Source organism: Bombina bombina, chromosome 8 (genome assembly GCF_027579735.1).
Source record: "Bombina bombina isolate aBomBom1 chromosome 8, aBomBom1.pri, whole genome shotgun sequence".
Taxonomy (NCBI): Eukaryota; Metazoa; Chordata; class Amphibia; order Anura; family Bombinatoridae; genus Bombina; species Bombina bombina.
Genome location: NC_069506.1, coordinates 270,950,130 through 271,094,308, shown reverse-complemented (window position 1 = coordinate 271,094,308; position 144,179 = coordinate 270,950,130). Strand labels below are relative to the sequence as shown.

Genomic DNA, 144,179 nt, shown 5'->3' with positions numbered 1-144,179 from the left:
AATCCGCAAGGTCATTGCCTTCCTTATCAGGACCTAAAACTCTGGAATGACCCTTGGTCTTTTTCCAGTGTATGGTTAAATCATTGGATACTACCAGATTATCAATCTCGCAGAACAACTTGCCATGCTTGACTGGTTTGTTATTGCTTTTCTGCATGCCATTTCTTTTCCAAGTTGGCAGGTATTCAACAAAACTGTCACGCACATAATTTGAGTCAGTTATGATCACAAATTCATGAATACCATGTTCAATAGCCATTTCAATGGTTTTGAAAACAGCAGTTAGTTCTGCAACTTGACTGGATCTTGGTCCAATGTTGAAACCTACAGATATATTTGGGAATCCATTTGCCCCCGTTATACCAATGCCAGCGACTAATCTGCGCTCATTATCAATAGTGGCATGGTAAGAACAACCATCAACATATACCCAAGGTAATGTTTGACAATGGTCCTCATTGTACATTTTATATGGGGAAAGCAATTGTTCTTCCAGAAAATCATCTTCTGATAATTCTTCCCCAGGATCTCTAGCAGTACAGTCGTGGAGCTCAGCAAGCCCTTGTGCGACTGGATTCTTTTTATTCTGCTTGTAGCGAATTTCTAAGGGCCAGCCTTGCAAGGAAAGAGTCCACGCTGTTATGCGGCTATTAGACAAATTCCCATCTCTTATTCTCTCACTTTGCAAATATAGCAAAGGCTGGTGGGCCGTTTCCACAATAATTTTCTCGCCCTGTATATAGCTGCGGAAATTTTGTAGAGCCCATACAGTAGATAAGAGGGCTTTTTCGCGATCGCTAAATTTTATTTCTACTGGGGATAGATTTTTGCTCGCATAAGCAATGGCTTTGTTCAAATTATCATGCTTTTGGTATAACACAGCACTCATGCTTACATCTGTGTACCCTGTTTCTAAGTAGAAAGGTTTACCACCTTCAGGGTACGCTAAGCAAGGTGCTTGAGTGAGTTTTCTCTTCAGCTCTCTGATGGCTGTCTCTTGAGACTCACTCCAGTGCCATTTCACATCCTTCTTTAGAAGAAGTAGTAGTGGTTTAGCTAATTCCGCATAATTATCAATGAATTTGCGAGAATAATTCGTCATACCCAGGAATGATCTCAATTCCTTTAAGTTAGTTGGGTTTTTAGAATTCACTATAGCTTCCACCTTTTTCTTCTGGGGATTTAATCCATCAGAGGTAACTTCATGTCCCAAGAAGTTTACACGAGTGCGGCACCATTGAGCTTTTTGCAGGGATAATTTGACACCTGCCCTTTTAAGTTGGCTGAGGACATGTTTAAGCTCTGCGAGGTGTTTTTCAAAGTCTGTGCTTTTGATTAAAACATCATCAACATAAGATAAGGTCCCCCTTTCCAGTGCATCAGGCATAGCCTTATGCATGAATACAGCAAATTCATGTCCAGAATTTATGTATCCAAATGGAAGTCTCTGGAATGCATATTGGACCTTTTGGAAAGAGAACGCTAGCTTATATTGGTCCTCTTCATGTACCTTTATGGTCCAGTATCCCTGTGCACAATCAATGGCAGTGAATATTTTGGATCCCTGCATTTGTGCAAGGCACTGGTCAATGTATGGTACAGGCCAACCAGACATGTACACTCGTTTGTTTAGCTGTCTTAAATCAGCACACAAACGCCATTGTCCATTGGGCTTAAGGACACCTAGAATAGGATTATTATAAGAGCTGTGCACCTGTCTGATAATACCTCTTTCTTCCAAATTCCTTATGATCTCTGCAAGAGAATCATATGAGGCTAAGGGAAGTCTGTATTGTTTGACAAATACAGGTGGTGCATCGGGATCTGTTTGTATTCTTGCAATGTGCAAGTCTGTAGTACCACAGTCATAAGAATCCTTAGCAAAAATATCCTTGTACTCCATCAGTAGTTCTCGCAGCTGTTGGCGTTCATCATCGCTGGAACAGCCATTAGCTAAGGATATTTGCTCTTCGACTATTTGCTGAAATCCTGGAAAGATTTCAGGCTGTCCTATTTCATAGGCTTCTTCCAGTCTAGAGGTGAGATCCCCTTGATTATAATTTACATTGCTCCCATGACTCTGGGTATTGGGGTAATCTTGCTGTTTGATTGGCTGATCAAACACTAGAGAGGCTTCTTCAATTTTACAGATGCCTTCCTCTGAGCTGAAGGGATAAATAGATTGAACATTAAATAGACCCTCTGGCATAGATGCAAAGGATTGTTCTATTAATTGTTCTTCAGTTAGGTATCCTTCAGGTATTAGCCCAATTACATTATTCTGGAATCCAAAAGTGTAATAACTTGATTCCAGTGCATATCCTATGGTAGTTCCCTTGGATAATGTTATATCCTGTGGGGTCATGTTATGCACAATAATATGTATTGGAACAGTTCCAATATTCACCATAGGAGTGTAAGTCACTGTGACACCCAGATTTTGTATTCTATGGGAGAGGCAAATTAGTGTTTCAGAAGTTTTTAATTTCTGACCTCTCTTTACCTGTAAGGGTAAAAGAAATTTATCAGCCCCAGCAGGAATTATAACATCACTAGATACCTGCATATTCACAGCATATGGCAATTGCTGGTTTGATTTCAGGGCTGCATTTTCATCCTGAAATACTTCAGGGTCCCCCTTTAACCTGCTCCAAAGGCAAGAGTTAATCAAATCTATTTGTATGGCATATCTATGTAAAATATCATTGCCAATGTATATTTGATTATGGGGAGTATTTAAAACTAAAAACAGGTGCTTCACTGACTTATTACCAATAGAGATAGATAATAAGCACTTAGCTGTGATGTTATAGCTTTCAGACCTGTCATCCAGGCCGTTGACACAGTGGTCTTGGGGAGAAAGATATTTAATCACTTTAGGTTCAGCTATTTGCGCTAATAAACCTTCGCTTATATAGCTAGCTTCCTGTTTTAAATTTATTTTAGCATACTTGGTTTTACCAAGGTCATGCACTTGTATAGGGATAAATAGATCCTCTTTAACTCTCTCAATCCCTGTGAGGTATTGAGCATGGTCTCCCCCTTTAGGGATTTTAGGATCCCCCTTGTGGAGTGATATGGTTAATATATCGCCATCTAGGGAGATATTCGCTATTTTTCCGGGCGAAATTTTAAAAGTATTACCATCAGAGCCACTAAAAGGAGTCTGATCATCTATTTGTAGAATAGTGATTTCAGGTGTAGAGTTATTCCTGAAATGAATCTCCACAGCATCTGGTTTCTCTTCCACCACGTGACAGCTGTGTCGGGTGCGAGATGTACCAGATTTTTCATAATTGATAGGCCGTTTAACTTGCGACCAAATTACATTATTTATGCAATCAATTATGGTGCTTAATCGTTTCAGGAGATCACTACCAATAATTAAACGATCAGTTGGCAGATCCACTATAATGACAGGGTGTCTTATGACCCTGTTCCCCAATTTAAATTTTAACCAGGCAGTACCGTAGACTTTTAGGGAGTCACCCCCAACACCTATTAGAGAACCGTCAAATTCTCTTATTTTGGGTTTGTGGGGTGTTAGCTCATTTAGCTGTGTGTAGTACCTGTGGGATAAGATAGTTGCCTGTGACCCAGTGTCAATTAATCCCCTGATAGGGTTGGAGACTGAATCTTGCAGCTCAACTAGTACATAATATCTTCCTGCAGTTTCTATCATTTCACACATAAAATTTGCATTCTTGTACATCTGTGGGCTTCGCCACGTTTTACCTGGATCCGCTGCGTCATTCGATGCAGAGGAAATTTCATACCTACCTGTTTCCCCTATGACAAGGTCAGCTGGGTTCTTGTGTACTGCATCTGTGGAAATAATGTTAAGAGAACACTGCAGAGGAAAAGTTTGGTTAATTTTTCCCGGCTGATATCGCTCATTGTCACAGCTAATTTGTCCGTTTCCGGTCTGTGGGGAGATAACATGATTAGTATCATTGATATTTATTACTACATTTTGTATATCTCTCCCCTCCCCTTCAGGTGATACTGCAGTATTTATGACTGTGCCTGTGGTCCACTGCTGACCACTGGCTGTACCCCTAAAAAAAGTATTGTTCGGTTGCTGAGCCGTAGATTTTTGACTCATATTAGCGATTTGTTCGCTCAACCGATTTAATTGGGTAAACAGCATATCTACCTGATTGTACAAGTTACCTCTACCCCTGGGCCTATCTCTTGGTGCCCCATTGTACTGATTCCTGGACCATTGGGTTCCCTCAGAATCAGGGCCACTATTTCTATTCTGGCGTGGTTGCCCCTGGGGTTCAGCTTGTTCAGCATTAGTACTTTGGGGAGCATTATATACCTGGGGTGTCTGGTTACCCTGAGAATATCTTCGCCGTCTATTGTATCTACCCTTGCGCGGATACCAATTATTTGGTGAGTATTCTCTTTGTGAGTAATTATTCACCTGATTATGTCCCCCACTTTGGTTATAGTCTCCCTGCGCCTCAACCTGTGTAGGGGGAGGGGCAGAATTAAACCTCTGTGGAGATGGCCTGTTTTGACTGGCCACCTCTGCATAAGTTCTCTTGTTAGACTCCAAATTGAGGGGTTTAGGTGACACCCTAGTTTCTGCTACAATTTTGGGTTTTGATTCCTTTTTAACCCCCTGCTCACTGGACTGCTGAATAGAGTATAATTTTGTACTCTCTTTGATCAGCCATTCCAATGAGCAGTCCTCATCAAAATCTCTAGCTAAGTTAATTTTGATGGGTGTAGGCAGTGCTTCAAAAAATAAATTTACAAATTCTGAGCCGTCAAATTTGGGATTATCTTCAGCCATACTGTACGCATTTTTCAATACAGAAAGGAATTCGATTGGACTCTGATTCGCACGACACTTTAAACCATATACCGCTATCTTCGCTGCAGTTTTAGTGCGATATTGCCCGAATTCTTTTCTGCATTGTCGTTTTACCCCATTCCAGGAATGAATATTCATATCCTTTAGTGAGGCAAAGAATTTGTGATGCTTACTGTCAAATACCCAAGGTAGAAATTCAATTTTCAATTTCTCACTTGTAACATTCATTATAGCTAACGCATTTTCAAAAGCCTGTAAATGATCAATTACAGATGTTGTTCCCTTATTGGAGAATATAGGTACTGCGCGTTGTACGAAGGTGATTATTTTATGGGAATCATAGACTTTATCAGACTTATTTTGGGACTCTCTGTTAGAGTTTCCCTCCCCCGCATCAGCTGCGCTACAGCTGTCCTCTGGATTTACATCCTGAGGGGATTGTCTATTTGGGAAATCTACTTCTGACCCGTTAGGGGTCATTTGTCTATGTTGTTCTATATATTTTCGTACCTCGTCCCTGACGCGTTCGCTAAAGGAGTTAGCATTATCTGTATTATTCTCATTGCTAATATAGGGGTTTTCATTATGGCGATATGACCTTTTTAAATCGCTTAATTCTCTCTGGCTTTGCGCAAGCTGTTTATTTAAATCTTGTATCTGTGCGATTAAGTCCATATTGTGCTTATCTAAGGTGGCTAGGTTTTGGGCAAATTCATCCATTTTATTTTTGGCTGTTTTTAAACCCTCTTCGCGTCTGCGTGAGGAACGAATACTATTTTCTAGCTCCTGTATTTGCAATCGTTTGTCTGTGACACAAAACGACATTTCGTCAATTATGCATATTAGAAGGGGCCAAGATTTTAGTATTAGTTTTTCTCGCTTTTTGGGATCTTTGCATTGATTAATCATTAATAATTCCTGGAAGAATTCATTCTCTTCATTCCACATATTATTATTAACGGTAATATTTTTAGCCCTAGTTTCAAGCATATCCACAAAATCATTTAATTCACCAGCAATATTTAACTTCCCTTTAATGTAACTTAAGATATCTTTCTTAAGGACCTGACCTTTAGTAATGGGTATTGTAATGGGACCAATTTCATTGCTATGTATAGAATTAAATGATTCACTTCTGGCTACAGACATTATTGTATTGGTTTAGTATTTATTTAAATAAAATGCTAATACAATTTTTGCCAATAAAAAGAGAGAAAAATTTTATATTTCAAAAAAAAAAATATTATTAATTTTGAAATATGAAAAATTAATATTCCGAAATATGAAAAATTAATATTTTTGATTAACTTTGAAAATATGAAAAATTAATATTTTTGATTAATTTTGAAATATGAAAAATTAATATTTTTATTAATTTTTCAAAATTAATCTTTAATAATATTTCAAGATATTAATATCAATCTCGAAATATGAAAATTAATATTTCAACTTTTCAAAAAAAATTATATCTTCAAAATATTAATATCGAAATATGAATTTATTTCTTTCTCTCTTTTATAATAATTTCTATTTACTTACAAATATATTATATCAATTATGATGGAATATTAATAAATCTCAGAAAAAGTGCCTCCAATTATTATGTCAGTATATTTATAAGAATCTTAGCAGTGCTATCCAAATAATATATATAAGTTTATGGCAGGGTTATAAACACAATACAAAGAAATAGAAACCCTTATCAACCATGCACCTACTAGACCATACAATTAATATAAATACCTGAATTCTTTTATTTAGTTAATATCCATGAACATATTGAACTATATTTGCAATAAAAGGAAACTAAATAAAAGTTTATATGCGTTAAACCAACTCTTAAGATATGCTATCCTTCTTACAAAACCCAGAAAAATATACCTTCACAATTCAGCCTTTTATTTATTTAACACAATGGGACTAAAAACCTTTAACATCCAAGCAATACAATTCTAAACAGTGTTTATAAAACAATAGGATAATATATATATTCTGCTATTTAACTGCAATTTATCCTAATACAAAATTAACTGACAATATCAGAACTTGCATAGATGAGTTACTTGGTCAATCAGACGCAGATTTAAACAATATATATATAGGCTGTGAAATGCTAACTAAAACACACTGTTTCTTTAAATCTATTAAATACAAATTGACTATGCATATAACTTATCTTATAATAAAACTTTTATATACATCACCCAAATAAACAGCAATCCGGTTCCCAATGTTTTGCAACAGATCCAATTCACCTCAGAAATTCAAAATTGGGGTAAAGCATATGGAGTCCATATGGTAGGTGTGTGCTTTTGATTAATAACTGCCGCAGTTACTCCTTTCTGGATCAAAATAACACCACCCTTTCTTAGTCTCTATGCTGGGGTTAAATCCTCTGATCTCACCCCTCCCCTTTTTGATTATTTATCAGTCATTGGTGAATATTGGAAACGCCCACGGCCTTGTCTTGGATTAGTTCTTTGCATGGATTGGTTTATTTGGTAAATGTGTTGTCAAGGAAATGCATTCTTTGCAACAACCAATCATCTCATGGTTGCAATTCCGCATCATAACACTAGGTGGCAGCAGACGTACAAACAAACAAATACAACAAGACCATCTCTAACATTTTTAAGCAAGTTAAAAAAAAAATTTCTTTCATAAAATGGTTATTTAATCAGATCACACTCTCTGCATTAATCATATATAACCCCAATTACAGATGGTTAATATTAGGTTATTTTTTTCTGATTATTCTGATACCAAATATGTTATATTATTAACATTTTATTTTATTTAGGTAATTTAATACTGCTAATTATTAGTTTAAAATGCATTACAATGTTATCGGTATCCTGGCATTTATATGTGAATAATAGCTTATTTTTAATTCAGTATTGTACTGTATTCCAAGTGAATCCTGTCTATGTAGATCTGAAATAAAAATAAATGTTAATAATCACTTCTCTTCAGGTCCATAAACATCTATTCATGTTCTTAAACACACAGAGGCCAAGATATTCATGCCTTCAAAATATACACATATATGTACACACACACATACATATATATACACATATATATACATATACATATATATATATATATATACACATATATATATATATATACACACACACATACACATCTCATATCCATTAAAATATATACAGTTGTTTTAAAATCATAATGTAAGTCATGTGCCTTCACTGTATTATCCTAATGTAACGTTCTAACTGCCCTTTCAGTAACTTCAGACTCCCTGTCTCCCATTCACTACATGGGGTCCCCTGCATCAAAGGGCAGATGCTGAAAATCTCACATGACTTGTCACCTGAGCTAGATTCCTAGGTATATTGGGAGGGGTAAATAGATTTTATCTCACATTCCCAAGCAATCATACATATGGTCTTCTGAAACTGTGGCTACATTTTAATTAAACCAAATGTTGTATTGTCAAGCTTTTGGAGACATCCTGGAGATGTGTATTCAGAATTTTACCTGTGTTAATTGAAGAAGTGGGGGAAGAGCTGAACATGATTGAAGTCAGTTTGTCTGAGAGGAATGAATCAAATTTTTTTTTCTGATCAGTGAAATATCTGATCAAAAATACAGATTTATTAATCTTGAGATATATGATTAAAATATATATATTTATTAATCTCACGTATACCATGACAGGTAACTGGAGCTGCTGAAGGGGTAGCGGATGCTGCCGAAACTGGGCGAATAGGAGGAAGGGAGGGAAGGACCCTCCTTGTTCTTTCTCTCTCGGCTTGCCTTTCCTGAAAGCGAGAGTCCAGATTGATACAAAGCACTATAAAGTCATTCAAAGAAGAAGGAATATCACGTTAAGTGAGTTCATCTTTGATGCGTTCATGGAGACCCCTCCTAAAGGCTACCTTGAGAGCACTGCCATTCCAAGTGGTTTCAAGTGCCAAGGTGCGGAACTCGATGGCAAATTGTGCCACAGTTTTATTGCCCTGGTGGATATCCAGGAGAGAATATTCTGCAGCAGAGGTACGGCCAGAAGTCCCAAACACAGAAGATAAAGCAGAAATGAACTCATCAGCATCATGCAGGAGTGTAGCATTCTGTTCCAAAAGGGGAGAGACCCAGGCTAGGGCCTTGTCCTTTAGCAAGGAAATGATAAAGGTGACCCTTGACTGATGAGACTGAAAGGTGTGAGGATCATTGTGGAAGTGCAGCCTGCATTGGTTTAGAAAGCCCCTGCAATCAGTATTACCTTCATACTTGTCACCAGGCAAGGGTATCCTAGGTATACTTCCAGAAGCAGAGGAAGAAGTCACAGTACTAGGAGTAGGGGCTGGTTGTGTAGCAACAGGAGCGGCATCCCTCACTGCAACTAGTAAGGAGAGTTGAGCGGTAATAGCCTCTAGCTTGGAATCCAATCCATATTCTGCAACTGTGTGGTATGGGTTCCCAACATCTGTCCCTGAAGATAAACAGCTCGTGCCACCTCATCTGGCTGCATGGCCCAAGTATAATGTAACGCTTGTGGGATACTCCTCTATAAGACCAAACTCGGCCAGTAGTCTTGTTATCCTGGCGTCGAGCCAGAGTGATAGGAAATATCCCAGAGCAGAGAAAGTTAGTGAGATGAGGAAGGCGGCACTCACCACAGGCAGGACAGTCCCCAGCAGCAACAGCAGAGCAGAGCAGTCCAAGGATGAACCAGTAGAATGGTCAGACAGGCAGGCAGGGATGGTAACAGTAAAAGCAGTTCAAGGATAAACCACTAGAATGGTCAGGCAGGCAGGGTTTGGGAACAGAAGAGCAGTCCAAGGGCACATCACTAGAATGGTCAGGCAGGCAGGGTTTGGCAACAGTAAAAGCAGTCCAAGGGCACACTACTAGAATGGTCAGGCAGGCAGGGTTTGGCAACAGTAAAAGCAGTCCAGCAGTTTAAGGGTTAAGGCAGGTAGAGTAGTCAGACAGGCAGGTTCAGCAACAGTGATCAATCCAGCAGTTTAAGGGTTAAGGCAGGTAGAGTAGTCAGACAGGCAGGTTTAGCAACAGTTATCAGGCACAAGAAAGAACGATCTGTCTCATACAGGAGCACACAAAGTAACACCTCTACTTGGGCAGTGACAGATCATTCTATGAGCATTTAAAGATTTGTGACACTGAGCTCAGACCGGCATCCGGAGCGTGCGGCGATGACGTCAGCGCTACACACACCCGGAGCCGACACTGCCCCTGGCAACGAGCAGGGAAGGAGATGCTGCATCCCTAGCAACGGCTAGAATGGCGAGGCGTGACAGATTGATGTTGCGATTTGAGACTACCTTAGGTAGAAAACCTAAATAAAGTATGTAAAACTGCATTATCAGCATGGAAAATAAAGGCAGATCACACTGTAAAGCAGAAATCTCAGAGACTCTGCGAGCTGAGGCGATAGCCAACAAAACAAAAGCTTCCAGGATAGAAGTTTAAGATCAACAGAATGCATAGGCTCAAACGGAGCCTGCTGCAAAACAGGAAGAACAAGGTTGAGGCTCCAATGAGGAGCAACAGGTTTAAACACAGGTCTGATTCTAGCCAGAGCCTGAACAAAAGACTGCACGTCAGGAAGATCCGCTAATCTCTTGTGCAGTAAGACCGACAGGGCCGAGATCTGACCCTTCAGAGAACTGACAGATAAACTCTTTTCCAATCCATCTTGGAGAAAGGATAGAATCCGGGTAACCTTCACCTTGTGCCATGGAAGACTGCGTTCCTCACACCAATGAAGGTAAGTACGCCATACCACGTCGTAGATACGGTGAGTAACAGGCTTGCAAGCCTTGATTAAAGTGTCTATCACACTATCTGATAAACCTCTCTGGATAAGACTAAATGTTCAATTTCCAAGCAGTCAGTCTCAGAGAATCGAGATTTTGATGTAGGAAAGGACCCTGAGTTAGAAGGTCCGTACAGCATGGTAACCTCCACGGAAGGGAGGAGGACATTGATGCGAGCCACCACTTGAGGAAGAAGGGTGGTATTGAGACGAGAAGCCATGAGGTCTATCTCCGGAACCCCCATCTGAGAGTTATCTCTGAGAACACCTCGGGTGGAGAGCTCCCCTGTCAGGGTGCCAGAAATCAGACTAAGCCAAGAAGTGTAAAAATAATCACACCTTTATTAATAACAAAAATAATAAAAAGTCCATAAGTCAAATAACAAGCCAGGAGTCAAAACCAGAGCTGGTAGTCAGACGAACTGAGTCAGGAGCCAAAGCGAGTAGTCAGACGAGCCGGGATCAGGAACAAGGAGAACAGCAAAGTCAGGAACAAGCCAGGGATCAGGAACCAGAAGAGACGTCAGACTAGCCAGGTAATACACAGGAACTCAGAAACAGGTCTGAGACAATGCAAGGGCAAAGCATACTGAACAGAGGCCCTTTAAATAATAAGTGATGACATCACAATTCTGAGACTGCAACCTGTCTCACACGGATGATGTACAACAGTCTGACCATAAGAGGGCGTACAGGAAATGAGCAGCATCACACACTCTGAACCAGATTCAGCAAGAAAAGTGAGTAAAATGGCTGCCAGCAGCACATGGCAAACAAAGCAGGGAAAAAACCCTGACAGTACCCTCCCCTCAACAACCCCTTCCCCGCGGGAGGACAAAAGGCTTATTGGGTAAACGGACATGGAAGGCACGGAGGAGGGCGGGAGCATGAACATCAGAGGAGGGAACCCATGAACGCTCCTCTGGACCGTAACCCCTGAGTCAACCAAATACTGTACGCGACCCCTGGATGAGAGTCAATAATGCTGCTGACCTCATATTCTTCATGGTTGTCAACAAAGATAGGACGGGGACGAGGCAACACAGTGGTAAACCGATTACAAACCAATGAAAAACATTGGAGATGCGCATTGCAGGAGGAAGGTCAAGAGCATAGGCCACAGGATTGACCCGTCAAAGAATCCAAAAAGGACCAACATAATGGGGAGCCAGTTTATTGGAAGGCACACAAAGGTTCAAGTTGCGGGAGGACAGCCAAACCCTCTCACCAACCTGGTAGAAAGGCCCGGTCAGAAGCCTACGATCAGCCTGGAACTTTTGGCACTGCATAGAGCGATGAAGGCAATCCTGAATCTGCACCCACGTGGAACAGAGTTGCTGGAGATGCTCCTCCAAAGCCGGAATTCCCTGAGACATGAATGAATTGGGCAACAAGGATGGTTGAAACCCATAATTCGCCATGAACGGGTAGAACTGGGAGGAAGCATTAATAGCACTATTACGAGTGAACTCTGCCCAAGGTAAGAGTTCAGACCAATTATTGTGGTGATCTGAGACATAGCAACGGAGGAACTGTTCCAGAGCTCCCTGTCGCCAAGTTCATAATTGCACTCCGCCAAAGACAATTTCTTAGAGAAGAAACCGCATGGATGCAAGGAACCATCAGGCATAGGACGTTGAGACAAGAGGGCACCTACTCCAGTCTCAGACGCATCAACCTCAAGAACAAAAGGCAGGACAGGGTTAGGATGAGCCAGAACTGGAGCGGCAGCAAAGGCAGTCTTAAGACTCTCAAAAGCCTTTTTGGTAGTAGGTGACCAATGGAGTGGATCATTCTCCTTATGGGTCATGTCAGTGATAGGTTTGACCAAGGAAGAAAAGTTTTCAATAAACTTCCTATAGTAACTGGCAAAGTCCAAAAAACGTTGAATAGAGCGAAGACCAACTGGGTGAGGCCACTGCAGGACTGCAGACAACTTGTCAGGATCCATGGAGAACCCTGCAATGGAGATTACATAACCTAGAAAGGTTACTTGAGTCTGATGGAACTCACATTTCTCGAGTTTACAAAACAGGCCATTCTCACGTAGTCTCTGAAGTACCCATGTAACATCAGAACGATGAGACTCAAGAGTGGGTGAGTGTATGACGATATCATCTAAGTACACCACAACACACTGTTGCAACATATCTCGTAGAACATCATTAATAAATTCCTGGAAAACAGCTGGAGCATTGCATAGGCCAAAGGGCATTACAAGATACTCATAATGCCCGCTCCTGGTGTTAAATGCTGTTTTCCATTCGTGGCCCTCCTTAATCCTAACGAGATTGTATGCTCCTCTCAAATCAAGTTTAGAAAAGACTGTAGCTCCCTTGAGGCGGTCAAAGAGTTCCGTAATGAGCGGAATAGGGTAAGCATTCTTAATGGTAAGACGATTAAGACCCCTATAATTGATGCATGGTCTTAACTCGCCAGCCTTTTTCTTCATGAAGAAAAAGCCAGCCCCTGCAGGAGAGCAGGATTTGCAAATGATCCCCCATGACAGAGCATCAGCAACATACTCCTCCATAGCACAATTCTCTGCAACCGAAAGAGGGTAAACCCGACCCCAAGGAGGAATGGCTACGGGTTGCAGGTCTATGGCACAATCATAAGACCGGTGAGGAGGCAATGTACTGGCACGCACCTTGTCAAAAACGTCTTGGAACTCTCGTACTCCTCAGGCAATTGAGATACTGAAGAAGTGCACAGGACTTTGACTGGTTTCCGAAGACAAGTGGAAATACATTGCAGAGACCACGACAAAATTTCGGACCTACACCAGTCGAGACTGGGATTGTTCTTTTAGAGCCAGGGATAACCCAGAACAACCGGAAAATGCAGAGAGTTAATCACCTGGAACTGGAGGGTTTCAAAATGGAGAGCCCCAACAGCCATGGATAACGGAGTGGTTTCGTGAGTAACGAGTGCAGGCTGAAGAGGCCTGCCATCAATGGCCTCAATAGCAAGCGGAACGGACTGAGCCAATACAGGAATGGAGTGCTGTGATACAAAAGCACTGTCCATGAAATAGCCCGCAGCACTGGAGTCAACAAGAGCCTGGGTGACTATGGAGGAGTCCACCTAGGAAAGGACAACCGTGACCAAAGGTTTCTCCTTTAGCGGTTCCGGGGACGAGTATAAACCACCCAAGATCTGCCCCCGACAGGACCCTAGGTGCGAGCGTTTAACCGGCCGTGTAGGGCAAAACATTAAAAGGTGGCCCTGTAACCCGCAATAGAGACAGAGCCCCTCCCTCCTCCTAAAGACCCTCTCCACCGCAGAGAGATGCGTAAATCCCAACTGCATTGGCATAGCAGTACCTAGTGACTTTGGACCAGGAGACATGGGAGGAGAGGGAGGCATGGGTAGGAACGACAACATAGGAGACAACGGTACAGGAGGCTTCCGCAAGTGCTCCTTGAAAGAGGGCCTCTCTCTGAGTTTGATGTCAATTAGGATTAAAAAAGACACCAAAGCCTTGAGATGCTCTGGTAAATCTCTGGCAGCAACTTCGTCTTTAATCACATCAGAAAGCCCATGAAAGAAGGCGGCAACAAGGGCTTTATTGTTCCAACCAACCTCTGTGGCAAGCGTATGGAACTCAATGGCATACTGAGCAACAGATCTCATACCTTGCTGAATGAACATGAGTCATTTGGCAGCAGAGGAAGAGCGAGCCGGAACATCAAATACCCTTCGAAAGGAGGCCACAAACTCAGGGTAATTAGAAATCACAGGTTTATTAGTCTCCCACAAGGGATTAGCCCACGCAAGGGCCCTGTCAGAGAGAGATGAGAAATCCCACCTTAGCTCTGTCAGAGGGAAACGCCTGAGGTAACATCTCAAAGTAAATGCCCACCTGGTTCAAAAACCCTCTGCACTGATTAGGATCGCCTCAATAACGCTGAGGTAGAGGTGCAGAACCGGACATGCTCCTGGTAGGACTAGGTGCAACAGCGGAAACAGGAGCAGCCATAAATTGTGGGACACTCTGGTCCAAATGTGCAGTGCGAGTCAGCAGGGTTTGCAGGGCTAGTGCAAATTGATCCAAGCGGTGATCCTGTTCCTCAATCCTGGAAATGATTGTAGGTAAATGTTGATTATTAGCACCATCAGGATTCATGGCCCTTGCATAATGTCAGGGTGCCAGGAATCAGACCGAGACAAGAAGTGCAAAAATAATCACACCTTTATTAATAACAAAAATAATAAAAAGTCCATACATCAAATAACAAGCCAGGAGTCAAAACCAGAGCTGGTAGTCAGACGAGCTGAGTCAGGAGCCAAAGCGAGTAGTCAGACGAGCCAGAATCAGGAACAAGGAGAACAGCAAAGTCAGGAACAAGCCAGGGTTCAGGAACCAGAAGAGATGTCAGACTATCCAGGTAATACACAGGAACTCAGAAACAGGTCTGAGACAATGCAAGGGCAAAGCATACTGAACAGAGGCCCTTTAAACAATTAGTGATGACATCACAATTCTGAGACTGCAACCTGTCTTACACGGATGATGTACAACAGTCTGACCATAAGAGGGTGTGCAGGAAATGAGCAGCATCACACACTCTGAACCAGATTCAGCAAGAAAGTTGAGTAAAATGGCTGCCAGCAGCACATGGCAAACAAAGCAGGGAAAAATCCTGACACCCCCTGGGTGAAAGGATTGTCTGCTGAGGAAGTCCACTTCCCAGTTGTCCACCCCCGGAATGTGAATCGCGGAGAGAAGACAGTTGTGAGATTCCGCCCATTGAAGAATTCGAGACACCTCTATCATTGCTAGGGAACTTCTTGTTCCTCCCTGGTGATTGATGTAAGCCACCGAGGTTATAGTGTCTGATTGGAATCTTATATACCGGGCAGAACAGAGCACGGCCATGCCCTTAGAGCTTTGTAAATCGCCCGAAGCTCCAAGATATTGATTGGAAGAGCTGATACTCCGGGACAAGCTCCCTTGCGCCAGGCTCCGTACCGAATCCCCGAAGCAGTTAGGACAGGAATGAAGAAGGAGATCGATGAGATGCTCCAACTCAGGGTAATTGAGCCCTCCGATAGTCCCTGGGCCAAAAGAAATCCTATCCGACCGAGGCACCCAATTTATGGCTGAATTGACCCAACAACTCTGGCAGGTTTGCAAAATTAAGTCCCTCCTGAGCTCCCCATACCACCCCCAGACGAACGGGCTGTGTGAGAGGTTCAATGGGACTCTCAAGCAAATGCTCAAGACGTTCACTCAGGAATACCAAGACTGGGAACGCTTCCTGCCGCACCTCCTATTTGCTTATCGGGAGGTGCCCCAGGAAACGACAGGGTTCTCTCCCTTCGAGTTGCTCTACGGAAGAAAGGTACGGGGACCCCTAAACCTGATCCGGGAGCACTGGGAGGGAGAGATGGAGACTGACGGTGTCCCCATTGTGCCATACGTGCTGGAACTCAGGGACAGAATGGAGCAATTAGCCAAATCAGTGCGGGCTAATCTCCAGTCGGCCCAGAGAAGACAGAAAGTATGGTACGATCGGGGGGCCCGAAAGAGAATCTTCACCATAGGACAAAAGGTGTTAGTACTTAAGCCGGTGAAGACAGACAAATTGCAGGCGTCCTGGCAGGGCCCCTACCAGATCATAGAGAAAAGGGGAGACACCACTTATGTGATAGCTAGCTGCCACGACAACAATCTTAGAAAGACATTCCATATAAACATGCTCAAGGAATATTTTGAGCGACCAGAGAACGTGACGGCCGTATGTTGTTCCCCTCAGGAAGACCCCGACAGTCTACCCATTCCAGACCTATTAGAAAAGAGTCTCCCCACAGGTATAGTAGCTCAGGTTCAGATAGGAGACCGACTTAGCCCCACTGAAAGGGAGCAGCTCAACCAACTCCTACAGTCCAAACACCTCACCTTCTCCCCGAAGCCAGGGTACACTACCTTAACCACCCACCAGGTAGATACTCCGGGACAAGCTCCCTTGCGCCAGGCTCCGTACCGAATCCCCGAAGCAGTTAGGACAGGAATGAAGAAGGAGATCAATGAGATGCTCCAACTCAGGGTAATTGAGCCCTCCGATAGTCCCTGGGCCTCCCCAGTTGTCTTGGTGCCCAAGAAAGATGGGACAACCCGGTTCTGTGTAGACTATCGGAGGCTCAATGAAAAGACAGTGACGGACGCTTACCCTATGCCCAGGGTAGACGAGCTACTCGATCGTATAGCCAGGGGAAATTACCTGACCACTATTGACCTCTGCAAAGGTTACTGGCAGATTCCCCTGGCCCCAGAGGCTATCCCCAAGTCGGCATTCGTCACCCCATTCGGCTTATATCAGTTTAGGGTAATGCCGTTTGGGATGAAGAATGCCCCAGCTACATTCCAGCGCTTGGTGGATAGGCTCCTGGATGGCTTCCAGAGTTTTGCTTGCGCCTACCTGGACGACATAGCGATCCACAGTGAGTCCTGGGAGGACCACTTAGCTCACGTAGGAATGGTTCTGGATCAGATCCGGGCTGCTGGCCTGACTCTGAAGCCAGAAAAATGCCACTTTGGGATGGCTGAGGTACAGTACCTGGGTCACTGGGTGGGGTGTGGAAAGCAGCGACCAGAGCCGGCCAAGATAGAAGCTGTCGCCAATTGGCCCACCCCCATCACTAAGACTCAGGTCCTAGCCTTCCTGGGCACGGCAGGGTACTATAGACGGTTCGTACCAGACTACAGCACACTTGCCAAACCCCTGACTGACTTGACCAAGAAGAACTTACCTCGACAGGTCCTGTGGTCTCCCCACTGTGAAACGGCTTTCCAGGCTCTCAAAAATGCTCTAATTAACGCTCCTGTCTTGGCGGCCCCAGCCCTTAACAAACGTTTTATCGTCCATACAGATGCTTCCATGTTCGGGCTGGGAGCCGTCCTCAGCCAAGTAGGTGAAGACGGAGGGGAGCATCCAGTTGCCTACATCAGCCGGAAGCTCCTGCCCCGCGAAGTCAGCTATGCAGCGGTCAAAAAGGAGTGTTTGGCTTTGGTGTGGGCATTAAAGAAATTGACTCCCTATTTATATGGGCAGGAGTTCACTCTGGTCACCGACCATAACCCGTTGGTGTGGCTGAACCGGGTCTCTGGAGTTAACGGTAGGCTATTACGTTGGAGTTTATCGTTGCAACCCTTCAATTCACCATTACTTACAGACCTGGGAAACAGAATGGCAATGCCGACGGGTTGTCCAGACAAACCGACCTCAGCCCCGCATAACCAGCGGTCTGGACAGCCTTAGTCTGCCCCGAAAAGGGGTCAGACCGTGTCTGCCAGAGTGTTCCACAGAAAGGGAGCACTGTTACAAAAGCATTAGTTTTCATTGTGTACCGTTAAGTGCTATGTGACAGACCCTTCGGTCAGAACTGAAAGAGTTAACTTTGTTCAGCTTCAAGAAGCTATTTTCTAAATACAAGTTTGCTGGCATCAGCTCTAATTAAGTTTAGTGATAAACATTCCCATTGTCTAATCACCTCCAGAGTCAGACTGCTAGTTGATAAGATGGACTGCATTGTTTTCCTGTGTGTAACTTGTTATCTGCTGATGTAATGTAATTCTATTGTGGCCTGTCAAAGGGCATTGTCTCTCTATCTAAATGTACCAAATGTGTGATTGGTGATTTTATGCCTCCCCCTGAGAGTGTCCTGTTTGCATGTAACCTCAATAAAAAGCAGGCTGGGCATCCCAGTCCTGAGTTCTTGTTTGACCCTCAATCGCAGCGTTGACTCGTTTTTGTGGGCAGAAGGGTATCCTAGCTGTACTACAGCTAGGGGGATTATTCTACATTTGCGAGACTCGTATAGAATACTATGGAAAGCAGCTTCTCCCCTCTTCAGCAATAGGAATCCAGGCTACTAAGCGGTCCATCTCTCAGCGAGACTAAGGGTAACCGTAACAGTAGCCAATACCTCCTATAAAAGAAAGCGGAGGTGTTCCACCTTAAACCTAATATTAGGTTCCTCAGGAGTAGGAGATTTCATTTCAGATACTTCTGACTCTGAAAGCTCACCTTCGGATGCAACCGAGGCTAGATCATCCTCAGAAAGGTGAGACAAACTAGCCAACTCAGACTGAAGAGAGGTGTTAACCCCTAAGTCAGTGAAACTATGCTTAACCTTTCTCTTACGTTTTCCAGAGATGGGCAAAGCATTTAATGCAGCTGATACCACAGACTGAAGCTGTGAAGTAAAGTCTGCTGGCAAAAAATTACCTCCAGCCGGAGATAAAGCTGCGCCACGGGGCACTGCCTGTGTCATAGGGTTAAAAGGAGACTGCAACTGCAGAATAGGCATCTAATTGACAACGAGTCCTGAGAGGTAGAGGGCTCCGAGTGCATAAAAGGACCAGGGGAAAAAACAGATTTAGACCGCTTCTTGGTCTTTAACACAGAACATAAGCCAACAGAACAGAATTGTGTAGGCGGGCAAACCATAGTCTCCTCACAATATAAACATGCAACAGTGATCATTGAAATAGAACCCTCTGAGGGGTAAATATCAGAATCCTCCATAGTGGGTATAAGGTCTCAATATCGATAGTGCAAAAAATAAAATTAAACTTTTTAGCGTGGCACCTCCTAGTTAGACAAACATGACCTTAATGAAGTCAGGATCTCTCAGAATGCTTGCAGCGAACTCTATGTGCTGATCGCTATGCAGGAGCAAACTTTTGACCGGCCTGAGATAGAAACTGCGCCCTAGTCACATGGCACGAATCTAGGGCCTGCACCAGCTAGTAGAGAAACCGCGCAAAGCTGTATAACAGTTACAAAGCAGAAAAAAAGGCCCAGTGGGAAATATTTTCCAAACTGTCTGAGTCTTATGAGACCAAAAAAAACCTTACACACGTGCTCCAGTTGGCAAGGAGCTAAGCAGCACACGTTTGGCCCCAACTGCTCAATAAAATAACCTCTTTATAAAAGTTATTAATTGTCCCTATATCCTAAGGATAATAAAAGTATCACACTGTGAACTATGTTTTTCAATGTCCCCATAACCTCAGGGAATTTGCAGCCCTACTAGGCATAATCCCTCAAAGTAATATAAATAACTTACCCTCCAGGATCAAAGCTGTGGAGCAGGCAAAGCACCTCAAGGTCTGACAGTCTCACCAAACACATCTGACAGGGACCTGAAGATAAGGAGAAAACAGTGTAAAGCGGTAACACTGATTTCCCTGGAAGTGATAGCTTTAAGTCTAGATAGTGGTCAGAGATCGTTCCCTGCGACATCTAGAGCCAGCGTTCACCACAACTCTCACTGAAAGGATTACATGGTTAGTCAAACACCCCAGTCCACACTTGAAGGGCAATTACCCATTAATGGACTAAAATTTCTTAATGGACTAAAACATTTCTCTGCCGTCCTCCTATAGTGACGAAAGGCAAAGAATTACTGGGGGATAGGGGAAGTGGGAGGGATATTTATAGCCTTTGGCTGGGGTGTCTTTGCCTCCTCCTGGTGGCCAGGTGTTGATATTCCCAACAGTAATGAATGAAGTCATGAATTCTCCCTGCCTTTGGAAAAAAAGATAGTTTTACACATGTTGAAATCCCATAAAGAGACATTTACATACATCTCCATGATTTTCTGCTAAACCCCTTAAATCGCCAATTTGTTTGTCCTTAATCCTGCACATTTGGTTTAAGGATTAAACAAACAGAAGATTAATAACAATTTTAATTATTTTTTTCTGGAAGGTAAACATTTTGAAGCTTCAGGGGTATTAAAAGACCTTTTTCACCCCAGTGCTAAACAAATTTTGAGCTTCTTTTGCTACCTACATTTAAACCCTATTGTAAGTCAAATTTTAGTGAGTGACCCACAAATATGATATATTGTTGTTTTTAGCAGACCCAACATATTCAGAATATACCATTATTATATTTATAATCCATGGCATATGAGATAGCTGTGGCAAAAACTGTATACAAAAAAGTAAAAAGCACTTTTTTTCTTGCAAGGTGTTCACTGTTACCACAGTATTCACCTGACTATACAGACAAAAACATAATTTATGTAAGAACTTACCAGATACATTCATTTCTTTCATGGTGGCGAGAGTCCACAAGCCAGTTACTGATGGGATATACATTCCTACCAGGAGGGGGCAAAGTTTCCCAAACCTAAAATGCCTATAAATACACCTCCCACCTCACTCATACCTCAGTTTAATGTATAGCCAAGTTAGTGAGGTGTATAAGGAGTAAAAGCATAAAAAAGAGGAACAGAAAGAAATGGAGCAGAAAGCTGTCCGTTTACTATTAATGAAGCTTTTGGGCTACTATATAATTTTTGTAACAAACCTATGAAGTTTCCCTGAAGACCAAATCTCCCAAGGGTGTGGAACAGATAGGGCCACTCAACTCTGTCGTCTCTGCGTCAAGCGACAGAAGACAGGCGTCTGACAGTTCCTCCCCCCTTCCCTCTCTGCTCTCTGTCCAGTAGTGACTAACAACTGCCTGTACTTTCCTTATATTAGTAGTCAGCAATCTGTTTTTTGATGAACCCTGTTTGGTCCAGATGTATCACATGAGGAAGAATGGTTGCTAGTCTGTCTTCCATGATCTTAGTCAACAGTTTATAATGACTGTTTAACAGTGATATCGGTCTGTATGAGCCCGGTAGTTCCTGGTCCTTCTCTGGTTTGGGTATCAGGCATATATGTGCGTCTGTAAATAAGGAGCTAGGGGTGTTATCCGTGCCCAAATACTGGTTGTATAAATCCCTGAGTACAGGTGAGACGTCTTCAGTTAACAGTTTGTAATACTCTACGGGAAGCCCATCTGGACCAGCCGCCTTCCCTCCCGGGGAATTCTTAATGGCCTGCCTAACCTCCTTTAGATCTATTGGTGCATTGATTTGGTCTACCTGCTCTCTCGTGATGCGTGGTAAATCTATATTATTCCAGAAGTGTTCCTGAGCATGCACATTTATGTCCTGCTTCTTGTATAGTGTTTGATAATATTCCCGTAAGATGTTCGAAATGTCCGGCGTGGTCACTGCTCTACTACCCTTTGTGCGCATAGCTTGGATATATGTTCTGGGTGTGAACCTACCCCATCCCTCTCAGTTGGAGCTACACTAAGCTTCCCAGTTATGCCCCCTTTGTGAGGTCACCATGTGCGTATGTGGTGATGTCACCGGCCCTCCCATGAAGACTTGGAGTGCTGCCTACAAGGCCACAAATGATCCCTGCCCGTAGTGCAGGGGATCGATGAATAAATGAAATAAAATGTTTGCGTTTCATGTCCCTTTAAATTAATTATCTCAGTTTTAGATAAACACAAGATTATTTTGTTGTTATTGAAGGATTTGGCACCAGTATATTTTTGATTCGCAGATTAAATCAGTAACTTGCTGATCCTACAGTCTGTTAAAGGAACATTGAACTCATTAGCCTAGATTACAAGTCGAGAACAATCAATAATGTGCAGTGTGTTATTTTGCAATCAGCCTCATGTAAGCAGTAGCACCCAATTGAGTATTACAAGTTGGTTAGAAAAAAAAAAGTTTAACAAAAGTATTTTAACCCCTTTAAGACGGAGGCAATTGTCTGAGTTCTGAATGTAAACAAAACCTAGAATTTAAGCTATATTTGTGCAACCATAATTTACCTATTTCACATTAAGTGCTCCCATTTATTATATATTGTTTCTTATAGGACAAATAGAGCTTTCTTTTGACATCAAGTATCTATATATGAACTATAATTTAATATGAATAAAATCTCAGTGTGAGAAATTAAGACATTTTACTTTTTCCAAACATGCACACACATTTTTATTGTAAATATCATAATCCCATATATGTATTCAGCAATGTCCCACGAGTACAGCAATACCCTCATGTATAAGTTTTATGGGGTTTCTGGAAGTTACAGGGTCAAATATGCGGCCTGTCCATTTCAGTCTTCTTACATGGAAATTTCACTAATTGATCTAAACAGCACTGAAAGGGTCAATTAAAAAAAATGTTTTTACTCCTACCTAACACTAACTCCCACAACCCATCTACGAATTCTCACTTCTACTTGAAGGGTTCTTTTTTTTTTTCACTAAAAGTTTTTTTCTTTTTTTATATTAGAAATGTATAACCCCTGTACCACTATGTTGCTGGACCTCTGTGACAGGGTGAGTAGGTGCTGGCTGGGGGGACCGGAGGGCAGTCAGTGATGAGTGAATCTACTGAGAGGGAAAGGGGGTTAGTTACTACGCCAGCACTGCATAAGAGTTTAAAGATGGGTAAACTGGGGAGCGCAGGAGACTCTAAGGGGGCTGGCTGGTAACTGCACATGATTAACAGTAGGTCTAGAATTCACTGTCAGAGTCAGACCCTGTTGAATAGATTGTGCTACTGTTCACTAATTTTGGAGGTAGACAGGTCAGCCTGGCCACTGTTTTTAGCAAACAGTAGTTATGCAGGACAGGCTAATTTATGGTAATAACCAACTGCCTTTTACCCTCTGACACTGATGCATTTATAACATCTGCCTTCAATGATTAACAAAACAAATATATATATATACTGTTAATATAACTGCTGTAAAGTTATTTCATTAATCTGTGCAAAAGTCTTGTTTTATACACAAAAAGTTGCATAATTAAAAAAAAAGCACAGTTTTGATGCAGATTTATAACAAAAAACGAAACATGAATTGCTTTATTCCTTTTTATGCGTCTATCTATCTATCTATCTATCTATCTCAAAAACATTGAAGCATACTAAGAAAAATAATTTACAAATGACTTGCTATTATTCATGTTAAACACATTTCAGTATGCCAGACAGTAGGAATAATGGCGATAAGCCAAGTGGGTACTCACATTTGACCCGAGTACACTTATGTACTGGTAGGTACAGGCTGGAAACTAAGGTGTGCCAGCTAACCCTTTGCATTATGGCAAGGTGATCCCAGAGTAGTAAAATGGATAGGCTGCTCTCCTCCTCACAGATTAATCCAGAACTAGATAGAAAGTAATGCCTGATGAAACAGCCCATGCTGGGGCTGAGAAACGCGTTGCATTATTTTACCATAGCTTGCTAATGTTTTTAATATTTGTTTTAATAAACTGAACTTGTTTTATACAAGCTTTGGTTCATTACCTTCTATAGCAGTTTTATACACAGCTTCTGACTATCCACCAGCAACTACTGTGACAGGATCCCCCTGCATTGTTTGCTCTGCACCTGGAGAGGTTTAGCTGGCACACCTGAAGATACCTGTCAGCTCCTACCAGTACATAAGTGTACTTGGGCCAAATGTGAGTACCCATTTGGCTATTGTTGTGTTTATATATTTAGATATACTGATGTACACATGAGGCACCCCTCTTGTTCCTTATCTTCTACATTTGTTATGTAAATGTGTAAAAAAAATTAACTCTTTATTACTTAGCTCTCCCCCCGGGAGTGTAATTTCTTTTGCTGGCTATGTTTACACAGTTTTTCTAAAACCTATACTTAAAGGGACATGAAACCCCAAAATGTTCATTCATGATTCAGATAGAACATACCATTTTAAACCACTTTCCAATTTACTTCTATTATCTAATTTGCTCCATTCTCTTGGTTTCCTTTGTTGAAAAGAATACATAGGCTCAGGACCTGGGAGATAGCAGCTGATTAGTGGATGCTCATATATGCCTGTTGACATTGGCTTAGAGATGTGTTCAACCAGCTTCCAGTAGTGCAATGCTGCTCCTTCAATAAAGGATAAAAAGAAAATGAAGCAAAAATTAATAATAGAAGTAAAATGAGAAGTTTTTAAAATTGTATGCTGTATCTAAATCTTGAAAGACTTTTTTTTTCAAGTTTATATCCCTTTAAGCATAGAAACTTTCAGTATAGGTAGGGATACCACAAGCAAAGTCAGCTATTTACAATTTAATGCACGTTAAAGGGTACAATTGATCATTGGGGACCATTTAAAAGGAATAAATATTTTGGTAAACTGTCCCTGTTAAATACAGAATACAACAAGGATAATATTTGCACAGTGTCAGATAAAGTTAATGTTAGAAGTCTCTGAGGTAAATAACCTCGGTGCTATTCCCAATCATATAGTTACAATACAAGGGACCAGGGGAAGAAGAAAAGTGGGAATTTGTAGCACTCGCGACCACTAAATTTGTGTCCTACTGTAATAAAACAGTTAATAGGTTCTGTGTTACTTAAAGATATAAAATATATGTTAACTTTATTATAATTACATTAAAAGTGATAAACATCACTTATCCCCTAATATGGGAGATATCACTCAAATTAAATTTCAAGATAAAAATAATATGATACACAAAAGCGCTCAAATGGGTGTAAAAAAGCTCTGGGGTAAAAGCCTCCCTGTATTCCTGGCCGTAGCTGGATACACGGCTTCAGGTAGGACACAAATTTAGTGGTTGCGAATGCTACAAATCCCCTGTTAACTACAGATCAGAAACGTTTTTTGAGGCCTGTCTGTGTTACACTCACTCAGTTTAGTTTTCACTAATCTCTTAGCGTCTTATTCCTGTTGCATGCTAACCATTTATTAAATAATATGGATGACCATAACACACTGACAGACCACACTTCCCTGGTAATGGGTGGGGGTCCGACCAATAATTTAGTAAGGGGCCCACAAATTTCTAGTGGTGGCCCTGTGTGCAGTAAAGTAGAGATAACAGAATCAGAGAAACCTCTGTTTTTGAGAACTAGTCATTCAGCCTCCACACAATTAAATTAAGAGATTTGAGATCCGGATGATACAAGGGTCCTTGAGACAGCAAATATTTCTTTAGGGGTAGAGCCCATGAAGGAAGAGATTAAATCTGTATAAGGTCCTCATACCAAGTTCTGCAGGGGCCACTCCGGAGATAGGAGAATTACAGAAGCCAATTCCTGTTTGATTCTTGCAATAACTTTTGGAAGAAGAACAAACAGAGGAAATATATAGGACAGACAAACATTCCAAGGGCAGACTAGAGCATCTTTTATGTGACCCCTTAGATCTCTTGACCTGGCGCAATAAACCGGAAGTTTGTGATTCAATCTTGACACCATGAGGTCTATTTCTGGTAGATCCCTCCTCAGGACTAGTTGATCAAACATGTCCTGAAGAAGAGACCATTCCCCTAGATGGACAGACTGTATAAACTAGGGGGTACAAGCAATACCCCCTAACTAGTAGTTATACATATCAATATGCTGAAAAATCATAAATGAAAGGTTTGTAAACAGTACAAGTATGTAAAGGATTCATTTGCAAGTATATTCATCAGGCAACTTCAAGACCTCTCTCTTCTTCTGAATGCAGTTCTTCCGATGATTCAGGAGAATTGGAGTGTGACCTGTGCGATTTGTGATTATTCCTTGACAAAGCTATAACAAATAGTGAAACGATTGTAAGAGTTGTCAGAAGGTGAATCAGAAGGAAGGGTCTGCACTACATGACAACAGCAGCAGCTTGGACACTGTGTGGATTAAAAGTGTTTTACAATAGAGAAGGAAAAAGTGGGTCCGCTTTCTACAGTTTCCACTTACCCGGCGGACGTGTTCAGTAGCAACACCTACTACCACATTTTACAATAGAGACTTTCACACATTGCAGGTGTACAGTAGCTGTTTGTGCTGTAATTCCCTAATACCTAGTGTACTGTCCTCACTAACTGATAGCTAGACAGCTAGTTAACAAACCAGACAGAAATAGCTTTGTGTTTATTCCAAACTGATTTTACTTCTGAATAGTTATTTTTTAAAACTGCAATACAATAAGAAAAGTTGAAATTACAATATGTAGTTACATGTGGTGCTTGCAATACATACAATAATACATGTTTCTAACACAGAGAGCTTACATTTAAACCTTACAGCAAATAGCAATGCAATTCAAATATACAATGAACTCTTAGCAAACAATAAATAACTTACAGGCATATGTATATCTAGAGGCAAATATGAAGAGCTGATTTCCATGCTTCTTGAAGCTAAGATGGCTGCTGAGAAACTGAAAGTAAAACTTTTTATTAACAAACTTTATTAACACTTCCTGTTTTATTCTTGAGGAACCAAGCTGTAATTGCAACATGAAACCACCAGATGTCATCAACATGAACATAATAAGCATATAATAGACAGAACACCTAAATTACAAGTTTTGCGCTATAGAGGGTGCGAAACGAACGCAACAAAAGTTGTGTTATTTCACCCTCCATAGCGCTGCCATTACAAGTTTTTGGAAAGCCGCCTTGTGCGTGCGATATGGTGGCAATGAGCTCCATACCGCACAAAATCCAAGGGCTGCTTTGACATGCTTGTGCATACTTTCCCCATAGATAACAATGGGGAGAGAGTGTTAGAATAAAAATTAACACCTGAAGTGAGGAATGGCAATCGCCGTAACGCAACCCCATTGATGTCCATGGGGGAAAAAAGTTACGCCTAAACCTAACACCTTAACATAAACCTCATGTCTAAACACCCCTAATCTGCCGCTGCAGACACCTAAATAAAGTCATTAACCCCTAATCTTCTGCTCCCGACATCGCCGCCACTAATAAAAGTTATTAACCCCTACTCCGCCGCACCCCAACATCGCCGCCAATATAATAAAGTTATTAACCCCTATTCCGCTGCTCCCCGACATTGCCGCCACTAAATAAAGTTATTAACCCCTAAACCTCTGGCCTCCCAAATCACCGCCACTAAATAAACCTTTTAACCCCTAAACCGCCAGCCCCCCACATCACAAAAAAATAAATTAAACTATTAACCCCTAAACCTAACAACCCCCTAACTTTAAATTAAAATTACAATATCCCTATTTTAAAGTAAATAAAAACTTACCTGTGAAATTAAAAAAACCTAAGTTTAAACTATATATTAAACTTACATTACTATTATACTAAAATTAAAATAACTACAAATAAAATAAATTACACATTAAAAAAAACCTAACTACTAAAAAAAATTAAATCTACAATTACAAAAAATAAAAATACTAAATTACAAAAAATAACAAACACTAAATTACGAAAAATAACAAATAAAAACAATTACACCTAATCTAATAAACAAACCAATTGAGGGGGCATCCAAGTGGTAATATTGAAATAAATATTTAAACAGATAGATCTTATCTCAATGAGGAATACAAACAATAAATCTGTTACCAAACAGTTATGCAATAATAGTCCCAAAAGAATCCGTGTCTGCACTATTCAAAGGGCCTCAATGGATATCAAGGTATAGGTGGCTGCTCTCCTCTTCACAGACGAATCTGAACCAAACTATGAAGTGAAACACAAAACAGAGGGGCGCCTCATGTGTAGATCAACCAAAAGTGAGCATAAAATGATGCAACCAAAATCCAAAAATGGGTACTCATATTTGGCAATAGCACAGCAATGTGCTGGTAGTGACGTGCTGATATCTCAGGGTGTATCAGCTCACCCTCTCTCAAGGTGTTGCTCAGCCAGTTGAATCACAAGAAGGATCAAAATAAAAGAGGGCAACACCCACAGGTTAATGCCCCAAGAAGAACGGACACTAACAGGACCAGCCGGTCAGAGATCTAATTCTCCCGAAGCTCAGAACTGGAATAAGATACCCCAAAGAAAAAGGTAAATTGGAGACGACAAGGAGATTAACTTCATCCCCCCTTTCATCCTCCCTCCTGTGATGAAAGGCAAAGAATGACTGGGGGATGAGGGAAGTGGGGGAGGTATTTAAGCCTTTGGCTGGGGTGTCTTTGCCTCCTCCTAGTGGCCAGGTTCTGAATTCCCAAAAGTAATGAATGCAGCTGTGGGCTCTCCCCGTTTATGAAGAAAAGTGTGAATTATATTGAAAGCAGAATCACGCTATGGATGTATCTGTTTCTTGTTCTCTTTGAGGTTGATCCTGATTGGAATTCCCAATAAGGACTCTAACATTTTTGTTTCCAATCCTCGGTCTGTATAATACATTATTATTGGTTTGGTATAAACACTATTATTGGTTTGGTTATAACCACATTTTAATTTTATATTATATTCACTTTGGTGACATTTCTAGTCAATTAAACAAAATGATGTATTGGGTCTAGACTGTACCTTCAAGTATCCGTAACAAACAGTGCTAATAACTAACAGTGTATAATAAATGTCCCCAAACTATGTGACTCATGAGTACATGTTCATACTAATAGCTGGTGGGCTTGTAAGGTGCATGTATCTACCAATCATCACCTTCGTCCACTGGGCTTAACTCAGCTGCAGCAACTTATTTACAGCAGACGAGTCCATCCTAAGCAGTACGAGCATAATGCCAAGGATCTGAATTAGTAACAGCATCTACAAGCCTTGAGGAGGGCTGTGGGTCCACAAAGAGCTTTGCAACATTTCTCACTGATAAAAGACCTTCCAATGCCTGGCTGATAACTCCTTGTCTGCCCCTCTAAACAATAGGTTACTGTGAGGAGGATTTGGGTCTCAGATTGGTTAGAAGATCCCCTTTCAAACAGTGAGTAGATCTTGCACTTCACTTTCACCTCACTCCTAACCAAGGAGGCAAAAAAATGACTGAGGATCATGGGAAGTGGGAGGGATTTAAATATCTTGGGTTTTTTTTTTTGGGTGTCTTGCCTCCTCCTAGTGGTCAGGAGGGGAATATTCCCCACACATGATGACTTGTGGACTCTGATCATCTGATGAAAGAATATGTATTTACCATCTCCCTGAAGCCTGGTCTTTAATTTATATTGACCAATCTGAAAAAAACAAGCAATTCATATTATCACTAGATCTTACTATGCCTGATTCTTGACAAAACTCCACTCCTGGATATACCCACTAAATATTTTTAATATCTGGCAACAATGCATTGGGAAATAAAAATCTAGCGTTCCATTTGGATGTGGATGAGAAACTATTATCTTTAGTGTACTTTATTATTTTGATATAAATAAATATATAATAAAAATATAAATGAAAATATATAAACACATTATTTTATGTCTCTAATTCTCATTGAAATTGCAGTTAATTTGTTTGTATTGCTGTTTCCTTTGATAACTGACCAAAGGCTATAAACTTCTATTATAACAAAACACTATTGACATCCAGTGTTTTAAAATGCATATCATTATGAAAAACATTGCTGTAAACACTGTTGCCATTGTGACAGGGTGAGAGAAGGAGTGTATGTTAGCAGGAGATTAGAAAGGTCACTTTTTCCCCTCTAACAAAGTGTTAATTTGTTAGTAGCTCACCATAGCTGATTCTGGTTAAATCATTTGGATCCTTTATAAGCAGTTCTGTAGAGGGAATCAGTGTCTCATTGTGCAGGCTACTCCAGAGAGGGAGGATTTGAGACCTTGCTGCATGTCTGAATTTATAGCTGGTAGAAACAAGAGACTGGTGAGCAAACTTTGTTCTATTCTGCTTATTTTGATTTGTTTTGTTAACTGGGACCAGCTTAGATGCCCAGTACTGGCTAGTAAGGAAATATTGCATGTATAGTTAGTCTCCTAAAAGGAGTAGGATTTTGTTTGTTTTAAAGGGGAAGTACACCCCATGTTTAAAACTGCTGATAAAAATAAAACAGCCTAAACCACTATAGTTCGTGCTGAAGTGACTATTCCTGCAAGGGCCTTGTCATAGTGGTGTCAGAAGTGGGATTGTTAGTGCCTGCTTTACTAGTCTGGAAGCCTTAAAGGTACAGACCCACATAAATATGGAGGATGTTTTACAGGCCCTGTTGCAGGCTGTATCTATACAACAAGAGACTAATCGTCAGGCTGCAGCATCAGTTGCAGCTCAGCAAGAGTGTAACAGACTTTTAGCTTTACAAATTGGGACCCTGGCTGAGGCTGAGGATCATGCCATGCTTTATGATGTTGTGCAGCGTATTACTGCTCAGGGAGCACCTACGCAAGCAGAAGGTGTGAATAGGATACGGGCAAGCGGCTGCTTACAGAAAATGATGTCAGATGATGATGTGGAGGCATATTTGGTGGCATTTGAATGCACAGCTATACGGGAAGCCTGGCCACAAGACCAATGGGCAGGAATCATTGCTCCTTTTCTCCTCGGTGAAGCCCAAAAGGCTTATTATGACTTGGAAGAAGAAGCTGCTAGAGACTATACACAGTTAAAAGTTGAAATTCTCGCCAGAATGGGTGTAACATGTACAGTGAGAGGCCAACGTTTCTATAAGTGGCATTTCAACATGGGGAAAGCTCCCAGGTCTCAGATGTTTAAATTAATATATCTGGCACGAAAATGGCATAGACCAGAGGCCCAAAGTCCTGCACAAATTGTTGAAATGCTAGTACTTGACATATTCTTGCGAGAATTGCCCCGTGGCCTCCACGAGTGGGTAGGACAAGGAAACCCCACTGCATATGATTCTATGGCGGCTCAAGTGGAAAGATACCTTGCTGCCAGGGACCTTGAGAAAGCCTGTCCTATGCCATCTAAATTTGTTTCAGATTCTCTGAGACAACAAAAGACTTTTAGGACCCAGAGGCCAGGAAACAAAAAGGGTGAGACTGAAGCTGAACCATCAGATCACTATCAGATAAACCACACTTTGCCAAGAGTGGATCGTTTGGGAAGGAACCCTTTAACCTGCTTTGAGTGTGCTGCCAAAGGATATGTCGGGGCAGGATGCCCAAACCTACCAGAACCAATTCAATGTGCCCTAGGAGAAGAACCATCAGACTTTTGTGGACTTATTTGCCTAGCAGGCATGGGAGAAAACATACACACCTTCCGGGTGTCAGTATGCTTTAATAAAAAAGACACAGAGGCTTTGGTGGACTCTGGTAGTGCCTTAACTCTAGTGTCAGGAGATTTAGTGGAACACTCACAGTTGCAAAAAAATAAGATAATAGGGGTACTGTGTATTCGTGGGTGTACCGTTACTTAGTTACTTATCCTACTGCTGTTATAAGTGTCTCTATACTTGGGAAATTAATACAAATAACTGCTGTAGTGGTAGGTAGGCTGCCCTATCCCTTGGTTATAGGAAGAAACTTTCCGGAGTTTCACACCCTAATACAGTCTCAACTTACTGCTAAACAAGGAGAGTTAGAGGTTGAAGCAGGGGATAGGAGTCTACATGAAGTTTTCCCTTTTATTCACCCTGATTTGTATGCATCCAGTCCCAAAAGGGGTAAATCTAGAAAAGAGCGCAGGAAGAGTAAATACAGATTTAATAAAGCCCTTAATGAAGTTTTGTTAAATGAGCAGGGTAGTAGAGGTTAATGGAGCACCTGTAGAAGGTCAAACAAAAAGTGTACACCCGTATTTTATGGTTAAAAATTACTTTCTGTACCAAGTAATATCAGAGGAAGGTCAAGAGATAGAAAAGCTAGTTGTGCCTTACTCTCATACTAGGAAGGTGTTAGATTTTGCACATTCACACCTTTTGGGTGGACATCTGGGGGTAGAGAAAACTCAGGAAAGGGTCCTGAGGAGGTTCTATTGGCCAGGGGTTTACAAAGAAATAAAGAGATATTGTGCTTCCTGCCCAGAATGCCAACCGTCATGCTCAAAACCCAAGTTAAGGGCTCCACTTATACCCCTCCCAATTATTGATGTACCATTTGTTAGGATTGGGATGGACTTGGTAGGCCCATTAGAGAAATCAGCTTGTGGTCACCAATACGTTCTTGTTATTGTAGATAATGCAACTCGATACCCTGAGGCCATTCCACTACGTAAGGCTAATGCTAAAAATATAGCAAAAGAATTGGTACAAGTATTTTCACGGGTTGGGATCCCAAAGGAGATTTTAACTGACCAAGGTACTCCTTTCGTTTCCCGTCTCATGAAAGAGTTGTGCCAGTTATTTAAAATACAGGCTTTGAAAACCTTGGTATATCACCCACAGACAGATGGGCTAGTAGAGAGGTTTAACCCCACACTTAAGGGGATGTTAAGGAAAGTTGTTAGTAGAGATGGGAAGGATTGGGATCAACTGCTTCCTTACTTATTGTTTGCAGTCTGTGAAATTCCCCAGAGCTCAATTGGTTTTTCTCCTTTTGAACTTTTGTATGGTCGACATCCGAGAGGTATGTTGGACATACTAAAGGAAACTTGGGAGAAACAGGGAGTACCAGGTACTAATGTGGTGCAGCATATAGAGAAAATGCAGGAGCGAATGGCTCATATTTTCCCCCTGGTTCGCCAATATATGGAAAGATCTCAGGATACTCAAAAATTTTATTATAATAAGAGTGCTACTGTAAGACAATTTAAACAGGGTGATAGGGTAATGGTTTTGGTTCCTTCAGCTGAGAGTAAGCTTTTGGCTCATTGGCAGGGACTTTATGAAATTATAGAAAAGGTAAGCCCTGTGAATTATAAAGTTAGTCAGCCTGACCGAAGTAGGAAAGGGCAAATATTCCACATAAATCTTCTTAAGCCATGGAGGGATAGAGAAACATTACTAGCCCAGTGAGATAATACCGGGGCTGAGCCTCAAGTCTCAGAACATATAGTGACTATTTCACCAGAGCTAACACCTGAACAAGTAAAGGAAGTTAAGGAAATGGTGGAGAGGAATAAGGATGTTTTCTCGCCTATGCCACGCAGAACACAAGAAATTGCCCATGATATTATTACTGAGCCTGGAGTAACACTTAAATTAAAACCACACAGGATTCCTGAGGCAAAAAGGATGGCTGTACGAGCAGAGGTTAGGAAAATGCTTGAATTAGATGTGATAGAAGAATCACATAGTAATTGGTCTAGCCCAATTGTTTTGGTACCTAAAACGGATGGTTCTATCCTATTTTGTAATGATTTTAGGAAATTAAATAAAGTGTCAAAGTTTGATGCCTACCCAATGCCATGGGTTGATGAACTGATAGAGAGACTAGCTAAGGCCAGATTTATTTCTACATTGGATTTAACAAAAGGGTATTGGCAGATACCCCTCACTAAGCATGCCCGAGAGAAAACTACCTTTGTAACCCAAGATGGTTTATTTCAATATAAGGTGATGCCCTTTGGTCTCCACGGAGCTCCAGCAACTTTTCAGAGGCTCATGGATAAATTATTAAGACCCCATGCATACTATGCCGCTGCGTACTTGGATGATGTCATAATCCATAGCACAGACTGGGACTCTCATTTGCAGAAAGTAGAGGCAGTGGTAGACACCCTTAGGAAAGCTAGATTAACTGCCAACCCCTCCAAATGTTTTCTTGGATTGGCAGAGGCTAAGTATTTAGGTTATGTAGTGTGAAGGGGGTTAGTGAAACCCCAGTTGAACAAGATAGGAGCTATACAGCATTGGCCCAGGCCTCTTAGGAAGAAGCAGGTTAGAGCCTTATTGGGAATTGTTGGCTACTACCACAGGTTCGTACCCCATTTTGCAACCAGAGCTGCTCCTCTCACAAACCTAATTAAAGCCAGAAGTCCAGACACAGTAAGGTGGGACAGAGAGGCAGAGGACCTTCGTTCAACATTGTGTGAGCAACCCGTCCTTGTGACACCCGACTTTGATAAAGAGTTTTTTTACAGACAGATGCCTCTGAGGTCGGTTTGGATGCTGTACTGTCACAGTACATAGGTGAGGAAGAACATCCAGTGCTATATCTAAGCAGGAAATTGTTGCCTCGAGAACAGCGCTACGCTGTTATAGAAAAAGAGTGCTTAGCTATTAAGTGGGCTATGGAGACTCTAAAGTATTATTTACTGGGAAAGCGCTTCACCCTTGTCACTGACCATGCTCCGTTAAAATGGAAGCACACCAACAGAGATAGAAACTCACAAGTCACTAGATGGTTTTTGTCCTTGCAACCATTTACTTTTGTAGTGAAGCACAGAGCTGGTTTGCTCCATGGTAACGCTGATGCACTGTCTCGTGTGCATGGGCTTCTTGCAGCAGTCACTTCGCACACTGGTGTTGCGCTGGGGAGGGGGATGTGTGACAGGGTGAGAGAAGGAGTGTATGTTAGCAGGAGATTGGAAAGGTCACTTTTTCCCCTCTAACAGAGTGTTAATTTGTTAGTAGCTCACCACAGCTGATTCTGGTTAAATAATTTGGATCCTTTATAAGCAGTTCTGTAGAGGGAATCAGAGTCTCATTGTGCAGGCTACTCCAGAGAGGGAGGATTTGAGACCTTGCTGCATGTCTGAATTTATAGCTTGTAGAAACAAGAGACTGGTGAGCAAACTTTGTTCTATTCTGCTTATTTTGATTTGTTTTGTTAACTGGGATCAGCTTAGCTGCCCAGTACTGGCTAGTAAGGAAATATTGCATGTATAGTTAGTCTCCTAAAAAGGAGTAGGATTTTGTTTGTTTTATGTTTGTTTTAAAGGGGAAGTACACCCCATGTTTAAAACTGCTGATAAAAATAAAACAGCCTAAACCACTATATTTCATGCTGAAGTGACTATTCCTGCAAGGGGCTTGTCACACCATATAGTGTTCAAGGCACATGCACACTCCTGAGCATATCTAGATATGGTATTCATCAAAGGATTCCATTTGATCTAAAGAAATCAATTAGGTAATAGAAGTAAATTTGAACATCATAAAAAGTTTACCTTTGACTGTAATGACTCTTTAATTAACTTAAAGGGATATGAAACTCAATTTGTTTTCTTTCATGATTGAAATGTAGCCACCAATCAGCAAGCACCACAAATGGAACCAAAAATGGGCTGGCTCCTAAGCTTACATTCCTGCCTTTTCAATTAAATATATCAAGAGAAAGAATAAAAATTGATAATAGGAGTAAATGAAAACATTGCTTAAAACTGCATGCTCTATCTGAATCATGAAAGAAAAAAAAATGGGGGTTCATATCCATGTAAAGAATGCTAAATCCAAAACATCAAAAGGCACTAAACTCTTCATGTTCTAAATGATCTATTACATCTTTGATGGGATCATCAGACTCCTCAGACAAAGTTACAGCAGGTAGCCGAGGGTCTGATAAGTTTTTTACCATATGTCTGTGTATCTAGAAGTAGAAGAACAGAGATGCCTCATAGTGTGGTATCGTCACATACAGCAATAGTTAGATAACATGATATCAACTCACTTGATAGAAGGCGCAATGTTACTTAACAGGCAGGCTGGGACTTCAGAGACGCTCGGCTAGCTCCACTCCTCAGATCAGTGCTGGTAACTTCTTAGGTGGCCTCTGCACAAACCATCCTACATCACGGCTTCTCTCAGTTCCCTCATATAGGATGCATTCAGCACACAACCATCAACCACCTCTAGTGGTTTGGGTCTCTGAGGGTGCTTGTAGACCGTGTGCGTATGTGGAAATATCCTGTGTCAGTTTTTTATACACACTGACAAATGGCGATATTGAAAATAACTTTTATTCACTGTGAAGTGGTCCCGGCATGCCTGTTAAGTAACATTGTGCCTTCTATCAAGCGAGTTGATATCACCTTATCTAACTATTACTGTATGTGACGATACCACACCATGAGGCACCTCTGTTTGTTCTTCTACTTCTAGATACACAGACATGATTGTTGGCAGAGGCGTAACTAGAAACCACAAGGCACAGGTGCAAGAATCTAAGAAGGGACTCTGGGGAAAAAAATAAGATATACACAGAAGCTAACATATTCATTTAGAAACAACAGGTATAGTATGAACCTATATTTGTAGAGACATGAATTTTTAAAAGATCAGCACTGAGTCTGCAGGTTAAGTGTTTATTTAGCAAGTATATCACAGTTGTTTTGTATGCTAAAACAGTATAATTCATATACACTTTTAATGACAAGCAGTAGTATTATGGAATTCATAAGTCAAACAGAGAGGAAAAATTCAAATTGAAGACAATAAACAACCAGAGACCTGCAAATGAATGCACATTCTGAAAAACTGATTTCTAAAAAAGAAGAATATTTAAGGCACATGAGAAGAAACAACAGGGGGGGGGCATTACATTATGATAAAGAGGGAAATTATAAGCAAAGGTAGAGAGATTGTGGGGTAATGAGCACAATCAGAGGTAAGACGGGATCCATATTTGTCCAGAAGTTGAAAGATGACTCCATTTGTCCAGCCGAAGCCCAACTGAGAAACAAAAAAAAGGTGCAGAAACTGAATCTTACGAATTGAAGACCACTTTACTGTAAAAAGCCTCCTCTAAACATCGAGGCACCCCCACTCACACATACAATGAATAGCCACCTCAGCCAGTCTAAATCTGGTAGCCTATTTACCCTTGCTATCCAAGGGACAGTCTTCTCTCCACATCGACCCAGAAAACTAAAAGCCCCCTCTATACACTCTACAGCCTTCTGTTCCCCATAAACTATTCAAACTCCTACATACTCAGCTGTCTGCATTCTTTCTCTTAAGAACCAGCAGCCTCTTTATACATAATCATATGTCATCCACTATAACCTATAACCAACCTCCTCTCTTTCTCTACACACAGCCAGCATTATTATTATTATTATTATTATTATTATCAGGTATTTGTAGAGCGCCAACAGATTCTGCAGCGCTGTAAACATAGGCGGTATACAAGATAACATTTATAGGGATCAAAGGGGGAGAGGGCCCTGCCGATAGTTGCACTGTTATAGTCAGCTCTTATGAAGGTGATATACAAACAGCTGGGCTCATAGGCTTACATGCTAGGGGGTTCAAGGGGATAGCAATGGAGTTAGGAAGGTTAGTGTAGGCTGTATCATCCCTGAATAGTAGAATCTTTAGGTAGCGCTTAAAGCTTTTAAAACTAGGGGAAAGTCTTGTGGAGTGAGGCAGAGAGTTCCACAAGATGGGAGTCAGTCTGGAGAAGTCTTGTATATGGGAATGTGAGGAGCTAACAAGAGACGAGGAGAGTAGGAGGTCAAGAGCAGAGCGAAGGGGACGGGAGGGAGAGTATCTAGAGACAAGGTCTGAGATGAAGGGGGAAGCAGTGCAGTTGAGAGGCTTTGTATGTCAGAGTGAGAATGTTGTGTTTAATCCTGGAGGCAAGAGGAAGCCAGTGAAGGGATTGGCAGAGAGGTGCAGTAGATGAAGAGCGACATGTAAGGAAGATGAGCCTGGCAGAGACATTCATTATGGATTGTAAAGGAGCAAGGTGGCAGCTAGGGAGACCAGAGAGGATGGAGTTGCAGTAGTCGAGGCGGGAAAAGATGAGAGAGTGGATTAAAATCTTAGTTGTGTCTTGTGTAAGGAAATGTCTAATTTTAGAGATGTTTTTAAGGTGGAAGCTGCAGGCTTTAGCCTAGGACTGAATGTGAGGAGTGAAAGAAAGATTTGAGTCAAGTGTGACCCCAAGACATCGGGCATGTTGGGTAGGGGTAATGATGGAGTTATCAACAGTTATAGAGAAATTGGGGGGTGGAGATTTTGGAAGAAGGGGGGAAAATAAGGAGCTCAGTTTTGGAGAGATTTAGCTTGAGGTAGTTAGAGGACATCCAGGAAGAGATGTGAGAGAGACAGTTAGTGACACTGGTTAGCAAGGAAGGAGATAGGTCTGGTACAGAGAGGTAGATTTGGGTGTCTTCGTCATACAAATGGTATTGAAGCCCGTGGGACTTTATTAAGCCTCATATCCTCTGCTACCCACAGTCAACAGCCTCCTTTTCTTATCTATACACACCCAGCAGGCACCTATTCTCGTCTGTACAGAGCTAGCAACATTCTCTCCTCATCTTTATACAGCCTGCAGCACTTACACAACAAGGTTTATTACCTGTACTTCATACTCTCCTCCTCCACCTGGCTTTCCATCTCCTTCTACATTATACTGCAAAAAAAAAACCAAGAGAATTTAATAAATGGGACATGAAGAAAATCCCCTAGAGTACACATGGACTCTTTTGTTTAGCACACTAAAAATGCTTTAATAATATTAATGACACTCTTTGCTTTGAGAACACAATGGTTTTCCCCAGTCCTAGTCTTCCATACATACCTTCTCAAACATGGCCTTGTATTCCCTATAGGCTGCATAATTGCTTCTAACCCAGTTCTGTGCCAAAGAAAATGCAAGATCTTGAGCTCTTGTGGACCCTGAGATAGCTAGCCCTGCAAGAGGGGATAGAACAGTATTATTTTATATATATATGTGTGTATATGTATGTATATATATATATATATATATATATATATATATATATATATATATATATATTATCAGGTATTTGTAAAACACCAACAGATTCTGCAGTGCTATAAACATAGGCGGTATACAAGATAAAATTTTTAGGGATTAAATGGTATTTAGATTGTAAGTTCCCAAGGGAACAGGGCTCCCAATTCCCCCTGTATTTGTTTGTTAAATTTTGTCCGGTGTCTCATATTGTACTGTCCTATTATCTTTGTTACCCATAGACAGCGCTGCAGAATCTGTTGGCGCTTTATAAATAAAGAAGAAGAAGAAGAATAATAGAGGGGCCCTGCCGAGAGTTACACTGTTGTAGTCAGCTCTTGTGAAGGTGATCTACAAACAGCTGGGGGGTTTAAGGGGATAACAATGGATTTAGGAAAGGTTAGTGTAGGTTGTTAGGGAAACGATACATGGAACAATATGAGAGGCTAGAGGAAGGTGAATGGAATGGAGTGATGACAGTTACAAGGAGACATTTAATTTAGAAGACATAGGAAGCACTGGATAGAGTGCCACATCTATGGAGGTACTTACCTTCAATAACTATATGCTGTAAGGGAGGCCAGGCATTTGGAAAATCCCATTGTTGTCCTGAGTTGGTGAGAGAAGTGGGAATCCCATTCTTATAGGATAAAGCTTTGCTGTTCTGTAGGAGAAGTTAAGAAAGTGTTATTTATTCACACTCTCTAAAGTGAAGTCTATTTACTTAGGACCCTCTCTAGTCTCTTCATGTTATTCTACTTATCCTGTGTATTAAAGAATGGAGAGGTGAGTGAGATTTAGTCAACAGGCTTAAAAGAATAATTTAGGAACTGGAGAAGATGGAGAGAGATTCAGTGACTTACACTGTAAAGTAACTAAATGAATATATATATATATATATATATATATATATATATATATATATATATCCTTTGCCAACTATCATGCAAATGTTATGGAAATATAAAAAAAAGAGTAAAATTTATCTGCTTGAATTGCTAGTCTTTCATACCTATAAGACAACCAACTGGCAAAATATTCATATGGCTGTAATTAAAACAGCTATGAAAAGAAAGTGGGTGTGCAAAAGGGTGGAATAATGCCTAACAGTGTACATAATTATAGGAGAGTGTTTGATGTATTAGCAAGGGCGGAGGAGTGCATGGGATGAAAAAGTTTAAAGAGTTCCTGAGGTGTGCATATAAGCGTGACTGACTAGGGTGTTTACCTAATGTTGGCAGAGTTCTCATGGATATATGCATAAGAGTGGCAGTGCACCTTTAAATGCAAACCGATCCCCTCCCCTTCAATGGGTTAGTGGAGAGATGGGGACAATAAAACAACTATAACTCTCTTTAAGGGTACTTACCATATGCCTGAATGGTCGATGGTGGTATAGTTAAAAAATAGCACAAGTATGTGTATAGCCACCACTCAGGAAGAACTAACCTCTAACGTTTTATGACAACAAGAAACATGTCTAGAGTTCTCTCTATGCCCAGTGTCAGAGATCAAGAGAACTCCAGACACAGATCTTGCTGTTCTATAACACTGGGTATATATCACTTCTCGTTGGTTCTGCACAAACAGTGGTGCCCCCAACCATTAAACCCCCGCAATCCCCTCCTAGGGATTTTCCAGGAATGGGGCAAGTACCTTAAAAGGGCTATATTGTATACCATAGATGGGGGATGGAGTGTGAATATATAGAGCCATGAAAATAGTAGGGGGGAGGTAGTTTATTAAAAAAATATAACATAATTTATGTAAGAACTTACCAGATAAATTAACTTATTTCATATTGGCAAGAGTCCATGAGCTAGTGACATATGTGATATACATTCCTACCAGGAGGGGCAAAGTTTCCCAAACCTCAAAATGCCTATAAATACACCCCTCACCACACCCACAATTCAGTTTAACAAATAGCCAAGTAGTGGGTTGAAAAAATAAGGAGTAAAAAAGCATATAAAAAGAGGAACTGGAAATAAAATTGTGCTTTAAAACAAAACCACCATAAAAAGGGTGGGCCTCATGGACTCTTGCCAATATGAAAGAAATTAATTTATCAGGTAAGTTCTTACATAAATTAAGTTTTCTTTCATGTAATTAGCAAGAGTCCATGAGCTAGTGACGTATGGGATAGAAATACCCAAGGTGTGGGTGACCACAGAAGAGTCACTAGAAAGGGAGGGATAAAAAAAAAGCTATTTCCGTTGAAAAAAATTAAATTAAATCCACAAAAAAACAAGTCTTTCTCATAAATTTCACAAAAATTTCAAGAAAAAAACTTAAATAATAAGCAGATGAATCAAACTGAAACAGCTGCCTGAAGAACTTTTCTACCTAAGACTGCTTCAGAAAAAGCAAATACATCAAAATGTTAAAATTTAGAAAATGTATGCAAAGAAGACAAAGTTGCTGCTTTGCAAATCTGATCAAGTGAAGCTTCATTCTTAAAAGCCCAAGAGGTGGCGACTGTTCTAGTAGAATGAGCTCTAATTCTCTGAGGCAGTGTCTATCCCACCTCCAAATAAGCCTTGTGAATCAAAAGCTTTAACCAAGATGCCAAAGAAATGGCAGAGGCTTTCTGACCTTTCCTAGGACCAGAAAAAACAACAAATAGACTAGAAGTCTTCCTGAAATCTTTAGTAGCCTCAACATAGTATTTCAAAGCTCTTATAACATCCAAAGAATGTAAAGATCTTTCAAGAGTATTCTTAGGATTAGGACACAAGGAAGAAACAACAATTTCTCTACTAATATTGTTAGAATTCACAACCTTAGGAAGAAATTTAAACGAAGTCCGCAAAACAGCCTTATCCTGATGTAAAATCAGAAAAGGAAACTCACAAGAGAGAGCAGACAATTCAGATAGCCAAAAGAAACAACAGTTTCCAACCAAGTAGTTTAATATCCAAAGAATGCATAGGCTCAAAAGGAGGAGCCTGCAAAGCCTTCAAAACCAAATTAAGACTCCAAGGAGGAGAGGTTGATTTAACAACAGGCTTGATACGAACCAAATCCTGAACAAAACAATGAATATCAGGAAGTTTAGCAATCTTTCTATGAAATAAAACAGAAAGAGCAGAAATTTGTCCCTTGAAGGTACTTGCAGACAAACCTTTATCTAAACCATCCTGAAGAAACTGTAAAATTCTAGGAATCCTAAAAAAATGCCAAGAGAATTTATGAGAAAAACACCATGAAATATAGGTTTTCTAAACCCGATAATAAATCTTCCTTGAAACAGACTTACAAACCTGTAGCATAGTATTAATAAATGAGTCAGAGAAACCTCTATGACTAAGTACTAAATTTTTATACCTTCAAATTTAGCTATTTGAGATCCTGATGGAAAAACGGCCCTTGAGACAGAAGGTCTGGCCTTAAAGGAAGTGGGCAAGGTTGGCAACTGGAAATCCCGGACAAGATCCGCATACCAAAACCTGTGAGGCCATGCTGGTTCTATCTGAAACACATGTGATTGGAGATCACCCTTGGAAGAAGAACTAGAGGTGGAAAAATGTAAGCAGGTTGGTAAAACCAAGGAACTGCTAACGCATCCACCATCTCCGCCTGAGGATCCCTGGACTTGGAAAGGTACCTGGGAAGCTTCTTGTTTAGATGGGAAGCCATCAGATCTATTTTGGGGAGACCCCACATCTGTAAAATCTGACAAAATACATCTGGATGGAGAGACCACTCCCCTGGATGTAAAGATTGACGACTGATATAATCCACTTTCCAATTGTCTATACCTGGGATATATATCTCAGAAATTAGACAGGAGTTGGATTCCACCCAAGAAAGTATTCAAGATACTAAAGGACTGTGAGTCCCCCCTTGATGATTGACATATGCCACAGTTGTGATATTATCTGTCTGAAAATGAATGAATGATTCTCTATTTAATAGAGGCCAAGCCTGAAGAGCCCTGAAAATAGCATGGAGTTCTAAAATATTGATTGTAACCTCGCCTCTTGAGGATTCCAAACTCCTTGTGCTGTCAGAGAACCCCAGACAGCTCCCCAACCTGTGAGACTTGCATCTGTTGAAATCACAGCCCAGGAAGGATGAACAAAAGAGGCCCCTTGAAGAATCCGATGATGGTCCAACCACCAGGACAGAGAGAGTTGAATGTTGGGATTTAAGTATATCAACTATGATATCCGAGTATAAGAGACCATTGATTCAGTAAAAGTCTAACGGCTGAGATAATCCGCTTCCCAATTGTCTACACCTGGGATATGAATTGCAGAAATTAGACAAGAGTTGGATCCCGCCCAAGAAAGTATCCGTGATACTTCTTTCATTGCTAAAGAACTGTGAATCCCTCCCTGATGATTGACATATGCCACAGTTGTGATATTGTCTGTCTGAAAGCGAATGAAAAGTTCTCTCTTCAATAGAGGCCAAGCCTGAAGAGACCTGAAAATAGCACGGACTTCTAAGATATTGATTGGTAACCTCGCCTCTAGAGGATTCCAAACCCCTTGTGCTGTCATAGACCCCCAGACAGCTTCCCAACCTGAAAGACTTGCATCTGTTGAGACTACAGTCCAGGAAGGATGAACAAAAGAGGCCCCTTGAATAATACAATGAAGGTCTAACCACCAAGTCAGAGAGAGTAGAATGCTTGGATTTAAGAATATTAATTGTGATATCCGAGTATAATCCCTGCACCATTGAGTCAACATGCAAAGCTGCAGAGGTCTCATATGAAAACGAGCAAAGGGGATCACGTCCGATGCTGTAGTCATGAGACCTAAAACTTCCATGAACATAGCCACTGAAGGGAATGATTGAGACTGAAGGTTTTGACAGGCAGAAACCAATTTCATTCGTCTTGTCTGTTAAGGACAGAGTCATGGACACTGAATCTATCTGGAAACATAAAAAGGTGACCCTTGTCTAAGGAATCAAATAACTCTTTGGTAAATTGATCCTCCAACCATGTTTTTGAAGAAACAACACAAGTTGATTCGTGTGAGATTCTGCTAAATGAAAAGATTTAGCCAGTACCAAGATATCGTCCAAATAAGGAAACACCACAATACTCCTGTTCTCTGATTACAAATAGAAAGGCACAGAGAACCTTCAAAAAGATTCTTGGAGCTGTTGCTAGGCCAAATGGAAGAGCAACAAATTGGTAATGCTTTTCTAGAAAAGAGAATCTCAGAAACTGATAGTGGTCTGGATGAATCGGAATGTGAAGATACGCATCCTGTAAGTCTATTGAGGACATGTAGACCTTGCTGAACAAAAGGCAAAATAGTCCTTATAGTCACCATCTTGAAAGTTGGGACCCTTACAAATTGTTTCAAAAACTTCAAATCCAGAACTGGTCTGAAAGAATTTTCCTTCCTCGGGACAATGAATAGATTTGAATAAATACCCAGACCCTGTTCCAGAAGTGGAACTTGTACAATAACGCCTTAAAGCTCTAGATCTGAAACACACTTCAGAAAGGCCTGAGCTTTCGCAGGATTTGTTGGGATGTGAGAGAGAAAACAATCTTCTCAGAGGAGGTCTTATTCTGAATCCTATTCGATACCCCTGAGAGACAATATTCTGACTCCAATGATTCTGAACAGAACCTGACCAAACGTCTTGAAATAACTTCAATCTGTCCCCCACCAGCAGAACTGGATTGAGGGCCACACCTTCATGCAGTCTTGGGGGCTGGCTTTGGTTTCTTATAAGGCTTGGATTTATTCCAACTCGAGGATGGCTTCCAATTGGAGCCAGAGTCCTTAGGGGAAGGAGTGGTTTTCTGTTTTCTATTCAGACGAAAGGAACGAAACCGATTAGAAGCTTTAGATTTGCCCTTAGACTTTTTATCTTGAGGTAAAAAAACTTCCTTCCCCCCCAGTAATAGTGGAAATAATAGAATCCAACTGGGAACCAAACAAATTATTTCCCTGGAATGATAGAGATAGTAACCTAGATTTAAATACCATGTCAGCAATCCATGATTTGAGTCATAAAGCTCTTCTAGCTAAAATAGCCAGAGGCATAGATTTAACATTCATCTTGATGATATCAAAAATAGTATCACAAATCAGAGTCATTTTCCCATTGTGCTAAGCTATCCAACCAAAAAGTTGATGCAGCATAGAAATGGCAGGTCTGAGAATATAGCCAGAATGCAAATAAGTTTTCCTTAGATAAGATTCAATCTTCCTATTTAAAGGATCCTTAAAGGGACAGTCAAGTCCAAAAAAAACTTTCTTGATTCAAATACGGCATGTCATTTTAAACAACTTTCCAATTTACTTTTATCACCAATTTTGCTTTGTTCTCTGGTTATTCTTAGTTGAAAGCTAAACCTAGGAGGTTCATATGCTAATTTCTTAGACCTTGAAGGCCCCCTCTAATCTCAGCTCTGATTGGCTAAAATGCAAGTCTGTCAAAAGAACTGAAATAAGAGTGCAGTCTGCTGAGGCAAGGTAATTACAGAGGTAAAATGTGTATAATTATAACTGTGTTGGTTATGCAAAACTGGGGAATTGGTAATTAAGGGATTATCTATCTTTTAAAACAACAATAATTCTGGTGTTGACTGTCCCTTTAAAATAAGTACTATCTTCCATAGGAATAGTAGTACGTTTAGCAAGACTTTTTCCCAAAACTCTAATTTAGCCACTGGCAAAGGATACTACTTTTTAAACCTTGAAGAAGGAACAAAAGAAGTACCAGGCTTAGACCATTCCTTAGCAATCACATCAGAAATAGCATCAGGAACAGGAAAAACCTCAGGAGTAGTCACAGGAGGTTTATAGACAGAATTTAAACATTTACTGGATTTATTATCAAGAGGACCAGACTCCTCAATATCCAAAGTTATCAAAACTTCTTTTAACAAAGAACGAATATACTCAATCTTAAAAAGATAAGATCATTTATCAATGTCAATGTCTGAAGTAGGATCTTCTGAATCAGAGAGATCCTCATCAGAGGAGGATATATCAGTATGTTGCCGGTCATTACAAATTTCATCAGTATTATGAGAAGTTTTAAAAGACCTTTTACGTTTATTTGAAGGCGGTATAGCAGCCATAGACTTCTGTATCGCATCAGCAATATAATTTTTCATATCAACAGGGATATCATGTACTTTAGAATGTTGAAGGAACAACAGATACTGTACTAGCACTAATAGAAACCTTTTCTGTATGCAAAAGCTTATCATAACAACTGTTACATACTACAGCTGGAGATATAATCTCCACTAGCTTACAACAGATACACTTAGCTTTAGTAGAACTGTGTTCAGGCAGCATGTTTCCTACAGCAGCTTCTGAGACAGGATCAGATTGAGACATCTTTTAAAATGTAAAAGAAATAATAACAACATTTAAACAGAAATATCTTAGTTCCACATATAGCAGTTTCAGGAATGGAAAAAAATGCAAATGCAAAAATTGGCAAAAAAAAGCAAATAGCATAGCCCTCTGAGCATAAAGAAGTCAAGGAGAATATAGGAAGTGAGGTAAAATAAAATTAAAAAATTTTTGGCGCCAAGTATGACCCATGACACAAAAGGAAGTTGAGATTTTTTTGGGCGCCAAAAAACATCTGGAAATTATGCAACTCACGTCATAACACACACAATTTCACGTCAAACAACCTAGCGTCAACTAAGACGCAGGAAATTACGAACTTGCGTCATTACAGACGCACATTCGTGCCAAAAAAGAAGTCCACAAAACAACTTATCTAGATGAGAAAAAAAAACAACAGATAAGGAAACACACAAGAGAGAGCTGATAAATCAGAAACTCTTGTAGCAGAAGAGATAGTCAAAAGAAACAACACTTTCCAAGAAAGTAGATAATCTTCAAAGAAAAAATAGGTTCAAAAGAAAGAGCCTGCAAAATCTTTAAACCAAATAAGACCCCAAAAAGGAGAAATTAATAAATGAACAGGCTTAATATCAACCAAAGCCTGGACAAAACAGTGATTATCAGGAAGTTTAAACAATCTTTCTAGGAAATAAAACAGAAAGAACAGAGATTTGTCCCATCAGAAAAATTTGCAGACAGTTATCCAAACCATCCTGAAAAAACTGTAAAATCTTAGGAATTCTAAAAGAATGCCAAGAGAATTTATGAGAAGAACACCAAAAAATATAGGTTTTCCAAACCTTATAATACATGTTCCTTGAAACAGACTTCTAAGGCTGCAACATAGTGATAAAGACAAAAAAACCTCTATGACTAAACACTAATCAATTTCCATACCATCAAATTAGTAATTTGAGATCCCAATGGAAAAATAGTCCCTAAAACAAGAGGGCTAGCCAAAGAGAAAGCGGCCAAGGAAGGCAACTGGACATCCGAATAAGATCCACATACCAAACCTGTGAGGCCATGCTGATGCTATCAGAAACAGATGACATTGTTCCAATATGCTCTTGGAAATCACCCTTGGAGAAAAAAACAGAGGCGGAAAGATGTAATCAGGTTGCAAAACCAAGACACTGCTAATGCATCCACCATCTCCACCTGAGGATTCCTGGACCTGAAAAGGTACCTGGGAAATTGAGAAAACATATCTATATAGAGATACCAATCTCCAGGATGTAAAGGCTGACGGCTGAGATAATCCACCTCCCAAATGTCTAAACCTAAGATAAAAAATTGAAGAAATTAGACAGGAGATGCATTCCATCTAGAACCTATTCAAAATGCTTCTTAATTGCTAAGGAACTGCGAGTCCCTATTTGATTATTGACATATGCCACAGTTGTGATATTGTCTGTCTGAAAGCAAAAAATGAAAAGTTCTCTCCTAAAAGATTGTAAGCCTGAAAGATCTCTGAAAATAGCACAGAGTTCTAAAATATGATTGGAAACCTCACCTCTTGAAGTTTCCAAACCCCTTGTGCTGACAGAGACCCTCAGACAGCTCCCCAATCTGTAAGACTTGAAACCATTAAGAATACATTCCAGGAAGGATGAACAAAAGGAGGCCCCCTGAATAAAACGATGATAGACACCAAAACAGAGAGAGTAGAGTGTTAGGATTTAAGAATATCAACTGTGATATCTAAAAACAATCCCTGTATTATTTATTCAGTATGCAAAGTATGCAAAGCAAAAAGAGAACTCAGATGAAAATGAGCAAAGGGAACCACGACCGATGCTGCAGTTATGAGACCTAAAACTTCCATGCACGTAGCCACTGAAAGAAATGTTCTAGACTGTAAGTTAGACAGGCTAACGACAATTACAATTGACTTTTGTCCGATAAAGACAAAGACATGAATACAGAATCCATCTAGAAACCCAAAAAGAAGTGACCCTTGTCTGAGGAATCATGAAACTCTTAGGTAAATTAAATCCTCTAACCATGTCTTGAAGAAACAAAACTTAGTTGATTCATGAAAGATTCCAATAAAAGAAAAGTCCATATATTTGAATATGTATGTATTGGGGTACTTGTAAAGAATGGCTAATCACCTGTAAGGGACTCAAGACGCTGCTCATTTAATCAACCTTGAAGGATGAAAGGCTGAATGGACCTCGCCAGGAATCGAACCTGCAACCCTCAGGTTGCTACAGAGCTCAGCCACAGTGCATTAGCATGCTGAGCTATCTGTCCGGCTTTAATAAAAGAAAAGTTTAAGCTAATACCAAGATACCATCCAAATAAGGAAGCACCACAATACCCTACTGTCTGAATATAGAAAGAAGGGCACCAAGAACCTTTGAAAAGATTCATAAAGCTGTCACTAGACCAAATAGAAAAGCAACAAATTGGTAAAGCTTATCTAAAAAAGAGAGAATCAGAATCCACGAGTGGTCTGAATGAAATAAAATATTAAAATAAACATCCTGAAAAATGGAGTGGACATGAAATGACCTTGCTGAACAAAAAAGCATAATAGTCCTTATAATTGCCAACTTAAAAGTTGAGACTCTAGCAAAGCAATATAAAAGTCTTCAGATCCAAGATTGGACTTAATAAACCTTTCTTCTTTGGGACAAAGAATAGAATTGAATAGAAACCCAAACCCTGTTCCTGCTAAAAGAACTGGTATAATCACTCCTGAAAAAAATTCAAAGTGTGTACTGAGAAAGAAAGATTCTTCCCATAGGAGGCCTCATCATAAAAATCTAGTCAAACCCTAAGAATAATATAGATTTTGGACTGAGTTCATCCAAAAACAATTTAATCTGCCCCCCCCCCCCCACCAAAAGGACTGGTTTGGTAACCGCACCTTCATGCAGACTAATAACTAGTAATTATATAGCGTTTTGTCTCCCAGAAGGATACAAAAAAATGCTTTTTCAGTGCTTACACTCGGAGTTAACCAAATTAGCAGCTGATAAAAACAGTTGTTATTATTACCCAAATAAATGGTACACAATAAATTAACCTCACAAGGCCAAAGGGCTGTAGTAACCCTGCCGGGAAATTAATCTATAACCCTTGGATCTAGAACAAGCGTTTGTAGTCAGGACATTCACCAACTGATCTACATCACGGGACTAAAAGTAGGGCAGAAAAAAACTCTAAACCTCCAGAAATAGTGGAGATAAAAGAAATTAAACAAATTATTATCCTAACAAAATAGAGATAATAAAATATATTTTAAATCATAATAATAGATATAGTAAACATACTTAAATGAATACATCTAAAGTAAATAAACAGAGTTATATACTTGAGAATCTAAAACTGCTTATGCTAACTGTTCAACAAAGGTTGAAAGAACAGTAATGTCAGCCACAGATAAAGCTGAGCTAAAAATATAAACAGTACGTGAATATGCTCTACTAAGGTTATATTCAAATTCTAAAGAATCCTGAAAATAAGTACCAATTTCCATAGAAATAGTAGTACAGTTCCAAGAGGGAATCAGAATAACCATTCTCTAGAATATAATACAGATAGTATATTGAATAGGAAAAGACCTCAAGAGCAAAAATGTAAAAAATCCAGATTTGAAAAGGATTAACATACGGCCAGATTACGAGTTTTGCGTTAGAAACGGTGCGGTGCTAACGAGCAGTTTTTTCTCACCGCTCACTTACCTACAGAGCTGGTATTACAGCTTTTTACAAACCCGGCGTTAAAAGGCAAGAAGTGAGCATAGAGCAAAATTGTGCTCTTTACCGCACTTCAATACCAGCGCTGCTTAAGTCAGCGGTGAGCTGGTCGTATGTGCTCGTGCACGATTTCCCCATAGGAATCAACGGGGTGAGCCGGCTGAGAAAAAGTCTAACACCTGCAAAAAAGCAGCATAAAACTCAGTAACGCAGCCCCATTGATTCCTATGGGGAAATAAAATTTATGTTTACACCTAACACCCTAACATGAACCCCGAGTCTAAACACCCCTAACCTTGCACTTATTAACCCCTAATCTTCCACCCCCGACACCTACATTATATTTATTAACTCCTAATCTGCCACTCCGGACACCGCCGTCACCTACATTATACTTATTAACCCCTAATCTGCTGCCCCAACATCGCCAACACCTACATTATTTTTATTAACCCTTAATCTGCCGCCCCCGACATCGTCGCCACCTACATTACACGTATTAACCCCTAATCTACCGCTCCGGACATCGCCACCACTATAATAAACATATTAACCCCTAAACCGCCGCACTCCCGCCTCGCAAACATTAGTTAAATATTATTAACCCCTAATCTGCCGTCCCTAACATCGAAGCCACCTACCTACATTTTTTAACCCCTAATCTGTCGCCTCCAACGTCACCGCCACTATACTAAATGTATTAACCCCTAAACCTAAGTCTAACCCTGACCCTAACACCCCCTAACTTAAATATAATTACAATAAATCTAAATAAAATTAATATTATTACCTAAATAATTCCTATTTAAAACTAAATACTTACCTGTAAAATAAACCCTAAGCTAGCTACAATATAACTAATAGTTACATTGTAGCTATCTTAGGGTTTATTTTTATTTTACAGGCAAGTTTTTATTTATTTGAACTAGGTAGAATAGTTACTAAATAGTTATTAACTATTTAATAACTACCTAGCTAAAATAAATACAAATTGGCATGTAAAATAAAACCTAACCTAAGTTACACTAACACCTAACACTACACTACAATTAAATGCAATTAGCTAAAGTACAACCCCCCCCCACACACACACACACACTAAATTACACAAAATAATAAACAAATTAACAGGGAGAGCCGGCTGAGAAAAAGTCTAACACCTGCAAAAAAGCAGCGTAAAACTCAGTAACGCAGCCCCATTAATTCCTATGGGGAAATAAAATTTATGTTTACACCTAACACCCTAACATGAACCCCGAGTCTAAACACCCCTAACCTTACACTTATTAACCCCTAATCTGCCACCCCCGACATCGTCTACACCTACATTATACTTATTAAGCCCTAATCTGTCGCTCCGGACACCGCTGCCACCTACATTATACTTATTAACCCCCTAATCTGCTGCCCCAACATCGCCGACATCTACATTATTTTTATTAACCCCTAATCTGCCACCCCCGACATAGTCGCCACCTACATTATACGTATTAACCCCTAATCTACCGCTCCGGACATCGCTGCCACTATAATAAACATATTTACCCCTAAACCGCTGCACTCCCGCCTCGCAAACATTAGTTAAATATTATTAACCCCTAATCTGCCGTCCCTAACATCGCTGCCACCTACCTACATTTATACTAAATGTATTAACCCCTAAACGTAAGTCTAACCCTAACACAATGTAACTAATAGTTACATTGTAACTAGCTTAGGGTTTATTTTTATTTTACAGGAAAGTTTGTATTTATTTTAACTAGGTAGAATAGTTACTAAATAGTTATTAAGTATTTAATAACTACCTAGCTAAAATAAATACAAATTGGTCTGTAAAATAAAACCTAACCTAAGTTACACTAACACCTAGCACTACACTACAATTAAATAAATGACCTAAATTAAATTCAATTAGCTAAAGTACAAAAACAAACAAACACTAAATTACACAAAATAATAAACAAATTACAAGATATTTAAACTAAGAAAAACGAGGTACTAATGGCACTGCACAAATTTACAACTTAGGGTAGCCTATTGATCTCTGGATCTAGTGGTATGATATATGTATCAATCTATCTATAGTCCAGATTTATTGTATTACAAAATGGCTGAGGTGCTGTGTACTTGTTGTGTGAAGCGAGAATTATCAATCCTAGGATTGATGGATTGTACACCCAAATAGCACTCATTTCCTAATTGATGGTGGCAAAGATTGGACAAGATATATGTATCTTGGGAGGAGGGTGTGCGTGGGGATGTATTAAAATATAACCTTTATTGGTAATTTTAAAATAAAAGGCAACAAACACAATCGACATACATACTTTATTAAAAACACAGGCTTAGGTCTTTGGAGGTTTTATCCGTTATTCCCGGAATACATTAAGTGGTTATGGTGTGTATTGGAAATGACTTAAGTTTCAAGTCAGGATAATCTCAGTAATTGTATAATATTTTGATATACTTAGAGCTTACATTGTATTAGTAGAGCTGCTTTGTTATGATATTTGCTCTAATATTATATATGTGGTCTGTGACTCACCGTTCAATTCAAATTATAATATTGGATGTATTTAACGCAGATATCCAATAGTATCACCGAAATTTATTATTATTGCATATAGTATTACATTTAATATATATCTTTGTGTGACAATGTCTGGTTTCCTTACAATTATATTACTTGTGCTATATATTTGTACATATATCTTGGTATAATATTGTTGGAAATAATATATGCTGAATGCTGTTTTTGGATAGACTTCTAGCTGAATAGAGACAGATAGTGCTGTCTATATGGAGTGTAATAACACTAGTCAGTCAGTTAACAAGTTAACCCCTGTAGAATCTTTTTATTGTATGTTTATAAATACTTATGTCTACAGGAACATTATGCTTATACCACCACAGAAAAGTTAGATGTGTTGCTAAAGTTCAATTGAATTTGCAAGGTTGATAATGTATAATATAATTGTTGCAATAGCAACAAACTTGAGTAACATTTTAATTATATTGGGTTGTTATTGTATTTATCTACATTGAGAATGTTACTAACATGGTGTTCGTAGTTAAATATACAGAGGCATCGCTTGGCATGCTTTGATCTTTAATAATATTGGTAACAAGCTGTTCGTGATTCGCTGTATAGAGATACTGCCTGTTATGCACTTAACTTTCCTGACTCTGCTTTGGCGTTACATATAACTATAGCTTTGTAAGACCACTCTTCTATTACAATATACGTTCACAAAAAGAGAGTTGTAGTAATATTTTAACCATTCATCACTAAAGTTATTAATGTTGAAATCTTACTGTGTAAGAGTTATAGCAATCATATGAGTTTATTAAAGTGCTACAAAAAAATAGCTACTCTCTGTGAATTGACTGCGCTCTTTTTATACCGGATATTAACTAGTTAAATCGTATTGTCCGCCTAGGCATTAAAAGTTGTTAGCGGTATTGTGCTGATGATTCACTGAGTATTTGTGGTATTATATATATGTTTAAAGCTCCACATTAGTAACCGCTTACTGAATCCACGCTACAAATGCCGGTTAGGCTTAAGATAATGCTACTGAGTTAACCCCATTCTCAAGTGAGTTTACTTAATATTGTGCACAACCACAATTGTTTGAAAAAGCCACGTTAGTGGCGAAACATGTTAGGGAATTGTTTGTTGAATGCCAGTTAGCATTTTTTAATAAGCAGGAATGGTGGTCTTTATTATTTAAAAACAATTGTGGTTGTGCACAATATTAAGTAAACTTTTTATTTTAAAATTACCAATAAAGGTTATATTTTAATACATCCCCACGCACACCCTCCTCCCAAGATACATATATCTTGTCCAATCTTTGCCACCATCAATTAGGGAATGAGTGCTAGGTGTACAATCCATCAATCCTAGGATTGATAATTCTCGCTTCACAAGATATTTAAACTAATTACACCTAATCTAATAGCCCTATAAAAATAAAAAAGTCCCCCCAAAATAAAAAAAAACCCTAGCCTAAACTAAACTACCAATAGCCCTTAAAAGGGCCTTTTGCGGGGCATTTCCCCAAAGAAATCAGCTCTTTTACCTGTAAAAAAAAAATACAAACACCCCCCAACAGTAAAACCCACCACCTACACAACCAACCCCCCAAATAAAAACCTAACTAAAAAAACCTAAGCTCCCCATTGCCCTGAAAAGGGCATTTGGATGGGCATTGCCCTTAAAAGGGCAGTTAGCTCTTTTGTGGCCCAAAGCCCTAACCTAAAAATAAAACCCACCCAATACACCCTTAAAAAACCTAACACTATCCCCCTGAAGATCGACTTACTGTTCTGAAGACCGGACATCCATCCTCAAGGAAGTGGCAGAAGTCTTCATCCAACTGGGCCAAAGTCCTCAACGAAGCCGGGAGAAGTCTTCATCCAAGCCGGCAAAGTGGTCCTCCAGACGGGCAGAAGTCTTCATCCAGACGGCATCTTCTATCTTCATCCATCTGACGTGGAGCGGCTCCATCTTCAAGACATCCGAAAGCGGAGCATCCTCTTCATCCGGAGTCTTCTTACTGACTGATGGTTCCAATCAGCCAATAGAATGCGAGCTCAATCCTATTGATTGATTGGATCAGCCAATAGGATTGAACTTCAATCCTATTGGCTGATTGCATCAGCCAATAGAATTCTTTCTACCTTAATTCCGATTGGCTGATAGAATTCTATCAGCCAATCGGAATCTATGGGACGCCATCTTGGATGACATCATTTAAAGGAACCGTCATTCAGTAAGACGACTCCGGATGAAGAGGATGCTCCGCGTCGGATGTCTTGAAGATGGAGCTACTCCGCGTCGGATGGATGAAGATAGAAGATGCCATCTGGATGAAGACTTCTGCCCGTTTGGAGGACCACTTCGCCCGGCTTGGATGAAGACTTCTCCAAGCTTCATTGAGGATGGATGTCCGGTCTTCAGAACAGTAAATCGATCTTCAGGGGGATAGTGTTAGGTTTTTTTAAGGGTGTATTGTGTGGGTTTTATTTTTAGGTTAGGGCTTTGGGCCGCAAAAGAGCTAGCTGCCCTTTTCAGGGCAATGGGGAGCTTAGGTTTTTTTAGATAGGTTTTTATTTGGCGGGGTTGGTTGAGTGGGTAGTGGGTTTTACTTTTGGGGGCTGTTTGTATTTATTTTAAAGGTAAAAGAGCTGATTTCTTTGGGGCAATGCCCCGCAAAAGGCCCTTTTAAGGGCTATTGGTAGTTTAGTTTAGGCTAGGGCTTTTTTTATTTTGGGGGGCTTTTTTATTTTGATAGGGCTATTATATTAGGTGTACTTAGTTTAAATATCTTGTAATTTGTTTATTATTTTGTGTAATTTAGTGGGGGGGGGGGGGGTTCTGTACTTTAGCTGAGAGCGGTAGATTAGGGGTTAATACGTATAATGTAGGTGGCGACTATGTCGGGGGTGGCAGATTAGGGGTTAATAAAAATAATGTGGATGTCGGCGATGTTGGGGCAGCAGATTAAAGGTTAATAAGTATAATGTAGGTGGTGGCGGTGTCCGGAGCGACAGATTAGGGGTTAATAAGTATAATGTAGGTGTAGGCGATGTCGGGGGTGGCAGATTAGGGGTTAATAAGTGTAAGGTTAGGGGTGTTTAGACTCGGGGTTCATGTTAGGGTGTTAGGTGTAAACATAAATTTTATTTCCCCATAGGAATTAGTGGGGCTGCGTTACTGAGTTTTACGCTGCTTTTTTGCAGGTGTTAGACCTTTTTCTCAGCTGGCTCTCCCTGTTAATTTGTTTATTATTTTGTGTAATTTAGTGTGTGTGTGGGGGGGGGTACTTTAGCTAATTGCATTTAATTGTAGTGTAGTTTTAGGTGTAAGTGTAACTTAGGTTAGGTTTTATTTTACAGGCCAATTTGTATTTATTTTAGCTAGGTAGTTATTAAATAGTTAATAACTATTTAGTAACTATTCTACCTAGTTGAAATAAATACAAACTTTACTATTCTACCTAGTTGAAATAAATACAAACTTGCCTGTAAAATAAAAATAAATCCTAAGCTTGCTAGCTTAGGGTTTATTTTACAGGTAAGTATTTAGTTTTAAATAGGAATAATTTAGTTAATGATAGTAATTTTATTTAGATTTATTTAAATTTTATTTAAGTTAGGGGGTGTTAGGGTTAGGCTTAGATTTAGGTTTAGGGGTTAATAAATTTAATATAGTGGCGGTGACGTTGGGGACGGCAGATTAGGGGTTAATAAATATAATGTAGGTGGCGGCGATGTTAGGGGCAGCAGATTAGGGGTTAATATAGATAGGTGTCAGCAATGTTGGGGCAGCAGATTAGGTGTTAATAAGTATAATGTAGGTGGCAGCGATGTCCGGAGCGACAGATTAGGGGTTAATAATATTTAACTAGTGTGTGTGAGGCGGGAGTGCGGCGGTTTAGGGGTTAATATGTTTATTATAGTGGCAGCGATTTCCGGAGCAGCAGATTAGGGGTTAAAAATGTTATTTTAGTGTTTGCGATGCGGGAGGGCCTCGGTTTAGGGGTTAATAGGTAGTTTATGGGTGTTAGTGTACTTTTTAGCACTTTAGTTATGAGTTTTATGCTACGACGTTGCACCATAAAACTCTTAACTACTGACTTTAAAATGAGTTGGGGATCTTGGAGGTAGAGGATGTACCGCTCACTTTTTGGCCTTCCAGGACAGACTCGTAATACCAGCGCTATGGAAGTCCCATAGAAAAAAGGGTTTACAAAGTTTACGTGTCGTTTTGCGGTAAGGCCAAAGAAGTGTGCGGTGCCCCTAAACCTGCAAGACTCGTAATAGCAGCGGTAGTGAAAAGGACCTGTTAACGCTGCTTTTTCAGCCTAACGCAAAACTCGTAATCTAGCCGTTTGTTAATAGAAGGACTAGACTCCTAAAAGCTATAAATAACATTTCCTATACAAAGAACAAAAAATAAGGAGAATTAACAAACTGTCTGATACAGGATCCTTTGAGCCAATGAAACCTTCATCAGTAGAATAAACTTAAAGGGACAGTCAAGTCCAAAAAAACCTTTCATGTTTCAAATAGGGCATGTAATTTTAAACAACTTTCCAATTTACTTTTATCAACAATTTTGCTTTGTTCTTTTGGTATTCTTAGTTGAAAGCTAGACCTAGGAAGGCTCATATGATAATTTCTAAGCCTCTGAAGGCCGCCTCTAATCACATGCTTTGTATTTGCTTTTCACAGCAGGGGAGAGCTAGTTCAGGTAAACCCTATAGATAACATTGTGAACTCGCCCGTGGATTGTGGCAGACACTGCACTAATTGGCTAAAATGAAAGTCAATAGATAATAAATAAAATGTCATGTGATTAGGGGTTTGTCAGAAGATGCTTATATACAAGTTAATCACAGAGCTAAAAAGTGTATTATTATAACTGTGTTGGTTTTGCAAAACTGGGGAATGGGTAATAAAGGGATTATCTATCTTTTAAAACAACAAAAATTCTGGTGTTGACTGTCCCTTTAAGTATGCTGTCGGTCAGAACAAAACTCATTAAATCTTAACAATTTTGAAAAGACCTCGTAAGTTTACTTAAAGGCATAATATCAGTCATAACCTTTTATAATCTAAGCAACAACATGTGATGCTTGCAGATCAAATCAAGTACAGTATATGAACTGAATATGTAAAAACAGTAAATGTCATTGTACATGTAGAAACATTGCTAGCATGAAACATGATAAATAAATGCCACATAATTGAGCTGGAAAAATAAAACAACAGCTTAATAATGAAAAGAACACACTTTGCTTTGTAGAATTGTGTTCCAGGGCATAATAGTTTCTACAGTAACATCAGAATCAGAATGAGACATCTCACAAAGTGTAACAGAAAAAGAAAAATAACATTAGGCAAAACATTCAATTTCCACAATATAACAGTTTCAGAGAAAAACAAAAGATAGTATTTTTTTTCTTTAAAAAAATTAAAATAAAAAAGAAGGCATAATAGCTTTCAAAGTTCATAAAAACAGCAAGCAATAGAGGGAGAGGGGTAAAATAACTAAAATGTGCGCCAAGAATGACGCATTACGCAAAAAGAAGTTAAAATGTTTTGGCACAAAACTAACACCAGGAAATGACAATTCACGTCATAACAAATGCGATTTCGCACCAAAACAACTAGCGTCAACAAAGATGCAGGAAATGACGATATTTGCACCATCAAAGGCGCAACTTTTTTTCACCAAGAATGACGCAATAAAATACAGCATTTTGCACCCTCGTGAGCCTAGATTTGCCCGCGAAAAAATGAAAGTCAAATTAGAAAAAGACTGAACCCCAGGTAAGAAAAAAGTTTAAATAAACTTCCCAAACATGATTCCTATACTGAAACAGTTTAGACTGCAAAGGGAAATACACATAGACCTGACTTATGGCAAATATAAGTAAAATACATATATTTAAAACTTTATATTAATACATAAAGCGCCAAACCATAGCTGAGAGTGTCTTAAATAATGATACATACTTACCAAAAGACACCCATCTACATATAGCAGATAGCCAAACCAGTACTGAAAACTATCAGCAGAGGTAATGGTATATAAGAGTATATAGTCGATCTGAAAAGGGAGGTAGGAGATGAATCCCTACGACCGATAACAGAGAACCCTTGAAAAGATTTCCCATAAGAGAAACCATAAAATCAATAGGCGATACTCTCTTCACATCCCTCTGACAAACACTGTACTCTGAGAGGAATTTGGCTTCAGAATGCTTAGAAGCGCTTGTCATAGAAGAAATCATAAAAATCAAGCACAAACTTACTTCACCACCTCCATAGGAGGCAAAGTTTGTAAAACTGAGTTGTGCGTGTGGTGGGAGGTGTATTTATAGGCATTTGAGGTTTGGGAAACTTTGCCCCCTCCTGGAAGGAATGTATATCCCATATGTCATTTGCTCATGGACTCTTGCCAATTACATGAAAGAAAATTTCATTTTTCAAACAATGAAGATGTTCACTATCCCACCAAAAAAAGGTTTAAACATGGTACAGGTTAATTTCATATACTTATCCATGGAGGTCCTTAAATTATCGTGATTTGTGAGCACACTAAAGAGATGCTGTTTAGGAAGAGCCTCTCATTGTTAAAAGCATGGTTGGGAAATGGTAGAAGGCATGACAGAGGAGTTTGTTAGAAAAGGAAATAAAGATTTAGAAAGAAAGAGAGTTAAAGGCTATGTGGAGTGGGGAAGAGAGTGCCAGTCATGCAGTAAAAGGGGTAAAGTTGTCAGAGAAATTCATGAAGTATAAGAACCTCCAAGTATGACACCACTTTATCCACAAGTCCAGGGTTGGAGTAACATGCAGCCCATAGAGGAGCTAGGTTAGTTGGGTAAAAGTTTGGGTTTCTGGTCTGAGTATCCCTATTGAAGTCAAGCCAGATACCCCAATCCTCATCCCACAATACTGTTTGAATGGCTTGGTGTCGGGCATCTAGAGCAGAGCGGAAACGTGTCTCCTTTTCTGGCATACCTACACAGAGGATGTAAAGAAGATAGGAAAGTCAGGAGACTGGTAAAGGCAGTTGGATTGGGATAAAGAGGGATAGGAAGGGAATGAGTTATAAGATTAGGATTGCAGAGAGAGTGGTCATAATAAGTCACATGTTGCAGCTAAAAGAAATATAAGGGAAGGTATCAGAAGTGAAGTCAGATGAGGATGGAAGGTGTTACAAGTTAATATACAGCAGAGGTAAATTACAATGAAGATTATAGTAGCTGGCAAGAAAAAAAGTTGTTTGAATGGGATTTAGGAGCATTAGAAAGAGTTCTATGGAGTGAAATGAAGGGTTTGGAACATGTCAAATGGAACAATAGGAGTTATATGGAAGGTTATATTGAATGACTTTATGGATATATAGGAAGTCAAATAGATGGAGCAGAAGGAGAAGTTTATATAAAGAGTGATGTTTTAAGGAAAGATTATATGGAGCAGTATGACAAGCTACGGAGAATAGTTATACAGTACATTATATAATAGTTATAGATGAAAAATAGGATTTATAGAGACAGTGTTTCAAGAGGAATAGAAGATTATGGGGTTATATGGAGGATAGTTTGGAGTAATTGGTGGAGTTGCAGGAAGAAGTTTAGTGATGCAATATAAAGAATGTAAATTAACAAAATATATGGAGACACAAGGAGAGTTTTAGTAAAGGTTATAAAGGCCAACAGAAGGGACAAGGTACATGGACCAGTAGGTCTTAAATGTAATGCTTACCAAGTTCTTGATAGAATTTGGCCAGGGTTCTCTCTACTCTGCATAAGATAGCATTTAGATCCACAGGGATCACCAAGCTGGTTCTTGTGTCCTTGAGCTCTGTACTTGATCCGTTATACCAGCGAGAGGAAAAATCCCATCCTGACTCAGCAGCTGCTTTGAGCTCAGTCCAAAGAGACTGACGAGAGTCTAAAAAGACATAAAATCTGTTGTTGTTTTATGAAGAGCATATTTTAATTATGTAAGCTCTTAATAATTTCTGTCCATCTGGTGATGGTAATAGATGTTAGAGTGCGCTGAACATTAAGAAATCAATAGATGAATCTAAGTTTGCTTAAAATTAAATCGAGAAGGACAGAGACAATAAAGTAATAAATATCAAGTCATCCAAAGAACTTTTGTTACCTACAGAGATATAAAGACATTTGTTGGATTCCAAAGTGAAATAGCTCAAATAAAACTGACCTGATGTGAGGTTCTCAGCCAGCTCATAGTCATCAGAATAAGATTCTGGCCTGATGGAAACATAGAGCAAAGTTTATAAGGCCCCTGGCAACTCATTGATAGTTGTATAATTGAGGGACCTTATATATTGTTATATATTGCTAATATAATGTTCCAGTACTAGATGTGATTAACATACCAGATGTAGAGCTACAACAGTACAACAGAGAGGTTCTCACCTTGGTCCATCCACAGGTACATGGTAACGGTTTAGAGTGTGTATTTTTCCTTGCAAATTCACTGTCACACTTCGATTTGTCATCCAGAAGTCATACTCTTTCTCAAGGATATCTATGCTATTTCTGCATTAGAAGTGGAAGGAAACAAAGAGACAATATTAAGAAGACCTAATTTCATGTACTGCAGAGGTAAAGCAAAAATCAGGGTAAAATAAGGAATTAAATCTAATTAATTACTATGGAACTACCTATTTACAAGATGAGAATGGGATGACAAATGTATTTTAATTGTAAAAATAAAACCCAAAGACAACCTGTTTTTATGAAGTGTCTTTGATGTTGTTTTAACTTGTGTATAGCTAATGGATTTACATTTATCAATTAGAACAAATATATCACCTTAGAAAAGTGAGGTTCTTATATTTTTCCATATAGCTGTCCATCATCAGAGTGAGGAATGGTGGTTGGCTTCTTCTCAGGTAATAAACCCGCCCACCATTGGGAATAAGACCAAATCTAAGAAGAATAAAAAAAAGAATAAAGAAAACATCAAAGTTTGGCAAAAACATAATTTATGTAAGAACTTACCTGATAAATTCATTTATATCATATTGGCAAGAGTCCATGAGCTAGTGACGTATGGGATATACATTCCTACCAGGAGGGGGCAAAGTTTCCCAAACCTCAGAATGCCTATAAATACACCTCCCACCACACCCACAACTCAGTTTAACGAATAGCCAAGTAGTGAGGTGATCACAAAAGGAGTAAAAAAGCATACAAAAAGAGGAACTGGAAATATAATTGTGCTTTTATACAAAAAAACATAACCACCATAAAAAGGGTGGGCCTCATGGACTCTTGCCAATATGAAAGAAATTAATTCATCAGTTCTTACATTAATTATGTTTTCTTTCATGTAATTGGCAAGAGTCCATGAGCTAGTAACGTATGGGATAGAAATACCCAAGATGTGGAAGTCCACAGAAGAGTCACTAGAGAGGGAGGGATACCATAACAACAGCTATTTCCAATGATAAATTAAATCCACACAATAATTAAGTTTTCCTTGAAAAAACTTAAATCAAAAGCAGTAGAATCAAACTGAAACAGCTGCCTGAATAACCTTTTTACCAAAGACTGCTTCAGAAGAAGCAAAATACATTAAAATGGTAAAAACAATAAAAGTATGCAAAGAAGAACAAAATACTGCTTTGCAAATTTGATCATCTTAAGCTTCACTCTGAAAAAGCCCAAGAAATGGCAGAATGAGCTGTAAATCTTGGAGACGGAAGCTACCCAGCCTCCAAATAAGCCTTGAAAAACAAAAGCTTTAACGAGGATGCCAAAGAAATGGCAGAGGCTTTCTAACCTTTCTGAAATCAGAAAAACAACAAATAGACTAGAAGTCTTCTGAAATCCTAATAAACTTGATAAAGAATTACAAAACTCTTACCACATCCAAAGGATGTAAAGAACTCTCAAATAATTCTTTAGGATTAGAAAACAAGGAAGGAACAACAATTTCTCTACTAATGTTGTTCAAATGCACAACCTTAGGAAAAAAGAAGTCCACAAAACAACTTATCTAGATGAAAAAAACAGATAAGAAGACACAGAAGTGAGAGATGATAGATCAGAAACTCTTCTAGCAGAAGAGATAGCCAAAAGAAACAATACTTTCCAAGAAAGTAGATAATCTTTAAAGAAAATATAGGCTCAAAAGAAAGAGCCTGCAAAATCCTTGAACCAAATTAAGGAGAATTAATAAATGAACAGGCTTGATACCAACCAAAAGCCTGAACAAAACAGTGAATATCAGGAAGTTTAAACAATCTTTCTAGGAAATAAAACAGAAAGATCAGATTTTTGTCCCTTCAAAAAATTTGCAGACAAACTTATCCAAACTATCCTGAAGAAACTGAAAAACCCTAGGAATTCTAAAAGAATGCCAAGAGAATTTATGAACAACATAAAATATAGGTTTTCAAAACCTGATAATACATTTTCCGTGAGGCAGACTTATAAGCCTGCAACATAGTGATAAAAACTCAGAGAAACCTCTATGACTAAACACTAATCAATTTCCATACCTTCAAATTAGTAATTTGATATCCCGATGGAAAAATAGTCCCTGAAACAAGAGGGCTGGCCAAAGAAAAAGCGGCCAAGGATGGCAACTGGACATCCGGACAAGATCCACATACCAAACCTGTGAGGCCATGCTGATGCTATAAGAAACACATGAGACTGTTCCAATATGATCTTGAAAATCACCCTTGGAAGAAAAAAAACAGAGGCGAAAGTATGTAGTTAGGTTGCAAAACCAAGACACTGCTAATACATCCCACATTTCCGCCTGAGGATCCCTGGACCTGAAAAGGTACCTGGGAAATTAAGAAAACATCTGTATAGAGATACCACTCTCCCGGATGTAAAGACTGATGGCTGAGATAATCCATCTCCCCAAATGTATAAACCAGAAATATAAGTCGTAAAAATTAGACAAGAGATGAATTTCACCTAAGAACGTATTCAAGATACTTCCTAATAGCTAAGGGACTGCGAGTCCCTATTTGATGATTGACGTATGCCACAGTTGTGATATTGTCTGTCCGAAAGCAAAAAAATTAAAGTTCTCTCCCAAAAGAGGCCAAGCCTGAAAGATCTCTGAAAATAGCACGGAGTTCTAAAATATCGATTGGAAACCTCGCCTCTTGAAGTTTCCAAACCCCTTGTGCTGTCAGAGACCCTCAGACAGCTCCCCAACCTGTAAGACTTGCATCCATTAAGAATACAGTCCAGGAAAGACAAACAAAAGGAGGCCCCCTGAATAAAACGATAATAGTCTAATTACCAAATCAGAGAGAGTTAATTGTTGGGATTTAAGAATATCAACTGAGATATCTGAAAACAATCTCTGCACCATTGAATCAGAATGCAAAGCAAAAGAGGTCTCAGATGAAAAATGAGCAAAGGGAACCACGTCCGAAGCTGCAGTTATGAGACCTAAAACTTCCATGCACATAGCCACTAAAAGAAATGTTCTAGACTGTAAGTTAGACAGGCTTGCACCAATACAATCGACTTTTGTCCGATAAAGACAAAGTCATGGACACAGAATCCATCTAGAAACCCAAAAAGAAGTGACCCTTGTCTGTGGAATCACGAAACTCTTAGGTAAAATAAATCCTCTAACCATGTCTTGAAGAAACAAAACTAGTTGATTCATGAGAGATTCTAATGAAAGAAAAGATTAAAGGGACAGTCTAGGCCTAAATAAACTTTCATGATTTAGATAGGGCATGTCATTTTAAACAATTTTCCAATTTACTTTTATCACCAATTTTGCTTTGTTCTCTTGGTATTCTTAGTTGAAAGCTTAACCTAGGAGGTTCATATGATAATTTCTTAGACCTTGATAATTTCTTAGACCTCTTTTCAGAATGCATTTTAACAGTTTTTCACTACTAGAGGGTGTTAGTTCATGTGTTTCATATAGATAACACTGTGTTCGTGCACGTGAAGTTATCTGGGAGCAGGCACTGATTGGCTAAACTGCAAGTCTGTCAAAAGAACTGAAATAAAGGGGCAGTTTGCAGAGGCTTAGATAAAAGATAATCACAGAGGTTAAAATTATACTAATATAACTGTGTTGGTTATGCAAAACTGGGGAATGGGTAATAAAGGGATTATCTATCTTTTAAAACAATAAAAATTCTGGTGTAGACTGTCCCTTTAAGCTAATACCAAGATACCATCCAAATAAGGAAACACCACAATACCCTACTGTCTTATTACAGAAAGAATGGCACTCAGAATCTTTTGAAAAGATCCATAATGCTGTTGCTAGACCAAATGGAAAAGCGACAAATTGGTAAAGCTCATCTAAAAAAGAGAATCTTAGAACCAAAAGTGGTCTGAATTAGATAAAATATGAGGATAAACGTTCTGTAAAATTGAGTGGACATTACATGACCTTGCTGAACAAAAGGCATAATAGTCCTTATAGACGCCAACTTGAAAGTTGAGACTCTTGCAAAACAATATAAAGTATTCAGATCCAAGATTGAACTGAATAAACTGTTCTTCTTTGGGACAAAGAATAGAATTGAATAGAAACCCAATCCCTGTTCCTGCAAAAGAACTGGTATAAACACTCCTGAAAAAAAAATCACAGAGTGTACTGAGAAAGAATCTTCCCGTAGAAGGTCTTATTCTAAAAATCTATTCAGACCCTACAAATAATAAAGATTGGGGACTAAAATCATCCAAAAACAATTTAATCTGCCCCCCCACCAGAAGAACTGGTTTGAGAACCGTACCCTCATGCAGTCGAATAACAAGTAATCAAGTAATTATATAGTGTTTCCTCCCAGAAGGATACAGTCAGAGTTAACCAAATTAGCAGCTGAAAAAAATAGTTATTATTACCCAAATAAATGGTACACAATAAGTTTACCTCAAAAAGGCCAAAGGGCTGCATTAACCCTGCCGGGATATCAATCTAAGACCCTTGGATCTAGAACAAGCATTTGTAATCAGGACATTCACTAACAGATCTACATCACTGGACTAAAAGTAGGGCAGAAAAGACTCTAAACCTCCAGAAATAGTGGAGATAATAGAAATCAAACAAATTATTATCCTAACAAGCTAGAGATAATAAAATATATTTTAAATCATAATAATAGATATAGTAAACAAAATAACATTAATACATCAGAAGTAAATAGAGTTGTATACTTGAGAATCTGAAACTAATTATGCTAACTGTTCAACAACAGAAAAAGGTTGAAAGAACAGAAATGTCAGCCACAGATAAAGGCTGAGCTAAAAATAAACAGTACATGAATATGCTCTACTAAGGTTATTTTCAAACTCTAAAGAATCCTAAAAATAAGTTCCAATTTCCATAGAAATAGTACAATCCCAAAGGGAATCAGGATAAACTATTCTTTAGAACATAATACAGATAGTATCTTGAATAGGAAAAACCCTCAGGAGCAGATTAAAATCTTAAAATCCGGGGGGCAGAGTTAGCTACTAACGGGAGCAGACGTGCAGGTTGATAGCTCTACTGATAAAACTTCAAAAGCCCTTAGGTTTTGCCTGATAGAGCCTTAGATTACCTCTACCAAGCGGTAAAAGCCTCTGTCTTACCTACATTGACTTTATAGTGTGAGAGATCCGAATTGTTTGAGTAGTGTCATGAGGGCTGGAAGGGACGAGGAGGGGTCTGTAAGAAATACAGTCAAATCATCCACGAACAGTGCCAGCTTTTGTTCTGTGTCATGGAGGATTAAACCATGAATATCTCTATTCACCCCCCCCCCAAGGAGAACAACAGAGACTCCAGAGGACCTTCTCAATTAACTGGTCTACCAGAGGCATTAAACATCTGGGGATCTTCCTCTCACATGATAAAACGATCACTCTGAAGGACAATTACCTCCAGTTATTTAAGTCCATCAAATTACTCCTTGGAGTGAAAGGATACAACGAGATCTCTTGGTTAGGTACAGTGGCCACAATAAAAATGATGGCTCTTCCCAAACTGATCTATTTATTCAGAAGTATCCCCATTCCAGATGATGTTTAACGCCTACATCTGAAACCATAAAAGACCCCGAGTAGCAGCTCGCATACTCCAAGTGCTGCTGGACAGGGGAGGGATAGGCCTCCCAAACATTAAACTTTATCATGACGTGGCCATGATTTCACATGTCTCAGCCTGGGGAAGCAAACTTCCCCAGGCTAGATAGTTGGCCTCCTTACCTGCATATGTGAATCTGGAATATTTGCTGTGGATCCCACCACACTGCGCGGACAGACCACCCATCCATAACTCTTTGGTTAAAGGATGCTAAGATATGTGGTTCAAACTCACACATAGCCCTTCAATAGCCCCACATATCAGGCCTTTTACTTGGCCTTTCGAATACTCACAATCGTCGGTGGAGAGGCACCTCCTTGTGTCAAACTACAGACTTCAATGTTAATGGTAGGCTCCTTAGCCGGATGGAACTGCATAGCCATCATGAGATCCCATCCAAATTATCATTTGATCTACTTAGATTAAGATCTCTCATGAAGGCATGGGGATTTTTCGTGACTGAACCTAGAATCCCGACAGCATGGGAGTCCAGATGGACTGCTGGACTCCAATTGCTTAACCCACTGTCTTTCCACTATAAGAACCTCCTACACGATTTCATAGCTCTGAAAACCACGCACATCTTATCCTGGGAGTCTGAATGGAGCAGAGAGTTCACCCCTAATCAATGGGCCCAAGCCATAATGATGACTAAAATCACCATTCATTGTATTACAATGTATGAGCTTTACTACAAGCTCCTAACAAGATGGCACATAGTCCCCACCAAACTACAGAAACTATACCAGACCCACTCACCTCTTTTCTGGAGAAATTGTGGTAGTCAAGGATCCCCCTTAAATATATATTGGGGGACCTGCCCATACCTGAGAAACTTTTGGGGCAAGACTAGGAAACTGTGCACAGACCTGGAGCTCCCCTCCCCATCACATGCTAGTCTAGCCCTCCTACATCTTGACATCTCCAAACTCCCCAAGCATAAACAGGCTCTCCTGATCTACATCCTGGTCTCCACAAAGCTTATAATTGCAAGAAACTGGAAAAAGGCTGCACCCCCGAGATGGCAGGGAGTGGTCAACAATCTAAATTTCATCAAAACAATGGAAGAAAGTGTCTTCTGATCCAAAAACCAAATAAATATGCACTGCCAAATTTGGGAACAATGGGAGACATACCTGAGACCCAACCGTCGGCTACCCCCCCCCCCGATTCAATAAGTTAAGGCTGCACTATTACAACCTTATCCCCCCCCAGCATCCCCTACCCCACTCCCCTCCCCACATCTGCACCCCCCCTGACCTTACAGACGAGCAGCCCGAATGCCCTTACCCGCATTAATAACTAGGACTTACAGACTAAGATGGAGACCGGATAGAGATTAGGCTCTAACCTAATTTCATGTAATTGCCAGGTATCTGTTACTTTTACATCTAATTGTATTTGTATTTCTTGCCCATTTGCGCTGTAAGACAACTATGAAGAACATGTACTACTATGACTTTTGCTCAATAAAACCTGTTTGTTTAAAAAAAAAAAAAAAAAAAACCCAATTTATTCTTATCTGACAAATGTATTTCTTTCTTGACATGGTGAGTCCACAGATCATCTTAATTACTGTTGGGAATATCACTCCTGACCAGCAGGAGGAGGCAAAGAGCACCACAGCAAAAGCTGTTAAATACCACTCCCCTACCCACAATCCCCAGTCATTAGACCAAAGGGAAAGGAGAAAGGAAGTAATCTAAGGTGCAGAGGTGCCTGAAGTTTATAGAAAAGCAAACTGTCTGAAAAACAGGGCGGGCCGTGGACTCACCGTGTCAAGAAATAAATAAATTTACCAGGTAAGAATAAATTATATTTTCTTTCTAAAGAGACGGTGAGTACACGGATCATCTTAATTACTGTTTTAGAATACCCAAGCTAGAGGACACGGATGATAAGGGAGGGACAAGACAGTTAACCTAAACAGAAGGCACCACTGCTTGAAGAACCTTTCTTCCAAAAGAAGCCTCTGCTGAAGCAAAAGTATAAAATTTGTAAAATTTAAAAAAGTATGCAAAGATGACCAAGTTTCAGCCTTGCAAAGCTGATCTACAGAAGCTCCATTATTGAAAGCCCAAGAAGATTAAACCGCCCTCGTGGAATGAGCCATGATTCTCTCAGGAGGCTGCTGACCAGCAATCTCATATGCCAAGCGAATAACACTCCTGAACCAACAAGAAAGAGAAGCAGCTGTAGCTTTCTTACCCTTACGCTTCCCAGAAAAGACAAATCCTTAGTCGCCTGCAAATAGTATTTCAATGCACGAACCACATTCAGGTTGTGCAACAAATGCTCCTTATGAGAAGGATTAGGACACAAAGAAAGAACAACAATCTCTTATTAATATTCTTATCAGAAACAACCTTGGGAAGAAAACCCAAGGCAGTACGCAGAACTACCTTATCAGAGTGAAAAATAAGAAAAGGCGATTCATACTGTAAGGCTGAAAGCTCCGAAACTCTTCGAGACGAAGAAATAGCCACCAGAAACAAAACCTTCCAAGATAATATCTTAATAATCAAAGAATGCATAGGTTCAAACGGAGCGTGTTGAAGGACTCTAAGAACCAAATTAAGATTTCAAGGTGGAGTAGCAGACTTAAACACAGGCCGAATTGTAACCAAGGCCTGACAAAAAGAATGAACATCTGGTACATCCGCCAGGCGCTTGTGCAATAAAATAGATAAAGCAGAAATTTGACCCTTCAGGGTACTAGCAGATAAACCTCTCTCTAAACCCTCCTGGAGAAAAGACAAAATCCTAGGAATCCTAACTCTACTCCACGAGTAGCCTTTGGGTTCACACCAATACAAATATTCACGCCAAATCTTATAATAAAACTTTTCTAGTCACAGGCTTACAAGCCTGAATCATAGGCTCAATAACTGACTCAGAAAAATCATGCTTAGAAAGAATCAAGCGTTCAATCTCCAAGCAGTCAGCTTCAGAGAAACGAGATTTGGATGAAGGAAGGGACCCTGCAGAAGAAAGTCTTTCCTTAATGGAAGACGCCAAGGTGGAAGAGAACACATCTCCACCAGATCTGCAAACCAGATTCTGCGATGCCACGCTGGAGCAATGAGAATCACTGATGCCCCGAGTTTGACCTGAGCAATGGCCCGAGGAAGAAGAGCAAATGGAGGGAACACATATGCCAGACTGAAAGTCCAAGGAACTGCCAGAGCATCTATCAGAACAGCCTGAGGATCCTTTGACCTCGACCCATACCTCGGGAGCTTGGCATTCTGCCAACTCCGGCTACCCCCAACTGAGAATCAAGCTGGAAAATACCTCTGGATGAAGTTCCCACTCCCCCAGATGAAAAGTCTGCCTGCTCAGAAAATCAGCTTCCCAATTGTCCACCCCTGGAATGTGGATAGCAGACAGACAACAGTTGTGAATCTCCAGGCACTGAATAATCTTGGCTACCTCTGTCATGGCCAAGGAACTCCAAGTTCCTCCCCGATGATTGATGTAAGCCACTGACGTTATGTTGTCCGACTGAAACCTGATAAACTGGGTTGAAGCTAGCTGAGGCCAGGCTAGAAGAGCATTGAAAATTGCTCTCAGTTCCAAAACATTTATTAGAAGAACCGACTCCTCCTGAGTCCATAGACCCCGAGTCTTTAATGAACCCCAGACAGCATCCCAGCCCAGCAAACTGGAATCTGTGGTCACAATCACCCAGGCAGGTCTGCAAAAGCAAGTTCCCTGAGAGAGAAGATCCTGAGACAAACACTATGGAAGAGAATCTCTGGGCATCTGATCTAGAACAATCTTTGGAGATAGATCCACATAATCCCCGTTCCACTGCCTGAGCAAGCATAACTGCAGAGGTCTGAGATGGAACCAAGCAAATGCAATTATGTCCATGACTGAAACCAGCAGACCAATAAACTCCATGCACTGAGCTACTGACGGCCGAGGAAGGGACGGGACTGAAGAGCAAGACACGTATTGAAAATCTTTGACTTTCTTGCTTCTGTCAGAAAAATCTTCATCTCTAGAGAATCCTATAATGGTCCCCAAAAATACCACTCTTGTAGCCAGAATTAAGGAACTTTTTCCTAAATTCACTTTTCAACCGTGGAAGCGCAGAAAAGACAACAACAACTCTGTGTGTGAGTTTGCTAGTTGAAAAGATGGAGCCTGAACTAGAATATCGTCCAGTTAAGGAGCCACTGCAACACCCTTTAATCAAAGCACTGCCAACAGTGCTCCCAGGACCTTTGAAAAAATTCTGGGAGCTGTTGCCAGACCAAAAGTAAGAGCTACAAACTGAAAATGTTTGTCTAGAAATGCAAATCTTAGGAACCTGTGATGATCCCTGTGAATGGGATTATGCAGATACGCATCCTTTAGATCCACTGTGTTCATGAACTGACCTTCGTGAACCAAAGGAAGAATGGAACAAATAGTTTCCATCTTGAAAGTCGGAACCTTGAGAAACTTGTTTACACTCTTGAGATCTAAAATAGGTCTGAAAGTTCCCTCCTTTTTGGGAACGACGAAGAGATTGGAATAAAAACCCAGACCCTGTTCCTGAAACAGAACAGGAACTATCACTCCCATGTCGGAAAGATTCTGAACACAACGTAAGAACGCCTCTACTTTTATCTGGTTTACAGATAACCTGGAGAGAAGAAACCTGCCTCTGGGAGGAAAATTCTTGAACTCTAGTTTGTAACCCTGGGACACGATATCTACCACCCAGGGATCCTGAACATCTTGAACCCAAGCATGAGTGAAAATAGAGAGTCTGCCCCCCACAAGATCCATTCCCAGATCAGGGGCAGACCCTTCATGCTGATTTTGAGTCTGCAACAGACTTCCTGGACTGCTTCCCCTTAATTCCAAGACTGATTTGATTTCCAAGATGGCTTGGACTGTTCCTGCTTGGAGGAAGAAGAGGAAGATTTACCAGAGAAGTTATGAAAGGAACGAAAATTACTCTGCCAACCCTTCTGTTTATTTATTTTATCCTGAGGAAGAGAATGCCCCTTCCCTCCCGTAATATCAGAAATAATCTCAGCCAAACCTGGCCCAAACAAGGTCTTACCCTTGTAATGAATAGACAAAAGCTTAGACTTAGAGGACACATCCGCAGACCAGGATTTTAACCATAAAGCTCTGCAAGCTAAAATAGCAAAACCAGAAATTTTAGCTCCCAACTTGATGACCTGTAGAGAAGCATCTGCAATAAAGGAATTAGCCAACTTCAAAGCCTTGATTCTATCTTGAATTTCTTCAAGAGGAGTATCTTGCTGAATAGAATTAGACAATGCATCAAACCAATATGCCACCGCACTAGTAACCGTAGCAATACATGCAGCCGGTTGCCATTGATACCCCTGGTGAACATAAATCCTTTATAGCAAAGCTTCCAACTTCTTATCCACAGGACCTTTAAAGGAACAGCTGTCCTCAATAGGAATAGTGGTCCCCTTGGTCAGAATGGAAACTGCTCCCTCCACCTTAGGAACCATCTGCCAAGATTCCTTAATAGGAATTAGCAATAGGAAACAGCTTCCTAAATAGCAATAGGAAACATCTTCCTAAAAATTGGAGAAGGGGAAAAAGGAATCCCAGGAGTCTCCCATTCTCATGCAATAATATCTGAAACACAATCTTGTATAGGAAAAACTTCCACCGAGGAAGGGACATCAAAAAACGTATTAAGTTTACTAGATTTCTTAGAAATAACCATGACTGACGCCTCAGAGTCATCCAAGGTAGCCAAAACCACCTTGAGTAACAAACGGAGGTGCTCTAGCTTAAACCTAAAGGAAACAACCTCAGGTTTAGAAGAAGGATTTACACTATCAGAATCTGAGATCTCACTCTCAGATGCTACTTAAGTATCTTCCTCCTCAGACATGAGAAGAAACACTAGACACAATTGCAACAGAATAAGAAACCTTATACTTCCTCTTGCGCTTCCCCTGCAACATAGGAAAAGCAGAGAAAGCCTCAGATACTGCCGAGGATATATGGGTAGCCATATCCTGCAAGGAAAAAACAACCTGAGACGAAACACAGGGCACTGCAGGAGATTGGGACATTTGAGGAGAAAGCTGCGGATTAGCCTGAACAGGAGACTCCTGAACAACAACCGCCTTAGACAATGAAGGCATAGAATCAAAAAGTCTATCCTTGTAAAGTAATGTTCTCTCAATATAAGAGGAACAATACATTAGTATTTAAACATAGAGAACAAGCAACAGCTTGCAGGGCCTCTTGGTCCATCTTATTTCAAAGGAAAAAACCTTAAAGGGACACTGTACCCAAATTTTTTCTTTTGTAATTAAGATAGAGCATGCAATTTTAAGCAACTTTCTAATTTACTCCTATTATCAATTTTTCTTCGTTCTCTTGCTATCATTATTTGAAAAAGAAGGCATCTAAGCTTTTTTTTGGTTTCAGTACTCTGGACAGCACTTTTTTATTGGTGGATGAATTTATCCACCAATCAGCAAGGACAACCCAGGTTGTTCACCAAAAATGGTCCGGCATCTAAACTTGCATTTCAAATAAAGATACCAAGAGAATGAAGAAAATTTGATAATAGGAGTAAATTAGAAAGTTGCTTAAAATTTCATGCTCAATCTAAATCAAGAAAGAAAATTTTTGGGTACAGTGTCCCTTTAATCAATAAAAATAATTTAAGTACAAATTAGAATTTTAATGAAACGTACAAACGTTACTGTCCCTTTTAATTTTAAACAGACTTTTTTTTTTTTAAAACTAGAAAATCCTTAAATAAACTGCACAATAAATCTTGCAGCAACAATTTTTCACAAAATGAATGCAAATAGAGACACAAACATTATAGTCCCTGAAATTCAGACAGAAACTTAAATATAAACAGAGCAGCAGCCCCACAAAAAGACAACAGACAACCTCTACACCTCAGCAAGCTCTGCTGAGATGCCTACCTGACCTCCTTGCTGCCGGAAACAAAGTCAGAAAATGATCCAGACCCCCACACAGCTACACCGCAGAGAAAGCTGAACCACCTCTGAGGAGCTATGCAACAGAGCTGCAACATCCAGGAACAACAGGAAACAGCTATAAGGGCGCCAAAATGCCCTTGCTATCTCAGATAAGCCCGCCTATTCTGGGCATGGCCTAACAAACCTCCCGGTAGCCATTAATACACAAACAAAAACCATGTACACCAAGTAACATAATAAACTGAGCCTCCAAACCTCCCCAGTGCCTGCAAAACTACCATACAATAAACCATTAACCTAGAAGGCTGATTGTATATTTAGACAGAATTAACTGTCAAAGTGCCAAATTCTCCTATATCAAAACAGGGAAAGAAATAGGCACTTACCTCAAAAATCTGTCCGGCAGCAGGACAGCTCACTTGGTATGAGAGGGGCTTCCTACCTCACATGAACCTGTGGAAAAAAGAAAAGGCTGAGCAAACTTACTCAAACTTTTAACCAAGGACAGCATGAAACTACTTGGGAGGCCCAGTGGGGATTATACCCCACAAGTTCCCAAATGCTTAAAAGCCACCACTTGCTCTACTGAAGAGACTGACATGGACTATGGCTAAACCCCAAAGAAAACCAGAGCAAACTTGCTCTGCTTAAAAAATAACAAATTCTTGATTGAAGAATCAGACACCTAACTTTAACCCTCCTTGCAACTGATACAAGCAAAGAGAATGACTGGGGATTGCTGTGGTGCTCTTTGCCTCCTCCTGCTGGTCAGGAGTGATATTCCCAATAATAATTAAGATGATCCGTGGACTCACCGTGTTATTAGAAAGAAAAAAAAGAAAAAGGAAATACAACAGCACTTAGTGTGAACTTCAAAAAAAATTAAAAAAATCTTAAAATCCAGATTTTAAAATAACATACACCTAGATTTAGAGTTCTGCGGTAGCCGTCAAAAGCAGCTTTAAGGGCTCCTAACGCTGCTTTTGGCCGCCCGCTGGTATTTAGAGTCGTGTAGGTAAAGGTCTAACGCTCACTTTCAAGCCGCGACTTTTCCATACCGCAGATCCCCTTACGCCAATTGCGTATCCTATCTTTTAAATGGGATCTTCCTAACGCCGGTATTTAGAGTCTTGGCTGAAGTGAGCAGTAGACCCTCTACCGACAAGACTCCAGCCGCAAAAAAAAAGTCAGTAGCTAAGAGCTTTCTGGGCTAACGCCGGTTTATAAAGCTCTTAACTACTGTGCTCTAAAGTACACTAACACCCATAAACTACCTATGTACCCCTAAACCGAGGTCCCCCCACATCGCCGCCACTATAATAATTTTTTTTAACCCCTAATCTGCCGACCGCACACCGCTGCCACCTACATTATCCCTAAGAGCCCCTAACATCGCCGACACCTACATAATATTTATTAACCCCTAATCTGCCCCCCCCAACGTCGCCGCTACCTAACTACACTTATTAACCCCTAATCTGCCGACCGGACCTCGCCGCTACGCTAATAAATGTATTAACCCCTAAACCGCCGCACTCCCGCCTCGCAAACACTATAATAAATAGTATTAACCCCTAATCTGCCCTCCCTAACATCGCCGCCACCTAACTTCAAGTATTAACCCCTAATCTGCCGACCGGACCTCGCCGCTACTCTAATAAATGTATTAACCCCTAAAGCTAAATCTAACCCTAACACCCCCCCCCCTAAGTTAAATATAATTTTAATCTAACTAAATAAATTAAATATTATTAACTAAAGTATTCCTATTTAAAACTAAATACTTACCTGTAAAATAAACCCTAATATAGCTACAATATAACGAATAATTATATTGTAGCTATTTTAGGATTTATATTTATTTTACAGGCAACTTTGTATTTATTTTAACTAGGTACAATAGCTATTAAATAGTTATTTACTATTTAATAGCTACCTAGTTAAAATAATTACAAAATAACCTTTAAAATAAATCCTAACCTAAGTTACAATTAAACCTAACACTACACTATCAATAAATTAATTAAATAAATTACCTACAATTACATACAATTAAATAAACTAAACTAAATTACAAAAAAAACAAAACACTAAATTACAAAAAATAAAAAAGATTACATGAATATTAGGCTAATTACACCTACTCTAAGCCCCCTAATAAAATAAAAAAAGCCCCCCAAAATAATAAAGGTCCCTACCCTATTCTACATTAAAAAGTAACCAGCTCTGATCGGAACAGCCAATAGAATGCGAGTTCAATACGATTGGCTGATTGGATCAGCCAATCGGATTGAACTTAAATCTGATTGGCTGATTCAATCAGCCAATCAGATTTTTCCTACCTTAATTCCGATTGGCTGATAGAATCCTATCAGCCAATCGGAATTCGAGGGATGCCATATTGGATGACGTCATTTAAAGGAACCGTCATTCGTCGTCTAGTCGTCGGGGAAGAAGGATGTTCCGCGCCGGAGGTCTTGAAGATGGAGCCGCTCCTCGTCGGATGGATGAAGATAGAAGATGCCGCTTGGATGAAGATGTCTGCCGGTCCGGATGTCCTCTTCTGCCTGGATAGGATGAAGACTTCTGCCGCTCCGGATGTCCTCTTTTGGTCCATCGGTGCCCGGCTGGGTGAACACGGCTCAAGGTAGGGAGATCTTCAGGGGGGTAGTGTTAGGTTTATTTAAGGGGGGTTTGGGTTAGAGTAGGGGTATGTGGGTGGTGGGTTTTAATGTTGGGGGGGTTGTATTTTATTTAAAGGCAAAAGAGCTGATTACTTTGGGGCATGCCCCGCAAAAAGCCCTTTAAAGGGCTGGTAAAAGAGCTGGTTACTTTTTAATTTAGAATAGGGTAGGGACCTTTATTATTTTGGGGGGCTTTTTTATTTTATTAGGGGGCTTAGAGTAGGTGTAATTAGCCTAATATTCTTGTAATCTTTTCTTTCATGTAATTAGCAAGAGTCCATGAGCTAGTGACGTATGGGATATACATTCCTACCAGGAGGGGCAAAGTTTCCCAAACCTCAAAATGCCTATAAATACACCTCTCACCACACCCACAAATCAGTTTTACAAACTTTGCCTCCTATGGAGGTGGTGAAGTAAGTTTGTGCTAGATTCTACGTTGATATGCGCTCCGCAGCAGGTTGGAGCCCGGTTTTTCTCTCAGCGTGCAGTGAATGTCAGAGGGATGTGAGGAGAGTATTGCCTATTTGAATGCAGTGATCTCCTTCTACGGGGTCTATTTCATAGGTTCTCTGTTATCGGTCGTAGAGATTCATCTCTTGCCTCCCTTTTCAGATCGACGATATACTCTTATATATACCATTTCCTCTACTGATTCTCGTTTCAGTACTGGTTTGGCTTTCTACTACATGTAGATGAGTGTCCTGGGGTAAGTAAGTCTTATTTTCTGTGACACTCTAAGCTATGGTTGGGCACTTTTATATAAAGTTCTAAATATATGTATTCAAACATTTATTTGCCTTGACTCAGGATGTTCAACATTCCTTATTTCAGACAGTCAGTTTCATATTTGGGATAATGCATATGAATAATTCATTTTTTTCTTACCTTAAAAATTTGACTTTCCCTGTGGGCTGTTAGGCTCGCGGGGGCTGAAAATGCTTCATTTTATTGCGTCATTCTTGGCGCGGACTTTTTTGGCGCAAAATTATTTTCTGTTTCCAGCGTCATACGTGTCGCCGGAAGTTACGTCATTTTTGACGTTCTTTTGCGCCAAAAGTGTCGGCGTTCCGGATGTGGCGTCATTTTTGGCGCCAAAAGCATTTAGGCGCCAAATAATGTGGGCGTCTTTTTTGGCGTGAAAAAATATGGGCGTCACTTTTGTCTCCACATTATTTAAGTCTCATTGATTTTTTGCTTCTGGTTGCTAGAAGCTTATTCACTGGCATTTTTTTCCCATTCCTGAAACTGTCATTTAAGGAATTTGATCACATTTGCTTTATATGTTGTTTTTTCTATTACATATTGCAAGATATCCCACGTTGAAGCTGAGTCAGAAGATACTTCTGGAATATCCCTGCCTGGGGCTGGAGCTACCAAAGCTAAGTGTATCTACTGTAAACTTATGGTATCTGTTCCTCCAGCTGTTTGTACTGTTTTGTCATGACAAACTGTTTATGCAGATAATATTTCCTTTAAGTACTGTTACATTACCTGTTGCTGTTCTGTCAACATCTAATACTCAGAGTGTTCCTGATAACATAAGAGATTTTGTTTTTAAATCCATTAAGAAGGCTATGTCTGTTATTCCTCCTTCTAGTAAATGTAAAAAGTCTTTTAAAACTTCTCATTTTTCAGATGAATTTTTAAATGAACATCATCATTCTGATTCTGATAATGGTTCTTCTGGTTCAGAGGATTCTGTCTCAGAGGTTGATGCTGATAAATCTTCATATTTATTTAAAATGAAATTTATTCGTTCTTTACTTAAAGAAGTCCTAATTGCATTAGAAATTGAGGATTCTGGTCCTCTTGATACTAAATCTAAACGTTTAGATAAGGTTTTTAAATCTCCTGTAGTTATTCCAGAAGTTTTTCCTGTCCCTAGTGCTATTTCTGAAGTAATTTCCAGGGAATGGAATAATTTGGGTAATTCATTTACTCCTTCTAAACGTTTTAAGCAATTATAGCCTGTGCCATCTGACAGATTAGAGTTTTGGGACAAAATCCCTAAAGTTGATGGGGCTGTCTCTACTCTTGTTAGGCGTACTATTCCTACGGCAGATGGTACTTCCTTAAGGATCCTTTAGATTGGAAAATTGAATCCTTTCTAAGAAAAGCTTACTTGTGTTCAGGTAATCTTCTTAGACCTGCTATATCTTTAGCGGATGTTGCTGCAGCTTCATCTTTTGGTTAGAAGCTTTAGCGCAACAAGTAACAGATCATAATTCTCATAGCATTTTTATTCTTCAACATGCTAATAATTTTATTTGTAATGCCATCTTTGATATAATTAGATTTGATGTCAGGTATATGTCTCTAGCTATTTTAGCTAGAAGAGCTTTATGGCTTAAGACTTGGAATGCTGTTATGTCTTCTAAGTCTACTCTGCTTTCCCTTTCTTTCCAGGGTAATGATTGTTTTCATTCCTTTTGTCACAACAAGGAACAAAAACCTGATCCTTCATCCTCAGGAGCGGTATCAGTTTGGAAACCATCTCCAGTCTGGAATAAATCCAAGCCTTTTAGAAAATCAAAGCCAGCTCCTAAGTCCACATGAAGGTGCGGCCCTCATTCCAGCTCAGCTGGTAGGGGGCAGATTACGTTTTTTTTAAGAAATTTGGATCAATTCCGTTCACAATCTTTGGATTCAGAACATTGTTTCAGAAGGGTACAGAATTGGCTTCAAGATAAGGCCTCCTGCAAAGAGATTTTTTCTTTCCCGTGTCCCAGTAAACCCAGCGAAGGCTCAAGCATTTCTGAAATGTGTTTCAGATCTAGAGTTGACTGGAGTAATTTTGCCAGTTCCAGTTCTGGAACGGGGACTGGGGTTTTATTCAAATTTCTTCATTGTACCAAAGAAGGAAAATTCCTTCAGACCAGTTCTGGATCTAAAAATATTGAATTGTTATGTAAGGATACCAACATTCAAAATAGTAACTGTAAGGACTATCCTGCCTTTTGTTCAACAAGGGCATTATATGTCTACTATAGATTTACAGGATGCATATCTGCATATTCCGATTCATCCAGATCACTATCAGTTTCTGAGATTCTCTTTCCTAGATAAGCATTACCAGTTTGTGGCTCTGCCGTTTGGCCTAGCTACAGCTCCAAGAATTTTTTACGAAGGTTCTCGGTGCCCTTCTGTCTGTAATCAGAGAACAGGGTATTGTGGTATTCCTTATTTGGACGATATCTTGGTACTTGCTCAGTCTTCATATTTAGCAGAATCTCATTCGAATCGACTTGTGTTGTTTCTTCAACATCATGGTTGGAGGATCAATTTACCAAAAAGTTCATTGATTCCTCAGACTTAGGTAACCTTTTTAGGTTTTCAGATAGATTCAGTATCCATGACTCTATCTTTGATAGACATGAGACATCTAAAGTTGATATCAGCTTGTCGAAACCTTCAGTCACAATCTTTCCCTTCGGTAGCTTTATGCATGGAAATTTTAGGTCTTATGACTGCGGCATCGGACGCGATCCCCTTTGCTCGTTTTCACATGCGGCCTCTTCAGCTCTGTATGCTGAACCAGTGGTGCAGGGATTACACAAAGATATCTCAATTAATATCTTTAAAACGGATTGTACGACACTCTCTGACGTGGTGGACAGATCACCATCGTTTAGTTCAGGGGGCTTCTTTTGTTCTTCCGACCTGGACTGTAATTTCAACAGATGCAAGTCTTACAGGTTGGGGAGCTGTGTGGGGGTCTCTGACAGCACAAGGGGTTTGGGAATCTCAGGAGGTGAGATTACCGATCAATATTTTGGAACTCCGTGCAATTTTCAGAGCTCTTCAGTCTTGGCCTCTTCTGAAGAGAGAATCGTTCATTTGTTTTCAGACAGACAATGTCACAACTGTGGCATACATCAATCATCAAGGAGGGACTCTCAGTCCTCTGGCTATGAAAGAAGTATCTCGAATTCTGGTTTGGGCGGAATCCAGCTCCTGTCTAATCTCTGCGGTTCATATTCCAGGAATAGACAATTGGGAAGCGGATTATCTCAGTTGCCAAACGTTGCATCCGGGCGAATGGTCTTCACCCAGAGGTTTTTCTTCAGATTGTTCAAATATGGGAACTTCCAGAAATAGATCTGATGGCTTCTCATCTAAACAAGAAACTTCCCAGGTATCTGTCCAGATCCCGGGATCCTCAGGCGGAGGCAGTGGATGCATTATCACTTCCTTAGAAGTTTCATCCTGCCTATATCTTTCCGCCTCTAGTTCTTCTTCCAAGAGTAATCTCCAAGACTCTGAAGGAATGCTCGTTTGTTCTGCTGGTAGCTGAAGCATGGCTTCACAGGTTTTGGTATGCGGATCTTGTCCGGATGGCCTCTTGCCAACCGTGGACTCTTCCGTTAAGACCAGACCTTCTGTCGCAAGGTCCTTTTTTCCATCAGGATCTCAAATCCTTAAATTTAAAGGTATGGAGATTGAACGCTTGATTCTTGGTCAAAGAGGTTTCTCTGACTCTGTGATTAATACTATGTTACAGGCTCGTAATCTGTATCTAGAGAGATATATTATAGAGTCTGGAAGACTTATATTTCTTGGTGTCTTTCTCATCATTTTTCCTGGCATTCTTTTAGAATTCCGAGAATTTTACAGTTTCTTCAGGATGGTTTAGATAAAGGTTTGTCCGCAAGTTCCTTGAAAGGTCAAATCTCTGCTCTTTCTGTTCTTTTTCACAGAAAGATTGCTAATCTTCCTGATATTCATTGTTTTGTACAAGCCTTGGTTCGTATTAAACCTGTCATTAAGTCAATTTATCCTCCTTGGAGTTTGAATTTGGTTCTGGGGGCTCTTCAAGCTCCTCCGTTTGAACCTATGCATTCATTGGACATTAAATTACTTTCTTGGAAAGTTTTGTTCCTTTTGGCCATCTCTTCTGCCAGAAGAGTCTCTGAATTGTCTGCTCTTTCTTGTGAGTCTCCTTTTCTGATTTTTCATCAGGATAAGGCAGTGTTGCGAACTTCTTTTGAATTTTTACCTAAGGTTGTGAATTCCAACAACATTAGTAGAGAAATTGTAGTTCCTTCATTATGCCCTAATCCTAAGAATAGAATTCTAAGGAGAAATCATTGCATTCTTTGGATGTTGTTAGAGCTTTGAATTATTATGTTGAAGCTACTAAGACTTTCCGAAAGACTTCTAGTCTATTTGTCATCTTTTCCGGTTCTAGAAAAAGGCCAGAAAGCTTCTGCCATTTCTTTGGCATCTTGGTTGAAATCTTTAATTCATCATGCCTATGTTGAGTCGGGTATAACTCCGCCTCAGAGGATTACAGCTCATTCTACTAGGTCAGTTTCTACTTCCTGGGCGTTTAGGAATGAAGCTTCGTTTGATCAAATTTGCAAAGCAGCAACTTGGTCTTCTTTGCATACTTTTACTAAATTCTACCATTTTGATGTGTTTTCTTCTTCTGAAGCAGTTTTTGGTAGAAAAGTACTTCAGGCAGCTGTTTCAGTTTGAATCTTCTGCTTATGTTTTCATTTAAACTTTATTTTGGGTGTGGATTATTTTCAGCAGGAATTGGCTGTCTTTATTTTATCCCTCCCTCTCTAGTGACTCTTGCGTGGAAAGATCCACATCTTGGGTAGTCATTATCCCATACGTCACTAGCTCATGGACTCTTGCTAATTACATGAAAGAAAACATAATTTATGTAAGAACTTACCTGATAAATTCATTTCTTTCATATTAGCAAGAGTCCACATGAGGCCCACCCTTTTTTGTGGTGGTTATGATTTTTTTGTATAAAGCACAATTATTCCAATTCCTTATTTTTTATGCTTTCGCACTTTTTTCTTATCACCCCACTTCTTGGCTATTCGTTAAACTGATTTGTGGGTGTGGTGAGGGGTGTATTTATAGGCATTTTGAGGTTTGGGAAACTTTGCCCCTCCTGGTAGGAATGTATATCCCATACGTCACTAGCTCATGGACTCTTGCTAATATGAAAGAAATGAATTTATCAGGTAAGTTCTTACATAAATTATGTTTTTTTATTTTTTGTAATTTAGTCTTTGTTTGTTTTTGTAATTTAGTTTAGTTTATTTAATTGTATGTAATTGTAGGTAATTAATTTAATTAATTTATTGATAGTGTAGTGTTAGGTTTAATTGTAACTTAGGTTAGGATTTATTTTACAGGTAATTTTGTAATTATTTTAACTAGGTAGCTATTAAATAGTAAATAACTATTTATTAGCTATTGTACCTAGTTAAAATAAATACAAAGTTGCCTGTAAAATAAATATAAATCCTAAAATAGCTACAATATAATTATTCGTTATATTGTAGCTATATTAGGGTTTATTTTACAGGTATGTATTTAGTTTTAAATAGGAATACTTTAGTTAATAATATTTAATTTATTTCGTTAGATTAAAATTATATTTAACTTAGGGGGGTGTTAGGGTTAGGGTTAGACTTAGCTTTAGGGGTTAATATATTTATTAGAGTAGCGGCGAGGTCCGGTCGGCAGATTAGGGGTTAATACTTGAAGTTAGGTGGCGGGGATGTTAGGGAGGGCAGATTAGGGGTTAATACTATTTATTATAATGTTTGCGAGGCGGGAGTGCGGCGATTTAGGGGTTAATACATTTATTAGAGTAGCGGCGAGGTCCGGTTGGCAGATTAGGGGTTAATAAGTGTAGTTAGGTAGCGGCGACGTGGGGGGGCAGATTAGGGGTTAATAAATATTATGTAGATGTCGGCGATGTTAGGGGCAGCAGATTAGAGGTACATTGGGATAATGTAGGTTGCGGCGGTGTCTGGAGTGGAAGATTAGGGGTTAATTGTGTAATGCAGGTGTCAGCGATAGTGGGGGCGGCATATTAGGGGTTAATAATTGTAAGGTTAGGGGTGTTTAGACTCGGGGGTTCATGTTAGGGTGTTAGGTGCAGACTTAGAAACTGTTTCCCCATAGGAAACAATGGGGCTGCGTTAGGAGCTTAACGCTGCTTTTTTGCAGGTGTTAGTTTTTTTTAAGCCCAAACTGCCCCATTGTTTCCTATGGGGGAATCGTGTACAAGCACGTTTTTCCAGCTAGCCGCTACCGTAAGCAATGCTGGTATTGAGAATTGAAGTGGCGGTAAATATGCCTTTACACTACCTTTTTGTAGCCTAATGCAGCCCTTCAGAGAACTCTAAATACCAGCGTTGTTTAGAAGCAGCGCTAGAAAAAAAAGACGCGTAGCTAACGCACCACTTCGGCCGCAAAACTCTAAATCTAGGCGATAGTTAATAGGAGGACTAGACTCCTAAAAGCTAAAAATGACAAATTTTCCTTAACAAAGAATATTCAAATGAAAAATAAGGAGAATTTCAATAAAACTGTCTCTAAAACAGGATCCTTTGAGCCAAAGAAAACCTTCATCAGTAGAATAAACTTAAGTATGCTGTTGGTCACAACAAAAATAATTAAATCTTAACAATTTTGAAAAGACCTCGTAAGTTTACTTAAAGGGACAGTACACTGTAAAATTGTTTTTGTATGAATGTATTTTCAATGACTTGTTATACCAGCTGCAGAGTATAAAATTTTTGAGGAATTGCATTTTTCGATTTATTTGTGTATATTATTTGTTTTTACTATTATATTGCTATTTGTTTTATATGATGTATTTATATTATCAAATGAATTGTTGGTGTTTAGATTTTATTATTATGATTATTATCTCATGTGGTATAATAACAATAGGCAGTTCTTTCTTTATGTTATATTTATCCTGTATTGTATGGTATATGTGTTTTCCACAAATCTGGCCCTTTATGGTTTAATTGTTAGGAAGCGGTTTTTGTATAAATTACCTGTACATACTATGGGAGCAATCAGCTGCTTACTTGATCCGGAAATTCCCCTTGAGAAAGTCTGGCCGGGTTCCAGACGAAACGCGTAGGGTAGCCTGTTAGAGCTTGTTAGAGGAGACTTGGAGGCGGGTATCCTAATCAGACTGTGTGGCTGCTGCATGCTGGGGGACGCTCCAGTTTCCTCTTAGACAGTGACGTCAGACGCTGAACTTGCGGTCGGTTCAAACAACTTCAAACACCTTTTCCACTGAGCGGAGGAGCCGGAACACAGCCCGGGAGGGAATACAGCGCTTTTAAGCTGTCTATACTGGACAATACAGTTTTTATATGTAAGTCCATATGTGTCACTGTGTTTAAATATTCTGATTAAATTGTTAACCTGCTGTGCGCCTCTCTTATGTGTTTTTTGAACTAGTTATTTGTGTATATGGTTTTGTGCTTTTAAACCACCATTACAATGGGTTGAGCTTCAGGTAATATCAGATCTCATTATGGTATCACTTTTATGTACACAGACTTGCATCCTTATCTTATATTTGTCTAGAAAACTAAAGCTCAATACTTAGAGAGAACAATGGAAAATTACCATTTTATTACTTAAATATCATGCCCCACAATGAGAGTGTAATCTCTTCTGCTGGCTGTGTTTACTTATCCTATTATAATAGAAATACTCCAGTATAGAAACTTTTAGTATAGGTTGGGATACCACAGGCTAAATCAGCTATTTTAAATTCCAAAATAGGGGTAAAGGAGCTACTTGTAAACAATTTAAAACACTCCCGCAGGTAAAATTAATCATTGGGAACAATTTAAAGGGGAGACAAATTTTGGGTAAACTGTCCCTTTAAAGGCATAATAGCAGTCATAACCTTTATGATAAAAGCAATAACATGTGATGTTTGCAGATGAAATCAAGTACATGAACTGAATAAAAAAAACAGTAAATGTCATTGTACATGTAGAAACATTTTAAGCATAAAAAAAATAAAAAATAAATGCCACAAAATTGAGCTGAAGAAAATAACAACAGCTTAATAATAAAAAGAACACACTTAGCTTTGTAGAATTGTGTTTCAGGGCATCATAGTTTCTACAGTAACATCAGAGTCAGGATCAGAATGAAACATCTCGCAAAATGTAACAAAAAAAGAAAAATAACATTAGGCAAAACATTCAATTTCCACAATGTAACAGTTTCAGTAGTTAGGAAAATAAAGATAGTATTTTTATTTTTTTTAAACAAAAAATAAAATAAAAAAGCAGTCATAATAGTTTTCAAAAATTCCTGAAAACAGCAAGCAATAGAGGGAGAGGGGTAAAATACCTACATTTTGGCGCCAAGAATGATGCATTACGCAAAAGGAAGTTAAACAATTTTTTGGTGCCAAACTAACACCAGGAAATGACGCAACTCGCGTCATAACAAACGCAACTTAATACCAAAACAACTAGCGTCAACAAAGATGCAGGAAATTATGAAATTTGCGCCAAAAAAAAATGTGTGCCAAGATTGACGCAATAATTAACAGCATTTTGGTTCCTCGCGAGCCTAGATTTGCCCGCAAAAAAAATTAGGAAACAAGTCAAATTAGAAAAAGACTGAAACCCAGGTAAGAAAAAAGTGTAAATAAACTTCCCAAACATTATTCCTATACTGAAACTGTTTAGACTGCAAATGGGAAATATACATAGGCCTGACTCATGGCAAATATAAGTAAAAAAACATATTTAAAACTTTATATTAATACATAAAGCACCAAATAATACATACTTACCTAAAGACACCCATCCACATATAGCAGATAGCCAAACCAGTACTGAAAACTATCAGCAGAGGTAATGGTATATAAGAGTATATCGTCAATCTGAAAAGGGAGGTAGGAGATGAATCTCTACGCCCAATAACAGAGAACCCTTGAAAAGATTTCCTGTGAGAGAAACCATAAAATAAATAGGCGATACTCTCTTCACATCCCTCTGACAAACATTGTACTCTGAGATGAATTGGGCTTCAGAATGCTTAGAAGCGCTTATCATAGAATAAATCATAAAAACTAAGCACAAACTTACTTCACCACCTCCATAGGAGGCAAAGTTTGTAAAAACTGAGTTGTGGGTGTGGTGAGGGGTGTATTTATAGGCATTCTGAGGTTTGGGAAACTTTGCCCCCTCCTGGTAGGAATGTATATCCCATACGTCACTAGCTCATGGACTCTTGCTAATTACATGAAATAAATTGCATTTTCTTCTTCCTAGCTTATGGCACATAAAACAATCTCTTTTTACACCCTGTAAAACCCTATCCTTTCTTATTTGTAAACTCACTGACTCCTCGTACAAAAATTCTTACTAGACATTACAATTTAAATATACTGACATATTGCGTACACGTACATTTATTTTTTCGCAAACAGTAACATGAAGTGAGGCTAATACAAAATGAACTCTGTGGATAACAAACCAAAACAGGGGCCCCACAAAGCAAAGTACAGTTGTATCAGAATTGTAGATGATAAAAAAACAGTAGATGCACTCACAGTCATCCAGACTTTGCTCCTTCGTTTCATGCAGTTCACTAGAGTAATGTTCTTTTTTGTGTACATATGAGCTGGTCGGAGGATTGCACAAAATAACTTTCCTCCAGTGGACTGCATGAAAATATTGTGCACATATGATCCGCCCGGAGGATTGCTGACACTGCCATTGGTGATTTGAGGGATATCAGTTTGGTTGGATGACTGTGAGAATCAAGCTTGCCTTATTTGCACCCCCAGTCTTGTTGCAATATTACATGGGTGCATCTACTGTTTTATATCATCTACAATTCTGATACAACTGTACTTGGCCATGCGGCACCCCTGTTTTTGTTTACTATCCACAGAGTGATGATCACGGGAGACGAACTATATCCCGCTACAGCGAGTTGCCTGGGCCTGGATCTGTCTTATTTCCTATAAAACTTTTTGACTACTTTTATAGTTTATGAACTCTCATATTACACACTCATGTTGTGTGAAAATAGTGCATTGTCTATTATCTTTATACCAGGATGACTTTTTACTGTGACTTATTCCTATTTATATACGCCTAGATTTAGAGTTTGGCGGTAGCCGTCAAAACCAGCGTTAGAGGCTCCTAACGCTGGTTTTTACCGCCCGCTGGTATTTGGAGTCAGTCATTAAAGGGTCTAACGCTCACTTTGCAGCCGCGACTTTTCCATACCGCATATCCCCCTACGCCAATTGCGTATCCTATCTTTTCAATGGGATCTTTCTAACGCCGGTATTTAGAGTCTTGGCTGAAGTGAGCTTTAGAAGTCTAACGACAAAACTCCAGCCGCAGAAAAAAACTAGGAGTTAAGAGCTTTTTGGGCTACTGCCGGTTCATAAAGCTCTTAACTACTGTGCTCTAAAGTACACTAACACCCATAAACTACCTAATGTACCCCTAATTTTTTTTAACCCCTAATCTGCCGACCGCACACAGCCGCCAGCTACGTTATACTTATGTACCCCTAATCTGCTGTCCCTAACACTGCCGACCCCTATATTATATTTATTAACCCCTAATCTGCCCCCTCAACGTCGCCGACACCTACCTACACTTATTAACCCCTAATCTGCCGACCGGACCTCGCCGCTACTATAATAAAGTTATTAACCCCTAATCCGCCTCACTCCCCCTATAATAAATAGTATTAACCCCTAATCTGCCCTCCCTAACCTCACCGACACCTAACTTCAAGTATTAACCCCTAATCTGCCGACCGGACCTCACCGCTACTATAATAAATGTATTAACCCCTAAAGCTAAGTCTAACCATAACACTAACACCCCCCAAAGTTAAATATAATTTAAATCTAACAAAATAAATTAACTCTTAATAAATAAATGATTCCTATTTAAAGCTAAATACTTACCTGTAAAATAAACCTGAATATAGCTACAATATAAATTATAATTATATTGTAGCTATTTTAGGATTAATATTTATTTTACAGGCAACTTTGTAATTATTTTAACCAGGTACAATAGCTATTAAATAGTTATTTACTATTTAATAGCTACCTAGTTAAAATAATTACAAAATTACCTGTAAAATAAATCCTAACCTGTTACAATTAAACCTAACACTACACTATCAATAAATTAATTAAATAAAATACCTACAATTAAATACAATTAAATAAACTAACTAAAGTACAAAAAATAAAAAAATATTTACAAACATTAGAAAAATATTACAACAATTTTAAACTAATTACACCTACTCTAAGCCCCCTAATAAAATAACAAAGCCCCCCAAAATAAAAAAATGCCCTACCCTATTCTAAAATTAAAATAGAAAAGCTCTATTACCTTACCAGCCCTTAAAAGGGCCCTTTACGGGGCATGCCCCAAAGAATTAAGCTCTTTTGCCTGTAAAAAAAACCCATACAATACCCCCCCAACATTACAACCCACCACCCACATACCCCTAATCTAACCCAAACCCCCCTTAAATAAACCTAACACTAAGCCCCTGAAGATCTCCCTACCTTGTCTTCACCACACCGGGTCCCGATCGGTCCAGAAGAGCCTCCGAAATCTTCATGCAAGCCCAAGCGGGGGCTGAAGAGTGACGTCCATCCTCCGGCTGAAGTCTGGATCCAAGCGGCAGGTAAAGAATTCCATCTTCGGGCAGAAGTCTTCATCCTATCCGGGCAGAAGTGTCGATCCGGACCGGCAAACATCTTCATCCAAGCCGCATCTTCTATGTTCTTCCATCCGATGACGACCGGCTCCATCTTGAAGACCTCCAGCGCGGATCCATCCTCTTCTTCCGACGACTAGACGACGAATGAAGGTTCCTTTAAGGGACGTCATCCAAGATGGCGTCCCTCGAATTCCGATTGGCTGATAGGATTCTATCAGCTAATCGGAATTAAGGTAGGAAAATTCTGATTGGCTGATGGAATCAGCTAATCAGAATCAAGTTCAATCCGATTGGCTGATCCGATCAGCCAATCAGAATGAGCTTGCATTCTATTGGCTGATCGGAACAGCCAATAGAATGCGAGCTCAATCTGATTGGATCAGCCAATCGGATTGAACTTGAATCTGATTGGCTGATTCCATGAGCCAATCAGAATTTTCCTACCTTAATTCCGATTGGCTGATAGAATCCTATCAGCCAATCGGAATTCGAGGGACGCCATCTTGGATGACGTCCCTTAAAGGAACCTTCATTCGTCGTCTAGTCGCCGGAAGAAGAGGATGGATCCGCGCTGGAGGTCTTGAAGATCAGCCGGTCATCATCGGATGGAAGAACATAGAAGATGCCTCCTGGATGAAGATGTTTGCCGGTCCGGATGTCCTCTTCTGCCCGCTTGGATCAAGACTTCAGCCGGAGGATGGATGTCTTCAGCCCCCCGCTTGGGCTTGGATCAAGACATCGGAGCCTGAACGGATCGCTGATACCTGGTGTGGTGAAGATAAGGTAGGAAGATCTTCAGGGGCTTAGTGTTAGGTTTATTTAAGGGGGGTTTGGGTTAGATTAGGGGTATGTGGGTGGTGGGTTGTAATGTTGGGGGGGGTATTGTATGTTTTTTTTCCAGGCAAAAGAGCTGAATTCTTTGGGGCATGCCCCGCAAATGGCCCTTTTAAGGGCTGGTAAGGTAAAAGAGCTTTTCTATTTTAATTTTAGAATAGGGTAGGGCATTTTTTTATTTTGGGGGGCTTTGTTATTTTATTAGGGGGCTTAGAGTAGGTGTAATTAGTTTAAAATTGTTGTAATATTTTTCTAATGTTTGTAAATATTTTTTTATTTTTTGTAACTTAGTTCTTTTTTATTTTGTGTACTTTAGTTAGTTTATTTAATTGTATTTAATTGTAGGTATTTTATTTAATTAATTTATTGATAGTGTAGTGTTAGGTTTAATTGTAGATAATTGTAGGTATTTTATTTAATTAATTTATTGCTAGTGTCGTGTTAGGTTTAATTGTAACTTAGGTTAGGATTTATTTTACAGGTAATTTTGTAATTATTTTAACTAGGTAGCTATTAAATAGTTATTAACTATTTAATAGCTATTGTACCTGGTTAAAATAAATACAAAGTTGCCTGTAAAATAAATATAATATAGGGGTCGGCGGTGTTAGGGGCAGCAGATTAGGGGTACATAGCTATAATGTAGGTTGCGGCGGTGTACGGAGCGGCACATTAGGGGTTAAAAATAATATGCAGGGGTCAGCGATAGTGGGGGCGGCAGATTAGGGGTTAATAAGTGTAAGGCTAGGGGTGTTTAGACTCGGGGTACATGTTAGGGTGTTAGGTGCAGACTTAGGAAGTGTTTCCCCATAGGAAACAATGGGGCTGCGTTAAGAGCTGAACGCTGCTTTTTTGCAGGTGTTAGGTTTTTTTTCAGCTCAAACTGTCCCATTGTTTCCTATGGGGGAATCGTGCACGAGCACGTTTTTTAAGCTGGCTGCGTCCGTAAGCACCGCTGGTATTGAGAGTTGCAGTGGCGGTAAATTATGCTCTACGCTCCCTTTTTGGAGCCTAACGCAATGAAAACCCAGCCATTCTGTGAACTCTAAATACCAGCAGTATTTAAAAGGTGTGGCCAAAAAAAAGCACGCGTAGCTAACGCACCCCTTCTAATGCAAAACTCCAAATCTAGGCCACTGTGTTAAGTCTATTTTGAGATACATGAGGGTGCCCTCTATTTATTTTTTAATTTTTTAATACAAAATTAAAACGCTCCTCATCCAATCTGAGTAGGCAGAAACTTCCTTAACATTAAACTAAGAGGCCCTTTTTCTACATGAACTGTCTTCCCTCTAAATGTTAATAAAATGATAGTGTAAATTTGCAGTACAAGTAAAATATAACAGGACAAAAAGGTTGCAGTTAGGGTTATTGAGCATTACCTACATACTGTTAACTGCTGACTATTACCTGCATGCTGTGTTCTTCTAGCTATTACCTGCATATTGTATCCTGACAACCATTAGCTATAAACTGTCTTCTGATGGCCATTTCCTGCATAGTCATTCCTTCCCGCCTGGGATACCATTATGCACATAAAGTCTGCTGTTATATACATTTGCTATTATATCAGCCTACCTGCTACATGGTTTGGGCTTTGCTTGCTATGCCCAGTTATCATCCATTTGGCAAGACCTATGACTTTTCCACTTTTTGCCAAAGTCTCAGATCTGTCCCTCATCGCATCCACTATACAGATCTCTGAACTTGGCTATATCTGTGGTGTTATCACAGATATATAGCTATGATACACCTGACATTGCCCTGATGGTTGGAGACTCTATTCAACACCTCACCCCAGGTCTGCTATCTTGGGGTCACACTTGACTCAGAACTCACATTCAACCCACATATACAAGCACTTACAATTCCAAAATTCGTCCCTTACTTACTCAAAAAACAACAAAAATACTAATTCATTCCCTCTTTTTGTCACACATTGATTTTTGCAAACAAAATGGCCTTCCAAAACACTACCTCTCCTCCCTCCAATCTATTATGAATGCTTCAGCTAGACTCATCCATCTAAGTTGCCGATCTACATCAGCTGCTCCGCTTTGCCAGTCTCTACACTGGCTCCCCATACAATCCAAAATACAATTTAAAGTATTAACCCTAACTTACAAAGCACTCAACAGTCTAACTCCCAACTATATTTCTTCTCTCATCTCCAAATATTCCCCATCCCGTCCTCTTCGATCAACCTCTAACCGATGTCTCTCCACTCCTGTTATCTCTACGTCCCAATCCCGTCTCCAAGACTTCTCACATGCTGCTCCTGTCCTCTGGAACGCTCTACCCCACTCCATAAGACTGTCTCCAACCCTGTATAGTTTCAGATGCTCCTTAAAAACATACCTATTCAGAGAGGCTTACCATCTCTCCTCCATCCCTCATCCTAACCAAAATAATTCTTGAACTGCCTGACTCACTGCTGCAACTACAATCCATGTGACAAGCTACCCCAAACCTTATGTCTCTGCCTCCTAAACCTGTAGACTGTGAGCTCTCCAGAGCAGGGCTCTCTTCCTCCTGAACTATATTTGTTTAGTTTGTTATGTTTTGTATTTTATCACAAATCCTTGTCATTGCATACCCCGATCTTTGGACCCAGCTCTACGTATTTTTGCGGCGCTATACAAATAAATGATAATAATAAATGATGCACATATATATTTATAGTTCCTTCAGTAATATTTTTTGTCTGCTCACTTTTGTCTGTTCTGTCAATGGTCTAGAAAAACACCAAATGTGACAGCTGTCCTCTTAGTGGCAATCCTGACTACTAGCCTTGCCAGGATAGAAAGCAAACACTACCCTCCAACAAACATACATCCCCCTCTGATCTAGAGATATCCAGCTTCATAAAGACTCTTGGCACTTATGCATCTTTTAATACCATCTTAAATCTTTACCGTTCTACCATATATAAAAAGTTTTCTATCATTCCTCTTGCCGTGTCCTTCATCTCAGATAGGAGCAGCCCATTAATCACCCAATAAGAATCCCTGAAAATGTAAAGAAAAAAATTATTTGTTAAATAGGTGACAATTATGTGAGCTCATTATTAGGAAAGGCTCATGGGGAAATCCTTAGGGCACATGTTCAGTAAAATCAGTAATCAGTGTTTGCCTATTGTAGCGTGACTTCAAGACTTCAGAATCTTAATAATATTTAAACCATTTTGTGATCTAATGTAGGATAACTTTCCAACTTTGAATTATCAGTACAAGCTTATATAGTTCACATGTAGTGGTCTCTCAAGAGTAAATTATCAAGAGAATGGGGATGGTGTTACTTGAAGGGTGACTTCTTAAATTTATTAGGACAGGGTCAGGCGCTATCTAAGGTAGCTGTCCTCTGGATGTCCATTATTATTAGACTCTAAGATAGTGTTTGGTGTTTATCTTATATTAGCTGATCTACTGAATGCTCATTACCAGCGCAATCTCAGGCAGTGATGGATGTCCCCTCAATGTAGAGTTACCTTGAAAGTGTGCATTAACAGGAAAGGTTTGACAAAGACTTTAACACCCACCAGTAGTAGAACTCTCTGAAGCGACCCCCTGGTACAATCACTGCATTTGGAACAAAGATTTGTGAGTGCAGATCTGGATGGATCCTCACCTCGTCTTTGATCTGTAGGAACAATTTTTGACATCTGTATACAGAGGTGATGGAAGATCATATTTAACAAAGCCATCTTTTCTTAAAATTGTCATAATGAATACTATCTCATTTCCCACACCATTGTTCCAGTACCTTCCGCCCTAAAGATTTCCAAAGGGCATGAAGTTCTACGGCAAAGTTCCGCAAGTTAGAATCAGAGATGTTCTTCAAGATGCTAGGACTGAGGAAACAAAAATGGTGATATGTGTAAGAGAGAAAATTAGAGCTCATTCTAAATGGCTAATACTGTTTTTTGTATTTACTTTTCATGCCAATCTGGGGGGTTCCAAGGTTCAAATTCTGTCCCGGGAGGATTGAAGTAGGTCTCAACAAATTGTTTTAACTTTTCCTTAGGCACCCGACCTCCCTCAGAAGTATTAAGTGTTGTGAACTCCCTCAAGACCACCTCTGAGGAGAAACCAAACAGTTGTAACAATCTCTGGTACTTCTCAAAGACATTAAAAGGGTAGCCAGAGATAAGCAGAAAGTTAATAGTTTTGAATGTTGTTAATAAAAGAACAAAGTAGAAATGTGTATGACAGATATATGCCAGTGGTATACAAAAAAGTATATAGAAAGGTCAGAGAATAGTAGTAAGAAGAAAATGATAAGGATAAAGCTAAGGAAGTGGCGGCTGACACAGATCTAGTCAAACAGACAAAACTAAGTAATTGCCAGACTGGGAGACACAATAGTACATAATGGGTAACCTAACTGCATGAGTAAATAATGACTTGCGATCACCATAGCAGACAACAGACAGTAAGCCGATAATGGGCTAAAGGGCACAACAGTAGAAAAAGTCCTGCAGGACATATTAAGGTAATGACAGTAAGACAGAGCAGAAAGGATAGGAGCAGAAGTTACCAAAGGTTGAGAGCACCAAATATATGAGGGGCCTGCTTATTTTTAAATGGGCTTTCTACTCCAACATTTTTATTGTTTAAATGATAGATAATCCCTTTTTTACCCATTCCCCAATTTCACGCAACCAACATTATTTTAATATACTTTTTACCTCTGTGATTGCCTTGTATCTAAGCCTCTGCAGACTGCCCCCTTATCTCAGGGATATTTATAGACTTGTATTTTGGACAATTATTGCTGACTCATGGAAACTCCACAGGAGGGAGCACAGTGTTATCTATATGACAAACATGAATTAGCACTGTCTGGCTGTAAAAAGCTATAAAAATGCACTGAGATAATAGGCAGTGTATAAAGGCTTAGAAACAGGCAGACATTTAGATGTTTAAAGGTTATAAACCATATTAATATAACATTGTTGGTTATGCAAAGGAGAAGACATCTGCATGACAGCCCAGCGCACTGGAAAGGGAGACAGATACCATTAAGTATGGCTGCTCCTGGCATTCCCTGACATTAGTATTTAAAAATCTTACTTAAAATCACAGCTAAAAAGGTATGCAATATAATATATAAGTCAGCATGTTATTTGCCACAAATGTTACAGTTCTCATTAGAGGTATACACCCACATAGAAGGAGCCCACCTCCGCATAAGGCTCAGCACCCAAGGGAGGCAGATGTCTTTTAGTATGATATCTCATGCGATGCCATAACATTAGTATTTAAAAATCTTACTTAAAATCACAGCTCAAATGGTATACAATATAATATACATAAAGACAAATTGCATACGGATCAACATTTGTGGGTGCAAAAACATAATTTATGTAAGAACTTACCTGATAAATTCATCTCTTTCATATTAGCAAGAGTCCATGAGCTAGTGACGTATGGGATATACATTCCTACCAGGAGGGGCAAAGTTTCCCAAACCTCAAAATGCCTATAAATACACCCCTCACCACACCCACAAATCAGTTTAACGCATAGCCAAGAAGTGGGGTGATAAGAAAAAAGTGCGAAAGCATAAAAAAATAAGGAATTGGAATAATTGTGCTTTATACAAAAAAATCATAACCACCACAAAAAAGGGTGGGCCTCATGGACTCTTGCTAATATGAAAGAAATGAATTTATCAGGTAAGTTCTTACATAAATTATGTTTTCTTTCATGTAATTAGCAAGAGTCCATGAGCTAGTGACGTATGGGATAATGAATACCCAAGATGTGGATCTTCCACGCAAGAGTCACTAGAGAGGGAGGGATAAAATAAAGACAGCCAATTCCGCTGAAAATAATCCACACCCAAAACAAAGTTTAAATCTTATAATGAAAAAAACTGAAATTATAAGCAGAAGAATCAAACTGAAAACAGCTGCCTGAAGTACTTTTCTACAAAAAACTGCTTCAGAAGAAGAAAACACATCAAAATGGTAGAATTTAGTAAAAGTATGCAAAGAAGACCAAGTTGCTGCTTTGCAAATCTGATCAACCGAAGCTTCATTCCTAAACGCCCAGGAAGTAGAAACTGACCTAGTAGAATGAGCTGTAATCCTTTGAGGCGGAGTTTTACCCGACTCGACATAAGCATGATGAATCAAAGACTTTAACCAAGACGCCAAAGAAATGGCAGAGGCCTTCTGACCTTTCCTAGAACCGGAAAAGATAACAAATAGACTAGAAGTCTTTCGGAAATCTTTAGTAGCTTCAACATAATATTTCAAAGCTCTAACTACATCCAAAGAATGCAACGATCTTTCCTTAGAATTCTTAGGATTAGGACAAAATGAAGGAACCACAATTTCTCTACTAATGTTGTTAGAATTCACAACCTTAGGTAAAAATTTAAAAGAAGTTCGCAACACCGCCTTATCCTGATGAAAAATCAGAAAAGGAGACTCACAAGAAAGAGCAGATAATTCAAAAACTGTTCTAGCTGAAGAGATGTCCAAAAAGAACAATACTTTCCATGAAAGTAATGAATGTCCAGAGCAAGCATATGCTCAAAATAGAAGAACCTGAAAAACCTTCAGAACCCAATTAAGACTCCAAGGAGAAGAAATTGGCTTAATGACAGATTTGATACGAATCAAAACCTGAAAAAAGTGATAAATATCAGGAAGTAACACTGCCTTATCCTGATAAAAAATCAGAAAAGGATAATCACAAAGAAAGAGCAGATAACTCAAAAACTCTTCTAGTAGAATAAATAACCAAAAGGAACAATACTTTTCCAAGAAAGTAATTTAATGTTCAGAAAATACATAGTTTCAAACGGAGGAGCCTGTAAAGCCCTCAGTACCAAATTGAGACTCCAAAGAGGAGAGATTGAATTAATGACAGGCATGATATGGACCAAAGCCTGCACAACACAATGAATATCAGGATGATTAGCAATCTTTTCTGTAATAAAAAGAACAGAAAGAGTAGAGATTTGTCCTTAACAAAGAACTGAAGACAAAATCGTATCCAAACCAACCTGAAAAAATAATAGAATTCTATGAATTTTAAAAGAATGCCAAAAAAGTAGGTCTTCCAGACTCAATATAAATCTTTCTAGAGACAGTTTTATGAGCCTGAAACATAGTATTAATCAATGAGTCATAAAAACCTCTATGACTAAAAACCAAGCGTTCAATCTCCATCCCTTCAAATTTAATGATTTGAGATCCTGATGGAAAAAAATGGCCTTGAGAAAGAAAAGGTCTGGTTTAAACGGAGGTGTCCAACGTTGCAACTGGCCATCTGAATGAGATTCGTATACCAAAACCTGAGAGGCCATGCTGGAACTACCAGCATAACAAACAAATACTCCATAAGAATTTTGGAAGAAGAACTAAAGGCGGAAAGAAATAGGCAAAAAGATAATTCCAAAGAAATGTCAATGCATACACTACTTCCGCCTGAAGATTCCCGGACCTTAATAGGCCCCTGGGAAGTTCTTTATTCAGATGAGATGAAAAACATATCTGGGTAAGAGAGACCATTCTCCCGGAGGAAAAGCTGGATTAACAGAGATAATCCGCTTCCCAAATATCTATACCTGGGAAAAAAACACAGAATTTAGATAAGAGCTGGATTTAGCCCAAGCTGATATCCGAGACACTTCTGTCACAACCTAAGGACTGATAGTCCTACTCTGATGATTGACATACACCATAGTAGTGATATTGTTTGAAAAACATTAAACGTCTCTTCTTCAAAAAGAAACTAACTGAAAAATTCTGAGAAAACACGGAGTTCTAAAATATCAAATGGTGATCTCGCCTCCTGAGATTTCCAAACCCCTTGTGCTGACAGAGATCCTCAAACAGCCTCCCAACCAAAAAGACTCGCATCTGCAGAGATCATGGTCCAGGTTGAAAGAAACGAAGAGACCTGTAGAACTAAATGATGGTGATCTTAACCATCAAATCAAGAGATAAATATTAGGATTCGAAGATTTAAAATGTGAAATCCTAGAATCCCTGCACCATAATTCAGCATAAAAGACTGGAAAAGGTACTTTCTATTGAAAATTAGCAAAGGGAATTAAATCCAATGCTGTGGCCATAAGACCTAAAACTTCTATGCATATATAGCAACTGAAGGAAATAATAGAGACTAAAGGTACCGACAAACGGAACACAATAAAATTGTCCCTTGTCTGATAGAGACAAAGACAGTGACACAAACTATCTGGAAACCTAAAAAAGGTGACCCTTGTGTGAGGAATCAAGAGCTTTTGAAAAAAAGAACCTCTAACTATGTCCTGAAGAGCAAGTGAATCATATGAGATTCCGCATCCTCAGAAAATAATCTGAATGAAAACAGAAAAATGATAATATGCATTTATTGTATCTAATGAAAACAAATAATGCTATCACTGACCAAAAAAAGGCAGAATAGTTTGAATAAAACTCCAAAACCCATTTCCTAAAAATGGAACTGGAAGAAATACCCCAGAAGATTCCAGGTCTGAGCAGCGCTTGAACCCCATGGGTGCCCAGCCATGCTTCAACAGAACCCAAAATATATAGGACCCAAACACACTTAAAGAGAGTGTTAGCCTTACTGGAATAAAATCAAAGAAATTTGGACTGAATAGAACCAAATAAATTTCAAAGAAGTCTCAACCTGCCCCTTGCCAGCCAAGCTGGAATACGGCACGTACATCGCAATATTAGGGAGCTGATTTTGAACTGAAAAATTTCCAATTATAAACATGTTACTTGGGAAAGAATTCAGGAATTCGTTCCTTAATAAGAACAACCAAACTAGTATAAGCTTAAAGTTTTAGTCTTAGAACTCAATCTTGAAGCCCAGAGTAACAGTTAAGAATTGAAACCAATTATAAAACAAATAATTGATTATCTTAGAACAAAAGAAATATGGATTTTTTAATTTATTTTTTTAAATCACAAAATTCTTCTAGCTAAAATAGCTAAAGACATAGATTAACCCTCATTTGCGAAAATATTCAATAAAATGAAGACACAAATGAAATTATTAGCATGATAGACCAGTTAAAGGAACAGTCAATACAGTGGACTTGCATAATCAATAAATGCAAAACAACAAGACAAATGCAACAGCACCTAGTCTAGTAAATGTTGTCCCTTAAGAATGCTAAAATAAATCATAATCTGATACTTGATCTTAAAGTAAACAGAACAAAAATGAAGCAATTGCAACATCCAAATAAATCACAGGACCAAGAAAAGTACCTGAAACTAAATAATTTTCCATAAATAAGATACAACCATCTAAAGGAAAATAAATACTATTTTGCTATAGAAACAATAGCATAATTAGTAGGAGTAGAGATAGCCCCAATAAATTGGAGAACCCTCCAAATTAAATTTAACTGCTGGCAAAGAATATAGTTTAAAACCTTTGAAGAAGGAATAAAAGAAAATTCTCAGCCTATTCCATTCCCTAGTATGAGGAATTGGAAAGAAAACTTCTGAAAACACAGAAGAATAAATAAGCAGAAATAGTGTCAGCTAGTCTTAAAGAACTAGTTACCTTAATATCCAAAATAATCAACACCTTTTCAACAAAGAACAAATGTACTTTAATAAAAAAATAATAAAAAAGTAGATTTGTTAGTGTCAATCTGATGAAGAAAATTCTGAAAGAGAAAAAACATCATCAGAGAAGGATAAAACAGTATGTTGTTGGTCATTTGAAACTTCAATAATTAAAAAAGAAGTGAAAGAGACCTAAAAAATTTATTAGAAGGCACGAAGTCAGACAAAGCCTTTAAAATAGAATCAGAAAAATATTTCTTATAAATCTTCTAAATATTTCTTGTACATAAGATGTAAGAATGGCAATAAAGCATAAATACTAATGGATTCTGCATGTAAAAGTATATCATAATAACTTATTACAAACCATAGCTAAAGATAAACATTTATAACATTTAAAATAAATGAACTTAGCTTTGGTAGAACTGAACTCAGTTAAGCGTTTTTCCAGAAGTAGCTTTTGATCCAGGGTCAATCTGAGACATCTTGCAATATGTAATAGAAAAAACAACATATAAAGCAAAATTGATCAAATTCCTTAAATGACAGTTTCAGGAATGGGAAAAAAATGCCAATGAACAAGCTTCTAGCAACCAGAAGCAATAAACATTGAGACTTAAATAATGTGGAGACAATAATGATGCCCATATTTTTTAGCGCCAAAAAAAGACGCCCACATTATTTGGCTCCTAAATGCTTTTAGCGCCAAAAATGACGCCACATCCGGTAACGCCGACACTTTTGGCGCAAAAACGTCAAAAATGACGCAACTTCCGGTGACAAGTACAACGCCGGAAATAACTTAGAAAATTTTTTGCGCCAAAAAAGTCAGCGCCAAGAATGACGCAATAAAATGAAGCATTTTCAGCCCCCGCGAGCCTAACAGCCCACAGGGAAAAAAGTCAAATTTTAAGGTAAGAAAAAAATTGATTATTCAAATGCATTATCCCAAATAATGAAACTGACTGTCTGAAATAAGGAATATTGAACATCCTGAATCAAGGCAAATAAATGTTTAAACACAAATATTTAGAACTTTATATAAAAGCGCCCAACCATAGGTTAGAGTGTCACAAAAATAAGACTTACTTACCCCAGGACACTCATCTACATGTAGTAAAAAGCCAAACCAGTACTGAAACGAGAATCAGTAGAGGTAATGGTATATAAGAGTATATCGTCGATCTGAAAAGGGAGGTAAGAGATGAATCTCTACGACCGATAACAGAGAACCTATGAAATAGACCCCGTAGAAGGAGATCATTGAATTCAAATAGGCAATACTCTCTTCACATCCCTCTGACATTCACTGCACGCTGAGAGGAAAACCGGGCTCCAACCTGCTGCGGAGCGCATATCAACATAGAATCTAGCACAAACTTACTTCACCACCTCCACGGGAGGCAAAGTTTGTAAAACTGATTTGTGGGTGTGGTGAGGGGTGTATTTATAGGCATTTTGAGGTTTGGGAAACTTTGCCCCTCCTGGTAGTAATGTATATCCCATACGTCACTAGCTCATGGACTCTTGCTAATTACATGAAAGAAAGTACATATTTCAATTAGCAAATAAAGTTAAAGTAGCTGTTAGCAAACAATTAAAGGGATACTGAATGATTCGGATAGAGCATGCAATTTTAGGCAAATTTCTAATTTACTCCTATTTTCAAATGTTCTAAATTCTCTTGGTATCTTTATTTGAAAAAGCAGGAGAATGTAAGCTTACAAGCCGGCCCATCTTTGCTTCAGCACCTGGGTAGTGCTTTCTGATTGGTGGCTAATTGTAGATACCAAGAGAACAAAGAAAAAAAATATACTAGGAGTAAATTAGAAAGTTGCTTAAAATTGCCTGCTCTATCTAAATTACGAAAGAAAAAATTTGGGTTCAGTATCGTTGATTGTCAGTCAGGTAGAATTTTATTCACATATATTGATTGTATAGCTACACAAGAGAATTGTATAAATAACCTGTAGTTAGGGTGACCATAAAGGTGCTAGGACATCTCTGTCCCTCTACTAACCTGATGAGTTTCGGAGATCCATGTCGACAAAGTGTTTGTCATCATTAAAAAGCTTTGCGAGCTGAACTTGATGGAGCAGGTCACCCTTACAATAAATGTCACTGTAGAGGGAGATAGATTAATGGGTAAAATTAAGACATCTGGTGTAAAATAAATGTCTTTAAATTACTAACACAGATAGACTCCAGAATAAGTGGCCATGAAGTTAAAATGCTCAGTTGAATCATGACTTATGTGTGTACCCAAATTCAGAAAACATATGAAAATTCAGTGCTTAAAGGGACACTAAAGTCAAAATGTAACTTCCATTATAAATGTAGCCACCAATCAGCAAGTGCTATCCAGGGTTCTGAACAAAAAATGGTCCGAATCCTAAGCTTTCTTTCCTGATTCTTCACATAAAGATACCAAGAGAATGAAGAGAAATTGATAATAGGAGTACATTAGACAGTTGCTTAAAACTGCATGCTCTATCTGAATCATAAACGAAAAAAAACCATAATTTATGTAAGAACTTACCTGATAAATTAATTTCTTTCATATTGGCAAGAGTCCATGAGCTAGTGACATATGGGATATACAATCCTACAAGGAGGGGCAAAGTTTCCAAAACCTCAAAATGCCTATAAATACACCCCTCACCACACCCACAATTCAGTTTAACGAATAGCCAAGCAGTGGGGTGATAAAGAAAGAAGTAGAAAGCATCAAAGGAAATTTGGAAATAATTGTGCTTTATATAAAAAATCATAACCACCATAAAAAGGGTGGGCCTCATGGACTCTTGCCAATATGAAAGAAATTAATTTATCAGGTAAGTTCTTACATAAATTATGTTTTCTTTCATGTAATTGGCAAGAGTCCATGAGCTAGTGACATATGGGATATCAATACCCAAGATGTGGATCTCCACTCAAGAGTCACTAGAGAGGGAGGGAATAAAATAAAAACAGCCATAATCTGCTGAAAAAAATTAATCCACAACCCAAAAATATAAGTTTATTTCATGGAAAGAAAAAAACTTAAATCAAAAGCAGAAGAATCAAACTGAAACAGCTGCCTGAAGAACTTTTCTACCAAAAACTGCTTCCGAAGAAGCAAATAAATCAAAACGGTAGAATTTAGTAATGTATGCAAAGAGGACCAAGTTGCCGCTTTGCAAATCTGATCAACTGAAGCTTCATTCTTAAAGGCTCACGTAGTGGAGACTGATCTAGTAGAATGAGCTGTAATTCTCTGAGGCGGGGCCTGACCCGACTCCAAATAAGCTTGATGAATCAAAAGTTTCAACCAAGAAGCCAAGGAAATAACAGAAGCCTTCTGACCTTTCCTAGGACCAGAAAATAAAACAAATAGACTGGAAGTCTTCCTGAAATCTTTAGTAGTTTCCACATAATATTTCAAAGCTCTTACCACATCCAAAGAATGTAAGGAACTTTCCAAAGAATTCTTAGGATTAGGACACAAGAAAGGGACAACAATTTCTCTACTAATGTTGTTAGAATTCACAACCTTAGGTAAAAATTAAAAAGAAGTCCGCAAAACTGCCTTATCCTGATGAAAAAATCAGAAAAGGAGACTCACAAGAAAGAGCAAACAACTCAGAAACTCTTCTTAGCAGAAGAGATGGCCAAAAGGAACAACACTTTCCAAGAAAGCAGTTTAATGTCCAAAAAAATGCATAGATTCAAATGAAAGAACCTGTAAAGCCATCAGAACCAAATTAAGACTCCAAGAAGGAGAAATTGATTAAATAACAGGCTGAATAAGAACTAAAGCCTGTACAAAACAGTGTATATCAGGAAGTATAGCAATCTTTCTGTGAAATAAAACAGAAAGAGCGGAGATTTGTCCTGTAAGGAACTTGCAGACAAACCCTTATCCAAACCGTCCTGAAAAAACTGTAAAATTCTAGGAATTCTAAAAGAATGCCAGGAGAATTTATGAGAAGAACACCATGAAATGTAAGTCTTCCAAACTCTATAATAAATCTTTCTAGAAACAGATTTACAAGCTTGTAACATAGTATTAATCACTGAATCAGAAAAACCTCTATGACTTAGTACTAAGCGTTCAATTTCCATACCTTCAAATTTAATGATTTGAGATCCTGATGGAAAAACAGACCTTGAGATAGTAGGTCTGGCCGAACGGAAGTGGCCAAGGCAGGCAACTGGACATCCGAACCAGATCCGCATACCAAAACCTGTGTGGCCATGCTGGAGCCACCAGCAACACAAATGATTGTTCCATGATGATTTTGAAGATCACTCTTGGAAGGAGAACTAGAGGCGAGAAATGTAAGCAGGATAACACCAAGGAAATGTCAGCGCATCCACTGCTTCCGCCTGAACATCCCTGAACCTGGACAGGTATCTGGGAAGTTTCTTGTTTAGATGAGAGGCCATGAGATCTCTCCCTGGAAAACCCCACAAAGGAACAATCTGAGAAAACACATCTGGATGGAGAGACCACTCCCCTGGATGTAAAGTCTGGTGGCTGAGATAATCCGCCTCCCAATTGTCTACGCCTGGGATATGCACCGCAGAGATTAGACAAGAGCTGGATTCCGCCCAAACAAGTATCCAAGATACTTCTTTCATAGCTTGGGGACTGTGAGTCCCACCCTGATGATTGACATATGCCACTGTTGTGATATTGTCTGAAAATAAAATGAACGGTTCTCTCTTAGCAGAGGCCAAAACTGAAGAGCTCTGAGAATTGCACGGAGTTCTAAAATATTTATTGGTAATCTCGCCTCTTGAGATTTCCAAACCCCTTGTGCTGTCAGAGATCCCCAAACAGCTCCCCAACCTGAAAGACTTGCATCTGATGTGATCACAGTCCAGGTTGGCCGAACAAAAGAAGCCCCTTGAACTAAACAATGGTGATCTATCCACCATGTCAGAGAGTGTCGAACATTGATTCAGCATACAAAGCTGTAGAGGTCTCATGTGAAAATGAGCAAAGGGGATCGCGTCCGATGCTGCAGCCATGAGACCTAAAACTTCCATGCACATAGCCACTGAAGGGAATGACTGAGACTCAAGGTGCCGGCATGCTGCAACCAATTTAAAACGTCTCTTGTCTGTTAGAGACAGAGTCATGGACACTGAATCTATCTGGAAGCCTAAAAAGGTGACCCTTGTCTGAGGAATCAAGAAACTTTTGGTAGATTGATCCTCCAACCATGTTTCCAAAGAAACACCACTAGTTGATTTGTGTGAGATTCTGCAGTACGCAAAGACTGAGCTAGTACCAAGATATCGTCCAAATAAGGAAACACCGCAATACCCTGTTCTCTGATTACAAAGAGTAGGGCACCCAGAACCTTTGAAAAAGATTCTTGGAGCTGTTGCTAGGCCAAATGGAAGAGCAACAAATTGGTAATGCTTGTTTAGAAAAGAGAATCTCAGAAACTGATAATGTTCTGGATGAATCTGAATATGAAGGTATGCATCCTGCAAGTCTATTGTGGACATATAATGTCCTTGCTGAACAAAAGGCAGAATAGCCCTTATAGTCACCATCTTGAAAGTTGGTACTCTTACATAACAATTCAAAATTTTCAGATCCAGAACTGGTTTGAATAAATTTTCCTTCTTTGATATAATGAATAGATTTGAATAAAACCCCAAACCTTGTTCCTGAGGAGGAACTGGCATGATTACCCCTGAAGACTCCAGGTCTGAAACACACTTCAGGAAAGCCTGAGCTTTTACTGGATTTACTGGGATACGTGAGAGAAAAAATCTTCTCACAGGAGGTCTTACTCTGAATCCTATTCTATACCCTTGAGAGACAAAGCTCTGAATCCATTGATTTTGGACAGATTTTATCCAAATATCCTTAAAAAAAACCTTAATCTGCCCCCTACCAGCTGAGCTGGAATGAGGACCGCATCTTCATGCGGACTTAGGGGCCGACTTTGGTTTCCTAAATGGCTTGGATTTATTCCAATTTGAGGAAGGCTTCCAATTGGAAGCAGACTCCTTGGGGGGAAGATTGAGTTTTTGTTCCTTATTCTGACGAAAGGAACGAAAAGGTTAGAAGCCTTAGATTTACCCTTAGGTTTTTAATCCTGAGGCAGAAAAGCTCCCTTCCCCAGTGACAGTTGAAATAATAGAATCCGACTGAGAATCAAATAAATTATTACCTTGGAAAGAAAGAGATAGTAATCTAGATTTAGATGTCATATCAGCATTCCAAGATTTAAGCCACAAAGCTCTTCTAGCTAAAATAGCTAAAGACATGGATCTAACATCAATTTTGATAATATCAAAAATTGCATCATAAATAAAATGATTAGCATATTGCAATAGGCGAATAATGCTAGATAAGTCAGAATCCAATTCCTGTTGCGCTAAATTCTCCAACCAGAAGGTTGATGCAGCCGCAACATCAGCCAAAGAAATTGCAGGTCTGAGAAGATGACCTGAATATAAATAGGCCTTCCTTAGATAAGATTCAAGCTTCCTATCTAAAGGATCCTTAAAGGAAGTACTACAGTAATAGTGGTACGTTTAGCAAGAGTAGAAATAGCCCCATCAACTTTGGGGATTTTTTCCCAAAACTCTATAGATTTTGCTGGTAAAGGATACAATTTTTTTAACCTTGAAGAAGGAATAAAAGATGTACCTGGCTAATTCCATTCCCTAGAAATCATATCAGAATCAGGAATAGGAAAAACCCCTGGAGAAACCACAGGAGGTTTAAAAACAGCATTTAAACGTTTATTAGACTGAACGTCAATAGGACTGGTTACCTCAATATCCAAAATAATTAACACTTCTTTTAATAAAGAACGCATATACTCTATTTTAAATAAATAAGTAGATTTGTCAGTGTCAATATCTGAGGAAGGATCTTCTGTATCAGATAGATCCTCATCAGAAGAGGATAAATTATGTGGTTGGTCATTTGAAATTTCATCAACTAAATGAAAAGTTTTAAAAGACCTTTTACGTTTATTAGAAAGTGGAAATGTAGACAAAGCCTTCAGAATAGAATCAGAAACAAATTCTTTAAAATTACAGGTATATCATGCACATTAGAAGTTGAAGGAACTACAACTGGCAATGTGCTATTACTAACAGATACACTAACTGCATGTAAAAGTTTATCATGACAACTATTACAAATGACATTCGGCGAAATAATTTCAACAATTTTACAACAAATGGACTTAGCTTTGGTAGGACCGATGTCAGGCAGCAATGTTCCAGCAGAAACTTCTGAGGCAGGATCAGATAGACACATCTTGCAAAATGTAAGAGAAAAAACAACATAAAAAGCAAAATTATCTATTTCCTTATATGACAGTTTCAGGAATGGGAAAAAAAGCAAATAGCATAGGCCTCTGATAGAGAAAAAATCAAGAGGCAAACATCAATGGGGTATTGAAATAATGAAAAAGTTTGGCGCCAAGAATGACGCACAACGTAACGTAAACTTTTTGGCGCCAAAAAATAACTGGAAATAACACACTCGCGTCACTAATGACGCAACCGTGTGAAAAGTATGACGCCAGAAATGACGAAGTTGCGTCATAGATGTATTTTTCCACGCCAAAAATATTTTCGCCAAAAATATTTTCGTGCCAAGAATGACGCAATACAGTTTAGCATTTGACGCACCCGCGGGCCTAATGCCGCCCGCAATTTGCAAAAAGTAGTCAATTGAAAAAAGACTAAACCCCAGGTAAGAAAAAAATTTCTTTAAAAGATGTTTATATTACCCAAATATGAAACTGACAGTCTGCAGAAGGAAATACATGAACCTGACTCATGGCAAATATAAGTACAATACATATATTTAGAACTTTATATAAATGCATAAAGTGCCAAACCATAGCTGAGGTGTCTTAAGTAATAAAAAACACACTTACCAAAAGACACCCATGCACATATAGCAGATATCCAAACCAGTACTAAAACAGTTATCAGTAGAGGTAATGGTAAATTGAGAGTATATCGTCGATCTGAAAAGGGAGGTAGGAGATAAATCTCTATGACCGATAGAGAACCCATGAAATAGACCCCCGTTAGGGAAATCATCGTATTCAAAAAGTGATACTCCCTTCACGTCCCTCTGACATTCGCTGTACTCTGAGAGGAATCGGGCTTCCGACAACCCAAAGTATTGATCTAGGCCCATTTTGGTATATTTCATGCCACCATTTCACCACCAAATGCGATCAAACAAAAAAAATTGTTTACTTTTAAGTTTCTCACTGAAATGATTTACAAACAGCTTGTGCAATCATAGCAGAAATTGTTGTAAATGCTTCTCCGGGATCCCCTTTGTTCAGATATAGCAGACATACAGTATATGGCTTTGCCATTGCTTTTAGGTAATTAGAAGGCCGCTAATTGCCGCTGCGCACCACACTTGTATTATGCCCAGCAGTGAAGGGGTTAATTAGGAAACTTGTAGGGTGTTTATTTTAGCTTTAGTGTAGAGATCAGTCTCCCACCTGACACATCCCACCCCCTGACCCCTCTCAAACAGCTCTCTTCCCTCCCCACCCCCCAAAGGTCACCCCCATCTTAAGTAAAAATAATATATATATATATATATATATATATATATATATATAATACCCATTTTTCTGTAGTTTAGCTGCCCCCCCATTACCCAAACCCCCCTCCCAATCCCAGATCCTTTTTCCTTAAATTATCCGAAATATTATCCCCCTTCATTGCCCCACCTCCCTCCTTCCCCCTCAATCACGCAGCTTTAAGTTTTTTTTTGTTTCCCCTGTAGCGTGGTGTAGCGGTCCCGCCCACCCGCCTCCCTCCTTACACTTCCACCCACCAACGATCGGTCCCACCGCTGTCTGATGCAGAGGGGGCCAAAGAGTGGCCCTCTCTGCATCGGTAACTCTGCAACTCTATTTCTGCAGTGCCCCACAATTTTGAGCAAGATCTCGGCGTTGTACAGGGTATGGTGCTGGTCGTTAAGGGGTTAAAGGGACAGTGTACACCAGAATTTTTATTGTTTAAATTTTTTTTTAGATATTCCCTTTATTACCCCTTCCCCAGTTTTGCATAACCAACACAGTTATATTAATATATGTTATACCTTTGTGATTACCTTGTATCTAAGTCTCTGCAGACTGCCCCCTTATCTCACTGCTTTTGACAGACATGCAGTTTAGCCAATCAGTGCAGACTCCTAAATAACTCCATGGGAGTGAGCACACTTATCTATATGATACACAAAAGCTAGTACTGTCTAACTGTGAAAAAAGGAAATTTATGCTTACCTGATAAATTGATTTCTTCTATGATACGACGAGTCCACGGATTTCATCCTTACTTGTGGGATATTAACCTCCTGCTAACAGGAAGTGGCAAAGAGCACCACAGCAGAGCTGTATATATAGCTCCTCCCTCCTCTCCACCCCCAGTCATTTGACCGAAGTTAGGAAGAGAAAGGAAAAGATAAAGGTGCAAAAATAAAAATAACCCAAATCTGTCTTAAAATAACAGGGTGGGCCGTGGACTTGTCATATTGTAGAAGAAATTAATTTATCAGGTAAGCATAAATTTACTTTTCTTCTACAAGATATAACGAGTCCACGGATTTCATCCTTACTTGTGGGATACAATACCAAAGCTACAGGACACAGATGAAAGGGAGGGAACAAGACAGGAACCTAAACGGAAGGCACCACTGCTTGAAGAACCTTTCTCCCAAAACCAGCCTCAGAAGAAGCAAAAGTATCAAATTTGGAAAATTTGGAAAAAGTGTGAAGAGACGACCAAGTGGCAGAAGCATCATTTTTAAATGCCCATGAGGAAGCCACAGCCCTAGTAGAATGAGCCGTAATTCTTTCAGGAGGCTGCTGTCTAGCAGTCTCATACGCCAGATGGATGATACTCTTCAGCCAAAAACAAAGAGAGATAGCTGTAGCTTTCTGACCCCTACGCTTTCCAGAATAAACAATGAATAATGAAGATGATTGACGGAAATCCTTAGTTGCCTGCAAGTAAAACTTCAGGGCACGGACCATGTCTAAGTTATACAACAGACACTCCTTCTTAGAAGAAGGATTAGGACATAAAGAAGGAACAACAATTTCCTGATTTATATTTTTATTTGAAACAACCTTAGGGAGGAACCCAGGTTTGGTACGTAAAAACCACCTTATCAGAATGGAAGATAAGATAAGGCGAGTCACATTGTAACGCTGAAAGCTCTGAAACTCTTCGAGCAGAAGAAATAGCAACCAAAAATAAAACTTTCCAAGATAACAACTTAATATCTATGGAATGCATGGGTTCAAACGGAACCCCTTGAAGAACACTAAGAACTAAATTCAAACTCCAAGTTGAGCAATTGGTCTAAATACAGGCTAAATTCTGGTTAGAGCCTGAAAAAAAGACTGAACTTCTGGAGCATCAGCCAAACGTTTGTGAAGCAAAATTGACAAGGCAGAAATCTGTCTCTTTAAGGAACTTGCTGATAACCCTTTCTCCAATCCTTCTTGGAGAAAAGACAGAATCCTAGGAATCCTAACTTTACTCCATGAGTAACCTTTGGATTCACACCAAAAAAGATATTTACGCCATATCTTATGATAAATCTTTCTAGTGACAGGCTTACGTGCCTGAATCAACGTATCAATGACCGCATCAGAGAAACCCCGCTTAGATAAAATCAAGCGTTCAATCTCCAAGTAGTCAGCTGCAGAGAAATTAGATTTGGATGATGGAAAGGACCTTGAATGAGAAGGTCCTGTCTCACTGGAAGTTTCCACGGAGGCAGAGAGGACATGTCCACTAGATCTGCATACCAAGTCCTGCGTGGCCATGCAGGCGCGATTAGAATTACTGAAGCTCTCTCCTGTTTGATCCGAGCAATCACCCAGGGCAGAAGAGGAAACGGTGGAAACACATAAGCCAGGTTGAACATCCAAGGCATTGCCAAGGCATCTATTAGTTCGGCGTGAGGATCTCTCGACCTGGAGCTGTATCTTGGGAGCTTGGCATTCTGTTGAGACGCCATCAGATCCAACTCCAGTTTGCCCCATCAAAGAATCAGAGAGGCAAATGCATCCGAATGGAGTTCCCACTCCCCCGGATGAAAAGCCTGACGGCTTAAATAATCCGCTTCCCAGTTGTCCACTCCTGAGATGTAAATTACTGACAGATAACAAGAGTGGGTCTCTGCCCACCGAATTATCTTGGATATTTCTATCATCGCTAAGGAACTCCTTGTTCCCCCCTGATGATTGATGTAAGCCACAGTCGTGATGTTGTCCGACTGGAATCTGATGAATTTGGCTGAAGTCAACTGAGGCCACGCCTGAAGCGCATTGAATATTGCTCTCAATTCCAGAATATTGATTGGGAGCAGAGACTCTAGCTGAGTCCATACACCCTGAGCCTTCAGGGAATTCCAGACTGCACCCCAGCCCAGTAGACTGGCATCCGTTGTCACAATCACCCACGAGGGTCTGCGGAAACACGTCCCCTGGGACAAATGATCCAGCGACAACCACAAAAGAAGAGAGTTTCTGGTCTCTTGGTCCAGATTTATCAGAGGAGATAAATTTATATAGTCCCCATTCCACTGTTCGAGCATGCACAGTTGCAGTGGTCTGAAATGAAACTGAGCAAATGGAATGATGTCCATTGCCGCCACCATCAATCCAATTACCTCCATACACTGAGCCACTGATGGCCGAGGATTGGACTGAAGGGCTCGACAAGTATTTAGAATTTTTTACTTTCTGACCTCCGTCAGAAAAATCTTCATTGCTACAGAATCTATCAGGGTTCCTTTGTCTGTGGAATTAGTGAACTCTTTTCTAGATTCACCTTCCAACCGTGAGTTCTCAGAAAGGACAACACTGTGTCTGTGTGAGACTTTGTTAGATGATAAGTCGACGCCTGAATCAAGATATCGTGCAGATAAGGCACCACTGCGAGAACCGCCAGAAGGGACCCTAGAACCCTTTGTGAAGATTCTGGGTGCAGTGGCCAACCTGAAGGGAAGAGCCACGAACTGAAAATGTTTGTCCAGGATCCTTGTGAATAGGAATATGAAGGTATGCATCCTTCAAGTCCACGGTAGTCATATATTGACCCTCCTGGATCATTGGTAAGATTGTTCGAATAGTCTCCATCTTGAACGACGGGACTCTGAGAAACTTGTTTAGACTCTTGAGATCTAAAATGGGTCTGAAAGTTCCCTCTTTTTTGGGAACCACAAAAAGATTTGAGTTAAACCCCTGCCCCTGTTCCAGTCTTGGAACGGGATGAATTACCCCCATTGTAGAGAGGTCTTTTACACAACGTAAGAACGCCTCTCTTTTTATCTGGTCTACAGACAATCGTGAAAGAAGAAATCTCCCTCTTGGGAGAAAACTTTTGAATTCCAGTTGATACCCGTGGGTCACAATCTCCAGTGCCCAGGGGTCCTGAACATCTCTTGCCCAAGCCTGGGCAAAGAGAGAAAATCTGCCCCCTACTAGATCCGGTCCCGGATCGGAGGCCGCCCCTTCATGCTGTCTTGGTAGTAGCAGCGGGCTTCTTGGGTTGCTTACCCTTGTTCCAAGCCTGGTTGGGTCTCCAGACGGACTTGGCCTGAGCAAAATTCCCTTCCTGCTTTGTGGAGGAAGAGGAAAAAGAGAGTTTGAAGCACTTGCGAAAGTTGTGTCTGGTTAGGGTGTGCAGCTTGAGCATGTGAGGGTAGTGGATGGTGCAGACTTGCTGTATATTCCTCATTCTAGGATAGACCAGGAGTCACGGGGCAGCCGATTGACTTTGCAAGCTGAGAAAGATAGCGCTATTTGCCCGGTAGTGGTTTTGTCTGATTATCTCAGGATGCATGAGAGCACTCCGGATCAGTTTTTGATACACCAAGACACTACTGCTTTATCTAGGTATCAGTTTTGCAGGGTTCTTAGCTGGGCAGCAAAGAAGAATGGCGTAGATCCAACTACAATTGCCCCTCACTTGTTTTGTATGGGCGCAGCTACAACTGTGGCTGAATTGGGGTGGTTTGCTGAACAAGTTAAAGCCTTGGGGCATTGTATGTGCATACTTTAGCATCTGAGTGAGTTGTGTGTAAGGCAGTCCAGTCACTTGTGGTTTCTTGGTTGACCCTTTGAAGGGCTTTAGTTGATGTTGTTCTAGTTCTAACAGTTTTGTAGACTCCAGCCATAGTCCTACCAGGATCTGAATGGTGGCTCATTCATTCATTTAATGGGCATTGACAATCCCTTTCAGAGCTTATGTGCACTGGTTAGGCTGCAGGGGTCTTTGCTGAGCCAATCTCCTCTTGTTGCTTCAAGAAATCTATAGACGGTGAGGCAAGCCAAATTTGATTGTTCTTCATTTGGGGGGCAATGATTTGGGTTTCGGTCCCAGCCTTGGACTTAATTCAGATCATAATAGCTGACCTTAAGTGGGTGTGTGCGTGGTTGCCTGGTATAGTGATTGGATGGCCCAACATTGTTCCAAGGTTATAGTGGAGACACAGTGTGCCATAAATCTGCGTTTGGTGTGCACAATTTTTTTTTTAAAGAGAGCTAAGTTAGGCTGTCAGGGCTGTTTCAGGGTTTGTCATTCAACACAGCAACATAATTGGTGGGAACAAGAGTTTTTATCGCCCTGATGGTGTTCATTTGTTTTTGAATAATATTAAAAGGGCATTATTACTAGTTGTTTGAGTTCCCTATGGGTCTCTTGTGGTGGGCAGTCTGGGCTCAGGCTATTAACAGAATATGTGAGTGATGACCATTGACGAGGGAGTGACGTCCCCAGCTCTGAGCCTGGGGGTGCTCCTCCAGGAAAGCAGTGGGCCGAAGAGCTCAATTGAATATCTTTGTTCCATTTCAGTCATGGTAGCTAGGCTGCACCATGTGAATTAGCCTAGGTCCAGACCAGCTTTGCAGGGATTTTTAGTACTAGGGCCCACTTGCCGCCAGGTTGGTTACTTTAAGGTTTAAGAGTTATATGATGTTTGCCATTTTATAATAAAAGTGACCTTGCAGACTTAACCCAACTTTCTGCGTCGTGTGTTTTGCTGCAAGTTATTAATTCAGTTAATTGTTCAGCCACAAAAGCAATAGAGCCTTTAATCCCTTATGTGTACTGCGTATAATGAAAAGATTTGTGTCGATAAATCCCTTTTAAGCTAATGTTATATATAACATCGTCTATCAAATGTAATAGAAAACTATAACAGGTCCTTGCCTTTAAATCTGGATTCTATGTCGCAAAAATGTTGCAAATTGCTAAATAGCTGCTATAATATTGGATATAAGGGCTGAAAATATAGACACTACTCCAAAACACAGATAAACATGTATTTAATATATTGAAGATCTAAAAAGCTAACGTGCAAATGAGGTTACAGATTAAAACATATATAAATTTATACGATCCTAAAAAACAGTGTCCAAGATTGTAACACAGAGACGTCAGCAAATGACCAATCGAAAAGTCACGTGATATACACGGAAGTTGACTGCTATACGCACATGCCGAGGAACAGTACACAGAAGATTTGGGAGGTGATACTCGCCGTGGTAAACAGTAAGAGCCTTCATTGTATCAGGTGATACTCCCGGTGGTGAGTCAATTTAACGAACAACCCGAAGGTATTGTGTTATTGACAGCTCTGTTGATTCTCCCAAGTATAACATTTTATAATATAACATTCCCCAACATTCTGGACAATAAGATCTTCTAAAAGAATGTTTTCTAAGGAACTTTTATTCATTATCAAGTATAAGGTGGTATTTCAAAAGACTAATACCTAAACCAGATAAGAATTGCATGCAAATATATTTTGAAGGGAGACGTCCCTGAAGTTTTATGCTCTGTTTTTTTAGGATCGTATATATTTATATATGTTTTAATCTGTGACATCATTTGCACATTAGCTTTTTAAATTTTCGATATAATAAATATATGTTTATCTGTGTTTTAGAGTAGTTTTTATATTTTCAGTCCTTATATCCGACATTATAGCAGCTATTTAGCAATTTGCAACATTTTTGCGACATAGAATCCAGATTTAAAGGCACAGACCTGTTATAGTTTTCTATTACATTTGATAGACAATGTTATATATAACATTATCTTAAAAGGGATTTATCGACACAAGTCCAATTATTTGGTGTTTAAACTTATTAGCGTCCTCTCACACACATCTTTTTAATAATCTATCTTTGGCGACTCAGGAGGAGGTTTCCAAGAAAGAGGCCTACACCCCCCTAGCGCATCCACTTCTAACCTGAAATACTGCGTATTATGCACACACTTTTTAGCAAATACCATGGGCTACTTAATCTAATAGGAAAACTGGAAGGTGTTAAGATTATACCTAGAAGCTCATAAGAAACAAGAAACCCAGAGAAAACAGAGAAAATGTGGGAGTGCAGGAAGGAGAAGTGGCATCATCATTCATCATACAAACCTAAGCTGATCATACAAAATGTCAGATTTGTATTACAAAGATCAGTGCATGCTGGAGCAAAATAAAAGCTGATATAAACATATTTACTTGCACAATCTAAGCATATACAGGTCAGCAAATAAGGCACTTCAAACAGTAGCATTTGTTTACTAAGGTGAGCACAACTCCTAAAAGCTGGAGGCAGCACCAAAGAGTAACAAACAATAATAAGATCAGGGAGGACCTGAGGCAGCTGAACCGTAGAGCGTTGCTACCTACAGTGTCAAGGCATCTTTTAGGGTGTTGGTATCTCTTGGGAAGACTCATTTACTAGATAGGGAGCTCCTTACTGCCTGTGAGATTTATCTGCAGATAGTAATTACAAGACTGAAGTAAAACTTTACTTTGACCTACAGAAGTAATCGAGAGAAGATGATTGTCCTTGGTGACAAACAGTTTTACAAGGTAATCTCATCTCTCATGAATTCTGCGTATGCAAATCACTTGCGCAATCTAATGATAAGATTTACAAAGAACGATGATGTGTGTACAGAGGACGTAAAGGGGCTACATAAGCTTTTCTTTAATGTTGACGTAATGTAGCTGATGAGCATAAGTCTCAAAACCATGCCTAATGGACATGAACCTGAATCTCCCGGCTCACAGCACAGTATCTTCAGCATGAGTCCTTATATGTCTGGAAACTGCCTTTTGTTATCTACGTCTCTTCCTACACAACTATTTATTTAGGCATAATGCAGTTCCTCCAAGTGATTACTATTGTTTAGTGTGCTACAATTGTGAGTACCTCTCCTTTGTATGTGGAATGTTGGTCTGAACATCACTGGTTATCAGAGATATTGTGCCATTGGAGCACCTTCTTTTGTTTTGTATTACATTAGTTTGATGAAGGAACTTAAAGTGAAAGTAAAACTTATCATTTTACAAACACTAGGATTGACTATTGAAACAAATAAAGGGGACTTTCATTCATGAAGTATAAGACACTTCATGTAGAAAGCTCCTTTATTTGTTTCAATCGATCACCGTTCTTAGCTGCTACAGCAGCCCACAGCTAAAACATTTTTTTTGCAAAGAGGTCACATTTTCACCTCTTAGCCAATAGCCGTGCGGTAATTCCGGCTTGTCACCCATGGGAGCCGGATTTCCTGCACGGCTATTGGCTAAGAGGAGAAAATGTCACCTCTTAGCAAAACAAATTTTTAGCCATGGGCTGCTGTAGCAGCTAAGAACGGTGATTGATTTAAACAAATAAAGGAGATTTCTACATGAAGTATCTTATACTTCATTAAAGAAAATCCCCTTTATTTGTTTCAATAGAAAATCCTAGCGTTTGTAAAATGCTAGGATTGACTTTCACTTTAAAGAGCAGCAGACCTGGGCACATTTTTTGAAGATTACCAACGACAGCCTGTAGCGGCACATTTGTATATAAGAACACATATTTAAGTAGAACAATACTGTTGTATTTTTAGAGAAAGCAGAGTATAATCCCTGTACCACTGACAAAGCAGCTGGAGAGGTCTCGCATGAAACTGAACAGAATAGCATCTGATGTTGCTATCATCAGACCTAACACCTCCATACAAAGAGATACAGAGGGAAAAAGGACAGAGGATTTGAACAAGCTGAAAGTAAATTCAGTCTCCTTTGATCTGTCAGTGAGTCTATTATGACACCTAAAATAAGGAAAAAGAGAACTCTCTGGAAAATAAATTTTTCAACCATTCTCTTGATGAAACAACAAGAGGCTGTCAGTGTGAGATACTGCTAAATGAAAAGATGATGCATTTACCAAGATAGTGTCCAGGTAAGGAACCACGAAAATTATTACAGATAAGAGCATTCCAAGTACCCTTATAAAAACACGGGACTTAGAAACGATGTCCGTTGACCATAATTGCAACCACAAGGTCCTCCTGGTAAGGACTGCTAATTACATATTTTTGGCATTAATCTTAATGTCAACAACAGTGTCAAAAATAAAAGCATTTGCTGACGTTAAAAGACTTAATTGATTCAGAAACTTCTCAGTAGCAAGTTCATCTGCAAACTGCTCAGAGTAGAGGCTGCAGCAACTCAAGCGATACTAATTTCCTAAAAAGGAAACCTGCTTGCTGAAAAGCATTCCTATAAAAAAAATCTCTAACTTCCTATCCATAGGGTATTTGAAAGAAGTACTATCCTCCAAAGGAATAGTAATACATTCAGCCAGAGCAGAAATAGCCAACAACCTTAGGGATAATTTCCTAATGCTCAATGTTAATAGCAGGTAAAGGAAACATCTTTTTTAAATTTTAAAGATGAATTAAAAGAGATTTCAAGCTTAGACCATTCTTTAGAGAATATTTCAGAGATAGCATCAGGAACTGGGAAAACCTCAGTTGTTTTATAACAGTAGGTTTAAAAATTAAATCCAATTGCTTAATAGAATTATCCTCAGAAACCTTAGGATCCTGAACCACTAAGGTACATAAAACTTCTCTTAAAAGAGAATGAAGATGTTCAAGCAGAATAGAGGATGATTCTGTGGGGCATATTTATCACGCTCCGTATGGAGCTTGATGCCCCGTGTTTCTGGCGAGCCAGCAGGTTCACCAGAAACAGCAGTTATGAAGCAGCGGTCAAAGACCAGGGTCTAAAACATGCAGCTTAACAGACTTAGATCCATTTAAATCAGATACATTAGAGGAGGGATTATCAGAAACTGACGTTTTACTCATACTTTGAAGTGGCATAGCCACCAACATTTCAGACACAGTAGAGTGTACAACAATTTTAAATCCTAGACCGAAATCTGAAAAACTCCCCTGTATAGAACAAACAGAGGGAGGACATATACCTTTAGAAGCAAAAGCAGCCTTCGTCTGATTAGAATGCATTAAATGATTCATACAAGAATTGCAAATATGAGTAGGGGGCATAATATCAACAAGCTTGTAAAAAACACTTAATATTAGCAGGAACATGTTCGGTGGACCTAGCTTCAACCTAACCTTTAAAGTATTGGGGATAGAAATAGTATGCTCCATTATGACAAAAAACTGTCCAAAAATTAAAACTACAGAAAAATACATTGTAGAAAATAATCCAAGCTAAGGAATATAGGCAGGAAAACATAAGTATAGAAGCTTACACCCAAATAAGCAGCTCTTGGCAGTAGTGAAAATCTTACCTCTTCTACCAGATAAGGCCAAAGTAAGCAAAGGAGCCTTAAATATCCACCAAACAGCGGGGAAGGAGAAATAAGCGCTAATCCGAACAAATACTACAGCGCAGAGAAGAAAGACTGATAAGCATGAACCAAGTACTGCTGCACAAACAGGCAAATGCACAAATAGACTAGGTATATTAATTAAATAAACTTTGCACACAAAACAGAAGCGCACTAAAAAGCTGACATGTGCATGTCAGATGAGTGTACTAAATAGACCACACTACATACACGCGTGCACAAAATAAACCGGCATGCAATAGCATGCGAGGTGCGCAGACAAGCCGTTGTGTGTTCAATAATAATGCTTGCGAAAACTACTGTACAGTGCACTATATTCAGAAAGAAACTGAAATACACTATCCTAACCTTAACGCGATCAAAATAACCGATGCATGCTACAAAAAGTAAAACAGGGAGAATATTTTTAAAAAATTAGGGTTCCTGCAGCCCAATTTATATATATATATATATATATCAGCAACAAACCAGGATTTCTTCAAACCAAATAGTACAATTTATTGACATTTCGGGGAATGCAACTCCCCTTCTTCAGAACACAAAACATACACACAAACCGTGTATAAATACAGTGAAAAAACATACAGGTACCTCCTCCTTCCGGTTAGGGTTACACAGTAGGTAGGGGAGCAGAGTTTATATTAAACCGGTAAATCTATTGAATTATTTTCCCTGTAATAGGGTGTTAAATTATATAGTTATAGTATTCCTGTGTAGTAAGAATTAAACCTGTCACTGATGCCTAAACTGAGAGCAAATAACAACTAGAACCTAATTGTACGAGAGTATACAACTTATTAAAAAAGAGAGAGGCTCAGCGAAAATAATAATAAGTAAACTCTGCAACTCTGATGTGGATATAAAGAGGATATTATTCCATACCATTCATACTAATAATCTTTAATGAGAAAAAACTAGGAATAATCATTCATACAAAAGCTTAAGTTAGATTAAAAACACTTAAACCAAGGGGTAATGATAACGTATTTGTGCAAATAATATAGTATTATCGTCAGCCAGCAGAATATGGTAACAAGTAAACTAAGCCCTTACAATCCGAGGGCTAAATTAAAATTACTTCTATATTAATGTATTTAATAACTGCTGGGCTGAGATTGACAAAGATAAATCTATCAATTTAACATGACCTTGGTAAGCAAGTTAAAAGAAACAAGGAGAGCCGAAGCTGCTCCTAGGACCCCTGATGCGGGTTTCACAAAAAAATGCTTCCTCAGAGGGGGTGCGGGCCACTGCTAGTGTACGTTATTTGAGGCTCCATAAGTCCCCCCTCAGAACGTGATAGGAGCCATGTGGAATAATGATGCCTTACTATTGGTTCAAAGATCTGTCATGCAGTGACGTAGTCATATGTAGGTAAGTAATACACCTGATACATGACGTGACTGTGGGCGTGAGGTGTCAAGCGTGATCATAGAAATCCCTCAATGAATCCAAAGCGGACTTGAGTACTAACATCATAAGAGGGTGTGTTTATAAAATGACAACTTGTCGTGTTATGGAATTGATTGGCTGATCATGTTTACAAACATATGTGTCAAAAATAGTATTGACAGCACAAATATTATTGTCTATCGAAAGAAAAAGACTAAAGTGAATATGATTTATTATCTTCAGCCTATCCGCAATCAAATGCTTTATAGTGCAGTAAAATATATGATAGGACACAGACTACCGATATATTATATCTATGCTTCTTAGTAATATTCCTTATAACCATAAGCACATCGAGCTGATTTATGAAAGGCAAAAAGTGGGATCAAGAAATGTTCTTAAATTCATGTTGTGTCAAGATGTTTTATATAATCAGTATTATATGTATAATCAATTGCCATTACTAAATGCTCATATTAACCCCTAGCTTTCACAGCATGAGTAATAATGGTAGGTAGAGATAATCTGGTGGTAAAGCGAGGTGATGGTACCCTTTATTTCCAAATGTTTGTGTTGTTAAAGTCAGATATAGAATGTTATATTGCAGAATATACCATCAGTTATAAGCAGGATCAAATTCATTAGTCTGCTTAGTATAATATGTTAGTAGGTGCATTATGTTAGACCATCAATTCGGACTGAACTAGAAAAGTTATCAATATTATTTGCACAAATACGTTATTTTACCCCTTGGTTTAAGTGTTTTTAATCTATCTTAAGCTTTTGTATGAATGATTATTCCTAGTTTTTTCTCATTAAAGATTATTAGTATGAATGGTATGGAATAATATCCTCTTTATATCCACATCAGAGTTGCAGAGTTTACTTATTATTATTTTCGCTGAGCCTCTCTCTTTTTTTACTAAGTTGTATACTCTCATACAATTAGGTTCTAGTTGTTATTTGCTCTCAGTTTAGGCATCAGCGACAGGTTTAATTCTTACTACACAGGAATACTATAACTATATAATTTAACACCCTATTACAGGGAAAATAATTCAATAGAATTACCTGTTTAATATAAACTCTGCTCCCCCTACCTACTGTGTAACCCTAACAAGTTTATTTTGGGAGAATATACCTAGGGGCTATCCCTGGGTCTAGCCTATTCAGGGGGTATTCCTGAACACTAATTTAAAAAGATCATGGATATCCAAAATGATATGGCTAATCGCCACCAGAAAAGATTACAAGAGCTAAATTCAATCTTTAATGTCAAAACTAGAGAAAATATACCCATAAATGATGAGGAACTGAATAATCTACTGTGCAAACTACACCAAAAACTGCACAAACAATCTAAAAGGTGGTGGAATTGGCATTTCTTTGAAAAATACGCTGAAAAAAATATAATTCCAAGGGGTCTAAGGATGAAGGTTTTTCCGGCTTTCACCCTTAACAATGAAGATCTAGTCAAACAGTGGGAAACTGCACTATCTGAGTGCTCATTAAAGCTTATCCAAATATTAATCAAATATGACAAATTAGAGCTAACAAAACTAGATACTGAAATTGAAGAGTACAATACCCAATTATCCAAATTCAATGATAAAATTGAATATAAAACTAAGTATGATAAATATCAGAAAGAACTGGATAAACTTGAGTTAGAACTCATAGTTACTAAAAAACAGAAATTACAAAGAGATATTGAAGATTTTCAAAGTCAAAAAGTCTATCGCTGGCGCAATAATACAACATTTAGGCGTAGAGATAACAGGTATCTGGTTCAACAAGCCGAAAGTGGCGCTGAAAGCAAATCTGACATTTCTGACAATGACACTGATATCAGTATTGTTAATGAGCCGACAGATAATGCCAATTACACCCCTATAGTGAGACCTAAAACATATAGCACGGTACAATCTGCAACTATTTCCTCCTCTTTTTTATCCAATGCTCCTCAGAAAGTGAATCCCTCCATCACGCAGACCAATCAAACAATATCTCACAACTCCAGAGGGAACAAACGCAAATTCACAGGTCCTGTCAGACAATCCACAAGGAGGAGGGAACTCAGTCCCTTCTCCAAGATAAAGATGAACAATTGAGAATCATTAATCTATCGGACCATATACTTAATTCTGCACACAATTCAGTACTTTCTAGAGGGCTATCTTTTTGTCCAGTTAATTCACTGAATAAGTTTGAGTTAATTAAAGATGTTTGTCTATTCTCTAGGAAACTATTATTGAAAAAGATATATGCCCATAACCCTAATACTCTGAATGCAGAAGATTTGGTCACTGTAGATATTTTACAGGAATTAATGGATAATGACAGATATTTAAACTGATATAACATCATCCGGTTCTCATATGTGGAAATCTAACTTAAAACCTAAGTCTACATATGTCCCCCCCCTTATCTTTATCACCTGAGATACAAGTCTTTTGTAAAATGGTATGCCAAAAATTGAAGAACTGCCTACTTTCAAAACTAAGTATAATTTAACTCTCCCTGAATCACAGGCACTAAAAGAAATTGAATCCTGGCATGACATCATAATAAAACCGTCCGATAATGCCGGAAATATAGTCCTCTGGCCACGTCAGATGTATACTGAGGAAGCCACTAAACAATTATCTAACTCTACCTGTTACAAACAAGTTATTTTTAACCCTCAGAGTTCATATGTGACTCAGTATGATAATCTGGTCCAAAAAGCATGGGAAGATAATATAATTTCTAACTTAGAAAAAAAGTACCTGATAAGGGATAATTCAAAAATAGCAACAATATATTTCTTACCAAAACTACATAAGACTCTAAAATACCACCCGGTAGACTAATTGTTTCCAGGAATGAGAACCTAATAGAAAATGCTAGTAAATTTGTAGACCAAAGACTAAGAGAGAGTACTTAACAACTTTACCCTCCTATATATGTGATACCATGGAGGTACTCCAGATCTTACAGAACATAAAGTTAACAGATGAAATGTGGTTAGTAACAGCTGATGTTGAATCCCTGTATACCAATATCAGACATAAAGATGGAATGGAAGCCAATGAATATTTTCTATAAAATAATAAGTGTGATAATGGGGCACATAATACATTCATAATCCATCTGCTACATTTCATCCTAACCCACAACTTCTTCACATTTAATGACAGATACTATGTACAAATTCAAGATACCGCAATGGGTACAGCCTGTGCTCCAACTTACGCTAATTTATTCTTGGGGCATTGGGAACTTTTTTGTGTATTCTCTGAAGATTTAAAACCATATACTGAACATATACCATTATGGATAAGGTATATTGACGATGTCCTATTTATTTGGGAAGGTACATCCATTGAATTAGATAACTTTATGGCCAGACTAAAAATCAACAACAAGAACATTAAACTAACCTACTCAGCAAGCCAAAAGAAAATCTGTTTTTTAGATCTGACTATATTTAAGAATGATGATGGATTCATCAATACTACATTCTATCAGAAAGAAACAGCCACAAACACACTTCTACACAAATCCAGTGCCCATCCTCCAAATACCTTGAAAGCTATACCCTATGGTGAATTTTTGCGTTTACGTCGTAATTGCTCTAGCACAGACATATACATGACAGAAAGTAATACTCTGATGCAGAGATTGATTACACGAGGATACAGCAAAAAATCTGTCAAGAGAGCTAAATATAAGGCACTAAAAATTAAAAGAGAGGAATTATTAGTCCCTAAGGATAAAATCTCGAGTGAATCCCATCCTAGACTAATAACCATGTACAATCCTCAAATGTCGCAAGTGACCAAAATAATTAATGACCATTGGAAAATACTGCAAAATGATCCGACCCTGAATTCAACAATAGGGGAGAGAATATCAGTAGGATATAAAAGACCTATTAACCTACGAGACAAATTAGTATCCAGTCATTATGTTCGAACTGTAAAGAAGAAAGATACAGATCCAGGAATGTATCCCTGTAGTACATGCTCTGCATGTAAGTATGTATGGAAAACCAAACCCGTAACAGAAAAAACAGGCAAGATATATAAACTAACATCTCGTTTTTCCTGTAGGACGATAGGAGTCATTTACGTACTTTTTTGTTCATGTAAAATAGCATACGTTGGGATGACCACAAGAGAGGTCAGAGTACGTATCCTAGAACATGCCAACAACATTAAGAATGCTACCAGAGATGAGAATAAAGGCAAAAAAATTACATCTGTGCCAAAACATTTTCAATTGCATCATAACAGTACAACGACTGGATTAAAATACACAGTAATCCAAAAAGCATCCTTAGGCATAAGAGGAGGCAATATAGAGAAGACTTTACTAAAAATGGAGTGTAGGTGGATTTATCTACTCAATTCAGTAAAACAGAATGGTATGAATGATTTTAACAATTTTTTTTGTATACATAGAACAAACCACTACAGTGAATTATGTTTCTCCTTGTCTATAATAATTCATGCTTAGCCTCACTTGTAATACACTTGAATTTTCAATTTTGTATCATGACTTTCTCACTAATATAATATTTTATATAAATATTAATTTACATTATCATTATTCAGTTTCACTTGTTGGGTTTTTTATTTTTTAAATGTCACAATCAATCTTACACATAGTCCCTTTCAGGACATTAAGCTATTTGCTCTTTATTTTAATGCTCTTTACTTAAACACTTCTTTTCAGTATATATTATTTGATACATTATACACCTTGTCTATTTTCAAGTTTTACAATCGTAATCACTTTACTTGTTTTTCAAATTGTATATTTTTCAGGAGTAGCTTCTATGATAGTTTTTTCTGTTTTTTCATTAAACATCTACTATTCTTATGGTTTCTACTAGACATTTGTTTCACCTACTTTTCGTTAAAATATGTCCTATTAAACTCTGCCCTCAATTACTATATTGGAAATGAGTTGCCCCCTCATGCCTATTTATTAAGTATAAATTGGCTGACAGCAATATTGAAATAATATTTCACTTTTATAGTTCAGTCCGAATTGGTCTCACATAATGCACCTACTAACATATTATACTAAGCAGACTAATGAATTTGATCCTGCTTATAACTGATGGTATATTCTGAAATATAACATTCTATATCTGACTTTAACAACACAAAAATTTGGAAATAAAGTGTACCATCACATCGCTTTAACACCAGATTATCCCTACCTACCATTATTACTCATGCTGTGAAAGCTAGGGGTTAATATGAGCATTTAGTAATGGCAATTGATTATACATGTCATAATTATATAAAACATCTTGACACAACATGAATTTAAGAACATTTCTTGATCCCACTCTTTGCCTTTCATAAATCAGCTTGATGTGCTTATGGTTATAATGAATATTACTAAGAAGCATAGATATGATAATATATCGGTAGGCTGTGTCCTATCATATATTTTACTGCACTATAAAGCATTTGATTGCGGATAGGCTGAAGATAATAAATCATATTCATTTTAGTCTTTTTCTTTCGATAGACAATAATATTTGTGCTGACTATTTTTGACACATATGTTTGTAAACATGATCAGCCAATAAATTCCATAACACGACAAGTTGTCATTCTATAAACACACCCTCTTATGATGTGAGTACTCAAGTCCGCTTTGGATTCGTTGAGGAATTTCTATGATCACGTCTGACACCTCACGCCCACAGTCACGTCGTGTATCAGGTGTATTACTTACCTACATTTGACTACGTCACTGCGTGACAGATCTTTGAACCAATAGTAAGGAATCATTATTCCACATGGCTCCTATCACGTTCTGAGGGGGGACTTATGGAGCCTCAAATAACGTACACTAGCAGCGGCCCACACCCCCTCTGAGGAAGCGTTTTTTGTGAAACGCGCGTCAGGGGTCCTAGGAGCAGCTTCGGCTCTCCTTGTTTCTTTTAACTTGCTTACCAAGGTCATGTTAAATTGATAGATTTATCTTTGTCAATCTCAGCCCAGCAGTTATAAAATACATTAATATAGAAGTAATTTTAATTTAGCCCTCGGATTGTAAGGGCTTAGTTTACTTGTTACCATATTCTGCTGGCTGACGATAATACTATATTATTTGCAAAAATACGTTATCATTACCCCTTGGTTTAAGTGTTTTTAATCTAACTTAAGCTTTTGTATGAATGATTATTCCTAGTTTTTTCTCATTAAAGATTATTAGTATGAATGGTATGGAATAATATCCACTTTATATCCACATCAGAGTTGCAGAGTTTACTTATTATTTTCGCTGAGCCTCTCTCTCTTTTACTAAGATGTATACTCTCGTACAATTAGGTTCTAGTTGTTACTTCCTCCTTCCTGTCGGAGAAAGCGCCAAATCTACATGATTTCCGGTATAGGTCAGTATGACCCTGGAAGTTTACAACATTCATTTCCGGGTATATTGTGTACCCTCATCACATGTCAAATCTAATCCGGGAGTTTCTCAACTCATCATCCGGTAAACCCACGTGTCAAAAAGCTCACCAATATATTTTACATTATTACATTTTATCCTAAAAATGTGATTCCATATAACTCCTGTTTCACACATTACCAATTCCGTGTGCAGTTTGTCACTATCCGTGTCCTCACATCATTACCGGAAGTTAATGATAATGCATTAAACCTCATAACCAGTGATGCCTGTACCTAAACGATGTAGTTGAATATCAAATCAACAAGTAAGTATGTGGGAAATATCACGTGATAAACAATATATATACACTTTCAAAACAAACAAAATGTTAACAAATAAATTCATATTAAAAAAGAGAGGATTAACAACATTTTCATGCGTCTTCGCCCATGTATTTTTTATAGATCTACAAATCTATCAGTCCATTACAAGTGGTGCAATTTGGGCATCGAAAGCAGCCCTTACGTGTTACCCTCCGGTCCTCATCTGAATAGCACCTGATGGGATCTGAAATGACCAGAAGATCTCTGAGATTCGTGTTACGTCTGTATCCTACCATGAGACTAGTATCCTTGGAAAACGTCAATTTGGGATCAGAAAGTAAAATGTGCCAAAATTCCTTAATGGATTGTCCAACCTTGGAGGTGTTAGGGGCAAAGGTGGTGGTGAAGATAATACTCTTCTCAATATTTTGCTGTTGTGGTTCCTTCTGTAACAGTGAGTCCTGCATCACCTAAGTGGCAATGTAGTGTCCCTTATTGTATTAACAAAATAAGATGCAATGTTTGACGAATATGATGCTTTTGAAATGTGGTGAATTGACTTATACTGTTATATCTCTAGGAGATATGTCTATATATGTAAAAGGACTCTCATATATTATCTGTAGATCTATACAAAATACATGGGCGAAGACACCTGAAAATGTTGTTAATCCTCTCAGTTTTAATATGAATTTATTTGTTAACATTTTGTTTGTTTTGAAATTGTATATATATTGTTTATCACGTGATATTTCCCACATACTTACTTGTTGATTTGATACTCAACGACATCATTTAGGTATAGGCATCACTGGTTACGAGGTTATATGCATAAATACACGTTTTGTATCATTTATAATTGTAACGGAAGTGACGTCATAGCATAGTTCCGGTATGTACGGAACCGGAAATGACGTAACTTCCGGTAATGATGTGCAGACACGGATAGTGACAAACAAAACACGGAATTGGTAATGTGTGAAACAGGAGTTATATGGAATCACATTTTTAGGATAAAATGTAATAATGTAAAATATATTGGTGAGCTGTTTGACACATGGGTTTACCGGATGAGGAGTTTGGAAACTACCAGATTATATTTGACATGTGATGAGGGTACACAATATATCCGGAAGTGAATGTTGTAAACTTCAAGGGTCATACTGACCTATACCGGAAATGATGTAGATTTGGCACTTTCTCCGACAGGAAGAAGGAGGTATCTGTATGTTTTTTCACTGTATTTAAACACAGTTTGTGTGTATGTTTCATGTTCTGAAGAAGGGGAGTTTCATTCCCCGAAACGTCAATAAATTTGACTATTTGGTTTGAAGAAATCCTGGTTTGCTTCTGATTTTGCTGCTGATATTGTATTTACACAGAGGAACCGGGTGGTTGACCCCAGGAGGGCGGATTCACATTGGGATTGTTTTATTTTTATATATACTATATATACTATATATATATATATATATATATATAAAATGCCTGTTACAATAGTCCCCTGGCTACGATGTAAAATACTAAGTGTACCTACTAATAGCCTATAGGCTAAGTGAGTGATCATAATAAACTACATTCTTACCTAATAAGCACCCATACTATTGGACTCACCATCTGCAGAAAAACACTGCTTCCAGTAGACAGCCAATCCAGTGCTGTACGAATGACAACAGAGGATTTTACTATGTGGAGTAGAACGATGATGCAACGGGGGAAACTAGGGACAGGTTCCTAAACATTCCTCTGTCCAAACAGTAGCTCTCTGTGGAAAAAATGGGCCTCATAGAAGAACATCTGGAGCACCTCTATTCTTCACCTTCCTCCTCCTGCGGAGGCAAAAATAAGACTAGTTTCCATTAAGGTGGGAGGGGTTATAAGGGCTCATGTAGTTTTGGGTATCCTGCCTCCTTCTAGTGGACAAGAATATAATTCCCAGGAGTAATGGCTTGTGGACTCACACCACCTTTGTGAAAGAAAATTATTGTATAGCCAATTAGTAAATACTTTCTGTGGTTTTTGTAAAGGTTTTTTTTTTCTAAAACAATTATACAATATTTTCTAATATTTCTAACTGATTTTCATAGGCTCTGGTTGAAATATTTTATCCTAGAGCCTATTTCAGAGATTGCTGGCACAAATCCCTATAAAGTGTAGCATATAATTATGTAATATGTACACATACCAAAGTCAAATACAGAATAAAACCTTCATGTAAACATACTCTTTTAGCTAGGGAAAAAATAAATGCTCGCCCAATCTAAGACGCCATGTTTATTAATGTTAAAGCTTAAAAACTATTTTGGTAAAGAACAGTAGTTGGATTAAAACAAAGCAAAATAATGTGTAACTTCACTATAAATTGATATGGAATGTAGATTCTTAATATGAAACAAAGTACAATATAAAATGCAGCAAGTGATATAATTATAGCTGCTCATCAGTTTTATATTCAGAATCTACATTTTTCTTTTGAGACAATTTTTCTGACACAGCATAACTGCTGCTCTAAACATACTGTAATTTTACCTGTCACATGGAGGCGGCAGATCTGCATTTAAAACAGCCCATGGAAAGCCACAGAAGATCACAGAAAATGCCAGACACCAACCTGACCACCCCATTGTGTGCCCGCAACTGATGGATGCAGAACTAGGCAGTGGTTAAAAGGCAGCAGGCGTGGATACATGAAAAGGTTAACTCACTTCCTGCCAGAAAGGGCTTAGATGCGGGCTGTTGCAATACTTTGTAGCCTCTTTAGCATCCTAGGAGTTAAAGGGTGTGGAGAAACACCCTGGCACACATATATTCTAGTTAATATTCCAATCTGGAAGAAGATATATCTCCGCCTTTTCTAACAGGTAAAGACACGATTTCTGACCCAAGTACAAAGATTCACAACTGCTCAGATTCATATCTCTGTCAACAACTACAATCTTTTTAATTGACTATTTGTGTATTAAAGAAGAAAATAAATCCCAGTACAGAGATGTAGATAAAATGTCCTATGCAGCTTGTAACCAGGGGCACATGAAAAGAAAAAAACACACAAAATAAAAATTAAAGGGACATAAAGCATCTTGTAATAAATTAACATACAACCACAGTGAGAACATTTTCTGAAAATATTAGCATCATGTTTTTCATTGGGCAGATACTATACTTTGCCTTGTTTGGAGGAAGGATACTGGACCTGTTACAGTAGTAGACACGGCTTGCACCTCCCATTTTTGCAAAACGTGCATTTGTTTTGCAGTATCTATTCATATCTTCTCTGCTGAGTCAAGTTAGGGATGTAGATTTGGCGCTTTCTCCGACAGGAAGAAGGAGGTACCTGTATGTTTTTTAACTGTATTTAAAAACGGTTTGTGTGTATGTTTTGTGTTCTGAAGAAGGGGAGTTTCATTCCCTGAAACGTCAATTAATTTGACTATTTGGTTTGAAGAAATCCTGGTTTGCTTCTGATTTTGCTGCTGATATTGTATTTACACAGAGGAACCGGGTGGTTGACCCCAGGAGGGCGGATTCACATTGGGATTGTTTTGTCATAATATGTCTAAAAATCTTCTTTGAGATTTGTGGTGCGCAGCTGCAATTAGAGGCCTTCTAATTACCAAAACCAATGAGAAACCCATGCATGTCTGGTAATTTTGTACACAGGAGATCCTAGAGAAGCTTTTCCAACCTTTTGTCTCATGACTGCACAAGTTGTGTGTTAATAATTGCAATGAGAAACCCTAAGTTTGTGAAAAAGTTAAGGATTTTTTTTATATGATCACATTTAATACACATCTGCCTGCCAACTGGTCACATGGAATATACAAAATGTGCCTAGATTAATACCTTGGGTTGTCTACTTTATAAATCTATATAGTTTCAGGGGTCAATTTTGAGAATTATGCTATTCCCAATGAGCCCTGCACAATTTGCCATAACGTCTCTAAAAATCCTCTATCAAAAGTGTGGTGTGCAGATCATGCAATTAGCAGCCTTCTGATCAACAAAAGCAATGCTAAACCTCTAAATGTTTGCTAATTCTGAACAAAGGGGAGAAGAGCTTTTGAAAACATTTGTCTTATGACTGCACACATTGTGTGTAAATTTCAGTGAGAATGCCAGAATTTGTAAAAAAGTTAACAATTTACTTTTTATATAATTGGATTTTGCAGACATCTGATGGCATCATGGTGTAAAGAAATATGAGAAAATGGACCTAGGGCAATACTTTTACTTGTCTATTTTAAAAATATGTATATAATTTTGTGGGACAAATTTAGAGAATTTGGGCTATTCTGCTATACCAAATGAGTTACCCGTTGCATCATTTTAGAATATGGTATACATAGCTGCAGGTCAAAACCTTGAAATTATAAAAAAAAACAATGCAAAATATATACATGCTGATATAGAGGATGCCAATAAACAATTTTTGAGATTTTTTTCCCTACAGTTAGAAAGCTACAGGTTTTAGGGAACGTGATATTTTATATACTTTTTTTGGGTAAAATTATCATTTCTTAATTCTGTAAATAAATAGCTAGGTGAAACTTACCCACTGAAAGGTCTTTTAAGGACAAAAAACATAATTTATGCTTACCTGATAAATTTATTTCTCTTGTAGTGTATCCAGTCCACGGATCATCCATTACTTGTGGGATATTCTCCTTCCCAACAGGAAGTTGCAAGAGGATCACCCACAGCAGAGCTGCTATATAGCTCCTCCCCCAGCTGTCATATCCAGTCATTCGACCGAAAACAAACAGAGAAAGGAGAAACCATAGGGTGCAGTGGTGACTGTAGTTTAATTAAAATTTAGACCTGCCTTAAAAGGACAGGGCGGGCCATGGACTGGATACACTACAAGAGAAATAAATTTATCAGGTAAGCATAAATTATGTTTTCTCTTGTTAAGTGTATCCAGTCCACGGATCATCCATTGCTTGTGGGATACCAATACCAAAGCTAAAGTACACGGATGATGGGAGGGACAAGGCAGGATTAAGCGGAAGGAACCACTGCCTGAAGAACCTTTCTCCCAAAAACAGCCTCCGAAGAAGCAAAAGTATCAAATTTGTAAAATTTGGAAAAGGTGTGAAGCGAAGACCAAGTCGCGGCCTTGCAAATCTGTTCAACAGAGGCCTCATTTTTAAAGGCCCAGGTGGAAGCCACAGCTCTAGTAGAATGAGCTGTAATGCTTTCAAGGGGCTGCTTTCCAGCAGTCTCATACGCTAGGCGTATTACGCTCCGAAGCCAAAAGGAAAGAGAGGTTGCCAAAGCTTTTTGACCTCTCCTCTGTCCAGAGTAAACGACAAACAGGGAAGATGTTTGACGAAAATCTTTAGTAGCCTGTAAGTAAAACTTCAAGGCACGGACTACGTCCAGATTATGCAAAAGACGTTCCTTCTTTGAAGAAGGATTAGGACACAATGATGGAACAACAATCTCTTGATTGATATTCCTGTTAGAAACCACCTTAGGTAAAAACCCAGGTTTGGTACGCAGAACTACCTTGTCTGAATAAAAATCAGATAAGGAGAATCACATTGTAAGGCAGATAGCTCAGAGACTCTCCGAGCCGAGGAAATAGCCATCAAAAACAGAACTTTCCAAGATAAAAGTTTAATATCAATGGAATGAAGGGGTTCAAACGGAACTCCTTGAAGAACCTTAAGAACCAAGTTTAAGCTCCACGGGGTAGCAACAGGTTTAAACACAGGCTTAATTCTAACCAAAGCCTGGCAAAATGCCTGGACGTCTGGAACCTCTGCCAGACGCTTGTGCAAAGGAATAGACAGAGCAGAAATCTGTCCCTTTAAGGAACTAGCCGATAATCCTTTGTCCAAGCCCTCTTGGAGAAAGGACAATATTCTAGGAATCCTAACCTTACTCCATGAGTAATTCTTGGATTCACACCAATAAAGATATTTACTCCATATCTTGTGGTAGATTTTCCTGGTAACAGGCATTCGTGCCTGTATTAAAGTATTATTGACTGACTCGGAGAAGCCACGCTTTGATAGAATCAAGCGTTCAATCTCCATGCAGTCAGTCTCAGAGAAATTAGATTTGGATGATTGAAAGGACCTTGTATCAGAAGGTCCTGTCTTAGAGGCAGAGTCCATGGTGGAAAGGATGACATGTCCACTAGGTCTGCATACCAAGTCCTGCGTGGCCACGCAGGCGCTATCAGAATCACAGATGCTCTCTCCTGTTTGATTTTGGCAATCAGTCGAGGGAGCAGAGGAAACGGTGGAAACACATAAGCCAGGTTGAAGAACCAAGTCGCTGCTAGAGCATCTATCAGCGTCGCTTCTGGGTCCCTGGACCTGGATCCGTAACAAGGAAGCTTGGCGTTCTGGCGAGACGCCATGAGATCCAACTCTGGTTTGCCCCAACGATGAATCAATTGAGTTCCCACTCCACCGGATGGAAAATCCGCCTCCCAGTTCTCCACGCCTGGGATATGGATTGCTGACAGGTGGCAAGAGTGGTACTCTGCCCAGCAAATTATTTTTGAGACTTCTAACATCGCTAGGGAACTCCTGGTTCCCCCTTGATGGTTGATGTAAGCCACAGTCGTGATGTTGTCCGACTGAAATCTGATGAACCTCAGTGTTGCTAACTGAGGCCAAGCCAGAAGAGCATTGAATATCGCTCTTAACTCCAGAATATTTATTGGAAGGAGTTTCTCGATCCCTGTGCCTTCAGGGAGTTCCAGACTGCACCCCAACCTAGAAGGCTGGCATCTGTTGTTACAATTGTCCAATCTGGCCTGCGAAAGGTCATACCCTTGGACAGGTGTACCCGAGACAACCACCAGAGAAGAGAATCTCTGGTCTCTTGATCCAGATTTAGCAGAGGGGACAAATCTGTGTAATCCCCATTCCACTGACTCAGCATGCATAATTGCAGCGGTCTGAGATGAAGGCGCGCAAATGGCACTATGTCCATTGCCGCTACCATTAAGCCGATTACCTCCATACACTGAGCTACCGAAGGGCGCGGAATGGAGTGAAGAACACAGCAAGCATTTAGAAGTTTTGATAACCTGGACTCCGTCAGGTAAATTTTCATTTCTACAGAATCTATAAGAGTCCCTAAGAAGGAGACTCTTGTGAGTGGGGATAGAGAACTCTTTTCCTCGTTCACTTTCCACCCGTGCGACCTCAGGAATGCCAGAACTATCTCTGTATGAGACTTGGCAACTTGAAAGCTTGACGCCTTTATCAGGATGTCGTCTAGATACGGAGCCACCACTATGCCTCGCGGTCTTAGAACCGCCAGAAGTGAGCCCAGAACCTTTGTAAAGATTCTCGGGGCTGTAGCCAACCCGAAGGGAAGAGCTACAAATTGGTAATGCCTGTCTAGAAAGGCAAACCTTAGAAACCGATGATGATCTTTGTGAATCGGTATGTGAAGGTAGGCATCCTTTAAGTCCACTGTGGTCATGTACTGACATTCTTGGATCATGGGTAGGATGGTCCGAATAGTTTCCATTTTGAAAGATGGAACTCTGAGGAATTTGTTTAAGATCTTTAGATCCAAAATTGGTCTGAAGGTTCCCTCTTTCTTGGGAACCACAAACAGATTTGAATAAAAACCCTGTCCTTGTTCCGTCCGCGGAACTGGATGATCACTCCCATAACTAGGAGGTCTTGCACACAGCGTAGGAATGCCTCTTTCTTGATCTGATTTGCAGATAGCCTTGAAATATGAAATCACCCTTGTGGAGGGGAAGCTTTGAAGTCCAGAAGATATCCCTGAGATATGATCTCCAACGCCCAGGGATCCTGAACATCTCTTGCCCACGCCTGGGCGAAGAGAGAAAGTCTGCCCCCTACTAGATCCGTCGCCGGATAGGGGGCCGTTCCTTCATGCTGTCTTAGAGGCAGCAGCAGGCTTTCTGGCCTGCTTGCCTTTGTTCCAGGACTGGTTAGGTTTCCAGGCCTGCTTAGATTGAGCAAAAGTTCCCTCTTGTTTTGAAGCGGAGGAAGTTGATGCTGCACCTGCCTTGAAATTTCGAAAGGCACAAAAATTAGACTGTTTGGCCTTTGCTTTGGCCCTGTCCTGAGGAAGGGTGTGACCCTTATCTCCAGTAATGTCAGCAATAATTTCCTTCAAACCAGGCCCAAATAAGGTCTGCCCCTTGAAAGGAATGTTGAGTAATTTAGACTTTGAAGTCAGGTCAGCTGACCAGGATTTAAGCCATAGCGCCCTACGCGCTTGGATGGCGAATCCGGAATTCTTAGCCGTTAGTTTAGTCAAATGAACAATGGCATCAGAAACAAATGAGTTAGCTAGCTTAAGTGTTCTAAGCTTGTCAATAATTTCAGTCAATGGAGCTGTATGGATGGCCTCTTCCAGGGCCTCAAACCAGAATGCCGCCGCGGCCGTGACAGGCGCAATGCATGCAAGGGGCTGTAAAATAAAACCTTGTTGAATAAACATTTTCTTAAGGTAACCCTCCAATTTTTTATCCATTGGATCTGAAAAAGCACAACTGTCCTCAACCGGGATAGTGGTACGCTTTGCTAAAGTAGAAACTGCTCCCTCCACCTTAGGGACCGTCTGCCAAAAGTCCCGTGTAGTGGCGTCTATTGGAAACATTTTTCTAAATATAGAAGGTGGGGAAAAAGGCACACCCGGTCTATCCCACTCCTTGCTAATAATTTCTGTAAGCCTTTTAGGTATAGGAAAAACATCAGTACACACCGGCACTGCATAGTATTTATCCAGCCTACACAGTTTCTCTGGTACTGAAACTGTGTTACAGTCATTCAGAGCAGCTAATACCTCCCCAAGCAATACACAGAGGTTCTCAAGCTTAAATTTAAAATTAGAAATCTCTGAATCAGGTTTCCCCGAATCAGAGATGTCACCCACAGACTGAAGCTCTCCGTCCTCATGATCTGCATATTGTGACGCAGTATCAGACATGGCCCTTACAGCATCTGCGCGCTCTGTATTTCTCCTAACCCCAGAGCAATCACGCTTGCCTCTTAATTCAGGTAACCTGGATAATACCTCTGACAGGGTATTATTCATGATTGCAGCCATGTCCTGCAAGGTAATCGCTATGGGCGTCCCTGATGTAATTGGCGCCATATTAGCGTGCATCCCCTGAGCGGGAGGCGAAGGGTCTGACACGTGGGGAGAGTTAGTCGGCATAACTTCCCCCTCGTCAGAATCTTCTGGTGATATTTCTTTTACATTTAATGACTGATCTTTAGTGTTTAAGGTGAAATCAATACATTTAGTACACATTCTCCTATGGGGCTCCACCATGGCTTTCAAATATAATGAACAAGTAGTTTCCTCTGTGTCAGACATGTTTAAACAGACTAGCAATGAGACTAGCAAGCTTGGAAAACACTTTAAACAAGTTTACAAGCAATATAAAAAAATGTTACTGCACCTTTAAGAAACACAAATGTTGTCAAAATTTGAAATAACAGTGAAAAAAGGCAGTTACACTAACGAAATTTTTACAGTGTATGTAACAAGTTAGCAGAGCACTGCACCCACTTGCAAATGGATGATTAACCCCTTAATACCCAAAACAGAATAATAAATGACAAAAACGTTTTTTCAAACAGTCACAACAACTGCCACAGCCCTACTGTGGCTTTTTACCTCCCTCAAAAACGACTTTGAAGCCTTTTGAGCCCTCCAGAGATGTCCTGGATCATGCAGGAAGAAGCTGGATGTCTGTGTCTGTAATTTTTGCTGTGCAAAAAAACGGCAAAATAGGCCCCTCCCACTCATATTACAACAGTGGAAAGCCTAAGGAAACTGTTTCTAGGCAAAATTCAAGCCAGCCATGTGGAAAAAAACTAGGCCCCAATAAGTTTTATCACCAAATACATATAAAAACGATTAAACATGCCAGCAAACGTTTTATATTACATTTTTATAAGAGTATGTATCTCTATTAATAAGCCTGATACCAGTCGCTCTCACTGCATTTAAGGCTTTACTTACATTAGTTCAGTATCAGCAGCATTTTCTAGCAAATTCCATCCCTAGAAAAATATTTTAACTGCACATACCTTATTGCAGGAAAACCTGCACGCCATTCCCTCTCTGAAGTTACCTCACTCCTCAGAATATGTGAGAACAGCCATGGATCTTAGTTACTTCTGCTAAGATCATAGAAAATGCAGGCAGATTCTTCTTCTAAATACTGCCTGAGATAAACCGTACACTCCGGCACCATTTAAAAATAACAAACTTTTGATTGAAGAATAAACTAAGTATAAAACACCACACTCCTCTTACGACCTCCATCTTGGTTGAGGCTTGCAAGAGAATGTCTGGATATGACAGCTGGGGGAGGAGCTATATAGCAGCTCTGCTGTGGGTGATCCACTTGCAACTTCCTGTTGGGAAGGAGAATATCCCACAAGTAATGGATGATCCGTGGACTGGATACACTTAACAAGAGAAATAAATATATATATATATATATATACACACACACACACTTTATTTCTGTTTAAATGGAGTGAAAACCTAAATGCTAAAAATTCTTCGGTCCTTTGAGCAAGATTTTTTCGAATATCGTTGTCCTTAAGGGGTTACATGATCTGAAGTCACTAAAAACTACTTCCATGCATTGAATCAGAGTAGGGAGAAGAGTTTGATGGAGACGAACAGAGGGCTTCTGCAATTTGAATTTGTGAGAGATAGTCTCATTGTTACAGAGTTTATAATGAAGCCCAGAAAGGCAACTCTGGTATGTGGCAGTACGTTTTTTTTCGTGAGGTTAATTTTTCCAATCATGGGAATGAAGTAACTGAAGTTTTGCATGTTTCTGAGCCATCTGAAAGAAGCAGACTCTACTAGAATGTAGTCTAGGTAAAGAGCTACTGCCAAATCCTGAGCTCTCACTATGGACAATAGAGCTCCGAGAAGCTTTGAGAAGATTCTTGGTGCCAGACTAAATAGGAGCAGCACACATTGGTACTACCTGTTAAAGGCAAATCTTAAAAAAAATTGTATGAACCATGTGAATAGGGATATGCAAATAGGCATCGTTCAAGTCTATGGTAGAGATAAATTGACCCTCCAGCACTAAAGGTAACATATTGCAAAATGTCTCCATTTTAAAGTTAGATTGGCCTGTAAGACACTTCTTTCATTGGCACAATGAAAAAAAACCCAACATAATTTATGTTTACCTAATAAATTACTTTCTTTCGGAATGGTGATAGTCCATAAGGCTCCATAACATGTGGGATATATTTACCTCCATTAGGCCAAGAATCCACACAGGAGCTTAAGTTACCTCCCACCTCTCCTCAGTTTAAGCATAGCCGATCTCTTGATCTTGCACAATGCACAGATCTATGTCCGGTAGACCCCATTTAAATATTAATTGATCAAAGAAGTCCAGGTGGAGAGACCCACTCTTCTGGATGGGCTAACTGACAGCTGAAATAATCCCCTTCTCAACCGTTCACTTCTGGAAACTGCTGACAGGGAACATATATTTCTTTCTTCCTAAGACAGAATTCTGGACACCTGCATAGCCAACTTAGCCAACTCCTAAGCCATCATGGAATGTTTCCCAAAAGCTATACAGGTCTGTTGGTCAATTAGGAGGACTCTGCTTCTAAGAGAAGGAAAACTCCCGATCTCTTGAAGGACAAAATAATACATTTGAATACCCAGACTATTTTTTCCTGATGAATTCTGAAATACATAAACTTAAGCATAAAGTAATACAGAGTTTATAAATCTGTACATGAAATAAGTATCATTATGTACTATACACATGCATATACTAAACAATACGTACATATTTAGTATATAATTTGGCCTGACTGACCAGACAAGCAGTACATATAGATAAACAGATGGTTGTAAATCCATATGCAGAATAAGCAGAGACTGCATACACTTAAAGGGACACTGAACCCAAATTTTTTCTTTCGGGATTTAGATAGAGCGTGCAATTTTAAACAACTTACTAATTTACTCCTATTATCAAATTTTCTTCATTCTCTTGGTATATTTATTTGAAAAGCAAGAGTGTAAGTTTAGATGCTGGCCCATTTTTGTTGAACAACCTTGGTTGTCCTTGCTGTTTGGACAGCACCAATAAACAAGTGCTGTCCATGGTTCTGAAACTAAAATTTGCTGGCTCTTTAGCTTAGATGCCTCCTTTTTCAAATAAAGATAGCAAGAGAACGAAGAAAAATTGATAATAGGAGTAAATTAGAAAGTTGCTTAAAATTGCATGCTCTATCTGAATCATGAAAGAAAACATTTGGGTTAAGTATCCCTTTAAACCAGAGCTTTCCAAACTTTTCATCTTGGTGACACACTTTTTAGACCTACATCATTTCGTGACACAGTAAATCAGTTGTACTAGCAAAAAGGAGGTTAAACTAACTTGTTTTAAGAGATACGGACACATACATAAATTATATAATAACTAAATGTATTTACAAGTAACAGTATGTATGTGCAAGAATTAAAAAAAAGGTTTATAATAACTACACCAATAACTACTTACTATTTTAATGGGATGTATGAGGTTGATGGGATGAACACAATTTGTGAATATTTGTTGGAATATTAGATAAAGACACATTTCATCATCCAGCATTTTTAAGCTTCCACTTCCTATCCATATATCACGAGCAGGAGCAGCAAAGCACTACTGGGAGTTACAGGAAGAAAATGTTAGCAGCGCTACACTAAGTCAGATGAGGCACCCGTAGAACTTCCCCTTTAAAGCAATAAACAAAAATAATAAAAAAATTATAAAAATAACAATAAATAAGAACGAGTGTATCTTGTGTCTGTTGTTCAGAAGACACCCAGCCAATCCCCTATTAGCATAAACATATACAACATAAATACATACACCATCGTATAAAAACCAATGTGTGTAAAATAAATATAAATAAATAAATTGTCCCAAAATGAAATGTCCCAATAACGTAGATGATGTTGATCACACCAGATACATGTAGACAGATTATTACGGGGTTAGTATATATCACACCAGATGAAGGCAAAATTCGATGAACCAGATGAAGGCAAAGTTCGTTCTATAAGTGTAGAAGTAAAAGATAAAAAAAGAAGGCGCCACCATAGTGCACAATCAGAGGCAGGCTGCTTCTTCGAAATTCTTGTCGGTGTCCCAAGATATTAAATTCTGCAGAAGTAAAAGATAAAAAAAGAATATCACATTTACTAACGTTCTATAAGTGTGTCTACACGGCAAATCCAACGTAGTAGTGACCGGTTACTCTGATTGAATGTATGCTGAAGGATTCTCACAGGAGCGGCTGATAAATCACGGGACTCCAGCTGTATGTATCCCGTTGCAGCAAGCTGTATCAGAAATGACGAGAAGAGAAACAGCGCATCCACGAATCACAGCAGCGTTTATTCAGGTTTAGTGACAGACACAAAAATTACACACTTACAGGATTACAGCAATCATAAGTGGTGATGCCCTCTGGCTAGTTTTTCTCTTGCCTTTAGTAGATTTCAGCGGGATTGCCTCAGACGCCGACCAGCAGCACTAAGAGACCCACTTCTTATCACATACGGCAGGTACCAATATAAAACTCAGAAGAGTAGCAGTCCTAAAAACTTTTTAGGTAGGAGTTAGTTACCCTACACGTTTCCTCTGCTCACAGGCAGACTTCTTCAGGGGTATACGAAAAATGTAAGCTAACAAACTACCTGTAGGACTGCAATTTATACACACACCTGGCTTACCTTTTTACCACATATACCTTAATATGATCGTATCTACCGTATTACTTAGATTAAATGGGCATTAGTGGTAAAAAGGCTAACACATATACAACTTCACTACTATATCAACATATCTAAAATGGTATTATATGCATTTGATTGTAATTAAAATTAATTAATTAAAAAATATCTTAGTTATATTTCAATGCATATAATATATCAATTGATCATTGTATCAAAAACACATACATAGATAAAAACATCAAATACTGTATATAGCCACAGGAATTAATAAGGATATTACATAAAATCATCACTATATATCCAAAATAAAACTAAAATCAACCTTACATGAAATCTATAAAATTACCTCAACCCCTAGTGGACCTGATACCTAAAATTTAAAATGCATACAATAAGTCTATCCTAGACGTGAGGATGTGGAGTAATAAACAAATGAATAGATGAAGAAAATGTAGGAATATAAATTAACCCATGAATGCTTGGAGGTCAATATCAATATTTAGACCTTTAGGTTCCAAACATTCTAAACGATGGATCCATTTAGTTTTGCATTTTCTAAGCAGCAACAATCTCCTAATAGGAGAAAAACTAGCCAGAGGGCATCATCGCTTATGATTGCTGTAATCCTGTAAGTGTGTAATTTTTGTGTGTGTCACTAAACCTGAATAAACGCTGCTGTGATTCGTGGGGTGCTCTGACAAAATGCAGAAAGACATTTGGCAGAAGGACATTTGGCAGACGGACATTTGGCAGACGGACATTTGGCTGACAGACAGAAAGCTAAAGAATGTTCCGATTTCGACCGAGGGCAGATACGTTCCAGAGTGCTCTGTTCTAATCAGAGCCTCGGGCGCTGCAACTGCCTCTGGGAACCTTACCATGGGTCCCAGGCCGCACGTTTTGTAATTCTCTATCTGGGAAACTATCTATCAAATCTATCTATTTATCTATCAAATCTATCTATCGTATCTATCAAATGTATCTATTGCATCTATTGATCTATTTATCTCGTGGCCGGACTGTTAAGTGACAGCCACTTGTGTTTCGGCCAAATCTCCGTCGGCCAAGTGTCCGTCGGCTAAAAGTCCGGCCACGGATTCGTGGATGCGCTGTTTCTCTTCTCGTCACTACTGGGAGTTAGCTGCAAAAACCCCCACTAACTTCTGACTTCAGCTCAGCGTTTAAGCTGCCGCCCTCAGAGCTCGGTGAGTCCGATTGACTACTGCCCACGCTGCAAACACATTGCTGTCCCACTCACTGACTACACATGCAGTCACGAGCTGCGCCAATAGGTTAAAATGATCCGTGACCCCCTAGGTATCAATCACCTGTCAACCATGTGATATGCGTAGCAGGCAGGCAGAAAGTCAGAAATCCCCCCCAAAAAATTAAAAAAATTAAATTTAAAAACATTTGTGCTGAAGCAGGGACACACCTACACACTGATGCCGACACACAGTTTGGAAAGCACTGCTTTAAACCTTTAAAAAAGTGAATACACTATGTACATTGTTTATGAAAAATATTCATGATCAATGTTTAGTATATGCATAATAAAACCTATGTGCATAAATATAAACTACACATATAATAGGTATAAAAGAGTTACCAATAGATATTTTTCCAAGAGGATCTCCACTAAGAATTGAAGAAGTCCTGAACAACTGCATTTGAAATTAATCATGCAGAGTAATATGTATGAACGGTACATACATACAAGTAAATATTACAATATTGCATACCCTAAGAAATAGTATAAAATATATAGGGCCAGATTACGAGTGGAGCGCTAACAGTTACACGCAAGCGATAAGGAGTTTATTGCAGGTGTTTGCCCACGCTGGGTTTTTCACTCGTATTACAAGTTGAAAGTAAACATGATCGCTTGAGCGCAAACACGATTTACGCTACAATGATTACTGAGTCCTCAGAGCTCTGGTTAATTGTTTTGAGAATCAAAAAAGTTTCACAAAACACAACAAAAATTCAATACAAAGTACAGTTACACTCAGAAAACCATGTAATAAAAAAAAAAAATTGAACAAAAAAGTTGTAAGAGCTCAAAGATATGAGGTCTCAGGTGTTAGGGAAAAAAAGGCAGGCAAAATGCTCTAACAGAGATACATACATGTCTAAATATGTAATATATATATATATATATATATATATATATATATATATATATATATATATATATATATATATAAACCAAAATTCATTAAAATTATGGGGGGGGAGATAAAAAACTGAAATTAAAATCCTCCATGTCTCAAAATTAAATCAATGTAAATATTTGCATAGGAAATTAGTACATCTTACCCACAATTCTCTTGTGCATTGGAAACATTGCATATTAAGAATTTCTGGGGGCAAGCGGGGATACTTGCTTAGATGTACTAATTTCCTATGCAAATATTTACATTGATTTATATATATATATATATATATATATATATATATATATGATAATACGTGTTTGCATTTTTTGATGTGTATATATGTATTTATAGTCATATATACACACATATAAACACAAATACATATGTACACACACACATATATATATATATGTGCATTGGAGCCCTTTGCAGTTAAGTAGATGAAAAAATATATTTATGCAATATTCATATTTAATAAACATTTATACTGTGTATTTACTGTAAATTTTTTCCCATTCCAATGTCCTGCACATAGCACGTATGTATTTATAAATAGATATTCCTATATACAGTATATCTGTATATATCTATACCTATATATAATCATATATATATATATATATATATATATATATAAAAACCCATCAGTTACACAGTGTTACCCTCCAATGGTCATCCGCCTGGGTGCCAACATGTAATCAATAATCCAAAAATAATGGTCGCACTCTCAGGTCTTTTAGTGAAAAAAACGTAGTAAATTTTAATGAAACGTTGATGATGGGGTAGATTACCCCGAAAACGTTTCATTAAAATTTACTACGTTTTTTTCACTAAAAGACCTGAGAGTGCGACCATTATTTTTGATATATATATATATATATATATATATATGCAAAACAGACATATACCTTCACAGTGCTAACTCACACAATTACTTGGTTAAATTGTTAACAGTATATTACACACAGAATAGCACTTTACCAAGATGACCCAAAAAGAACACAATATATATGTGTACAGTTAAAAACAAGACAAATATCGTCGGCAGACGCTGTGTTCTATATACTAGCGAAATCAGGACAAATATTAAAGAGAAGCTGTAACTAAAGACAGTCAAACCACTCACAAGATCTAACCCCAATCATATGAGGTAAGGGTTCAGCGATACGGGTGGGAGCTTGATTTCCCAACGGATGTTTTTCTAGGTAGAAAAAGAGGCACGTCTCCCTGGATCATCCTGCTCTGTTTCGGAACTGAAACCGATCTGTAGAAACTGCATAGGAGTGGAGACAAAAACAAACAAAAACCAACATAGCGTGCACTTTTTTAATGAGGGCCTGTGGACATAGAAGTACACATATACACTCACAAATATAACTTCAATCAATATGAGGTATCAGAACAGCAGAGAATAAATATGTCTGTGTAATATAAAAGCAGTTCACTTTCCTCAGACAAGTCTGGGGTTAACTGCCTGTGACTCTGGGGACAGCAGATTCCTCTGAGTGCCATTGAGCACCGAGGGCTGAGCATGTTGCAGGTTCATGGGATGTGTACCCAGTCCAGTATGAGTGCGCAGTCCCCTTCTGTGTTTTGTATATGTCTACATTGTCTAGAGTGATAACATAAGCCTGTGCACCATTCACTTGGGGTGACCCAGGTTTTGGAAGGGACCTTGACGTGGTACCTGGGCTTGTTCCATTTGGCCAGATGCGGTAACTAACCCTTCCATTTTTGCTTTTAATCTTAGCTGAGAGCTTGTAAGTGAGTGCTGGACTTTCTCTGTGTAGTGTGTGTGTGTGTGTGTGTATATATATATATATATATATATATATATATATATATATATATACATATACACACACAGGGATTTTTTCTGCCGGTACGCAACGGTACGCTGTACTGGAACTTCTTCAAAGCACAGCAATGTTCCCTGCACATGATGGAGTTACAAAGGCTCGGGTATTTATTCATTACCCATCACTCTAGGTTTACTGCGGATCATTACACTACTCGCCCTTTAGGTTAGCAGCTGTCATGGTCACCAATAATTTCTATACACTCCCCTCTCAGGCTGTTGCCTCTTTGCCTACAAGGAGGTGGGGCAAACTACAATTCCCTGTATGCTCCACGCTTTTGCTGCTTTTCCTGTTTGCGCTGTGTGAGCTGAAACCCAGGAGCCGTTGATCACTTTAAGGGCTGCCACTCCTAGGTTATAAGCACTCATCTAGTAGGTCTTAATTTTGTTATCCTTGGGCTAAGCATTCTTATAGAAACGATATATTGGTAGGGCAAATTAGTTGACTGTACACAAAATGGCCAATTCTAACAATTTAAACGTGGTTGACAGCTTTAGAAAGTCGTAATTGTCATCAGATTCTACAAGGCTCAGGTAGATATTTGCTCTTTCCGTTAGCACTGTTTATTAGTAAGCACGTACACCACTACACACTATATCTACAGGTTGCAATGCAGTGCATTACATACGCGATGTATTAAACACATGCAGAGAATAAACTCTCAGCATGCAACATATC

The 144,179-nt window shown here is 39.0% G+C and overlaps 1 protein-coding gene across 1 annotated transcript; it reads right to left on the bottom strand.

Moving 5' to 3' along the window:
* Positions 1-36,281: 36,281 nt before the first annotated feature.
* On the bottom strand, positions 36,282-128,467 carry TREH (trehalase). Its single transcript, XM_053690054.1, has 15 exons — positions 128,270-128,467; positions 100,952-101,052; positions 93,314-93,458; positions 93,144-93,231; positions 92,920-93,020; positions 92,297-92,389; positions 61,129-61,245; positions 60,730-60,852; positions 60,512-60,561; positions 60,047-60,235; positions 59,082-59,299; positions 39,256-39,367; positions 38,527-38,639; positions 38,305-38,358; positions 36,282-36,668 (listed from the first exon to the last, which is right to left on the bottom strand). The coding sequence occupies exons 1-15, from the start codon at positions 128,362-128,364 to the stop codon at positions 36,534-36,536; spliced, it is 1,734 nt and encodes a 577-aa protein (XP_053546029.1). The 5' UTR covers positions 128,365-128,467; the 3' UTR covers positions 36,282-36,533.
* Between the last annotated feature and the right edge of the window lie 15,712 nt (positions 128,468-144,179).

Bases quoted from the DNA above. Each gene is read 5' to 3' on its own strand.
- TREH (XM_053690054.1), bottom strand. From the start codon at position 128,364: ATGGGGTGGTCAGGTTGGTGTCTGGCATTTTCTGTGATCTTCTGTGGC. The intron at 93,232-93,313 runs GTAAATACAAAA...TTGTTTCCTCAG, and splicing joins CCCCCAGATTGGCATGAAAA to TCCTAGCATCTTGAAGAACA. The intron at 38,640-39,255 runs GTAAGTACCTCC...CCCCTCTTGCAG, and splicing joins ACAGCATATAGTTATTGAAG to GGCTAGCTATCTCAGGGTCC.